A 122,464-nucleotide genomic window follows, 5' to 3' on the forward strand; every position below is an offset into this window, starting at 1 on the left:
GAAAACAACTTTCCAAGCAAATGGTCAGAAGAAGCAAGCTGGAGTAGCCATTCTAATATCAAATAAAATCAATTTCCAACTAAAAGTCATCAAAAAAGATAAGGAAGGACACTTCATATTCATCAAAGGAAAAATCCACCAAGATGAACTCTCAATCCTAAATATCTATGCCCCAAATACAAGGGCACCTACATACGTAAAAGAAACCTTACTAAAGCTCAAAACACACATTGCACCTCACACAATAATAGTGGGAGATTTCAACACCCCACTCTCATCAATGGACAGATCATGGAAACAGAAATTAAACAGTGATGTCGACAGACTAAGAGAAGTCATGAGCCAAATGGACTTAACGGATATTTATAGAACATTCTATTCTAAAGCAAAAGGATATACCTTCTTCTCAGCACCTCATGGTACTTTCTCCAAAATTGACCATATAATTGGTCAAAAAACGGGACTCAACAGGTACAGAAAGATAGAAATAATCCCATGCGTGCTATCGGACCACCATGGCCTAAAACTGGTCTTCAATAACAATAAGGGAAGAATGCCCACATATACGTGGAAATTGAACAATGCTCTACTCAATGATAACCTGGTCAAGGAAGAAATAAAGAAAGAAATTAAAAACTTTTTAGAATTTAATGAAAATGAAGATACAACATACTCAAACTTATGGGACACAATGAAAGCTGTGCTAAGAGGAAAACTCATGGCGCTGAGTGCCTGCAGAAAGAAACAGGAAAGAGCATATGTCAGCAGCTTGACAGCACACCTAAAAGCTCTAGAACAAAAAGAAGCAAATAGACCCAGGAGGAGTAGAAGGCAAGAAATAATCAAACTCAGAGCTGAAATCAGCCAAGTAGAAACAAAAAGGACCATAGAAAGAATCAACAGAACCAAAAGTTGGTTCTTTGAGAAAATCAACAAGATAGATAAACCCTTAGCCAGACTAACGAGAGGACCCAGAGAGTGTGTCCAAATTAACAAAATCAGAAATGAAAAGGGAGACATAACTACAGATTCGGAGGAAATTAAAAAAATCATCAGATCTTACTATAAAAACCTATATTCAACAAAACTTGAAAATCTTCAGGAAATGGACAATTTCCTAGACAGATACCAGGTATTGAAGTTAAATCAGGAACAGATAAACCAGTTAAACAACCCCATAACTCCTAAGGAAATAGAAGCAGTCATTAAAGGTCTCCCAACCAAAAAGAGCCCAGGTCCAGACGGGTTTAGTGCAGAATTCTATCAAACCTTCATAGAAGACCTCATACCAATATTATCCAAACTATTCCACAAAATTGAAACAGATGGAGCCCTACCGAATTCCTTCTACGAAGCCACAATTACTCTTAAACCTAAACCACACAAAGACACAACAAAGAAAGAGAACTTCAGACCAATTTCCCTTATGAATATCGACGCAAAAATACTCAATAAAATTCTGGCAAACCGAATTCAAGAGCACATCAAAACAATCATCCACCATGATCAAGTAGGCTTCATCCCAGGCATGCAGGGATGGTTTAATATACGGAAAACCATCAACGTGATCCGTTATATAAACAAACTGAAAGAACAGAACCACATGATCATTTCATTAGATGCTGAGAAAGCATTTGACAAAATTCAACACCCCTTCATGATAAAAGTCCTGGAAAGAATAGGTATTCAAGGCCCATACCTAAACATAGTAAAAGCCATATACAGCAAACCAGTTGCTAACATTAAACTAAATGGAGAGAAACTTGAAGCAATCCCACTAAAATCAGGGACTAGACAAGGCTGCCCACTCTCTCCCTACTTATTCAATATAGTTCTTGAAGTTCTAGCCAGAGCAATCAGACAACAAAAGGAGATCAAAGGGATACAGATAGGAAAAGAAGAGGTCAAAATATCACTATTTGCAGATGACATGATAGTATATTTAAGTGATCCCAAAAGTTCCACCAGAGAACTACTAAAGCTGATAAACAACTTCAGCAAAGTGGCTGGGTATAAAATTAACTCAAATAAATCAGTTGCCTTCCTCTATACAAAAGAGAAACAAGCCGAGAAAGAAATTAGGGAAACGACACCCTTCATAATAGACCCAAATAATATAAAGTACCTTGGTGTGACTTTAACCAAGCAAGTAAAAGATCTGTACAATAAGAACTTCAACACACTGAGGAAAGAAATTGAAGAAGACCTCAGAAGATGGAAAGATCTCCCATGCTCATGGATTGGCAGGATTAATATAATAAAAATGGCCATTTTACCAAAAGCAATCTACAGATTCAATGCAATCCCCATCAAAATACCAATCCAATTCTTCAAAGAGTTAGACAGAACAATTTGCAAATTCATCTGGAATAACAAAAAACCCAGGATAGCTAAAGCTATCCTCAACAATAAAAGGACTTCAGGGGGAATCACTATCCCTGAACTCAAGCAGTATTACAGAGCAATAGTGATAAAAACTGCATGGTATTGGTACAGAGACAGACAGATAGACCAATGGAATAGAATTGAAGACCCAGAAATGAACCCACACACCTATGGTCACTTGATTTTTGACAAAGGAGCCAAAACCATCCAATGAAAAAAAGATAGTATTTTCAGCAAATGGTGCTGGTTCAACTGGAGGGCAACATGTAGAAGAATGCAGATCGATCCATGCTTATCACCCTGTACAAAGCTTAAGTCCAAGTGGATCAAGGACCTCCACATCAAACCAGACACACTCAAACTAATAGAAGAAAAACTAGGGAAACATCTGGAACACATGGGCTTGGAAAAAATTTCCTGAACAAAACACCAGTGGCTTATGCTCTAAGATCATGAATCGAAAAATGGGATCTCATAAAACTGCAAAGCTTCTGTAAGGCAAAGGACACTGTGGTTAGGACAAAACGGCAACCAACAGATTGGGAAAAGATCTTTACCAATCCTACAACAGATAGAGGCCTTATATCCAAAATATACAAAGAACTCAAGAAGTTAGACCGCAGGGAAACAAATAACCCTATTAAAAAATGGGGTTCAGAGCTAAACAAAGAATTCACAGCTGAGGAATGCCGAGTGGCTGAGAAACACCTAAAGAAATGTTCAACATCTTTAGTCATAAGGGAAATGCAAATCAAAACAACCCTGAGATTTCACCTCACACCAGTGCGATTGGCTAAGATCAAAAACTCAGGTGACAGCAGATGCTGGCGAGGATGTGTAGAAAGAGGAACACTCCTCCATTGTTGGTGGGATTGCAGACTGGTAAAACCATTCTGGAAATCAGTCTGGAGGTTCCTCAGAAAATTGGACATTGAACTGCCTGAGGATCCAGCTATACCTCTCTTGGGCATATACCCAAAAGATGCCTCAACATATAAAAGAGACACGTGCTCCACTATGTTCATCGCAGCCTTATTTATAATAGCCAGAAAATGGAAAGAACCCAGATGCCCTTCAACAGAGGAATGGATACAGAAAATGTGGTACATCTACACAATGGAATATTACTCAGCTATCAAAAACAACGAATTTATGAAATTCGTAGGCAAATGGTTGGAACTGGAAAATATCATCCTGAGTGAGCTAACCCAATCACAGAAAGACATACATGGTTTGCACTCATTGATAAGTGGCTATTAGCCCAAATGCTTGAATTACCCTAGATCCCTAGAACAAACGAAACTCAAGATGGATGATCAAAATGTGAATGCTTCACTCCTTCTTTAAATGAGGAAAAAGAATACCCTTGGCAGGGAAGGGAGAGGCAAAGATTAAAACAGAGACTGAAGGAACACCCATTCGGAGCCTGCCCCACATGTGGCCCATACATATACACCCACCCAATTAGACAAGATGGATGAAGCAAAGAAGTTCAGACCGACAGGAGCCGGATGTAGATCGCTCCTGAGAGACACAGCCAGAATACAGCATACAGAGGCGAATGCCAGCAGCAAACCACTGAACTGAGATTAGGTCCCCTATTGAAGGAATCAGAGAAAGAACTGGAAGAGCTTGAAGGGGCTCGAGACCCCAAAAGTACAACAATGCCAAGCAACCAGAGCTTCCAGGGACTAAGCCACTACCTAAAGACTATACATGGACTGACCCTGGACTCTGACCCCATAGGTAGCAATGAATATCCTAGTAAGAGCACCAGTGGAAGGGGACGCCCTGGGTCCTGCTAAGACTGAACCCCCAGTGAACTAGTCTATGGGGGGAGGGCGGCAATGGGGGGAGGGTTGGGAGGGGAACACCCATAAGGAAGGGGAGGGGGGAGGGGGATGTTTGCCCGGAAACCGGGAAAGGGAATAACACTCGAAATGTATATAAGAAATACTCAAGTTAATAAAAAAAATGCATTCTTTGTGTGCCTGGTGCCAAAGGATGTCAGAAAAGGGCATTGGATTCTGTGGACCTGGAATTACAAATGGTAGAGAACTACCATGTGGGTTCTAGGAACTGAACCGTGGTTCTCTGGAAGAACAACCCATGTTCTTAGCCCCTGAGGCCATCTCTTTAGCCCCATGGACATTATCAGTTCATAGCTTGGCCCATGATTCTCTACCCCCGACATCTTTGGCTGGATCAATGTGGTATGTAAGAATTCTCACCAATATTTTCAGAAAGAGCTGATATAGGTCCTTCTGTATAAGTTTGATCCAGGTATCTCTTTCTGCAAATGACATCTTGGCACCAACTTCATTTTTGCTGCCAAATGTCAACATCTTTGACCTCCAAAGTCACATATGAGGCCTATGACATTCTTGACCTGGACACCCCCCTTCTCTGCTTTCTTTGTTGAAAGTGGGGTCTTCAACTACTGTTATTATTAAAACAACAACAACAAAACTCACTTTACAAATAGGGCAAAGTACAATGGATTCATAGGCTTCTCTTAGTTATGATTTTTTCTTAAGCCCAGAAGAGCAAAACTCTCTTCAATCTCTCTCTCTCTCTCTCTCTCTCTCTCTCTCTCTCTCTCTCTCTCTCTCTCTCGCTCGCTCTCTCTCTCTCTCTCTGGTTTTGTATGTTTTAGTAACTCAGATAGAGAAAGCTACTGCTCTACCACAGAGCTCAGCATGCATCCTGCTGGGGAGTCAGGATTTTAGCAGAAGCTGGAGGAGCTGGAGGCCAACTGCTGCCCCAGGACACAGGTGGGTCAGCTAATGATCACCCACGGATAAGAGCGGCAACAGGGCTCTTGTCCATGGCATCTCAACTCTGACAGTACTTTGAGGTTAAAGTTGCAAGGGATCCATGTAAACTGATCCCTTGAAGCAAAGCGAAGCAAGGCCTTGGGTTTATAGTTTACTAACACTCACGTGACTGTGTCTCTACCGCCCTTCATTAATCTAGAAGTAGAAACTTGCAGCACTCTATCCCCAGTTACCCTAACTTAATATAATGGAAATGGATCACATTGTTCTTCTGTCATCCTCTTGTGGATGAGAAAATGATACTTGAATCTTAATTTTCTTCACTTGACCAGTTATCCTTAGAATTGCAACAAGAATGAAATCAAGCCTCAAGTTTAGTTTATTTTTCCTTCAGCAGAACATAGCGCTTTTCATAACCTTTTACTGCTGCGTTTAAATCCACTATGTGCTTCACAGCCCACAACCAGGTATGTAACCAGATCCCTACTCATTATCTATCCTAATGTCCCTTGGTCATTAGGTTGAGCCTTACATTGCCAGCCCTTTCATGAGTATTTATCAGTAATGTATGACATAGTTATATTCATGTTTGGTTCCCATGGCTCTTTAAATGTTCAAACTGTAAAGAAAGTGTCTGGTGACAAATAGTTTGTACATCTAAACATTCATCCAAAAGGAAACCATTTTACTGGGAGTTGTTGTATTACACTTGTTTGAAGGCATAAACACAACCCTTGCTTTGTTTTTTTTTTCTTTTTTCTTTTTTTTCTTTCTTTTTTTTTCGGGATTTTTATGTACTGTATTCATGTATACTGTTACACAAGGTAAATTTTTTTATCTGTATATATATATTTATATTTATATAAAAAGACCAATAATAGCAGTGTGTTATGCATCAACAGCAGCAACAGCTTTTCCAGGTTCTGCAGTCATCTGAACAAAACTGTAGAGACATCCAGCACACTCCAATAAAAAAAAAAAAAGTAAAAAAACAAAACCCGAGAAAACAGCACAGTTCTGTTACTCTTGTGGTACCTGGCACCATTTTTTTTAAAATTAGCTTCTCAATCATCATCTGGAAAGAAAACATTCTGAGCAACATCATTAAAAACAGCTCTGATAAAGCACGGTCACTACTACGTATCATAAAGCAGGTACAAGCTATTTTACATCCACAGAGGTATGATACAGTACTGTCCTACATCTATAATACTAGAGGATACAATTTAAAAGGCATTATTTGAGACTTGATTCTACTTTTCCAGCAGAGGGCCCAAAGGATGGTGTGACACAGCTTTGTAAAGAAACATACTCTAGACAGGATTTCCTTTCACTAGTGGCACAGTTCTAAGGATTCATTCTCTCCATGAATGTCAGCTAAAACCGTTATTAAAAAAATGAAATATCCCTAGAATAAAACTGTATAACCACCGGATTCACATGAAGATGACCTAGTGGAGACAAGCTGGACCTCACCTTACCAACAAGCTATCAAATCTGTTATGTTTAAACAGTGAGACCTCCAAGGAAGGAGATGCCAAGTAGTGCTTCAAAGCTTCGGACCACAATCAAACACAGCATCCTTTTCAACAGAAGCAGAAGCTCATCTGAATATGCTCAAGGATGCTGACATCAACATTTAATCATCTCCTCACTCATCCAGGAAGAAGGGGAGATCAGTTACTACTGTACTTTATTGTGTTCAACCAAATCACCATGTTACAAAAATAGCAAGCTGCCATAATAAAAAATAAGGCTCCTCTATCCAGCAACAGATAGCATCATTTTACTTTCAAGCCTAGAAATTGCACACTTGTATATAAACCAACCGAAGATGAGGATTGAGAGTTCATCTTGGTGGATTTTTCCTTTGATGAATATGAAGTGTCCTTCCTTATCTTTTTTGATGACTTTTAATTGAAAATTGATTTTATTTGATGTTAGAATGGCTACTCCAGCTTGCTTCTTCTGACCATTTGCTTGGAAAGTTGTTTTCCAGCCTTTCACTCTGAGGTAGTGTCTGTCTTTGTCTCTGAGGTGTGTTTCCTGTAGGCAGCAGAATGCAGGGTCCTCGTTGCGTATCCAGTTTGTTAATCTATGTCTTTTTATTGGGGAGTTGAGGCCATTGATGTTGAGAGATATTAAGGAATAGTGATTATTGCTTCCTGTTATATTCATATTTGGATGTGAGATTATGTTTGTGTGCTTTTCTTCTCTTTGTTTTGTTGCCAAGATGATTAGTTTCTTGCTTCTTCTAGGGTATAGCTTGCCTCCTTATGTTGGGCTTTACCCTTTATTATACTTTGTAGTGCTGGATTTGTAGAAAGATATTGTGTAAATTTGGTTTTGTCATGGAATACCTTGGTTTGTCCATCTATGTTAATTGAGAGTTTTGCAGGATACAGTAACCTGGGCTGGCACTTGTGTTCTCTTAGGGTCTGTATGACATCTGTCCAGGATCTTCTGGCCTTCATAGTTTCTGGCGAAAAGTCTGGTGTGATTCTGATAGGTCTGCCTTTATATGTTACTTGACCTTTTTCCCTTACTGCTTTTAATATTCTTTCTTTATTTTGTGTGTTTGGTGTTTTGACTATTATGTGACGGGAGGTGTTTCTTTTCTGGTCCAATCTATTTGGAGTTCTGTAGGCTTCTTGTATGCCTATGGGTATCTCTTGTTTTAGGTTAGGGAAGTTTTCTTCTATGATTTTGTTGAAGATATTTACTGGTCCTTTGAGCTGGGAGTCTTCACTCTCTTCTATACCTATTATCCTTAGGTTTGATCTTCTCATTGAGTCCTGGATTTCCTGTGTGTTTTGGACCAGTAGCTTTTTCTGCTTTACATTATCTTTGACAGTTGAGTCAATGATTTCTATGGAATCTTCTGCTCCCGAGATTCTCTCTTCCATCTCTTGTATTCTGTTGGTGAAGCTTCTATCTACAGCTCCTTGTCTCTTCTTTTGGTTTTCTATATCCAGGGTTGTTTCCATGTGTTCTTTCTTGATTGCTTCTATTTCCATTTTTAATTCCTTCAACTGTTTGATTGTATTTTCCTGGAATTCTTTCAGGGATTTTTGTGTGTCCTCTCTATGGGTTTCTACTTGTTTATTTATGTTTTCCTGGAATTCTTTCAGGCATTTTTGTGATTCCTCTCTGTAGGCTTTTACTTGTTCTCTAAGGGAGTTCTTCACGTCTTTCTTGAAGTCCTCCACCATCATGATCAAATATGATTTTGAAACTAGATCTTGCTTTTCTGGTGTGTTTGGATATTCCATGTTTTTTTTTTGGTGGGAGAATTGGGCTCCGATGATGCCATTTAGTCGTGGTTTCTGTTGCTTGGGTTCCTGCGCTTGCCTCTCGCCATCAGATTATCTCTAGTGTTGCTTTGTTCTGCTATTTCTGACAGTGGCTAGACTGTCCTATAAGCCTGTGTGTCAGGAGTGCTGTAGACCTGTTTTCCTGTTTTCTTTCAGCCAGTTATGGGGACAGAGTGTTCTGCTTTCGGGCGTGTAGTTTTTCCTCTCTACAGGTCTTCAGCTGTTCCTGTGGGCCTGTGTCTTGAGTTCACCAGGCAGGTTTCTTGCAGGGGAAAAGTTGGTCCTACCTGAGGTTCCGAGGCTCAAGTGTGCTCGTGGGGTACTGCCTAAGTCCTCTCCATGGCGGCAGCAACCGAGAAGATCTGCACCGCTCTTTCCGGGAACCTCCGTGCACCAGGGTTCCAGATGGCGTTTGGTGTTTTCCTCTGGCGTCTGGATGTGCACAGAATGCAGTCTCTTCTGGTTTCCCAGGCGTGTCTGCCTCTCTGTAGGTTCAGCTCTCCCTCCCACGGGATTTGGGTGCAGAGAACTGTTTATCCGGTCTGTTTCCTTAAGGTTCTGGCGGTGTCTCAGGCGCAGGAGTCTTGCCGCTCCTGGGCCCTCCCCTATGGGAACCCAGAGGCCTTATACAGTTGCCTCTTGGGCCAGGGATGTGGGCAGGGGTGGGCAGTGTTGGTGGTCTTCTCCGCTCTGCAGCCTCAGGAGTGCCCACCTGATCAGGCGGTGAGGTCTCTCTCCAAGTTTATTTATCTTTAGCACTTCTCTATTTATAACTCTTTTCTATTCTAATGCCAGAAGCCATTGACTCCAAGTAATGAACTCTGTTAGTAGTAGATGATTAGGAAAAAAAAAAAGAAATGTTATTTGTTAGAACTCCCTTCTTTTTTGTGTTCAAGACCCCTGGCTAGTCAGACAAAAGGCTTGGACTAGTTAAGTCTTCATGAACCAAAGAGAAAAGAAGGGAAAAGTATAAATATATCTTATACAGTAAAATATGCATATAAACACAAATATTCAGCCACACACACACACACACACATGCACATTCACACACACATGCACACGCACACACGCACAAACGCATACACAGCAAGAGAGAAAGAGAGAGAGAAGGGGAGAGAGAGAGAGAGAGAGAGAGTCACAGTAGTCACTGGTGACCACCTTTCTCATCAATTCTATAAGTATACCTACATAGTTTCATATACATACCTATACTTACATATTCATGTATATATTTGCTGGAAAGAGCAAAGGCCCCCACAAGCAGAAAATTATGACCTCATTCTAAATAAAAAAGTAGCTCCAACCTTGACTGCTCTGAGATAGAAAAAGCCTCTACTTTTTTGGGGGGTGGGGGTTATATTTTGTTTTCACAGCCAACTATATATTAAATAATTTAAGAGCTAAAAACACTCAAAACATTCTTCATAAGGGCCTCCTAAAGGATTTAAGATTGTAGCATTTTTTTAGGAAGATACATTTTTTCTTTTTATTGGATAGTTACTTTATTTACATTTTAAATATTGTCCCCTTTTCCAGTATTCCCTCTGGAATCCCTCTCTCCCATGCCCCCTCCACCTGCTTCTATGATGGTGCTCCCTGACCCACTCATTCCCTCTCACCTCCACACCTTGGCATTCCTCAACATTGGAGCATTGAGCCTTCATGGGACTAAGAGCCTCTCCTCTCATTGAAGTCAAACAAGGCCATCCTCTGCTACATATGTGGCTGTAGCCAGGGGTTCCTCTGTTTGTACTCTGGTTTTTATTGCTAAAAGTAAGATATAAATGAAAGTAAGAAAAAAACCCTTAGTTAAAAAAAAAGCCTTCATGTCAGAAAAGTCTTTCCCCACTGTTCTTTTTTTTTTTTTTTAAAGATTTATTTATTCTATAAGTACACTTGTAGTTGTTTTCAAACACACCAGAAGAGGGCATCAGATCTCATTACAGATGGTTGTGAGCCACCATGTGGTTGCTGGGAATCGAACTCAGGACCTCTGGAAGAGCAGTCAGTGCTCTTAACCACTGAGCCATCTCTCCAACCCCTTCTAATTTCTTAAAACCTGAATTGTTTTATATACTTTTGGGTTGCTATTGCTGTTTCTTTTTTTTTTTTTTTTTATTATCTTGAGTATTTCTTATATACATTTCAAGTGTTATTCCCTTTCCCGGTTTCCGGACAGACATCACCCTCCCCCCTCCCCTTCCTTGTGGGTGTTCCCCTCCCAAACCTCCCCCCATTGCCACCCTCCCCGCATAGTCTAGTTCACTGGGGGTTCAGTCTTAGCAGGACCCAGGGCTTCCCCTTCCACTGGTGCTCTTACTAGGATATTCATTGCTACCTATGGGGACAGAGTCCAGGGTCAGTCCATGTATAGTCTTTAGGTAGTGGCTTAGTCCCTGGAAGCTCTGGTTGCTTGACATTGTTGTACTTTTGTCGTCTCGAGCACCTTCAAGCTCTTCCAGTTCTTTCTCTGATTCCTTCAACGGGGGACCTATTCTCAGTTCAGTGGTTTGCTGCTGGCATACGCCTCTGTGTTTGCTGTATTCTGGCTGTGTCTCTCAGGAGAGATCTACATCCGGCTCCTGTCGGTCTGCACTTCTTTGCTTCATCCATCTTGTCTAATTGGGTGGCTGTATATGTATGGGCCACCTGTGGGGCAGGCTCTGAATGGGTGTTCCTTCAGTCTCTGTTTTAATCTTTGCCTCTCCCTTCCCTGCCAAGGGTATTCTTTTTCCTCATTTAAAGAAGGAGTGAAGCATTCACATTTTGATCATCCGTCTTGAGTTTCCTTTGTTCTAGGGATCTAGGGTAATTCAAGCATTTGGGCTAATAGCCACTTATCAATGAGTGCATACCATGTATGTCTTTCTGTGAGTGGGTTAGCTCACTCAGGATGATATTTTCCAGTTCCAACCATTTGCCTACGAATTTCATAAACTCGTTGTTTTTGATAGCTGAGTAATATTCCATTGTGTAGATGTACCACATTTTCTGTATCCATTCCTCTGTTGAAGGGCATCTGGGTTCTTTCCATTTTCTGGCTATTATAAATAAGGCTGCGATGAACATAGTGGAGCACGTGTCTCTTTTATATGTTGAGGCATCTTTTGGGTATATGCTCAAGAGAGGTATGGCTGGATCCTCAGGCAGTTCAATGTCCAATTTTCTGAGGAACCTCCAGACTGATTTCCAGAATGGTTTTACCAGTCTGCAATCCCACCAACAATGGAGGAGTGTTCCTCTTTCTCCACATCCTCACCAGCATCTGCTGTCACCTGAGTTTTTGATCTTAGCCATTCTCACTGGTGTGAGGTGAAATCTCAGGGTTGTTTTGATTTGCATTTCCCTTATGACTAAAGATGTTGAACATTTCTTTAGGTGTTTCTCAGCCATTCGGCATTCCTCAGCTGTGAATTCTTTGTTCAGCTCTGAACCCCATTTTTTAATAGGGTTATTTGTTTCCCTGCGGTCTAACTTCTAGAGTTCTTTGTATATTTTGGATATAAGGCCTCTATCTGTTATAGGATTGGTAAAGATCTTTTCCCAATCTGTTGGTTGTCGTTTTGTCCTAACCACAGTGTCCTTTGCCTTACAGAAGCTTTGCAGTTTTATGAGATCCCATTTGTCGATTCTTGATCTTAGAGCATAAGCCATTGGTGTTTTGTTCAGGAAATTTTTTCCAGTGCCCATGTGTTCCAGATGCTTCCCTAGTTTTTCTTCTATTAGTTTGAGTGTGTCTGGTTTGATGTGGAGGTCCTTGATCCACTTGGACTTAAGCTTTGTACAGGGTGATAAGCATGGATCGATCTGCATTCTTCTACATGTTGCCCTCCAGTTGAACCAGCACCATTTGCTGAAAATGCTATCTTTTTTCCATTGGATGGTTTTGGCTCCTTTGTCAAAAATCAAGTGACCATAGGTGTGTGGGTTCATTTCTGGGACTTCAATTCTATTCCATTGGTCTATCTGTCTGTCTCTGTACCAATACCATGCAGTTTTTATCACTATTGCTCTGTAATACTGCTTGAGTTCAGGGATAGTGATTCCCCCTGAAGTCCTCTTATTGTTGAGGATAGCTTTAGCTATCCTGGGTTTTTTGTTATTCCAGATGAATTTGCAAATTGTTCTGTCTAACTCTTTGAAGAATTGGATTGGTATTTTGATGGGGATTGCATTGAATCTGTAGATTGCTTTTGGTAAAATGGCCATTTTTACTATATTAATCCTGCCAATCCATGAGCATGGGAGATCTTTCCATCTTCTGAGGTCTTCTTCAATTTCCTTCCTCAGTGTCTTGAAGTTCTTATTGTACAGATCTTTTACTTGCTTGGTTAAAGTCACACCGAGGTACTTTATATTATTTGGGTCTATTATGAAGGGTGTCGTTTCCCTAATTTCTTTCTCGGCTTGTTTCTCTTTTGTATAGAGGAAGGCAACTGATTTATTTGAGTTAATTTTATACCCAGCCACTTTGCTGAAGTTGTTTATCAGCTTTAGTAGTTCTCTGGTGGAACTTTTGGGATCACTTAAATATACTATCATGTCGTCTGCAAATAGTGATATTTTGACCTCTTCTTTTCCGATCTGTATCCCCTTGATCACCTTTTGTTGTCTGATTGGTCTGGCTAGAACTTCAAGAACTATATTGAATAAGTAGGGAGAGAGTGGGCAGCCTTGTCTAGTCCCTGATTTTAGTGGGATTGCTTCAAGTTTCTCTCCATTTAGTTTAATGTTAGCAACTGGTTTGCTGTATATGGCTTTTACTATGTTTAGGTATGGGCCTTGAATACCTATTCTTTCCAGGACTTTTATCATGAAGGGGTGTTGAATTTTGTCAAATGCTTTCTCAGCATCTAATGAAATGATCATGTGGTTCTGTTCTTTCAGTCTGTTTATATGATGGATCACGTTGATGGTTTTCCTTATATTAAACCATCCCTGCATACCTGGGATGAAGCCTACTTGATCATGGTGGATGATTGTTTTGATGTGCTCTTGAATTCTGTTTCCAGAATTTTATTGAGTATTTTTGCGTCAATATTCATAAGGGAAATTGGTCTGAAGTTTTCTTTCTTTGTTGGGTCTTTGTGTGGTATAGGTATAAGAGTAATTGTGGCTTCATAGAAGGAATTCGGTAGGGCTCCATCTGTTTCAATTTTGTGGAATAGTTTGGATAATATTGGTATAAGGTCTTCTATGAAGGTTTGATAGAATTCTGCACTAAACCCGTCTGGACCTGGGCTCTTTTTGGTTGGGAGACCTTTAATGACTGCTTCTATTTCCTTAGGAGTTATGGGGTTGTTTAACTGGTTTATCTGTTCCTGATTTAACTTCGATACCTGGTATCTGTCTAGGAAATTGTCCATTTCCTGAAGATTTTCAAGTTTTGTTGAATATAGGTTTTTATAGTAAGATCTGATGATTTTTTGAATTTCCTCTGAATCTGTAGTTATGTCTCCCTTTTCATTTCTGATTTTGTTAATTTGGACGCACTCTCTGTGTCCTCTCGTTAGTCTGGCTAAGGGTTTATCTATCTTGTTGATTTTCTCAAAGAACCAACTTTTGGTTCTGTTGATTCTTTCTATGGTCCTTTTTGTTTCTACTTGGTTGATTTCAGCTCTGAGTTTGATTATTTCTTGCCTTCTACTCCTCCTGGGTGTATTTGCTTCTTTTTGTTCTAGAGCTTTTAGGTGTGCTGTCAAGCTGCTGACATATGCTCTTTCCTGTTTCTTTCTGCAGGCACTCAGCGCTATGAGTTTTCCTCTTAGCACAGCTTTCATTGTGTCCCATAAGTTTGGGTATGTTGTACCTTCATTTTCATTAAATTCTAAAAAGTTTTTAATTTCTTTCTTTATTTCTTCCTTGACCAGGTTATCATTGAGTAGAGCATTGTTCAATTTCCACGTATATGTGGGCATTCTTCCCTTATTGTTATTGAAGACCAGTTTTAGGCCGTGGTGGTCCGATAGCACGCATGGGATTATTTCTATCTTTCTGTACCTGTTGAGTCCCGTTTTTTGACCAATTATATGGTCAATTTTGGAGAAAGTACCATGAGGTGCTGAGAAGAAGGTATATCCTTTTGCTTTAGAATAGAATGTTCTATAAATATCCGTTAAGTCCATTTGGCTCATGACTTCTCTTAGTCTGTCGACATCACTGTTTAATTTCTGTTTCCATGATCTGTCCATTGATGAGAGTGGGGTGTTGAAATCTCCCACTATTATTGTGTGAGGTGCAATGTGTGTTTTGAGCTTTAGTAAGGTTTCTTTTACGTATGTAGGTGCCCTTGTATTTGGGGCATAGATATTTAGGATTGAGAGTTCATCTTGGTGGATTTTTCCTTTGATGAATATGAAGTGTCCTTCCTTATCTTTTTTGATGACTTTTAGTTGGAAATTGATTTTATTTGATATTAGAATGGCTACTCCAGCTTGCTTCTTCTGACCATTTGCTTGGAAAGTTGTTTTCCAGCCTTTCACTCTGAGGTAGTGTCTGTTTTTGTCTCTGAGGTGTGTTTCCTGTAGGCAGCAGAATGCAGGGTCCTCGTTGCGTATCCAGTTTGTTAATCGATGTCTTTTTATTGGGGAGTTGAGGCCATTGATATTGAGAGATATTAAGGAATAGTGATTATTGTTTCCCTTTATATTCATATTTGGATGTGAGGTTATGTTTGTGTGCTTTCATTCTCTTTGTTTTGTTGCCAAGACGATTAGTTTCTTTCTTCTTCTAGAGTATAGCTTGCCTCCTTATGTTGGGCTTTACCCTTTATTATCCTTTGTAGTGCTGGATTTGTAGAAAGATATTGTGTAAATTTGGTTTTGTCATGGAATATCTTGGTTTCTCCATCAATGTTAATTGAGAGTTTTGCTGGATACAGTAACCTGGGCTGGCATTTGTGTTCTCTTAGGGTCTGTATGACATCTGTCCAGGATCTTCTGGCCTTCATAGTTTCTGGCGAAAAGTCTGGTGTGATTCTGATAGGTCTGCCTTTATATGTTACTTGACCTTTTTCCCTTACTGCTTTTAATATTCTTTCTTTATTTTGTGTGTTTGGTGTTTTGACTATTATGTGACGGGAGGTGTTTCTTTTCTGGTCCAATCTATTTGGAGTTCTGTAGGCTTCTTGTATGCCTATGGGTATCTCTTGTTTTAGGTTAGGGAAGTTTTCTTCTATGATTTTGTTGAAGATATTTACTGGTCCTTTGAGCTGGGAGTCTTCACTCTCTTCTATACCTATTATCCTTAGGTTTGATCTTCTCATTGAGTCCTGGATTTCCTGTGTGTTTTGGACCAGTAGCTTTTTCTGCTTTACATTATCTTTGACAGTTGAGTCAATGATTTCTATGGAATCTTCTGCTCCCGAGATTCTCTCTTCCATCTCTTGTATTCTGTTGGTGAAGCTTCTATCTACAGCTCCTTGTCTCTTCTTTTGGTTTTCTATATCCAGGGTTGTTTCCATGTGTTCTTTCTTGATTGCTTCTATTTCCATTTTTAATTCCTTCAACTGTTTGATTGTATTTTCCTGGAATTCTTTCAGGGATTTTTGTGTGTCCTCTCTATGGGTTTCTACTTGTTTATTTATGTTTTCCTGGAATTCTTTCAGGCATTTTTGTGATTCCTCTCTGTAGGCTTTTACTTGTTCTCTAAGGGAGTTCTTCACGTCTTTCTTGAAGTCCTCCACCATCATGATCAAATATGATTTTGAAACTAGATCTTGCTTTTCTGGTGTGTTTGGATATTCCATGTTTTTTTTTTGGTGGGAGAATTGGGCTCCGATGATGCCATTTAGTCGTGGTTTCTGTTGCTTGGGTTCCTGCGCTTGCCTCTCGCCATCAGATTATCTCTAGTGTTGCTTTGTTCTGCTATTTCTGACAGTGGCTAGACTGTCCTATAAGCCTGTGTGTCAGGAGTGCTGTAGACCTGTTTTCCTGTTTTCTTTCAGCCAGTTATGGGGACAGAGTGTTCTGCTTTCGGGCGTGTAGTTTTTCCTCTCTACAGGTCTTCAGCTGTTCCTGTGGGCCTGTGTCTTGAGTTCACCAGGCAGGTTTCTTGCAGGGGAAAAGTTGGTCCTACCTGAGGTTCCGAGGCTCAAGTGTGCTCGTGGGGTACTGCCTAAGTCCTCTCCATGGCGGCAGCAACCGAGAAGATCTGCACCGCTCTTTCCGGGAACCTCCGTGCACCAGGGTTCCAGATGGCGTTTGGTGTTTTCCTCTGGCGTCTGGATGTGCACAGAATGCAGTCTCTTCTGGTTTCCCAGGCGTGTCTGCCTCTCTGTAGGTTCAGCTCTCCCTCCCACGGGATTTGGGTGCAGAGAACTGTTTATCCGGTCTGTTTCCTTAAGGTTCTGGCGGTGTCTCAGGCGCAGGAGTCTTGCCGCTCCTGGGCCCTCCCCTATGGGAACCCAGAGGCCTTATACAGTTGCCTCTTGGGCCAGGGATGTGGGCAGGGGTGGGCAGTGTTGGTGGTCTTCTCCGCTCTGCAGCCTCAGGAGTGCCCACCTGATCAGGCGGTGAGGTCTCTCTCCAAGTTTATTTATCTTTAGCACTTCTCTATTTATAACTCTTTTCTATTCTAATGCCAGAAGCCATTGACTCCAAGTAATGAACTCTGTTAGTAGTAGATGATTAGGAAAAAAAAAAAGAAATGTTATTTGTTAGAACTCCCTTCTTTTTTGTGTTCAAGACCCCTGGCTAGTCAGACAAAAGGCTTGGACTAGTTAAGTCTTCATGAACCAAAGAGAAAAGAAGGGAAAAGTATAAATATATCTTATACAGTAAAATATGCATATAAACACAAATATTCAGCCACACACACACACACACACATGCACATTCACACACACATGCACACGCACACACGCACAAACGCATACACAGCAAGAGAGAAAGAGAGAGAGAAGGGGAGAGAGAGAGAGAGAGAGAGAGAGTCACAGTAGTCACTGGTGACCACCTTTCTCATCAATTCTATAAGTATACCTACATAGTTTCATATACATACCTATACTTACATATTCATGTATATATTTGCTGGAAAGAGCAAAGGCCCCCACAAGCAGAAAATTATGACCTCATTCTAAATAAAAAAGTAGCTCCAACCTTGACTGCTCTGAGATAGAAAAAGCCTCTACTTTTTTGGGGGGTGGGGGTTATATTTTGTTTTCACAGCCAACTATATATTAAATAATTTAAGAGCTAAAAACACTCAAAACATTCTTCATAAGGGCCTCCTAAAGGATTTAAGATTGTAGCATTTTTTTAGGAAGATACATTTTTTCTTTTTATTGGATAGTTACTTTATTTACATTTTAAATATTGTCCCCTTTTCCAGTATTCCCTCTGGAATCCCTCTCTCCCATGCCCCCTCCACCTGCTTCTATGATGGTGCTCCCTGACCCACTCATTCCCTCTCACCTCCACACCTTGGCATTCCTCAACATTGGAGCATTGAGCCTTCATGGGACTAAGAGCCTCTCCTCTCATTGAAGTCAAACAAGGCCATCCTCTGCTACATATGTGGCTGTAGCCAGGGGTTCCTCTGTTTGTACTCTGGTTTTTATTGCTAAAAGTAAGATATATATGAAAGTAAGAAAAAAACCCTTAGTTAAAAAAAAAGCCTTCATGTCAGAAAAGTCTTTCCCCACTGTTCTTTTTTTTTTTTTTTAAAGATTTATTTATTCTATAAGTACACTTGTAGTTGTTTTCAAACACACCAGAAGAGGGCATCAGATCTCATTACAGATGGTTGTGAGCCACCATGTGGTTGCTGGGAATCGAACTCAGGACCTCTGGAAGAGCAGTCAGTGCTCTTAACCACTGAGCCATCTCTCCAACCCCTTCTAATTTCTTAAAACCTGAATTGTTTTATATACTTTTGGGTTGCTATTGCTGTTTCTTTTTTTTTTTTTTTTTATTATCTTGAGTATTTCTTATATACATTTCAAGTGTTATTCCCTTTCCCGGTTTCCGGACAGACATCACCCTCCCCCCTCCCCTTCCTTGTGGGTGTTCCCCTCCCAAACCTCCCCCCATTGCCACCCTCCCCGCATAGTCTAGTTCACTGGGGGTTCAGTCTTAGCAGGACCCAGGGCTTCCCCTTCCACTGGTGCTCTTACTAGGATATTCATTGCTACCTATGGGGACAGAGTCCAGGGTCAGTCCATGTATAGTCTTTAGGTAGTGGCTTAGTCCCTGGAAGCTCTGGTTGCTTGACATTGTTGTACTTTTGTCGTCTCGAGCACCTTCAAGCTCTTCCAGTTCTTTCTCTGATTCCTTCAACGGGGGACCTATTCTCAGTTCAGTGGTTTGCTGCTGGCATACGCCTCTGTGTTTGCTGTATTCTGGCTGTGTCTCTCAGGAGAGATCTACATCCGGCTCCTGTCGGTCTGCACTTCTTTGCTTCATCCATCTTGTCTAATTGGGTGGCTGTATATGTATGGGCCACCTGTGGGGCAGGCTCTGAATGGGTGTTCCTTCAGTCTCTGTTTTAATCTTTGCCTCTCCCTTCCCTGCCAAGGGTATTCTTTTTCCTCATTTAAAGAAGGAGTGAAGCATTCACATTTTGATCATCCGTCTTGAGTTTCCTTTGTTCTAGGGATCTAGGGTAATTCAAGCATTTGGGCTAATAGCCACTTATCAATGAGTGCATACCATGTATGTCTTTCTGTGAGTGGGTTAGCTCACTCAGGATGATATTTTCCAGTTCCAACCATTTGCCTACGAATTTCATAAACTCGTTGTTTTTGATAGCTGAGTAATATTCCATTGTGTAGATGTACCACATTTTCTGTATCCATTCCTCTGTTGAAGGGCATCTGGGTTCTTTCCATTTTCTGGCTATTATAAATAAGGCTGCGATGAACATAGTGGAGCACGTGTCTCTTTTATATGTTGAGGCATCTTTTGGGTATATGCTCAAGAGAGGTATGGCTGGATCCTCAGGCAGTTCAATGTCCAATTTTCTGAGGAACCTCCAGACTGATTTCCAGAATGGTTTTACCAGTCTGCAATCCCACCAACAATGGAGGAGTGTTCCTCTTTCTCCACATCCTCACCAGCATCTGCTGTCACCTGAGTTTTTGATCTTAGCCATTCTCACTGGTGTGAGGTGAAATCTCAGGGTTGTTTTGATTTGCATTTCCCTTATGACTAAAGATGTTGAACATTTCTTTAGGTGTTTCTCAGCCATTCGGCATTCCTCAGCTGTGAATTCTTTGTTCAGCTCTGAACCCCATTTTTTAATAGGGTTATTTGTTTCCCTGCGGTCTAACTTCTAGAGTTCTTTGTATATTTTGGATATAAGGCCTCTATCTGTTATAGGATTGGTAAAGATCTTTTCCCAATCTGTTGGTTGTCGTTTTGTCCTAACCACAGTGTCCTTTGCCTTACAGAAGCTTTGCAGTTTTATGAGATCCCATTTGTCGATTCTTGATCTTAGAGCATAAGCCATTGGTGTTTTGTTCAGGAAATTTTTTCCAGTGCCCATGTGTTCCAGATGCTTCCCTAGTTTTTCTTCTATTAGTTTGAGTGTGTCTGGTTTGATGTGGAGGTCCTTGATCCACTTGGACTTAAGCTTTGTACAGGGTGATAAGCATGGATCGATCTGCATTCTTCTACATGTTGCCCTCCAGTTGAACCAGCACCATTTGCTGAAAATGCTATCTTTTTTCCATTGGATGGTTTTGGCTCCTTTGTCAAAAATCAAGTGACCATAGGTGTGTGGGTTCATTTCTGGGACTTCAATTCTATTCCATTGGTCTATCTGTCTGTCTCTGTACCAATACCATGCAGTTTTTATCACTATTGCTCTGTAATACTGCTTGAGTTCAGGGATAGTGATTCCCCCTGAAGTCCTCTTATTGTTGAGGATAGCTTTAGCTATCCTGGGTTTTTTGTTATTCCAGATGAATTTGCAAATTGTTCTGTCTAACTCTTTGAAGAATTGGATTGGTATTTTGATGGGGATTGCATTGAATCTGTAGATTGCTTTTGGTAAAATGGCCATTTTTACTATATTAATCCTGCCAATCCATGAGCATGGGAGATCTTTCCATCTTCTGAGGTCTTCTTCAATTTCCTTCCTCAGTGTCTTGAAGTTCTTATTGTACAGATCTTTTACTTGCTTGGTTAAAGTCACACCGAGGTACTTTATATTATTTGGGTCTATTATGAAGGGTGTCGTTTCCCTAATTTCTTTCTCGGCTTGTTTCTCTTTTGTATAGAGGAAGGCAACTGATTTATTTGAGTTAATTTTATACCCAGCCACTTTGCTGAAGTTGTTTATCAGCTTTAGTAGTTCTCTGGTGGAACTTTTGGGATCACTTAAATATACTATCATGTCGTCTGCAAATAGTGATATTTTGACCTCTTCTTTTCCGATCTGTATCCCCTTGATCACCTTTTGTTGTCTGATTGGTCTGGCTAGAACTTCAAGAACTATATTGAATAAGTAGGGAGAGAGTGGGCAGCCTTGTCTAGTCCCTGATTTTAGTGGGATTGCTTCAAGTTTCTCTCCATTTAGTTTAATGTTAGCAACTGGTTTGCTGTATATGGCTTTTACTATGTTTAGGTATGGGCCTTGAATACCTATTCTTTCCAGGACTTTTATCATGAAGGGGTGTTGAATTTTGTCAAATGCTTTCTCAGCATCTAATGAAATGATCATGTGGTTCTGTTCTTTCAGTCTGTTTATATGATGGATCACGTTGATGGTTTTCCTTATATTAAACCATCCCTGCATACCTGGGATGAAGCCTACTTGATCATGGTGGATGATTGTTTTGATGTGCTCTTGAATTCTGTTTCCAGAATTTTATTGAGTATTTTTGCGTCAATATTCATAAGGGAAATTGGTCTGAAGTTTTCTTTCTTTGTTGGGTCTTTGTGTGGTATAGGTATAAGAGTAATTGTGGCTTCATAGAAGGAATTCGGTAGGGCTCCATCTGTTTCAATTTTGTGGAATAGTTTGGATAATATTGGTATAAGGTCTTCTATGAAGGTTTGATAGAATTCTGCACTAAACCCGTCTGGACCTGGGCTCTTTTTGGTTGGGAGACCTTTAATGACTGCTTCTATTTCCTTAGGAGTTATGGGGTTGTTTAACTGGTTTATCTGTTCCTGATTTAACTTCGATACCTGGTATCTGTCTAGGAAATTGTCCATTTCCTGAAGATTTTCAAGTTTTGTTGAATATAGGTTTTTATAGTAAGATCTGATGATTTTTTGAATTTCCTCTGAATCTGTAGTTATGTCTCCCTTTTCATTTCTGATTTTGTTAATTTGGACGCACTCTCTGTGTCCTCTCGTTAGTCTGGCTAAGGGTTTATCTATCTTGTTGATTTTCTCAAAGAACCAACTTTTGGTTCTGTTGATTCTTTCTATGGTCCTTTTTGTTTCTACTTGGTTGATTTCAGCTCTGAGTTTGATTATTTCTTGCCTTCTACTCCTCCTGGGTGTATTTGCTTCTTTTTGTTCTAGAGCTTTTAGGTGTGCTGTCAAGCTGCTGACATATGCTCTTTCCTGTTTCTTTCTGCAGGCACTCAGCGCTATGAGTTTTCCTCTTAGCACAGCTTTCATTGTGTCCCATAAGTTTGGGTATGTTGTACCTTCATTTTCATTAAATTCTAAAAAGTTTTTAATTTCTTTCTTTATTTCTTCCTTGACCAGGTTATCATTGAGTAGAGCATTGTTCAATTTCCACGTATATGTGGGCATTCTTCCCTTATTGTTATTGAAGACCAGTTTTAGGCCGTGGTGGTCCGATAGCACGCATGGGATTATTTCTATCTTTCTGTACCTGTTGAGGCCCGTTTTTTGACCAATTATATGGTCAATTTTGGAGAAAGTACCATGAGGAGCTGAGAAGAAGGTATATCCTTTTGCTTTAGAATAGAATGTTCTATAAATATCCGTTAAGTCCATTTGGCTCATGACTTCTCTTAGTCTGTCTACATCTCTGTTTAATTTCTGTTTCCATGATCTGTCCATTGATGAGAGTGGGGTGTTGAAATCTCCCACTATTATTGTGTGAGGTGCAATGTGTGTTTTGAGCTTTAGTAAGGTTTCTTTTACGTATGTAGGTGCCCTTGTATTTGGGGCATAGATATTTAGGATTGAGAGTTCATCTTGGTGGATTTTTCCTTTGATGAATATGAAGTGTCCTTCCTTATCTTTTTTGATGACTTTTAGTTGAAAATTGATTTTATTTGATATTAGAATGGCTACTCCAGCTTGCTTCTTCTGACCATTTGCTTGGAAAATTGTTTTCCAGCCTTTCACTCTGAGGTAATGTCTGTCTTTGTCTCTGAGGTGTGTTTCCTGTAGGCAGCAGAATGCAGGGTCCTCGTTGCGTATCCAGTTTGTTAATCGATGTCTTTTTATTGGGGAGTTGAGGCCATTGATATTGAGAGATATTAAGGAATAGTGATTATTGCTTCCCGTTATATTCATATTTGGAAGTGAGGTTATGTTTGTGTGCTTTCATTCTCTTTGTTTTGTTGCCAAGATGATTAGTTTCTTGCTTCTTCTAGGGTATAGCTTGCCTCCTTATGTTGGGCTTTACCCTTTATTATCCTTTGTAGTGCTGGACTTGTAGAAAGATATTGTGTAAATTTGGTTTTGTCATGGAATATCTTGGTTTCTCCATCTATGTTAATTGAGAGTTTTGCAGGATACATTAACCTGGGCTGGCATTTGTGTTCTCTTAGGGTCTGTATGACATCTGTCCAGGATCTTCTGGCCTTCATAGTTTCTGGCGAAAAGTCTGGTGTGATTCTGATAGGTCTGCCTTTATATGTTACTTGACCTTTTACCCTTACTGCTTTTAATATTCTTTCTTTATTTTGTGCGTTTGGTGTTTTGAAAATTATGTGACGGGAGGTGTTTCTTTTCTGGTCCAATCTATTTGGAGTTCTGTAGGCTTCTTGTATGCCTATGGGTATCTCTTTTTTTAGGTTAGGGAAGTTTTCTTCTATGATTTTGTTGAAGATATTTACTGGTCCTTTGAGCTGGGAGTCTTCACTCTCTTCTATACCTATTATCCTTAGGTTTGATCTTCTCGTTGAGTCCTGGATTTCCTGTATGTTTTGGACCAGTAGCTTTTTCTGCTTTACATTATCTTTGACAGTTGAGTCAATGATTTCTATGGAATCTTCTGCTCCTGAGATTCTCTCTTCCATCTCTTGAATTCTGTTGGTGAAGCTTGTATCTACAGCTCCTTGTCTTTTCTTTTGATTTTCTATGTCCAGGGTTGTTTCCATGTGTTCTTTCTTGATTGCTTCTATTTCCATTTTTAATTCCTTCAACTGTTTGATTGTGTTTTCCTGAAATTCTTTCAGGGATTTTTGCGATTCCTCTCTGTAGGCTTCTACTTGTTCTCTAAGGGAGTTCTTTATGTCTTTCTTGAAGTCCTCCAGCATCATGATCAAATATGATTTTGAAACTAGGTCTTGCTTTTCTGGTGTGTTTGGATATTCCGTGTTTGCTTTGGTGGGAGAATTGGGCTCCGATGATGCCATGTAGTCTTGGTTTCTTTTGCTTGGGTTCCTGCGCTTGCCTCTCGCCATCAGATTATCTCTAGTGTTACTTTGTTCTGCTATTTCTGACAGTGGCTAGACTGTCCTATAACCTGTGTGTCAGGAGTGCTGTAGACCTGTTTTCCTGTTTTCTTTCAGCCAGTTATGGGGACAGAGTGTTCTGCTTTCGGGCGTGTAATTTTTCCTCTCTACAGGTCTTCAGCTGTTCCTGTGGGCCTGTGTCTTGAGTTCACCAGGCAGGTTTCTTGCAGGGGAAATGTTGGTCCTACCTGTGGTTCCAAGGCTCAAGTTTGCTCGTGGGGTACTGCCTAAGTCCTCTCCGCTGTGGCAGCAACCAGGAAAATCTGTGCCGCTCCTTCCGGGAGCCTCCGTGCACCAGGGTTTCAGATGATGTTTGGTGTTTTCCTCTGGCGCCTGGATGTGCACAGAGTGCAGTCTCTTCTGGTTTCCCAGGCGTGTCCGCCTGTCTGAAGGTTCAGCTCTCCCTCCCACGGGATTTGGGTGCAGAGAACTGTTTATCCAGTCTGTTTCCTTCAGGTTCCGGCAGTGTCTCAGACGCAGGGGTCCTGCCGCACCCGGGCCCTCCCCTATGGGAACCCAGAGGCCTTATACAGTTGCCTCTTGGGCCAGGGATGTGGGCAGGGGTGGGCAGTGTTGGTGGTCTCCTCCGCTCTGCAGCCTCAGGAGTGCCCACTTGATCAGGCGGTGAGGTCTCTCTCCCACGGGGTTTGGGAGCACAGAGCTGCTGCGGTCCGGGATCCGCCGTTGTGGGACTTCCGGTAAACACAGGAAGTGCCCGGCCTTAGAGGAATTTTGCCTCTGTGTGTCCTGAGTTCACCAGGCAGATTTCTTGCAGGGGAAAAGTTGGTCCTACCTGCAGTTCCAAGGCTCAAGTTTGCTCGTGGGGTACTGCCTAAGTCCTCTCCGCTGTGGCAGCAACCGGGAAGATCTGCGCCGCTCTTTCCAGGAGCCTCCGTGCACCAGGGTTCCAGATGGCGTTTGGTGTTTTCCTCTGGTGCCTGGATGTGCACAGAGTGCAGTCTCTCTGGTTTCCCAGGCGTGTCCGCCTCTCTGAAGGTTCAGCTCTTCCTCCCACGGGAATTGGGTGCAGAGAACTGTTTATCCGGTCTGTTTCCTTCAGGTTCCGGCAGTGTCTCAGGCGCAGGGGTCCTGCCGCTCCCGGGCCCTCCCCTACGGGAACCCAGAGGCCTTATACAGTTGCCTCTTGGGCCAGGGATGTGGGCAGGGGTGGGCAGTGTTGGTGGTCTCCTCCGCTCTGCAGCCTCAGGAGTGCCCACTTGATCAGGCGGTGAGGTCTTCCCCACTGTTCTTAGTTCTTATACTTTCTCCACAGAATTGATCACACGGTTTTCCAAACATTTTTTTATTATTATTAACTTGAGTATTTCTTATATACATTTCGAGTGTTATTCCCTTTCCCGGTTTCCGGGCAAACATCTCCCTCCCCGATCCCCTTCCTTATGGGTGTTCCCCTCCCCATTTTCCCCCTATTGCCACCCTCCCCCCAACAGTCTAGTTCACTGGGGGTTCAGTCTTAGCAGGACCCAGGGCTTCCCCTTCCACTGGTGCTCTTACTATTTCCAAACATTTTTACATTCCATAAATTCATAGCAAGTTTAAGACAGTAACTCAAGTCATAAAATTAGAGTTATAAAAGAAATATTTATATGTTTCCATTAAAACTAGTACCTAACTAAGCTTTCATTATCTGTTACTTTCTCCATACATTTGTTAAAAGTTTAAAACCATAATTCCTATGTAATAAATTGACATGTTTTGTCAAGAGGTAAATCAACTGACTCATCTCTCCTTAGCTTTGAAGTTTTGTACATATAAATTAGTCAATACTTGATTTTCTGTCCTTGCACCTGCAATAAATTGTTCATTTCCAGTTATCAGTTAATGGTTTCACAGCTCACATGGAGGGAATATTTTCCCTGATATTGAATTTATTCCAAGACAAGTTTTTTATCCTAGTGCAATTAGCTCATGAATCATGAAGGTTTATAAAACAGTAGTTGAAGATTCCATATTATAAAGGCCTCAAAGTTACTTTTACAGTTTTAGGAATTCTGTAGAATCATTAGTATTCATTATAAAATTTGTCTATATAGCATTACTAGAAGAGTAATGTTCTGCAAAATCAATCAATCTTCATTGCTCTGCAAAAAGATCTGCCCTGAAATTATTAATTTATATAATAATAGCAGGGAAGACTTACCCATTACAAGATGCAATCCTGAGATGAGACCACTGAAAACTCTGCAACTCAGAGTTTACCTATCATAGCCATGCAACACTGTGGTGCATCTCCAATAAAAGTACCTGGATACGTTTAGCCTTTCCTAGATAGCTCCTAACCATAAATGAAATAAATTGTAGCAACACATCATTTTTAACTTTCTGTTTTAATTTTTCAATGTTTAGTCTTTTTATACAATTTCAAAGGTTTTTTTAAACAATATATGTATAATGTGAGTATTTTGTTATACATTCTGTGCTACACTCAATAGATTTCTGAAACTACAACAATGTCTATGTATGTTATGAAATACCTAAATGTCTTTTCTAAGTCATCTTGAAATGTTTCATACTTTTGTTTCTAACTTATAAGTTCCACACATTTAACAAAATTACCCAAATACCTCATGAATCCACAGTCATTCCACTTCGACAGGAGAATGTCATTATTAACCAAGAGTAAATCTTTTTTAAACAGTATAATGTGGAAAAAATTTCCTCTTAGTATGTATGCATCTTTAATTTTCATTCTGCATTCAATAATAATCAATAATCATCTTTCCATTATTTTTCCCAAATATATTCATGATTTTGATCACATTTTAACATTTCTTTAAAAATGTAACTTATGATATACAAAGATCAAATCACATATATAAATTAGCTGATAGATTATATATAAAAAGTATAAATTAACTGATAAAATGTGGGTAAAGAAAAACAGTAAGCAGAGAATACAATATTCTTAACACTGATACAAGGAAAAATCCAAAGCATTAAAAAATAATTTAATTGTGTATAGAAATAAATACCATATTGAAATAAATTATTTGTATGTTAGAACAGTGAAGTGTCATCAGGGTTTGTGGTAGTAGTATACATTTGGTTGAAATTTCAACATGTCAAGAATGATTTTTACCCTTCACCTTTTTTATAAAATTTCTATCTTGTCTTAATACAATAATATAGCACTTGGGGATAAAGATGCAACCTAGAAGCCCTGCACCTGAGGTCAAGATGGAGAAGACCTCCACAGCCACCATGACCTTCCCTTTGGTGCTATGGAAGACAGGGAGGAATGTGACCCAAACACTGCAAAACACAAGCATGCTGAATGTTAGAAACTTGGCTTCATTGAAAGTATCAGGAAGATTTCTGCCCAAGAAAGCCACAATGAAGCTTGCTAGTGCCAGACAGCCCAGGTATCCAAGCACACAGTAGAAAGCGATGATTGATCCCTTGTTACACATAATGATGATGTGGCCATATTCAGAGTGAGCATCTCTCTCTACAAAGGGAGGAGATAGTCCCAACCAGAGTCCACAGAGCATAAGTTGAAAAAGGGAACATATTGGAATTATGACCTTGGATGCAACAAATAATGGCCATGTCACTCTTCTTCCTGGAACAGTAATGCTGAAGGCCAGAAGTACAGTAATTGTCTTGGCCAAGATCGTGGACACAGCCACAGTGAACAGAGTCCCAAAAGTGATCTGTTGCAGGACACATCTGGCTGTGCTAGGATGTCCAATAAAGAGCAATGAACAGAGAAAACAAAGTGTGAGAGAAACAAGCAAGATGTAGCTGAGAGTGCGGTTATTAGCTTTCACAATGGGGGTGTTTTGTTTTTTCACAAAGATTCCTAGAATAAGAGCTGACAATGTAGATAAACATAAGGCCATGCAGACCAATACAATCCCTACGGGGTCTGCATAATCCAGAAATGTCACAGCCTTTGGGAAGCAGTGATTTCTCTCTATGTTGGCATATTGGCCATCTGGACACTTCACACATTGTGCTAGATCTGAGGTAGAAAAAAAATTCAGTTTTACATCTTTTATTTCTGTTATTCATGGAATTCTTAAATAATTTTTCATATGTAACCAAAAGTTGTTTTTTCCCTGCTGCACAGCAAATCAATTGAATTGATGGACACCATATACTGGAACTATTTCCTATTTTATTTAAGGTGATGGGAGAAACATTTAGTACTCACCAGTAACTGACAAGTGTTCTCCTTGTCCGGCATCTCTTCCAACATGAACTGTCACATACATTACTGATCTTAGCCATTCCAACAGATATAAAACAGACATTGTAAGTAGTTTTCATTTACAATTACTTGATGGCAAAGAATATTGTGGATTTCTTTAAGTGTTTTTCAGCCATTGAAAAATATCTCAAGCTAGAATTCACTGTTCATATCTGTACTTTCTTTTTCAACTTTATGCATTTATATATTTAAGACTTGTAGTCTATTTTTCAATATTTATTTATTTATTTATTTAAGAACTGTAGATTTATGTTCCAGTTTACATCTGCACTGAGAAACAGAGTCTGATCTCCAGTTCCCACCACATACCCAGAGACAGCCTGACCCTTGGAATTTCTGACAACTCCAGGCTCACAGGTGAGTCTTCCAAACCTGCCAAACTGGAACACCCTAGGGAGCAGATAATGCAGGGCATCTATCCTGGGCTGCTAGAGACACATCTTCCTTAAAGTTGGCACCTACACCTAGGAGTGGATTCTGTGTTCCACCCCTCCACCCTAATTTACACCAAGAATCAGCTTGACCCTCCAGAAGTTTTGACAGACTCAGGCTCACAGGTGAGTCACTGACCCCACCCAAATACCTGGACTATTTGGAAACCACTCATGGTCCTGGACAGGCTCTCTGGAGCACCTCTCATACCCAGAGACATCTTGACCCAAGGAGGCCCAACCTAACCAGTTTCACAGGAAGGAGAGGTTCCATTCAGAAACAGCAAGAGCAGTTAACACAAGAGATAACTAGATAGCAAGAGACAACCATAAGATCATATGAAACAGGAACCAATGCAAATTGGCAATATCAGAACACAGTTCTACCACCTCAGCAGGACTACAATACCCCAATACAGCTGAAAAGCAAGAGCCTGATCTAAAACCTCATCACGTGAAAAAGAGAAAGGATTTAAAGGAAGACAAAAACAAATCCATTAAAGAAATACAGGAGAACACAGGCAAACAGGTAGGTACCCTGGAAGAGGAATCATAAATTCTTTAAAGAAGTAGAGGAAAGCACAAACAAACAGGTTAAGGAATCTAACAAAACCACCTAGGATCTAAAAATGGAAAGAGAAACAATAAAGAAATCACAAAGCGGGTGGACCATGGTGATAGAAAACCTAGGAAAGAGGCAGAAGTCACAGATGTAAGAATCACCAATAGAATACAAGAGATAGAAGACTGAATCTCAGGAGAGAAAGATACCATATGAGAAGACATTGACACAACAGTCAAAGAAAATATAAAATGCAAAATCTCCTACCTCAAAACATCCAAGAAATCCAAAACAGAATGAAAAAAACCCATCTAAGAATAATAGGCATAGAAGAGAATGATGATTCCCAACTCAAAGGGCCAGTAAAAATCTTCAACAAAATTATAGATCAAAACTTTGCTGACCTAAAGAAAGTGATGCCTGTAAATATACAAGAACATTATAGAACACCAAACAGTGGAGCAGAAAAGAAATTCCTTCCATCACATCAAAACAAGAAAGAAAGAAACTAATTTTTTTTAGAATTTAATGAAAATAAAGGCACAACATACACAAACTTAGGGGACACAATAAAAGCAGTTTCAAGAGGAAAACTCATAGCTCTCAGTGCCTCTGTAAAGAAATTGGAGTTAACCTACAGAATTAGCTTTATAGCACCTCTGAAAGCTCTTGAACAAAACGATGCAAATACACCCAAGAGGTGTAGATGTCAGGGAATAATCAAAATCAGGGCTGAAATAAGCCAGGTAAGAACAAATAGAACTTTATAAAGAATCAACAAAACTAGTACTGGTTCTTTGAGAAAATCAACAAGATAGGTAAACATGCAGCCAAACTCACTATAGAGCACAGAGACACTATGAAAATTAACAAAATTAGAAATGAAAAGGGAGACAATCCAACAGAAACTGAGAAAATTTTTCAAAAAAAAAAAAACATCAGATCCTTCTACAAAAGTGTATAGTCAAGAAAACTGGAAAATCTAGATGAAATGGAGAATTTTTTACTGGATATTTTATTTACTTACATTTCAAATGTTATCCCCCTTTCTCCAAAACATCCTATATCAGCCCCCCCACTTCTATTAGGGGGTGACTAACCACTAACTCCATCTATCCTCCCTGGCAAGGCATTCCCTGACACTGGGGCACCCAGCCTTCACAGAACCAATGGCCTCTCTTCCCCCTGATGCCTAACAAGGTCATCCTCTGCTACATATGCAGATGTATTCATGGGTCTCTCTGTGTGTACTCTTTAGTTGGTGATTTAGTCCTGGTAGCTCTGGGTAGTCTGGTTGATTGATATTGCTCTTCCATCAAATTCTGTACTTTCTATAATTACTTAGTTGGAGACCCCTTTCTCAGTCAAATGGTTGACTGCAAGCATCCTCCTCCATATTTTTCAGGCTCTAGTAGAGCCTCGCAGGAGACAGCTATATCAAACTCCTGTCAACATGCACCTCTTGTCATGCACAATAGACTCTGGATTTGGTCAATGTATATGGGATGGAACCCCAAGTAGGGAAGCCTAAGGATGGCCTTGCCTTCAGTCTCTGCTCCACATTTTGTCTCCATATTACCTCCTGTGAGTATTGTATTCCCCCTTCGAAGAAGGACTGAAGCATCCACACATTGGTCTTCTTACTTAAGCTTCATGTGGTCTGTAAATTGTATCTTGGATATTCTGAGATTTTGGGCCAATATCAAATTATCAGTGAGTGCTTACCATGTATGTTCCTTTGGTTACCTCCCTCAGAACAACATTTTCTAGTTCCATCCATTTGCCTCAGCATTTCATGAAGTCATTGTTTTTAATAGTTCAGTAGTAATCCATTGTGTAAATGTACCACATTTTCTGTATCCATTCATCTGCTGAAGGACATCTGGGTTCATTTCGGCATCTGGCTATTATAAAGAAGGCTTCTATGAACATAGTAGAGCATGTATCCATTTTATATGTTGGAGCATATTTTGGCTATATGCCCAAGAGTGGTATAGCTGGGTCTTCAAGTAGTACTATGTCTGATTTTCTGAGGAATCACCAGACTAATTTCCACAGTGGTTGTACCAGCTTACAATCCCACCAATGATGGAGGAGTATTTCTCTTTCTCTGCACCATTGCCAGAATCTGCTGTGATCTGACTTTTTGATCTTAGCCATTCTGACTGGTTTGAGGGGAAATCTTGGTGTTGTTTTGATGTGCATTTGCTTGATGACTAAGGATGTTGAACATTTCTTTAGGTGCTGCTCAGTCATTCCATATTCCTCAGTTGAGAAATGTTGTTTGGCTCTGTACCCTAATTTTATAGGGTTATTTGAATCTCTGCAATCTATCTTCTTGAATTCTGTGTATATATTGGATACTAGCCCTCTATCAGATGTAGAATTGGTAAAAATCTTTTCATAATCTGTTGGTGGTTCTTTTGTACCATTGAGAGTTTGATTTACAAAAGCTTTTCAATTTTATGAGTTGCCATTTGTTGATTATTGATCTTAGAACATACCCCATTGGTTTTCTCTTCATGAAACTTTCTCTTGTGCCCATGTTTTCAAGGCTCTTCCTCATTTTCTTTTCTATTGGTTTCAGTGTATCTGGTATTATGTGAGGGTCCAAGATCCACTTGGACTTGAGCTTTGTACAGAGCAATAAGAATGGGTCAATTTGCATTCTTCAACATGCTAACCTCCAGTTTATCCATTTGTTGAAAATGCAGCCTTTTTTCCACTGGATGTTTTTAGCTCCTTTGTCAAAGTTAAGTGACCATATTTAAAAATTCAGAAATGAAAAAGGACATATAAAAACAGAAAGTGGGGAAATTTAAAAAAAATGATCAGAATCGACCACAAAAGCTCTCAACAAAACTGAAAATTCTGTGTGAAATATTGTAGACAGATGCTAGGTATCGAAGTTAAATCAGGATCTGATAAACCATCTAAACAGTCCCATAGAACCTATGTAAACAGAAGCCATCATTAAAAGTCTCCCAACCAAAAAAAGCCCAGGATCAGATGGATTTCGGGCTGAATTCTATCAGACCTTAAGAATACCTAATAGCAATATTCTTCAAAATATTCCACAAAATTGGAACAGAAGTAACATTACCTAATCTTTTCTATGACTCCACAATTATGCTTATACCTAAACTGCACAAAGACCTAACAAAGAAAGAGAACTCAAGATCAGGTTCCCTTATGAGTGCCAATGCGAAAATACTCATTAAAATTATTCCAAACTGAACCCAAGAACAAATAAAAATGATCATTCATTATGATCAAAGAAGCTTGATCCCAGGATTGCAGAGATGATCCAATATTCAGAAGTGCATCAGTGTAATCCACTATATAAGCAAATTCAAAGAAAAAGAAAACCACCTGATCATCTCATTAGATGCTGAGAAAGAATTTGACAAAATTCAACAACCCTTCATGGTAAAAGTCTTGAGCAATGCAGGAATTCAAGACTCAAACCTAAACATAGTAAAAGCAATGTACCACAGACCAGCACCCAACATCAAGCTAAATATAGGGAAACTTGAAGCAATCTCACTAAAATCATGAACTAGACAAAGCTGCCCACTCTCTCCCTGTATCTTCAATACAGATATATGTAAACTACAGAAGAAAACATGGGAAAGGCCTCAAACACATTGGTGCATGAGAAAATTTCCTGAACAAAACACCAATGACTCATGTTCTAATATCAATGATTAACAAATGGGACATCATAAAATAAAAATGCTTCTATAAGGCAAAGGACATTGTCAACAGACAAATGGATAAACTAAAGACCAGGCTAATTTCTTCACCAACCCTAAATCTGACAGAGAGCAAATCCAAAATTGGCGAAGAACTCAAGAAAGTAGACTTCAGAGAACCAAATAACCCCATTAAAAATTGGCTACAGGGGTTGGGGATTTAGCTCAGTGGTAGAGCGCTTGCCTAGGAAGCACAAGGCCCTGGGTTCGGTCCCCAGCTCCTGAAAAAAAAATTGGCTACAGAAATAAACAAATAATTCTCTATTGAGGAATCTTGAATGGCTCAGAAGCCCCAAATTAAAATTTTAACATCCGTAGTCATTACAGAAATTTAAAACAAAATGACCCTGAGATTCCACAGTACACCAATCAGAATAGCTAAGATAAAAAATTCAGGCAAGGGCAGATGCTGGTGTCATGGTTTGAAAATGCTTAACCCAGGGACTGGAACTATTTTGAGGTGTACCCTTGTCAGTATAATTATATCCCTGTGGTCATAATCTTTAAGACCCTCTTTCTAGCTGCCTGGAAGTTATTCTTCTAATAGCAGTCCTCATTTGAAGATGTTGAAATCCCATTCTGCCTGCACCATGCCGGCCTGCGTGCCACCATACTCTTATCTTAACAATAATGGACTGAACCTGTGAACCAATAAGCCAGCCCCAATTAAATGTTTTTCTTCTAAGTCTGTTCACAGCAGTAAGACAGAAATTGGTATCTGGAACTAGGCTATTGCATTGATAATACTGATTAAGTTTTTCTATGGAAGAATGTGTATTTGAGGACTTTGGATTTGGAAAGCTATGGAATGTCTTAAGTGGGGATCAATGAGCCATAGTAGTAAGAATATAAAAGACTTTGTTTCTGTGAGTGATAGGAACTGTGCAGTCCTGGCTCCAAAAGGTTTCAATGGAGATCAACTTCTTTATACAGCCTAGAGACTGTTTTTTTGTAGTATTTTGGTGAATATCATAGCAGACTTTTCCCTTGTATGTTGAGTCTACCTGAGTCTAAAGTAAATAGGTTTACACTAATTGTATTGCCAATGGAAGTCTCAGAAATGCACATAATAGACTTTGTTCTCTGGTTAAGGCTCATGGAGAACAAGCTTAGAATGGAAAAGCATAAAATACATATGTTGAGTATTAAAGGGGCAGCAGGAAGTGAAATGTGGCTGAATCCTGTGTTCAATGATATTGTATTGAATTAGTGGCGATCTTAGGTCAAGATTCTGCCTAGCTACGTTTAGATACAAGCATGGTGGTACACTCCGTTAATCCCGAAAGACAAGCATGCAGTACTCTGAGTCCAAGGTTAATCTATAGAGCAATATCTTGGACAGTCAAACATAGGCAGTGAAGGAGTTTTAAAAGCTGAAAGTAGATAATGTAATAGAACAAGTGGCCTATGTTTCAGCTCCTGGAACGAGTACAAATTGGTAGCTTTGGCCATGTGTCTCTGACTTTATGTTGAAGAGGAGAATGAGGCTACTGGGACAATTGATGCTGGTTGGCTGAAGTTAATTAGTTAGTGGTGGTTAAAAAGAGACCAGCATCACTCAGGTGAAATCATCTGGGAAGTGTTTTCTGAGAAAAAAAAGCTGTGTTCCAGAGATATTCAAGGTTGTACCTCATGTGGCAACTATAATTGGTAATGTATAAGAGTCACATAGATGATACTGGTTTTGAAGGCATGAAGAAGTCATGAAGTCCAGCTGAGGCTTGACACTGTGAGAAGCAATAGAAGGTCATTGGTGAAGGTGCATCCTCAGTTGCAGTAGAAAGTCCATGAGTGAAGGGGTCATGCAAAAGATTTCAGGTTTGTTACTATGAAGAGGCTACTGGTGAAGCCTAGTTACAGCAAAAGTCTCCAGGATATTGAAGATGCAAGTATCATGGGATAACACCAAAAACAGCACTTGCAGTGGAGTGGATTAACGTGATGTTAGAATGATAAAGAGGTCAGAGCTAGAGAAGTGACACTAGCTCGTTGGAGTATCTGAAAAGATTATGTGCAGATCAACGACATTGAAACAAGAATTGCAGACTGGTACAACCATTCTGGAAATCAGTCTGGAGGTTCCTCAGAAAATTGGACATTAAACTACCTGAGTACACAGCTATACGACTCTAGGGCATTTACCAAAAAGATGCCCCAACATATAACAAAGACACATGCTTCACTATGTTTATAGCAGCCTTATTTATAATAGCCAGAAGCTGGAAAGAACCTAGATGCCCTTCAACAGAGGAATGGATACAGAAACTGTGGTACATCTACACAATGGAATACTACTCAGCCGTCATAAACAATGACTTCATGAAATTCATAGGCAAATGGATGGAACTGGAAAATATCATCCTGAGTGAGGAATCCCAATTACAGAAAAACACACATTGTATGCAGTCATTGATAAGTGGCTATTAGCCCAAATGCTCAAATTACCCTAGATGCACATAACACAAGAAACTCAAGAAGGATGACCAAAATGTGAATGCAGTCTTGTGTAATTCTGATAGGTCTGCCTTCATATGTTACTTGACCTTATTCCCTTATTGATTTTAATATTCTTTCTTTGTTTTGTACATTGGGTCTTTTAACTATTATGGGACGCGAGGAATTTCTCTTCTGGGCCAATCTATTTGGAGTTCTGTAGGCTTCTTGTATGTTTATGGGCATCTCTTTCTTTAGGTTAGGAAAGTTTTCTTCTATGATTTTGTTAAAGATATTTACTGGTACTTTGAGTTGGGAGTCTTCACTCTCTTCTATACTTATTATCCGTAGGTTTAATCTTCTCATTTTGTCCTGGGTTTCCTGTATGTTTTGGGCCAGTAATTTTTTTCCTTTTACATTATCTTTGACAGTTGTGTAAATGATTTCTATGGTATCTTCTGCTCCTGAGATTCTCTCTTCTATGTCTTCTATTCTGTTGATGATGCTTGTATCTACGGCTCCGTGTCACTTCCTTTGGTTTTCTATATTCAGGGTTGTCTCCCTTTGTGCTTTCTCTATTGCTTCTTTTTCCATTTTTTATTTCCTTCACCTGTTTGATTGTGTTTTCCTGTAATTCTTTTTGGGATTTTTGTGTTTCATTTCTATAGGATTCTACTTGTTTATTTGTGTTTTCCTGTATTTCTCTAAGGGAATGCTTTATGTCTTTCTTGAAGTCCTCCAGCATCATGATCAAATGTGATTTTAAATCTGGATCTTGCTTTTCTGGTGTGTTTGGATATTCAGTGTTTGCTTTTGTGGGAGAATTGGGCTCCAATGATGCCATTTAGTCTTGATCTCTGTTGCTTGCGTTCCTGCACTTGCCTCTTGCCATCACATTGTCTCTGGTGTTACTTTGTTCTGCTACTTCTGACAGTGGCTAGACCATTCTATAGGCCTGTGTGTCAGGAGTGCTGTAGACCTATTTTCCTGTTTTGTTTCAGTCAGTTATGGGAACAGAGTGTTCTGCTTTCAGGCATGTAGTCTTTCCTGTCTACTGGTCTTCAACTGTTCCTGTGGGCATGTGTCCTGAGTTTACCATGCAGGTCACTTGGAGCAGAAAAGTTGGTCTTACCTTTGGTTTCAGGCATGACATCGCTCCTCAGGGCTGGGTTTCAGCTCTCCATGAGGGCAGCAATGAGAAGGGCCTGCCCCGCCTTCTCCTGGGTCCCTGTGCACAGGGGACCCAGATGGCTCTAGGCGTTTTCCTCTAGAGTCAGAAATGTGGGCAGAGAGTATTCTTCTCCGCCTTTCCAGGCATGTCTGCCCCTCTGAAGGTCTAGCTCTCCCTCCCATGGGATTTGGGTGCAGGGAGCTCTTTGACCAGGTCCCTTTAGATCCTGGCACAGTCTGGACCGCAGTGCTCCTGCAGATTGAGTGCCCCTATCTTCCTGTTCCCAGAGGCCCTATACCATTTCCTCTTGGGCCAGGGATGTGGGCAAGAGTGGGCAGTACTGGCGGTCTCTCCTGCCTGGCAGTCTCAGGAGTGCCCACCTATCTGGGCAATGAGCTCTCTCTCCCACGGGGTTTGGGAGAAGGGAGCTCTGGGCTGGGATCAGCGAGGTAAGGGCTCCATCTAGAAACCGAAAGTGTCCCGTCCCAGAGGAATTTTGCCTTTGTGTGTCCTGAGTCCACCAGGCAGGTCACTTGGAACAGAAAAGTCGGTCTTACCTCAGCCTAGGTTTCAGCTCCCTGTTAGGGCAGCAACCAGAAGGGTGCTTTTATGATTTTCTTAAAGAATCAACTTTAGGTTTCCTTGATTCATTGCATTATTCTTTTTGTTTTTTATTTTATTGATTTGCACTCTTTCTTTTATTATGTCTTGAATTAAAGTCCTCAGTGTGTTTGATTCTTTTTTGTTGTAGAGCTCTCAGGTATGCCATTAAGCGGATAGTATAAGAGCGCTCTATTATTTCCATATATATGCACTTAGTTCTACGTACTTTCCTCTACTCAATGCTTTTATCGTGTGCCACAGATTTGGGTATGTTGTGTATTCACTTTCATCAAATTTCTAGAAAGACTTTAATTTATTGTTCATTTATGTCTTAACTTTTTTTTTCATTCAGTAGTGAGTTGTTCAGTTTCAATGAGTTTGAAATATTTGTGTTGCTTTTGATATCTATCTTTAAGCCATGGTGGTTTGATAGGAAGCATGCTATTACTTATATTACCTTGTATGTGTTGAAATTAGCTGTTTCTCACAATGTGCGATTTTGGAAAAATTTCGCAGTGCTAAGAAGATATATTCATTTATATTTGGGTATAATGCTCTATCGATATGTTTGTTTAGGTTGAGTTTATAATATCAATTGCCTGCAGCATCTTTCTGTTTACATTTTGAATATACATCTACATTTGTTGGAGTGCGGTATTTAAGTCTTCCATGATCAATCTGAGGATCAATATACAATTTAAGCTGTAGTTCTGTTTCCTTATAAAAGTAGGTCGCTATTTGTTTGCTGCATAATGGTTAAGAACTGAAACCTCATCTTGGTGGATTTTCCGTTGATGTACATACAGTGTTCTTCCCCATCTCATTTGATTAACTCTGGTTTAATATAATTTTTTTATATATTAAATTGACTCCAGCTTTCTTTCTACATTCATTTGCTTAGAATATTTTCCCAACTCTTTATACTACATTAATGTCTGTCTTTGACTGTAATGAGTGTTTCTTGTACTCAACATAAGGATGAATTGTGGTTTTGTATCCATTCTGAAACTGTGAATATTTTACTAGAAAATTGTGACCACAGATATTGAACAATTCCTTGAGTAATAATTGCTAATTGCTGGGGTTTGCGAATGAGTTTGTGTGTGAATGCGTGTGTGTGTGTGTGTGTGTGTGTGTGTGTGTGTGTGTGTGTGTGTGCATGCATGCTTCTGTTTCCTTGGTTTTAATGATTAACACTATGTATTTATTGTGTTGTCATGTAAGGAGCTAACCTCCTCATTTTGCCTTTTCCATTCTAGAACCTTCTGTGGGGTTGTACTTTTAGATAGATTGTGTAGAATCTTGATGTTACCATGAAATATCTCATTTTCTCCATTTATGGTTATTTAAAACTTTGGTTGGTCTCGTAATATGGACTTTCTTACAGTCTGCAGCACATCTGTCCAAACCCTTTTCACATTTAGAATTTTGACTAAATCAGCTATAAGTTTGATAGGTATAACTTTATATATTACTTGTTCTTTTGTCTTTGTAGTCTTTAATAATTTTTGTTCTGTATTTTGTTTTGATTATCACATAGTGAGAGGACATGGTTTTCAGACCTAATAGATTAGTTGTCTTACATGTGTCCTATACATTTGTAGACATTTCCTCACTAAGGCTAAAATATATTTCTTCTATTTAAAAAAATATTTTCTGGGCCTTTGAGCTTAGATAGTTCTTTTTCCCTTACACCTATAATTCTTAGGTTTGATCTCTTCATAGTATACCAGATTTCCTGGATTTTTGGGGGGCTCAGGAATTTTTGTAAATTTAATATTTTATTTGACGGACATAATCATATGTTCTATTGTATATTCTATGCCTGAGATTTTCTCTTCCATGTGTTGAGGTTTTGCTTTTTCTGTACATTGTGATGATAATTGTTAGCTTCCACGATTTGCAGTCTACATGTAGCCTGAGAGACCCTACATTCAGTTATTTCTTATTGGTAAATAATGACGCCAGCAGGCAATAGCTGAGGAGAAGAAACATAGGCCAGGTTTAGGTTATCCAGAGTAGAGAAAAAGAGGAGGATGGACAGAGAAAAAGAAGATGGTATGGAAGAGTAAGAATTCAGAAGAGAGTTCCCTGCACAAAAATCCGGTTGGGGAAGAGAGCAGCCCACCCAGGAGTACAGACATCCTGAGGCTGCAGGACAGACTGCCACCTCTGCACACCTGGGCCCATCTTCCTGGTACAAGGGGAAACTGCATAGTGCCCCTGGACAGAGGGATATAGGAACAGACAGCCACTGGTACTCACAGTTCTGGTCTGCACCTAGCCCTGAACTGATCCTGCCAAAGAGCTCCCTGCACCCAAATCCCATGGGAGAGAGAGCGGGAACCTCAAAAGTGTGGATACTCCTGAGAAGTCAGAGGGGAATAACCTCTGCCCACAGTCCAGAGCCAAGAGGGGATCACATAGTGCCAACTATGTCCTCAGGGGGCAAGGACCTACAGGAGTAATCAGGGGCAGGACCCTCTTATTTATGCCTGTGCCTACAGCTGGAAAACAGTCTCCAGAAGTACTGACACACCTGAAATCAAAGTACCTGATCTCAGGAAAAGCTAAAAGAAACCAGGAAAACAATTCTACAGGATTGCTGACACAGAAGCCAACAGCAGGCTCAAGTCACTCTCAGAAACAGAAGACAAGCAAACACCAGAGACAATCCAATGGCTACAGGCAAGTGCAGGATCCTAAGCAACAGAAACCAAGACTACTTGGCATCATTAGTGAACAGTACTCCCACCAAAGAAAATACTGGATATCCAAACACACCAGAAAAGCAAGATTTAGATTTAAAATCACATTTTCTTTTAAAATTATGAAGGACTTTAAGAAATATATAGAGAACTCCCTTAGAAAAATACAGGAAAATACAAGTAAACAAGTAGATGTCCTTAGAAAGGAAGCACAAAAATCACTGAAAGAATTACAGGAAAACACAACCAAACAGGTAAAGGAATTAAAAATGGAAATAGAAACAATAAAAAAAGCACAAACTGAGACAATCCAGAATATAGAAAACCAAAGGAAGTCGTGGATACAAGAATCACCAACAGAATACAAGAAATAGAAGACAGAATCTCAGGGTCAGAAGATACCATAGAAAACATCAACACAACTGTCAAAGATAAGGTAAAACACAAAAATCTCATAGTCCAAAACATACAAGAAATCCAGGACAGAATGAGAAGATCAAACCAAAGAATAATAGGTATAGAAGAAAGTGAAGACTCCCAACTTAAAAGGCCAGTAAATATATTCAACAAAATTATAGAAGAAAACTTCTCTAACCTAAAGAAAGAGATGCCCCTAAACATACAAGAAGCTTACAGAACTCCAAATAGATTGGACCAGAAGAGAAAGTCCTCACGTCACATAATAGTTAAAAGACCCAATATACAAAACAAAGAAAGAATATTAAAAGCAGTAAGGGAAAATGTCAAGTGACATATAAAGGCAGATGTATAAGAATTACACCAGATTTCTCACCAGAGACCATGAAAGCCAGAAGATCCCGGACAGATGCCATACAGTCCCTAAGAGAACACAAATGCCAGCCCAAGTTACTGTATCCAGCAAAACTCTCAATTAACACAGATACAGAAATCAAGATATTCCATGACAATACCAAATTTATGCAATATCTTTGTACAAATCCATCCCTACAAAGGATAATAGAGGGAAAATTCCAACACAAGGAGAGAAATTATACCATACAGAAAGCAAGAATATAATTTCCTTGCAATGAAACCAAAAGAGAGACAAACAAACAATTACACCTCTAACACAAAGATAACAGGAAGTGACAATCACTATTCCTTAATATCACTCAACATCAACAGACTCAATTCCCCAATAAAAAGACATAGACTAACAGAATGGATATAGAAAGGGGACCCAGCTTTTTGCTACATGCAGGAAATACACCTCAGAGACAAAGACAGACACTACTTCAGGATAAATGGCTGGAAAACAACTTTCCAAGCAAATGGCCCGAAGAAACAAGCTGGAGTTGCCATTCTAATTTCAAATAAAATTGACTATCAACCAAAAGTCATTAAAAAAGATAAGGAAGGATGCTTCATATTCATCAAAGGAAAAATCCACCAAGATGAGCTCTCAATTTCAAATATCTATGCTCAAAATGCAAGGGCACCTACATTCATAAAAGAAACTTTACTAAAGCACAAAACACACGTTGTACCTTACACAATAATAATAGGAGGTTTCAACAACCCACTCTTATCACTCAATAGATCATGGAAACAGAAACTAAGCAGAGACATAGAGAAACTAACAGTAGTTATGAACAAAATGGATTTAACAGATATTTATAGAACATTCCATCTGAAAACAAAAGGATATACATTCTTCTCAGCACCTCATTGAACCTTCTCCAAAATTGACCATATAATCGGTCACAAAACAGGCCTCAACAGATAATGGAAGATAGAAACAATCCCATGCATCCTATCAGATAACCACACACTAAGACTGGTCTTCAATAACAAAAATAATGACAGAAAGCCCACATATACATAGAAGTTGAACAAAGCTTTACTCAATGACAACTTGGTCAAGGAAGAAATAAAAAAAATTAAAGACTTCTTAGAATTTAATGAAAATGAAGGTACAACATTCCCAAACTTATGGGACACAATGAAAACAGTACTAAGAGGAAAACATATACCTCTGAGTGCCTGCAAAAAGAAACAGAAGAGAGTATAAGTCAGCAGCTTGAGAGCACACCTAAAAGCTTTAGAACAAAAAGAAATAAATAAACCCAAGAGGAGTAGAAGTCAGAAAATAATGAGACTCAGAGCTGAAATCAACCAAGTAGAAATGAAAAGGACTATACAAAGAATCAACAAAACCAAGAGCTGGTTCTTTGAGAAAATCAACAAGATAGATAAACCCTTAGCCAGACTAACAAGAGGGCACAGAGAGTGTGTCCAAATTAACAAACTCAGAAATGAAAAGGGAGACATAACAACAAAATCTGAAGAAATTTAAAAAATCATCACATCCTACTACAAAAGCCTATGTTCAACAAAACTGGAAACTCTGGAGGAAATGGACAATTTTCTAGACAGATACCAGGTCCCAAAGTTATATCAGGAACAAATAAAACATCTAAATAACCCCATAAGTCCTAAAGAAATAGAAACAGTTATTAAAAGTCTCCCAACCAAAAGGAGCCCAGATCCAGATGGGTTCAGTGCAGAATTCTATCAGACCTTCATAGAAGACCCCATACCAATATTGTCCAAACTTTTCCACAAAATAGAAACAGACAGAGCACCATCAAATTCCTTCTATGAAGCCACAATTACTCTTATACCTAAACCACACAAAGACCCAACAAAGAAATAGAACTTCAGACCAATTTCCCTTATGAATATTGCCAAAAAATTCTCAATAAAATTCTTGCCAACCGAAAATAAGAACACATCAAAATGATAATACATCATGGTCAAGTATGCTTCAACCCAAGTATGCAGGGATGTTTTAATATACATAAATCCATCAATGTCATCCACTATATAAACAAACTCAAAGATAAGAACCACATGATCAGTTCATTAGATGCTGAAAAAGCATTTGGCAAAATTCAACATCCCTTCATGATTGAAGTACTGGAAAGAATAGGAATTCAAGGCCCATACCTAAACATAGTAAAAGCCATATACAGCAAACCAGTAGCTAACATTAAACTAAATGGAGAGAAACTTGAAGCAACCCCACTAAAATCAGGGACTAGACAAGGCTGCCCACTCTCTCCCTAATAATTATTAAACATAGTACTTAAAGTGATAGCAAGAGCAATCTGACAGCAAAAGGAGGTTAAAGAGATACAAATTGGAAGGGAAGAAATCAAAATATCACTATTTGCAGATGATATGATAGTGTACTTAAGCGACCACAAAAGTTCCACTAGAGAACTACTTAACCTGATAAACAACTTCAGCAAAGTGTCGGGGTTTATAGTTAACTCAAACAAATCAGGAGCCTTCCTCTACTCAAAGGATAAACAGTCTGAGAAAGAAATTAAGGAAATGACACCCTTCACAATAGTCCCAAATAATAGAAAATATCTTGGTGTAACTTTAACCAAGCAAATGAAAGAACTGTATGACAAGAATTCCAAGTCTCTGAATAGAGAAATTGAGGAAGATCTCAGGAGATGGAAAGATCTTCGATGCTCATGGATTGCCAGGACTAATATAGTAAAGATGTTCGTTTTGCCAAAAGCAATGTACAGATTCAATGCAATCCCCATCAAAATTCCTACGCAATTCTTTACAGAGATAGAGCAATTTGCAAATTCATTTGGAATAACAAACAACCCAGGATAGTGAAAACTATACTGAATAATAAAAGAACTTCTGGGGGAATCACCATCCCTGACTTCAAGCAGTATTGCAGAGCAATAGTCATAAAAACTGTATGGAATTGCTATAGAAGCAGGCATACAGATCAGTGGAACATAATTGAAGACCCAGAAATGAACCAACAAACCTACTATCATTTGATCTTTGCCAAAGGATCTAAAACCATCCAATAGAAGAAAGATAGGATTTTCAGCAAATGGTACTGTTTCAAGTGGAGGTCAGCATGTAGAAGAATGCAAATTGATCCATTCTTGTCACCATGTACAAAGCTTAAGTCCAAGTGGATCAAGGACCTCAAGTCAAACCAGATACACTCAAACTAATAAAAGAAAAAGTGGGGATGAGTCTGGAACACATGGGCACTGGGGAAAATTTTCTGAACAAACCACCAATGACTCACGCTCTAAGATCAAGAATCAATAAATGGGACCTCATAAAACTCAAAGCTTTTGTAAAGCAAAAGATACTGTCATTAGGACAAAATGGCCACCAACAGATGGGGAAAAGATCTTTACCAATCCTACATCCAATAGAGGGCTAATATCCAAAATATACAAAGAACTCAAGAAGTTAGCCTCCAGAGATCCAAATAACCCTATTAAAAATGGGGTACAGACCTAAAGAAAATATTCTCAGCTGAGGATTATCAAATGGCCAAAAGCACCTAAAGAAATGTTCAACATCCTTAGTCATCAGGGAAGTGTAAATCAAAACAACCCTGAGATTCCACCTCATACCAGTGAGAATGGCTAAGATAAAAAAAAACTGAGGTGACAGCAGATATTGTTGAGGATGTGGAGAAAGAGGAACACTTCTCCATTTTTGGTGGGATTGCAAACTAGTACAAGGACTCTGGAAATCAGTCTGGAGGTTTCTCAGAAAATGCAATATTACACTTCCTCAGGACCAAGCTATACCTCTCATGGGCATATACCCAAAAGATGTTCCAACATACAACAAAGACACATGCTCCACTATGTTCATAGCAGCCTCATTTATAATAGCCAGAAGCTGGAAAGAACCCAGATGCCCTTCAACAGAGGAATTGATTCACAAAATGTGGTACATCTACACATTGGAGTACTACCTAGCGATCAAATACAATGACTTCATAAAATTCATAGGCAAATGGAATGAACTAGAAAATACCATGCTGAGTGAGGTTACTCAATCACAGAAAAACACATTGGTATGAACTCATGGATAAGTGGATATTAGCCAAAAAGTTCGAATTACCCAAGATGAAATCCACAGACCACAGGAATCTCAAAAAGAAAGATGACCAAAATGGGGATGCTCCCACTGCTTCTTAAAAGCGGGAAAAATGTCCATAGGAGTGGATATGGAAGCAAAGTTTACAGCAGCAACACAACAGATGGCCATTCAGAGCCTGATCCACATGTGACCCATATATATATATATATATATATATATATATATATATATATATATATGTGTGTGTGTGTGTGTGTGTGTGTGTGTGTGTGTGTGTGTGTGTGTGTGTGTGTTTGTGTGTGTGTGTGTGTGTGTGTGTGTGTTTTTACACACAGCCACCAAAACTAGATAAGATTGATAATGCTAGAAAATGCATGCTGAAAGGGACTGGATATAGATCTCTCCTTAGATACACATTCACAGAATGTCCAATACAGAGGTCAATGCTAGCAACAAACCAGTGATCTGAGAATAGGACCCCCTTGTAGGGAATTAGAGGAACTACTGAAAGAGTTGAAGGAGTTTTCAACCCCATAAAAACAACAATACCAACCAACCAGAGCTTCCAGGGAATAAACCACTACCCAAATACTATACATGGACTGACCTAGACCTCCAACTGCATATGTAGCAGAGAATAGCCTTGTTGGGTCACCATGGGAAGGGTAAGTCCTTGGTCTTGCCAAGGTTGGACCCCCAGTGCAGGGGAATATGGGGGGGGGCAATAAGGGGGATGTATAGTAGGAATACCCATATGGGGGAGGTGGAGAGGAGGGAATGGAGGCTTATGGACAGGAAACCAGGAAGGGGAATAACCTTTGAAATGTAAATAAAGAAATATATCTAATATAAAATTTAGAAAAATAGAAATTCAGAAGAGAAGAAAGGATGGCTAGTATGGGCTGAAAACAAGAGAATGAGTCTCAGAAGGCTGCCAAATTGGAGTTAAGAGTAGTCCAGAAGAAACATGTAGGGAATAACTTGGTTTATGGATAGGAGGTAGATTCTAACAGCATGGCAGGTATGAAGTTGCCCAGCTTTGTGGAGCATAAGGCATATTAAAATATAAAGGCTGAGTATGTGTGTCTTTTATCTGGGAATATAAATGGTTGAAGTGAGTTTCAACCAGATAGCAGGTTGTTTTAAATATTTCTTTTTAAATTATTGGATAATTTTTAACATCTTAAATGTTATCACATTTCATGACTTCCCATTAATATTATCTATACTACCTCCCCTTCTCCATGTCTTCTCCCACCAATCCACTCACCCCTTCGCACCTCCCTGCATATTCCCTTACACTGGGGGGTCCAGCCATGGCAGGACCAAGGGCTTCTCCTCTCACTGGTGCACAACAAGTCCATCCTCTGCTACATATGCACCTGGAGCAATGGATCTGTGCATGTGTTTTCCTTGGATAGTGGTTTAGTCCCTGGGAGCTCTGTTTGGTTGGTATTGTTGTATTTATGGGGTTGCAAAACCATTCAGCTCCTTTAATTCTTTCTTTAACTTTTACAATGGAAACTCCATTCTCAGTACAATGGTTGGCTGAGAGTATCCTCCTCTGTATTTATTATGCTCTGGCAAAGCCTCTCAGGAGACAGCTATATCAGACTCCTGTCAGTGTTCATTTATTGGTATCAGCAATATTTTCTGGGTGTTGTGGATTTATGTGTATGGGCTGGAAGCCAGGGTGGGATATTCTCTGGATTGACTTCTTCAGGCTGTCCTACAAAATTTGTCTCCATAGTACTCCTATAAATATTTCTATGAATATTTTTGTTCCCCCTTCTAAGACAGAGTTAAGCATCTGTACTTTGGTCATTCTTCTTGAGCTGTATGTGGTCCATGGATTGTATCTTGAGTAGTCTGAGCTTTGGATTAATATCTATATATCAGTGAGTGCATAGCATGTATGGTTTTTGTGAATGAGTTACCTCAATCAGCATATTTTCTAGTTTCATGTATTTGCCTATGAATTTCATGAAGTCCTTTGTTTAATAGCTGCGCAGTACTCCATTGTGTAAATGCACGACATTTTCTGTATCCATATTCTGTATCTTTCTTCACATCCTTGACATCATCTTCTGTCACCTAAATATTTGATCTTAGCCATTCTAACTGGTGTGAGGTGGAATCTCAGGATTAATTTTATATGCATTTCCTTGATAACTAAGGATGTTGACATTTCTTTGGGTGCTTCTTGGTCATTCCTTATTCCTTATTCCTCACTGAGAATTCTTTGTTTAGCTCTTTATCTCATTTTTAATAGTGTTATTTGATTCTCTGGAGTCTAACTTGTAGAGTTATTTGTACATATTGGATATTAGTCCTCTATCAGATATAGGATTAGTAAAAATCTTTTCTCAATGTGTTGGCCACCATTTTGTCCTATTGACACTGACCTTTGCCTTAAAGAAGCTTTGAAATTTTCCCATTTGAGAAAATTTTTCTCAATTGAGAAGTCCCATTTCTCAATTCTTGATAGTAGAGCAAAAGCCATTGTTGTTATATTGAGGAAAATTTCCCCACTGCTCATGAATTCAAGGATCTTCCCCATTTTTCTTTGATTAGTTTGAGTGTACCTAATTTTATGTGGAGGTTCTTGATCCACTTGGATTTGAAATTTGTACAGGGCGATAAGAATTGATCGATTTGCATTCTTCAATATGCTGAACACTAGTTAAACCAGCACCATTTGTTGAAAATATTATCTGTTTCACATTGGATGGTTTTAGCTCCTTTGTCAAAGGTCAAATGGCCAAAGGCATGTGGGTTCATTTCTGGGTCTTCAATTTTATTCTATGGATCTATCTACCTGTCTCTTTTCCAATATCATACAGTGTTTTATCACTAATGCAGCTTATGGTCTGGGATGATGATTCCTGTACACATCAAAACTATCTTTTATCATAATCAAGCAGGCTCATCCCAGGGATGCAGGCATGGTTCAATATTCAGAAATCCATCAACATAATATACTCTATTAAAAATTTCGAAGAAAAAAAACACATGATCATCTCATTAGATGCTGAGAAATCACTTGACAAATTCAACACCCCTTCATGTTACAAGTCTTAGAAAGATCAGGAATTCAAGTTTCATACCTATACATAATTCAATATTCTTTTACTACATCCATGTGTTCTATCCCATTAGCAAGTAACTTTATAGTGTCTGTCTGTTAGAATACCTAAATATTTATGCTAAGAATTTCTTCAGTTTTTCTTGTTGCTGTTGCTTCTATCTTCATTTTCCGGTCTTGAACACTTTTGTTCTCCTCTTCCTCTTCCTCTTCTCCTTCTCCTTCTCCTTCTCCTTCTCCTCCTCTTCCTCCTCTTCCTCCTCTTCCTCCTCCTCTTCCTCCTCCTTCTTCTTCTCCTTCTTCTCCTTCTCCTTCTCCTTCTCCTTCTCCTTCTCCTTCTTCTTCTTCTTCTTCTTCTTCTTCTTCTTCTTCTTCTTCTTCTTCTTCTTCTTCTTCTTCTTCTTCTTCTTCTGGTTTTATTTAGAGGTTTATTCATTTCCTATAATGAATTCTTAGTGTCTTCCTGGCCTTTTTTGAGGGATTTATTCAACTCTGTTTAAGTACTGCTACCATCTGCATATAGTTGTTTACAGGATTCTTTTCTTTTTCTTCAGATATATTGGAATAATCAGGAATTGCTGTGTAGATAACTGGGCTCTGGTGGAGAAATATTACTCTGGCTATGATCATGTTTTTACACTGTCATCTGGGCATCTGGGTTTGGTATGATTATAGATCTGAACACTAATCTCTAGGTTTGTTTTGGTTAGGTGCCTGCTTTGTTTCTTGGTTTCTCAATACATTTTTCAAATAATGTGTCACTTTTTTTCTGGTTTGCCTGGCTAGTATATTTATGGGAAATGATCGCTTGTGGTGGAGGTTGGGGTTAGAGAATGCCAGAAAGCGATGGTCTGGCTGAACCACAGAATGTTCGGACAGTGGAGAGGTGAAGCTTCAGCTGGCATTCTGTTTCAACACTTGGGGTAACCATCAGAATTCAGATTCAGGTATCAGAGAATGGAAAAGTCTATACCCAATATATTTGGTCCCCTATTAGGCAAAAGCTGTGGTTGAGCAATGTTCTTGATTACCTTTTTCTGTGTTTAGATAACTGAGCAATTATAAATTTTGTTTCCATTGAGTCAAATATTCTCTTTATAAAATTCCTTCGTCGTCGTCGTCGTCTTCTTCTTCTTCTTCTTCTTCTTCTTCTTCTTCTTCTTCTTCTTCTTCTTCTTCTTCTTCTTCTTTTTCTCTTGGTGTATGAGCATGTGCAACTACAGGTTTAAAATGTAATAAATATTCTAGTTGTGATGTATACTCAGCATTTCATTTTATCTATCATATAATTAGCAAATAGAAGTTAATTATATACTTAAAATCCTCTACTAAATATCATAACTAATCTGTCATTTTGGATTATGCATTTATGTGATATTTAAAGGTGAATAATTATAATTTTGTGGCATTTTTTCCAATTGATAGCTATATTTAACTATAATTGTTGGCAATAATGACTGTACTCAGCCCACTAAATCTTCCACATTGATAGGTCCCTTTTTACATCATATTTTAATCTGCCCATGTCTTTCTGAAGCCCATATTGAACCTGTTAAGGAAACTTCTAAGGACATGAAGTAAAACATGCAGATCAGCTCATAATGTCAAGTTCAAATCCTCATGCCCCCAGTGATCTTGAGATAAAAAGAAAATATTTACCCAGTTTGCATTTTCCATATATTTGTTGCAGCCTACCAAGACTATATTATGCACACATTTTTATAAAATGCTTCCTAACTCATCTGTGAACTAGTGGGCAACAGAAAAAAACTAGTTAATTAAAAGGATGCTGTGATGGGATATCTTTGGGAGTAGAAAATGCATGTTATATAAGTTGAAAGCAGCATCTCTGAGAATGATCTGTGCATAAGGATTCTTGTGAGGAACTAAGATATATGAGACTCAACAACCAATCTCAACTGTATGCATCATTCAAAGAGAATATTAAACATCGACGTGCATGCTAGCATGAGTAAAATCCCCCAAGGAATATAACACATTAAGGCATACTTCTTCAAGTGGAAAATAGTTCATGCAGTGCCTGTATGATTACTGAAAATTCTTGGTTTAGAGAATAAGGAAGGGCCAGTGAAACAACTTTGTTAATGATCTGTTTATAGTAAAAGCTTGAAGACAATAGTTCCAACTACAAGTCTCCCAATAGAAAGTAAGAGGTCAAAGCACACATCTGTTCTCTGAACAGTGTGGCAGAAAATATCAAACTCATCTGCCTTGAATTCCATTTATATCCAGGTCACTTTTTAGGTTACGACTACAAAGATTGCTGCTTCCAGTATTAGAAGACATTAGAATTTATATTGTGTGAACTTGCTATATGAAATAAAGAGGACTGATTCACTTAGAATATCCTTGACCTCCGAGGCACCCAGGTTCATGTATCAAGTCACAATATATCCTCTGCCTCCTGAGTATGAGATCAACCATTGTGGGACTACCCAAATCTTAGCATGTAATAGCATAAAAATTCTCTTTCACATTTTACTCTTTCTAACAGTTCTGTTCCTTTTGGAGACTCTGAAAACACAGGAATAAGTGAGAAAGAAAGGGAGTGTCAAATGTTATTCCCATACTTGTGAACATATACACAGTTGCACATTCAATCAAAACAACTTATATTCATCTCAAAATATATGCATTCCAAACACACAAGAAGGGCATCACACAATATAATATCTGCAAAATAGTACTGATTATGTAAGATATTATATTAAGAAATATATGCACTTTATATCTTCATTTACCTCAGTTACTTTCAATGCCTTGCTGTGGAAGAAGCAGGGACTGGGGTTGAGACAAAGAGTCTGGGGGCTTTTCCCCTACAGTGCCCCTTACCTGTGGCATTTGAAATCTCATTTTCAGGGCAAGGAGAACAAGCAAAACAGCAGGATGCTTTTTCTTCTGGGTAGGATTTCTTAAATCCAGGAGCACAACTCATACTGCATATAGAAGTGGGTATCTGTGGAGCAAGATGTGCATTGTTATCAGATAACATCTACTAGCTTTTTAACCAAATTGTTTAGCACATATTATGCAGCTGAGGGAATATTATGAAACAAATTGAATTTAGTGCAATTACTTATCATATATATGATATATATATATACATACACACACAAATCTATAGAAAGAAGACAACAAAAATGTCATTATTTCAATCTCTTCAAAAATTCATGAGAATCTTATAATCACTGTGAGAAAGAAAGAGTGTATCACAACATTTTAATGGTTTGCATCTATTTGTAAAACATTAAGTTAGTCCAAACTCACCTGGCTATATCCTAAAGCCCATTGTATCATGTCCTCATATAAGTACAATTTTTGATCATGTAGAAAATGTGAAAAAAAACGTCCTATTTTCACCTTCATTCCAAGCCCTTGTGGAAAATTCCAAACCATATGGATCTCATACTCTGCGTCTCTTTTTGTTCTCTGATTGATGACCACTATGTCTCCAACAGGATTAAAAAACTTCATTTTCTGCAAGAATTCATGGACCTAAAGAGGTGAAGCATTAGTAAAAACAAATATAAATTCACTAAATCAAGAAATGTATTATGAGGAGAGAGTATTAGTTTTGAGATGTCTCTCAAAATCCAACTTTGAAAGTATTGATTGAAAGTATCCTGTGAAGCAAATGAAATCATATAAACAATTTGTAAAATACCATTATGATTTTATGATTTCAGGCTTTCCATGAAAAGACAAAGACATGAGCAAAAACTGCTCAGCTAGTTATTGCAAGGATAAGTGTTGAGAAAATAGTAATGTAAACACCTATTTTCTCTATGGGTGTTTTTCTTGATTTTATGGTATTCCTCAGTTCCAAAAAAGTTCAGGATTATTCTAATCCATTTAAAGAAACTTGTCACATTCAACCCACATAGTTTTCAACTTAAAGTTCAAGGTTTTTTCCTAGTTTTTATTTAATCATTATGAGTGAGGTAACTCAGAACTAAAAGAAATATTGTCTGTGTTTCCTTATATGTATGTGGCTTTTAATCTTTAGAAATGTGAGATTTAGTCATAATAACTACATAATTAAATAGCTAGAAAGTAATTATAGATATGTGTTGCAAGTTTTCGGGACAGGGGAACTAGACTATAATAGTATAAGTAACAGATGGATGGGAACTGCTATAACTGGATTAAAAAGAATGGGAGAACTGAGCAATGAAAAAAATAAGTGGAGAAGTAATTACCATTAAAGTCTTTTGGAAAAGCCACATAGAAAAATAATATTGTAGAAGCTCCTTAGATATATACATATATAATGATAATTTTGATGGAGTCACTATATAATGGGAAGGCAATTCCACAGCAAGACATCTAAATCTAATGCCACTAAATAAAATCTCCAATGTAAGGAGTACATTGGATCTTGTTAGACATTGAAAAAAATAGTCTCTTAAAACCTGCAAGCTTCACAGGCTATTTCCAAGTAATTAAATGATGGCAAGGCACTATTCCTGAATACACAAATTACTTATGTCATTAAATGTGGAGAAATCAAACTGATTCCCAACTAGAAGCTTCACTACTCTTAACTAGCTTTCATGTTGCTAGAAAATACTTTGAATGATATCAGAGGAGAAAAATATATATCAGTGATACTCAGCTATGTATGTACACTATGTGAACAACAACAGAAAATTGCCTCTAACATAAAATGGTGGAATATTGGTATAAGTGCTGTTAGAGACAGAAATAACTTTCTGGTTAAATTTAAGCCCCACTCCATGAGATAGAACTTGTATCTGACACTGTAAAAGTATCCAGAAACCCAACACTAGAATGGTCACAGACCCTAGCAGCCATCCAGTATTAATCATTTTCATAAAGGGATATGGCAATACAATGACATCAAAAGATGTATTGATATATATCAGTGCCTAGCTCATTCTTTACCAGAGAAGAATTATCTTGCAGTTGTAATCATTAACACAGATACACACTGAACTGTACAATATGCAGATGAGAGAATTTGGTGCACACATTTCCAATTGGAAAGTCTTTATCAAACACCCATTTTTAATATTAAACATCCATGTGAAATAGTATTTAAAAGGATTATAAAAGTCAGAAATGTTAAAAGACTCTAAGTAAAGTTTGTCTGTAGAAAAAAAGACTGATGTATGAGTCAATACACGCACATTATTTGTGCACAAACAAAACCTGCGTGGCTTTAAACCAAACAAAATCTCATCACAGAGAAAAGGAAATAGATAAAGTCTCTCAGCCCCATCCAAAATGCTATTTGCAATTGATACATGATAGAAAATGAAAAATGATTTTTTTCAACTAGAGTGTCACTCAGCGTGTTCAGTGCAATTCAGAAATAATCCCATGTCAAGAAGTGGACCAACAGAACACAGAATCCATGGTATTTGTATGATTTTTAATTTTTCTTCTTCATTTTATCTATTTGGTTGTTTGCTTTGATTTTCTTCCTTTTTTTCATGGAAATATGCACACACAGAAACAGAGTGACAGAAAAAAAAGAAAAGAGAGAGAAGGAGAAAGCAAAAGAAAAGCAGACAAGGATAGACACATGTAGAGAGACAGAGAGAGAAGATGTAGGAAGATGGGGGAGGATCTTGGAAGAGATGAGAGAGGAAAACATAAGATCAATCTGAAAACTTTTTTTTCCATCACTACTAACTTGAGTATTTCTTATTTTCATTTCGATTGTTATTCTGCTTCCCGGTTTCCAGGCCAACATCCCCCTAACCTTCTATATGGGTGTTCCCCTCCCCATCCTCACCCCATTGCCGCCCTTCCCCCAACAATCACGTTCACTGGGGGTTCAGTCATGGCAGGACCAAGAGCTTTGCCTTCCACTGGTGCTCTTACTAGGCTGTTCATTGCTACCTATGAGGTCAGAGTCCAGGGTCAGTCCATGTATAGTCTTTGGGTAGTACCTTAGTCTCTGGAAGCTCTGGTTGGTTGGTATTGCTGTTCATAGGGGGTTCGAGCCCCTTCAAACTCTTCCAGTCCTTTCTCTGATTCCTTCAACGGGGGTCCTGTTCTCAGTTCAGTGGTTTGCTGCTGGCATTCACCTATGTTTTTGCTGTATTCTGGCTGTGTCTCTCAGGAGAGATCTACGTCCGGTTCCTGTCAGTTGGCACCTCTTGGCTTCATCCAACTTATCTAATTGGGTGGCTCTATATGTATGGGCCACATGTGGGGCAGGCTCTGAATGGGTGTTCCTTCTGCCTCTGTTCTAAAGTTTGACTCCCTATTCCCTCCAAAGGGTATTCTTGTTCCCCTTTTAAAGGAGTGAAGCATTCACATTTTGATCATCCGTCTTGAGTTTCATATGTTCTATGCATCTAGGGTAATTCAAGCATTTAGGCTAATAGCCACTTATCAATGAGTGCATACCATGAGTGTATTTCTGTGATTGGGTTACCTCACTCAGAATGATATTTTCCAGTTCCATCCATTTGCCTATGAATTTGACAAAGTCATTGTTTTTGATAGCTGAGTAATATTCGATTGTGTAGATGTACCACATTTTCTGTATCCATTCCTCTGTTGAAGAGCATCTGTGTTCATTCCAGCTTCTGGCTATTATAAATATGGCTGCTATAAACATAGTGGAGCATGCGTCTTTGTTATATGTTGGGGCATTTTTGAGTATATGCCCAAGAGAGATATAGCTGGGTCCTCAGGTAGTTCAATGTCCAATTTTCTGAGGAACCTCCAGACTGATTTCCAGAATGGTTATAACAGTCTGCAATCCCACCAACAATGGAAGACTGTTCCTCTTTCTCCACATCCTTGCCACCATCTGCTGTCACCTGAGTTTTTGATCTTAGCCATTCTCACTGGTGTGAAGTGAAACCTCAGGGTTGTTTTGATTAGAATTTCCCTTATGACTAAAGATGTTGAACATTTCTTTAGGTGTTTCTCAGCCATTCGGCATTCCTCAGCTGTGAGTTCTTTGTTTAGCTCTGAACTCCATTTTTTAATAGGGTTATTTGTCTCCCTACGGTCTAACTTCTTGAGTTCTTTGTATATTTTGGATATAAGCTTTCTGTCTGTTGTAGGACTGGTAAAAATCTTTTCCCAATCTGTTGGTTGTCGTTTTGTCCTAACCACAGTGTCCTTTGCCTTACAGAAGCTTTGCAGTTTTATGAGATCCCATTTGTCGATTCTTGATCTAGACCATAAGCCATTAGTGTTTTGTTCAGGAAATTTTCTCCAGTACCCATGTGTTCGAGATGCTTCCCCACTTTTTCTTCTATTAGTTTGAGTGTATCTGGTTTGAGGTGGAGGTCCTTGATCCAGTTGGACTTAAGCTTTGTACAGGGTGATAAGCATGGATTGATATGCATTCTTCTACATGTTGACTTCCAGGTGAACCAGCAGCATTTGCTGAAAATGCTATCTTTTTTCCGTTGGATTGTTTTGGCTCCTTTGTCAAAAATCAGGTGACCATAAGTGTGTGGGTTCATTTCTGGGTCTTCAATTCTATTCCATTTGTCTATCTGTCTGTCTCTGTACCAATACCATGCAGTTTTAATCACTATTCCTCTGTAATACTGCTTGAGTTCAGGGATAGTGATTCCCCCTGAAGTCCTTTTAGTGTTGAGGATAGTTTTAGCTGTCCTGGGTTTTTTGCTTTTCCAGATGAATTTGCAAATTGTTCTGCCTACATTTTGGAAGAATTGAATTGGTATTTTGATGGTGACTGCATTGAATCTGTAGATTGCTTTTGGTAAAATGGCCATTTTTACTATATTAATTCTGCCAATTCATGAGCATGGAAGATCTTTCCATTTTCTGAGGTCTTCGTCAATTTCGTTCTTCTGAGGCTTGAAGTTTTTATCATACAGATGTTTCATTGCTTGGTTAAAGTCACACCGAGGTATTTTATATTATTTGGGACTATTATGAAGGGTGTTGTTACCCTAATTTCTTTCCCGGCTTGTTTCTCTTTTGTTTAGAGGAAGGCAAATGATTTATTTGAGTTAATCTTATACTCAGTCACTCTGCTCAAGGTGTTTATCAGGTTTAGAAGTTCTCTGGTGGAACTTTTGGGATCACTTAAATATACTATCATATCATCTGCAAATAGTGATATTTTGACTTCTTCTTTACAAATTTGTATCCTTTTGATCAACTTTTGTTGTCTGATTGCTCTGGCTACAACTTCAAGAATTATATTGAATAAGTAGGGAGAGAGTCGGCAGCCTTGTCTTGTCCCTGATTTTAGTGGGATTCTCCAAGTTTCTCTCCATTTAATTTAATGTTAGCTACTGGTTTGCTGTATATGGCTTTTACTATGTTTAGGTATGGGCATTGAATTATTATTCTTTCTAGGACTTTTATCATGAAGGGGTGTTGAATTTTTTAAAATGCTTTCTCAGCATCCAATGAAATAATCATGTGGTTTTGTTCTTTCTGTTTGTTTATATAATGGATTACGTTGATAGTTTTCCATATATTAAACCTTCCCTGCATGCCTGGGATGAAGCCTCCTTGATGATTGGAGGATGGAGGATGATTGCTTTGATGTTCTCTTGGATTCTGTTTGCCAGAATTTTATTGAGTATTTTTGCGTCGATATTCACAAGGGAAATTGGTCTGATGTTCTCTTTCTTTGTTGGGGGGTCTTTGTGTGGTTTAGGTATAAGAGTAATTGTGACTTCATAGAAGGAATTCGGTAGCGCTCCATTTGTTTCAATTTTATGGACTAGTTTGGATAGTATTGGTATGAGGTCTTCTCTGAAGGTCTGATAGAATTCTGCACTGAACCCATCTGGACCCATTTGCTGCAGATTTTCAAGTTTCATTTTCATTAAATTCTAAGAAGTCTTTAATTTCTTTCTTTAGTTCTCCTTGTCCAGGTTATCATTGAGTAGAGCATTATTCAACTTCCATATATATGTGGGCATTCTTCCCTTATTGTTATTAAAGTACAGCTTTAGCCAGTGATGTTCTGATGGGACGCATGAGATTATTTTTATCTTTCTATATCAGTTGAGGTCTGTTTTATGGCCAATTAAATGGTCAATTTTAGAGAAAGTACCATGAGGTGGTGAGAAGAAGGTATATCCTATTGTTTTAGGATAGAATGTTCTATAAATATCTGTTAAATCCATTTGGTTCATGACTTTTCTTAGTCTGTCTACGTCTCTATTTAATTTCTGTTTCCATGATCTGTCCATTGATGAGAGTGGGGTGTTGAAATCTCCTACTATTATTGTGTAAGGTGCAATGTGTGCTTTGAACTTTAGTAAGGTTTCTTTTATTTATGTAGGTTCCCTTGTATTTTGAGCATAGATATTTAGAATTGAGAGTTCATCTTGGTGGATTTTTCCTGTGATGAATATGAAATGACTTTCCTTATCTTTTTTGATGACATTTAGTTAAAAATTGATTTTATTCTATATTCGAATGGCTACTCCAGCTTGCTTATACAGACCATGTGATTGGAAAGTTGTTTTCCAGCCTTTCACTCTGAGGTGGTGTCTGTCTTTGTCTCTGAGGTGTGTTTCCCGTAGGCATCAGAATGCAGGGTCCTCATTGGGTATTCAGTTTGTTAATCTATGTCATTTTATTGGGGAGTTGAGACCATTGATGTTGAGAGATATTAAAGAATAGTGATTATTGCTTCCTGTTATATTCATATTTGGATGTGAGGTTATGTTTGTGTGCTTTTCTTCTCTTTGTTTTGTTGCCCAGATGATTACTTTCTTGCTTTTTCTAGGGTGTAGCTTGCCTCCTTATGTTGGGCTTTACCATTTATTATCCTTTGTAGAGCTGGATTTGTAGAAAGATATTGTGTAAATTTGTTTTTTTCATGGAATATCTTGGTTTGTCCATCTATGTTAATTGAGAGTTTTGCTGGATAAAGTAACCTGGCATTTGTGTTCTCTTAGTGTCTGTATGACATCTGTCCAGGATCTTGTGGCTTTCATAGTCTCTGGTAGAAATCTTGTGTGATTCTGATAGGTCTGCCTTTATATGTTCCTTGCCCTTTTTCCCTTACAGCTTTTAATATTCTTTCTTTGTTTTGTGCATTTGGTGTTTTGACTATTATGTTACAGGATGAGTTTCTTTTCTGGTCCAATCTATTTGGAGTTCTGTAGGCTTCTTGTATGTTTATAGGCATCTCTTTCTTTAGGTTAGGGAAGTTTTCTTCTATGATTTTGTTGAAGATATTTACTGGTCCTTTGAGTTGGGTGTCTTCACTCTCTTCTATACCTATTATCCTTAGGTTTGATCTTCTCATTGAGTCCTGGATTTCCTGTATGTTTTGGACCAGGAGCTTTTTCTGTTTTACATTATCTTTGACCAAATTGGTATATTAAACTCAGGACTGAAATCACCCAAGTAGAAACAAAAATGACTATAAAAAGAAGCAACAGAACCAGAAGCTGATTCTTTGAGAAAATCAACAAGGTAAATAAACCCTTAGCCAGACTAACAAGAGGGCACAGAGAGAGTATCCAAATTAATAAAATCATAAATAAAAAGGACTCAACAGAATCTGAGGAAATTCAAATGTCATAAGATCTAACTACAAAAGCCCATACTCAACAAAACTGAAAAATCTGGATGAAATGTACAATTTTCTTGAGAGATACCAGGTAACAAAGTTAAATCAGGATGAGATAAATCATCTAAATAGTCCCATAAATCCTAAAGAAATAGAAGCAGTCATTAAAAGTCTCCAAACCAAAAGAGAGAGAGAGAGACAGAGACAGAGACAGAGAGACAGAGAGACAGGGAGACAGAGAGACAGAGACAGAGAGATAGAAAGAAAAAAAGAAAAAAAGACAGGACCAGAGTTTAGTGCAGAATTCTATCAGACTTACACAGAAGACCTGATACCAATATTTTCCAAAATATTCCCCAAAAGAGAAACAGAAGGAATACAACCCAATTCCTTCTATCAAGCCACAGTGACACTTATACCTAAACCACAAAAAAACTAACAAAAAATTTCAGACCAATTTTCCTAATGAATATTGATACAAAAATATTCAATAAAATTCTGGCAAACAGAAACAAAGAACATGTCAAAACAATCAGCCATCATGATCAATAAGCTTCATTACATGGATTCAGGGATAGTTCAATATTTGGAAATCTGTCAAAACAATCTACTATATAAACAAACTCTAAGAAAAAAGAACCACATGATCATTTCATTAGATGCTCAGAAAACGTTTGACAAAATTCAACACCCCTTCATGTTAAAAGTCTTGGAAAGACCAGGAATTCATGGCACGTACCTAAACATAGTAAAAGCAATGTATAGCAAACCAGTAGCCAATATCAAACTAAATAGAAAGAAACTTGAAGTAATCCCACTAAAATCAGGGACTAGACAAGTTGCCCAATATTCCCCTACCTATTCAATATTCAAGGCCATTTTCAGAGTAATCATACAACAAAAAAAGAGGAAAGGGATACAATTTGTATAGGTAGAAGTGAAAATACCACTGCTTGCAAATGATATGATATTATGTGACCCCAAAATTTCCAACAGAGAATTCCTACAGGTGATAAACAATTTCAGCAAATGGTTGGATATAAAATTAACTCAAACAAATCAGTACTGCCTTCCACTAAAGATAGGACAAACAGTTTGAGGAATAAATTAGGGAAACAGCACCCTTCACAATAGTCACAAATAATATAAAATACCTCAGTGTGATTGTACCCAAGCAAGTTAAAGATCACTTTGCAAGAACTTCAAGTCTCTGAAGAAAGAAATTGAAGATCTCCTGGCCTCAAACTGTATTTCAAAGCAATAGTGATAAATACTGTATGGTATTGGTACAGAGACAGGCAGATAGATCAATAGAATAGAAGTGAAGACCCAGAAATGAACCCACACACCCACTGTCACTTGATCTTTGACAAAGGAGCTAAAACCATCTATTCAACAAATGATGCTGGTTCAACTGGTGGTCAGCATGTAGAAGAATTCAAATTGATCCATGTAGGGAGCTGCGATATGCCATGCCTCAAAGATGTCACTGGTTTCCACCTTCCACCCTCCCAACAGTGAGCGCTCCTTGTAGTAAACAAGTCCTTATTTGGCTATGCCTCCTTGGCCTGCTAGCTTCCACATAGTGACAGCCTATCTGCATGACCCATGTGGCTTGCTGGGATTGGCCAGCGCTAGCTATTTAAGTGTGGTGCGGGGGTTCCCAGGGGTCAGAAGATTGTATCAAGGTTCCTGAGTAAAACTGCTTGAAGAAGATCTTCGCTGGTCGTGTCTTCCTTGCTGGTCGGGTTGGGTGTGACAAGTGGTGGCCCATACGGGGAACCTCCTAAGATCAGAACTTCTTGCAGTCAGGGCAGCACTGGAAAGTTCCCAAGGTAAGGTGGGACCATAAGTACCACGGGAAATAAGCGGCTATAAAGTCTCAGGGTAGTGAGCAAGAAAGTTCGCTGTAGCAGCGAACCAAAAGTAAAGTTCGAGGTAGCAGCGAACCGAAAGTAAAGTTTGCGGCAACAGCGAACCGAAAGTAAAGTTCGCGGCAACAGCAAAACGAAAGTAGCAAGACGCGTGGTGAATTTAGCCGTAGCAGCATAGAAAGTTTTTGTGTTGGGGACCTCACAGTCTCGTCCAATTTTTCTGGCTTTTTAAGAGCTGTTTGAGCGAAAGAAACTAAAAATAAAAAGGAGCACCATAGAGAGATTTTTGAGCGAATGCGATGCCATTGCACCCTGGTTCACAGTCTCTGGTAATCTTACTGTGGCAAGTTGGGAAAAATTAGGGAAAGACCTTGATTTTGCCTGGGAACAGGGGACTCTAAGACCTGGGGTCCATCCAGTGTGGCGCTTAGTGCGTAGTTGCCTTGAGGTTCAGAAATGTTGTCAGGCAGCTATAGAGAAGGGGCAAGCTGCCCTAGAAATGCTTCAAGAGGAGAGGTCAGAAAATCAGGGAAGCGCAAAGGAGACAAACTCAGAAAAGACAGATACAGAGGAGGAAACAGAAGAAGCAGATTCAGAAGAAGAGTTACAAGAGTTGATAGATCAAATGCAGAAACAGTCTCTAAGGAATAGACAGAAGAAGAAAAGGAAAAGGCCTAAAATGGCGGAGGAACCTCCTGGGCAGTTCCCCTCGGCTCCTCCTCCCTGCAATGTTGTAGAGGGAGGAAGTAGAGTTTCGGGTAGTACATTCTGCCCAGAAGTGTTGAAGGTGGTCCGCACAGAACTACATCTGGCCTATCCTGTTTATGTGGATGCTAATCAACAAAGGTATCATGAGCCTTTAGACTTTAAGGTGATCAAGTCCCTGGCGGAATCAGTCAGCACATATGGCATTATGACCTCATTTACCATAGCTCAGGTTAAGGCCTTACACAGATTTTGCATGACTCCTGGTAATTGGACTAACCTTGCTCGGGCCTGTCTTTGTCTGGGACAGTATTTGGACTGGAGAGCTTTTCTAATTGAATATGCCAATCAACGGGCTGCTGCCAATTTGGCGGCGGGAGGCATTATCCAAAACACCCTTTGCTATCATTTTATAAGGAACATCCCGTGATCTTGCCTAAGGTAACCTCCAGTGTTCCTATACAGGGGGCGCCAAACATTTTTACAGATGGATCCAAAAATGGCTGTGGAGCTTATGTGATTAACTATCAAGAGTCAATTTTGTGTCAATATCAACCCGGCTCTCCACAAGTAATTGAACTCAAAATTGTGCTGGAAGTGTTTAAAAATTGTTCTTTTGCCTTTAATTTGCTCTCTGATTCATCATATGTTGTTAATGCAGTTAAGATATTAGAAATGACTGGCCCTATTAAAATTAGCAGCACGGTATGCCAGCTGCTGAGGGAACTTCAGGAATTGATCTGGAAAAGAGATCACAAGTTTTTTGTCCAACATATTAGAGCTCATACAGGTTTGCCTGGTCCTCTCAGTGAGGGAAATGATCTTGTGGATAGATGTACCTGAATGGAGTTTATCTTCTTAAGCTCATCATTGGATCAAGCCTGACAGTTTCATGAACAATTTCATGTGCCTACTAAAACCTTACAGCAGAAGTTTCATCTGTCTCGAGCAGATGCTCAACAGATAGTTTTAGGATGTCAACAGTGTATCACTTTTCACCATCCCCCTAGTGTAGGGGTTAATCCTAGAGGCCTCTTGCCCCTAAAGATTTGGCAAATGGATATAACTCACATATCTGGATTTGGGACTCTAAAGTACATTCATGTTTCTGTGGATACTTGTTCAGGTGTCATTCATGCTACCCCTATGAGTGGAGAAAAGACACACACTGTTATTGGACACTGCCTAGAAGCCTGGGCTGCTTGGGGAAAGCCTCAACACTTAAAAACTGATAATGGCCCAGCATACACTGCCCAATCTTTCAAATCCTTTTGTAAACAGATGGATGTGCAGTTGAGCCATGGCCTGCCTTATAATCCCTAAGGACAAGGTATTGTTGAGCGAGCACATCATACTTTGAAGGAATGTGTAATTAAACAAAAAGGGGAATAGGCCATGGCAGAACTCCTAAGGAACAGATATCCTTAGCCCTTTTTACTCTTAATTTTTTAATTTTGGATGATGATGGCCTTTCTGCCACTGACCGACATCAGTGTTGGGCGGGCACGTTGAAAGGTTATGTGAAATGGAAAGATGTGATCACTGGCTTATGGCATGGGCCAGATCCCGTGTTGGCATGGGCGAGAGGGTCTGTTTATGTGTTTCCTCAGGACCGGCAAGATCCGTTGTGGGTCCCTGAAAGATTGACCAGGAGGTGCAACAAGAATGAAGATCCTGCTGTTGTTGACACTTCTCGGTGTGACCCAAATGCTGGTCCAAATGAAGCCCTGGTGGGGAATACTATCAGTGTTCGCGAGACTCATGCCAATACATCATGACCTTTAAGCCTACTCCTCTAATTTGTCTAAACAGTTGTCAAGTTATCTTTTAGGTAATTGGATGGGAGAATTCGATTTCTTAATGGATCAGCTACGTGTAGCCATCGTGACCGTGAACTCCACACATGCGGATGCTAGACTGGCTATGGGATTGTCATCTTGGATTGCTGCTGCTATGAATCATCTGAGGTAGTGGGCAGGTATGGGAGCCCTAGCTAGACTCTTGCTGCTGGTCTCCCTAGTGAGCCTGTGGTGTCTCTGTAGAATGAGGTTTGTTCAGAGGCAGCACGCGGCTATGGTGGTACAGGCATTTGCAGCCATTGAAGCAGGACAGTCCCCTCAAGCCTGGCTTATGGTCATTCAGAAGACCTAGTGGCACCTCGCCCCTGAGTATGTGTGAGTGACCCTGCCCAGTGACAGGCAACTTCCCTTCTACCTAAGGCATGGAACCTTGTGGGCAACGAGTTGTCCTAAGACGGGTTTAATGAAGGGATGATCCTAAGACAAGGGGGTCGCCACGCTCAAAGGGGGAACTGTAGGGAGCTGCGACGTGCCACGCCTCAAAGATGGTGCTGGTTTCCGCCTTCCACCCTCCCAATGGTGAGCACTCCTTGTAGTAAACAAGTCCTTATTTGGCTATGCCTGCCTGGCCTGCTAGCTTCCACATAGTGACAGCCTATCTGCATGACCCATGTGGCTTGCTGGGATTGGCCAGCACTAGCTATTTAGGTGTGGTGCGGGGGTTCCCAGGGGTCAGAAGATTGTATCAAGTTTCCTGAGTAAAACTGCTTGAAGAAGATCTTCACTGGTTGTGTCTTCCTTACTGGTTGAGGTTGGGCGAGACAGATCCATTCTTATCATCTTATCTCCTTGTACAAATCTCAGATCCAAGTGGATAAAGGACCTTTATGTAAAACCAGATACATTTAAACAAATAGAAGAAAAGATGGGGAAGAGCCTCAAACACATGGGCACAGGGGAAAATTTCCTGAACAGAACACCAATGTCCTTTGCTGTGAAATTAAGAATTGACAAATGTGATTTCATAAAATTGTGAAGCTTTTGTAAGGCAAAGAACCCTGTCAATAGGACAAATATCAACCAACAGATTGGGAAAAGACCTTAACCAACCCTACATGCAATAGAGGACTAATACCTAATATATACAAAAATTTCAAGAAGTTAGACTTTAGAGAATCAAATAACCATATTAAAAATGGGGTACAAAGCTAAACAAAAAATTCTTAACCAAAGAATATAGAATGGCTGCAAAGCACCTGCAGAAATGTTCAACATCCTTAGTCATCGTGGAAATGCAAATCAAAACAACACTGAGATTCTGCATCATACCAGTCAGAATGGCTAAGCTCAAAAATTCTTGGGATAGCAGATGCTGGCAAGCATGTGAAAAAAAAAGGAACACTCCTCCATTTTTGGTGGGATTGCAAGGTGGCACAACTACTGTGGAAATCATTCTCGTGGTTCTTCACAAAACTTGACATAGTATTACCTAAGTACTCAGCTATACCACTCCTGAGCATATACCCAAAAGATTTCCCAGCATATAACAAGGACATGTGCCCCACTATATTCATAGCAGCCTTATTTATAATAGTCAGAAGCTAGAAAGAATCCACATGTCATTCAACAGAGAATGGATACAGAAAATATTGTATATACAATGGAGTGCTACTAAGCGATTAAAAACAATGAAATCAAAAAATTCTTAGGCAAATTGATTAAGGTAACCCAACACAAAAGAGCATGCAAGATATGCACTCACTGATATAATGATATTAGTATAAAAGCTCAGAATACTAAAGATACAGTTTAGAGACTGTGTAAAGCTCCAGAAGAAGGAAAACCAAAGTGTGGATGCTTCAGTCCTTCGTAGATGGGGGAACAAAATATGACAGGAGGAAATACAGAGACTGTGTGAGCAGAGACTGAATTAAAGGCCATCCACAAACTGCCCCACCTGTGTATCCATTCCACATATAGTCAACAAACCCAGACACTATTGTAGATAACAAAAAGTGCATGCTGAAAGGAGCCTGATGTAGTTATCTCCTGAGAGGCTCTGCTAGAGCATGACAAATACAGAAGCAGATGCTCACAGCCAAACATTGGGCTGAGAACATGATCCCCAATTAAAGGATTGAAGGTGCAGAAGAGAAACAGTATTAACCAAACAGACATTCCAGAGCTTCCAGGGACTAAGCTACAAACCAAAGAGTACAAATGGAGTGACCCATGTCTTCAGCTGCATATGTAGCAGAGGATTGCCTTGTTGGGCATCAATGAGAAGAGAGGCCCTTGGTCTTGCGAAGGCTTGATGCCCCAGTGTATGGGGATGTCAGAGCAGACAGAAGGGAGAGAGTTCATGGGTGGTTGGTAGTCCACCTTCATAGAAGCAGTCTGATGGAGAATGGAATAAGGGTTTGGAGTAGGGGAAACCAGGAATGGCCATAACATTTGAAATGTAAATAAAGAAAATATTCATTAAAAAAGAAGCATTTTACCCACTGACTCATCTCCCCATCCCTATATATTATGATTATTAAATAGTCGTTAAATTTAACTCCACCAAAGAATTAAGTAATTGTGCCTATAAAATGCTAGACATTGGGGGCTGGAGAGATGGCTCAGCGGTTAAGAGCACCCGACTGCTCTTTCAGAGGTCATGAGTTCAATTCCCAGCAACCACATGGTGGCTCACAACCATCTGTAAAGAGATCCAATGCCCTCTTCTGGTGTATCTGAAGACAGCTACAGTGTACTTATATATAATAAATAAATAAATCTTAAAAAAAATGCTAGACATTCTACATCTGACAACGCCCTTTTGAATTGGCTCTACTTACACACACACACACACACACACACACACACACACGCACACACACACACACACAAACACACATATTCAAACACATGAATGCACATAAAGAAAATATTGGGTAAACACCTCAATATCTAGTGGAGGACAGAGTAGGAGAAGAGTATAATTGTTTCAATTAACAATATTTTAAAAGTATCAGTTTGAGAGTATGGGTGACTGCTAATGGAAGATAGTTTACCTTCAAGCACTCCTGCATTAGTTGGCTCACATTGTTCCGTTGCTGAAAATCTATTTTTTGAAGGATCATTTCATGGAGTGCATGGGCCACAGCATATATAGCATTGTATACATTGTAACACTCATCATTCATGGCCATATCAAAACTGTGCCATGGTAACCATTCCCATGAGTTGCTGGATGTGCATTGATTTGGTGTTTTACAGTTAGATTTTAAAAGTGAACAGTTAGAGTACATCCACCCAAGTCTTTCAGGAGAAAAATAATGTGTGTCCTTAGAAAGATTCATTCTGTAAATAAAGTTATTTAAAATTGAAACATCTCCATGATATTGTGAAATAGTGAAAGTCCCATGGAACGAAGTAGAGGTGAATTCTCTCTCCCTTGTAATCACATCCCACTGTGAGGGAGTGAACCAGACTTTCTGTGTGCCTAAATATTTCCAATGTTTAAAGCTCACTTCTAAAGCAGTATTCATTTCTCCATAAATTATAACAACATTTGCTGATGATGTAATTATTTTGTTGTAATATATTTCAGCCCTTGTTGTAAATAACTGCATGTTCTGTGGGATCACATTCACAAAGGCTAAACAGACTCCATTTCTTTGCATTTCTCCTTTTATATCTAAGAGAAATTGAATACCTTGGTCATTATCTTCGACAACTAATCCTACCCATGTCCAGCTGAAATGGAACAGCAAGGATACTATGGCTTCACACAGGAATCTGTCTTTGGGGGCAATCTGATGCAGATTAGGAAACTTGATTTGGTCACTAAGGAGAGGATGGAATGGTCCATAGGTAATCTAAAGGAAGCAGAACAAGAAAGAAACATGAGGAAGCAGGTTGCTGTCAAAGTCAGCCTAAGTCATTAATTGTATTAAGAAATATAAACCTTCAATACCCAATCTCTTAGATAATGGCAGTTAACAGGTGATATTCAAACTCTTCCACAAAATCAAACAAACACTCAACAAACAAATACAACCTACCTTACCTGTGGGATAAAGTTGAGCTGAAGAATTGTTGCCACTTGTGCAGATGATTTCCACAGTGGACCTGTAAGTACTATTTCACATGCCCCAGGATTACAGACGTAATTAGGAAGCGTGTGCTGATATTTTGTCATTATATTTAGATTAGTGAGTAATGATAAATAACCGTTGCATTCACCTCTAAAATATGCAATTTCCAGAGACACATTGGGTAAAATGTAAGGGTTACCATTTATCTCCATGATAGCAAAATACAGTGACAGAACATACTGGTATATTTTGGAAGGTAAACTGAAAAAAAATGAAATTATGGTAAGTATAAATGTATACCCAACATACATATTTTCTGATTAAATTCATTAAATTTTGTTAACAATGTTATTCCCCTTAAATTCCTTTTGAAAGCTTTTCCTATTTTTGAAAGGCCAGTGTGGATGTTTCAGTCCTTCTTAGATGGGGGAACAAAATATGAAAGGAGGAAATACAGAGATCATTACAAATCCATAAAAACCTTCAAATTCTTAAGCATTCCTTAAAGTTTTTATTTCATAAAATTCAGTTAGTCTGATTTAAAACAGACAAAAAAACAAGCAAAAGATGTATATGTGATTCTAAGTCTGAAATAGGGCTTTTATCAGACATTGCATCTACTTCTTACTTGTATAATTGCCAATATCAAGAGGTACAATAAGGAAAACACTTTTTCTTCTCCATCTTTATTAACTTGGGTATTTCTTATTTACATTACAATTGTTATTCCAGTTCCCGGGCCAACATCCCACTAACCCCTCCCTCTCCTCTTCTATATGGGTGTTCCTCTCCACATCCTCCCCCCATTACTGCCCTCCCCACAACAATCACATTCACTGGGGCTTCATTCTTGGCAGGACCAAGGGCATTCCCTTCCACTGGTGCTCCTACTAGGCTATTCATTGCTTCCTATGAGGTTGGAGCTCAGGGTCAGTCCCTGTATAGTCTTTGGGTATTGGCTTAGTCCCTGGAAGCTCTGGTTGGAAAGCACTGTTGTTCATATGGGGTCTCAAACCCCTTCAAGCTCTTCCAGTCCTTTCTCTGATTCCTTCAACGGGGATCCCATTCTCAGTTCAGTGGTTTGCTTCTGGCATTCGCCTATGTATCTGCTGTATTCTGGCTGTGTCTCTCAGGAGAGATCTACATCCAGTTCCTGTCAGCCAGCACCTCTTGGCTTCATCCATCTTATCTAATTAGGTGGCTGTATATGTATGGGCCACATGTGGGGCAGGCTCCGAATGGGTGTTCCTTCAGCCTCTTTTCCAAACTTTGCCTCCCTATTCCCTGCCAAGGGTATTCTTGTTCCCCTTTTAAAGAAGGAGTGAAGCATTCGTATTTTGGTCATCCTTCTTGAGTTTCATGTGTTCTGTGCATCTAGGGTAATTCGAGCATTTGAGCTAATATCCACGTATCAATGAGTGCATACCATGTGTGTTTTTCTGTGATTGGGTTACCTCACTCAGGATGATATTTTCCAGTTCCATCCATTTGCCTATGAATTTCACAAAGTCATTGTTTTTGATAGCTGAGTAATATTCCATTGTGTAGATGTACCACATTTTCTATATCCATTACTCTGTTGAAGGGCATCTGGGTTCTTTCCAGCTTCTGGTATTATAAATAAGGCTGCTATGAGCATAGTGGAGCATGTGTCTTTGTTACATGTTGGGGCATCTTTTGGGTATATGCACAAGAGCGGTACAGCTGGGTCCTCAGGTAGTTCAGTATCCAATTTTCTGAGGAACTTCCAGACTGATTTCAGAATGGTTGTACCAGTCTGCAATCCCACCAACAATGGAGGACTGTTCCTCTTTCTCCACATCCTCGTCAGCATGTGCTGTCACCTGAGTTTTTTGTCTTAGCCATCCTGACTAGTGTGAGGTGGAATCTCAGGGTTGGAAAACACTTTTCTAACTATGGAGTTTGTTGGATTCTCTCACAGCTCACTGTACTGAGGCAGTAATGTAGATAATGATAAATATACAATTTCTATAAGTTTGCAACAACTGGCCCCAGGGGTCTTTTAAATTCATTCTTATAAAAGGCAAATATTACTCTACTAGCTAGTTTTGTGTGTCAACTTGATACAAGCTGGAGTTATCACAGAGAAAGGAGCCTTGGTTGAGGAAATGCCTCCATGAGATCCAGCTGTAAGGCATTTTCTCAACTAGTTATGAAGGAGGGAGGGCCTAGCCCATTGTGGGTGGTGCCATCCCTGGTCTGGTAGTCTTGGGTTCTATAAGAAAACAAACTGAGTATGGCAGGGGAACAAGCTAATAAATAATATCCCTCCATGGCCTCTGCATCACCTCTTGTTTCCTGCCCTGCTTGAATTCCAGTCCTGACTTTCTTTGGTAATGAACAGCAATGTGGAAGTGTAAGCTGAATAATCCATTTCTTTCACAACTTGCTTCTTGGTTATGAAGTTTGTGCACGAAAAGAAACCCCAAGTAAGTGGATTACTATCTTACTTTGTCCCTCTTCTGTATTTATTCTAATTCTTCAAATAGTTTTCTAACTGCATAAAATGTTGAATGATAAATATCTCAGCTAATAATATTTAGCAAACTAGTTCACAATACTTCATTATTTTAGGTTCATTATAAAATATGAATTTTCTTTATTTAAGATAGGCCAGACATGATGACATATTACTATAGTTCTAGGACTAAGGAAACAGAGGTAGGTGAATGTCTGAGCTCATAAGCAGTGTACAGAGCTTGAATAGTACAGAGTGATTTCCAAGACAGCCAGTTACACACAGAAATATTGTCTCAAAAATGAAAAAACAAGCAAAAAGGATTATGTTATCATATTTATTTTAGTAGCTAAGAAATATCAAACATTTGAAATGGTGTGTCTTTTATCTACTCATATTTTACATATGTTACACACTTGAGTTAGCACGAATGATGCCTCTCCAATTTTGGTGCCCAGTTTTGCAATCTTACCTAAGAATTATTTTTTTGAATTTTATTTTTAAGATATTCTATCATGGCATCATTCCTCTATTCATTTCACATTTTTCTGTACAGTTCCATTAGTATGAGACTTAAATTTTATCAAATAAATTAGACCACCATATCTTGAGGGTTTTATTTCTCAAATGTAAAAAAAAAATCAAGAAAGAAAGAAAAGATGATGGAACACATACTTTTGCCTTGTTTATTATCTTATTCACTCATGTCCTAATTTTCCTCATTTGCTCTAAAATATATGCAATGTTTTATGTGTAGTTGTGGATCAGTGTATTCTGTCTATGGATTCCTTACATAATATGTCTTACTGCTTATCTTACCTGATTACATTACCTTTAATATGTTCCCTTTCAATATAAAATTTCTTCAATTTCTGAAATAGTACATATCTAGTTTCTATTTTCAATTTTCATCTCATTTCTTTAACCAATTATACATAATCATTTTTTAATTTGGGTTTAAAATAGTTAATTCAGTGTCTACATCTATTTTAGTTCTACATAGTGTTTCGGTTTAGTATAATTGAGAATACCTAATTTGCTTACATTTCATGACTTTTCCTTACATGTTTTGACTTTAAATATTTCAAGACACAGAATTCATCAAGTCTTAATTGAATATACATTTCCTGTATAAAAATATTAAACAGGATGCTGTAGAGACGTTTCAATCCTTAGGAGCAGATACTGGTTTTGTAGAGGATCCACATTGTTTAATCAATAGAAAACATGCTAGCCTATAATAACTTGCCATTCCTACTTCAGGGAATCTGAAGCCAACAGCCTCCTTTAGCATATTCACTCACCTGCACTGATTCCCACTGTCATTAAATATAAATTAATAAGTAAGTACTAGTCCATCTGTAGTGGTGAACATAAAATTAAGAACTTCAAATTGTGAATTGGACCTCAAATCCAAACAGAAAGTGATTGGCTATTTTCACGACATATGTGCCACTACAGTACCTGTAAGCATTGGGCTGCTTGGTGATCATTCTTTCTGTGCCTTACAAAGATCACAACTTGTTAAGATTTATTTTTTTCTCATTAGTATGCATAGCATCTTCCAGACATATGAGTGTTTTTCACTATGGAAAAATATCTTCCAGCTATGTAATGGCTTATATTCTCATGCTAGTTGTGGTACCCAAGAATCCTGCTTGCAGTGACCCACATGTAGGCTAAAGGAAGCCTGCCCCCTGTTGGCTTTGATTGGGAAATAAAGTTGCAATGGCCAGTAGCTGAGCAAGAAGACAAAGGCAGGAATTTTAGATTTCCTGGATTCCACCATGAGAGGGGGGTATGACAGACCACACACCATGAAGGAACAGGAAGGTGAAATGACTGAAATATAGGTGCAAAGGCAAAGTGGCCCCATGAGTGGGCTTACCTGAGGGAAACAGGGAAACAAAGCTAAGCTATAGATTGGGAAAATGTTAACTCAGGAATAGTGGAGGGGAGAGTGTGGTCTCTGCAGGGATGTTTGAAAGTGTCCAACCACTGAGCTAGTTAAGGCATATAAAGGTTGCATGCATGTGTCATTCCATTTGTGAATCCAGAGAACTCTGGCAGGTGACATGAAGTGTGATCACCTGCTAGAACCAGAGTTCATTAACTATGCAACACTACAGATGGTGTGCATTGTGTTGGACTAATACTAATAAAAATTATTTAGAAATTCTTGGATGGAACCCACACAAACACACACCATGATGGAACATTAGAGTAGAGGAGAATTGGCTTCTTAGGAGGCTACAGATTTGATTTCCTCCCATAGTTTAGAACTAATACAGGGTTCTGGGATGCTATGCTGTGCAAAAAGATACAAGACAGGCTTCAAGAAGGCAGAGAGAGAGAGAGAGAGAGAGAGAGAGAGAGAGAGAGAGAGAGAGACAGAGAGAGAGAGAGACAGAGAGAGAGACAGAGACAGAGACAGAGAGACAGAGAGAGAGACAGAGACAGAGAGACAGAGAGAGAAACAGAGAGAGAGAAACAGAGAGAGAGACAGAGAGAGACAGAGAGACAGAGAGAGACAGAGAGACAGAGAGAGAGTAGAAGCTGTCTGCCTCTCACAGCAAGGTACATAAAGAATACAGATGAATTTACTTTTTAAGGATAGAAGTGAGTTGAATGATAATTGTTTAAATGTTTTTAAATATACATGGAATAAAGAAGTCCAGGCCTTTGATCTCAAATGTAGTGAATAAAGATACAGAGATATAAAGGAGAATGAAAAAATGCATTAAAAGAAATTTTAAAAAGTCTATGCCAGGGCAGCTCTTGAGATCTTTGAACATGGTCTATACAGGATTTTTGTGGTTCCTTTGACTGCTATGACAAGTATAGGGCCTGGAAATAGGCTTATACAGTAAATAGAAAAACAATTAATTGAAGTTAAATACATAAGTGAATAAATATTTTGAGGCTGTTAAATTGTAGGTCAAGAGCAGGGAATAAGCAAAAAAAATTCTTACTACAGAGATAATAGTAGCTTATTTTAATTAAAGTTATATAAAGAGAAAGGGGACATATGTACCCACAGAGGTATTAATCTCCATAGCAGTGAGATTTTAAGTATATAGATGGATGAATAACTTAGGTTTTGATCTCATCATGTAACTCTGGGATGGAGACATTGGGGGAGCAAATTTCAACAGAAAATAATGTTTGTTTAGGTTGTTTTAATAATAATAATAATTTAATAATAATTGCTTTAGTTGTTTTAATTATCAAAATGAAGATGGTTATATGTTTGATGGTATTAATGGCTTTTAAAATCTTTTGTGAGAGTGGTCAAGCTATTAAATTAATTCAAACTATACCTTTAATGATTTTCAGTTCCCACAAGGACAAACTACTTTGTGGGAGAGGCTCTGTATTTGTGTTAATAGGAAAGGAGAAAAGGCTTTGTACACCTTACAGAATGATATCGGCGAGATATAACTGGGGGAAACATCGTGAAGAAAAGAAAAATTCAAGAAAATCAAACAGGACAGGTAACTAGATCTGCTGTTTCCTCAACATGGGAACAACCCTATAACAGGCTTCAATAAATTAGATAATAAAGGAAATGCCCAGAATCAGAGGAGAAGCCATGACATCTGCACCCATACCCAGAGTAACAGAGTTCCACAGGATGCAGGGTCACAGGAACCCCTGCCAAGCCAGGGGAACAGGTCTCTTCCAGTCTGAACCAGTGCCCTCAGCAGACCTTGGGTCCTGGCTGTGGACCCTGTCCCACAACACACAGAGGAAGCTAGACTCCAAGGTACACTAACCAGCCCAGGATGACAGTTTGAACATCCACTGTGAGCAGACCTGGGGAACTGGCTCTGCACCCACACCTACAACACCCAAGTGCTGTGAAATGCCAAAGATCACAGAATCATGGGGTCACAGAGGAAGCTCAACTTCCAGGAGATCAGACACAACCAGGAGCACTGGAGCTCTGACACACTCAAAGTCACAGTTGAAGTCATGTCTTTCCCAACACCAAGCATAACTGGGACACCCACAGGAACCAGGAATACCCAAACCTTATCCAGCCAGAGGCACATATTCTTTCCAGCTCCTACTTGTAGCCAGATCAAACCCAAAGCTCTGGCTCCCCACTCACTCCTGCAATACACTAAGAAAGCTCAACTCTCAGGAACTCTGACATAACAGGCTCTCAGGAGGTAGGCCACACCATGAATTCAGGATCTCAAAGGTAGGTTGACACCCAGGAGCACTGAAACACCCAGGATCTCAGGATCTAAAGATCTCAGGGTCTCAGGGTCTCAGGATCTCAGGGTCTCAAGATCTCAAGATCTCAGGATCACAGAATCACAGGATCTGAGAATGACAGGATCACAAAGACAACTGGACTCTGAGGAGTTCTGACACAACCAGAATCACAGGAGGAACAGACTCCACTGAGAGACAGGAAGGGCAGGTGGCAAGAGAGAAAACCAGATGGCGAGAGGCAAGACCAAAAACATAAACAACAGAAAACAAGACTTCTTAGAGTCATCAGAACCCAGTTCTCCCAATACAACAAGTCATGGATACCATATCACACAGTGAAAGCAACATTTGGGTTTAAAATCACATCTAATGATAATGATGACAGATTTTAGGAAGGACAAAGATAACTACCTTAAAGAAATACAGGAGAGCACAGGTGAACAGAGAGAAGACCTTAAGAGAAAACACGAAAATCCTTTAAAGAATTACAAGAAAACACAACCCAACAGGTGAAGGAATTGAACAAAACCATTCAGGATCTTAAAATGGAAATAGAAGCAATAAAGAAATCAAAGAAAAACAAACCCTGGAGATAAAAAACCTAACAAAGAGATGAGGAGACATAAATACAAGCATCACTGAGAGAATACAAGAGATAGAAGAAACAATCTCAGAAGCATACGATATCATAGAAAGTGCACTGAAACAATAGTCAAAGAAAATGCAAAATGCAAAGAGTTTCTAACCCAAAGCATCCAGGAAATCCAGGACACAATGAGAAGACCAAACCTAATCATAATGAGTATACAAGAGAACAAAGATTCCCAAATCAAAGGACCAGTAAATATCTTCAACAAAATTATAGAAGAAACCTTCCATAACCTAAAAAAGAGAGATGCCAATAAACATGAAAGAAGCCTCCGGAACGTCAGATGGGAATAGAGAAGAAATTCCTCCTTCAAAACAAACACAAAAGAAGATAGCCACACAAACATAATGCCACCTCTAACAATAAAAATAAACAGGAAGCATCAATTTTATCTCTTAGCATCAGTGGACCCAATTACCCAATAAAAAGATGTAGATTAACTGACTGGATATGTAAAAAGGAGCCTCCATTTTGCTGCATAGAAATAATGCACCTCAGTGACAAAGACAGACACTACCTCAGGGTAAAGGACTGGAAAAAAACTTCCAATCAAATAGTCCTGAGAAACAAGCTGGAGTAGTCATTTTAATATCAAATAAAAAATAATTTAAGATATCAAAAAATAAGGAAGGATACTCAATACTCATCAAAGGAAAAATCTAACAAGATGAACTATTCAGCATATTTATTCTCCAAATGCAAGGGTACCCACATTCATAAAAGAATAAAAGAGCTATACTAAAGCTCAAAGTACACATTGCACCTCACAAAATAATAGGGGACGACTACTAAAACCCCACTTTCATCAACGGACAGGTCATGGAAACAGAAAATAAACAGAAACAATGAAATTAACAAAAGGTATGAACCAAATAGATTTAACAGATATCTATAGAACATTTCATCCTAAACATAAAAATAAACCTATTCTCAGGGCCTTGTGGTATCTTCTCCAAATATGCTCATATACCTGGTCACAAAACAGGTCTCAACAGATACAAGAAGAATGAAATAATCCCATGAAAAAAAAAAAAAAACCAGGACGCCCACAACACACGGAAGATGAACAATGCTCTAATCAATGATAACCTGGTCAAAGAGGAAATAAAGAGAGAAATTAAAGACTTTTTAAAATTTAGTGAAAATGAAGGCACAACATACCCAAACTTATATGATACAGTGAAAGCAGTGTTAAGAGGAAAATTCATACTTCTGAGTTCCTCCATAAAGAAACTTCAGAGAACACTAGCAATTTGAAACACCTGAAATCTCTAAAACAAAAAGAAGCAAATATATGCAAGTGGAGTTGACAGCAGAAAATAAATCAAACTCAGGGCTGAAATCAAGAAAGTAGAAACAAAAAGAACTATAGAAAGAATCAACAGTATCAAAAGCTGCTTCTTTGAGAAAAATCAACAGGATAAGTCTTTAACCAGACTAGCCAGAGGGCACAGAGTCTGTAGCCAAATTAACAAATAAAAAATGGAAAGGGACCCATAATAACCAAAATTGAGAAATTAAAAAAAAATCATCAGATCCTACTACAAAAGTCTATATTCAGCAAAACTAAAAAATCTGGAAGAAATGGCAATTTTCTAAACAGATACTGGGCACCAAAGTTAAATTAGGTAAACAGACCAAAAAACCCCTAAAGAAATAGAAAGTCATTAAAATCTCCCAACCAGGTAAAAAAAAGGACCAGAGGGGTTTAGTGCAAAATTCTATCAGACCTTCAAAGAAGACATAATGCCAATACTCTTCAAAATATTCTGCAAAATAGAAACAGAAAGAACACTACCCAGTTCATTCTATGAAGGCACAATCATGCTTCTACTAAAGCACAAAAAGACCCAACAAAGAAAGAAAACGTCAGACCAATTTTGCATGTGGTTATCTATGCAAGAACCCAATAAAATTCTTGAAAACTGAATCCAAGAACATATCAAAACGATCACCCATCATTATCAATAGGCCTCATCCTAGGGATGCAGAGACGATTAAATATATTAAATCACAATGCATTTCACTATATAAACAAACAAAAAACCACATGATCAACTCAATAGATGGTGAGAAAGCATTTGACAAAATTCAATATCAATTCATGGTAAAAGTCTTGGAAATATTAAGAATTCAAGGCCCAGTCCTAAAAATATTAAAAGTAATGTACATCAAACAAGTATCCAAATAAAACTAAATGGACAGAAACTTGAAGCAGTTGCCACTAAAATCAGGAACTAGGCAAGACTGCCCACTCTCTTCCTACCTATACAGTGTAGTACTCAAAATCCTATGCAGAGCAATTTGACAACAAAAGAGGAAAAGCGGGCATAAATGGGACAGGAAGAATTCAAAAATCACCATTTGTAGATGATAGGATGATAGGATAGTGACCTCAAAAGTTCCACCCGAGAATTACTAAGCCTAACAGACAACTTCAGCAAAGTGGCTGGGTATAAAATTAATGAAAAAAAAAATCAGTAGCCTTCCTCTACTCAAAGGAAAAACAAGCTTAAAAAACTTAGGTAAATAACACCCTTCACAATAGTCACAAATAATATAAAATATTTTGATGTGACTAACGAATCAAGTGAAAGATCTGTATAAAAAGAACGTCAAGTCTCTGGAAAAGAAATTGAAGAAGGCCTCAGAAGATAGAAAAAATCTCCCATACTCATGGATGTCAGGATTAAAATAGTAAAAAGGGCCATATTGCCAAAAGCCATCTAAAGATTCAATGCAATCCCCATCAAAATGCCAATTCAATTCTTCATAGAATTAGAAAGAGCAATTGGCAAATTCCTTTGGAATAACAAAAAACCCAGAATAGCTAAAACTATTCACAACAATAAAAGAACTTCTGGGGGAATCACCATTCCTGACCTCAAGCTGTATTACAGAGCAATAATAATAAAACAATAATAATAATAATGATAATAATAATAATAATAATAATAATAATAATAATAACTGTTTGGTATTGGTACAGAGACAGGAAGAAAGATCAATGGAATAGAATTGAAGACCCAGAAATTAACCCACCCACCTATGGTCACTTGATCTTTGACAAAGGAGCTGAAACCATCCAGTGGAAAAAAGAGCATTTTCAACAAATGGTGCTGGTTCAACTGGCAGTCAGCATGGAAAAGAATGCAAATAGACCCACTCTTACTGCTCTGTACAAAGCTTAAGTCCAACTGAATCAAGGAACTCCACATAAAACCAGATACACTCAAAATAATAGAAGAAAAAGTGGGGAAGAATCTCAATCACATGGGCACTGGGAAAAATGTCATGAATAGAACACCAGTGGTTATGCTCTAAGATCAAATGCCAAATGGGACCTCCTAAAACTGCAAAGCTTCTGCAAGGCAAAGAGTACTGTCATTAGGACAATACCACAACAAACAGATTGGGAAAAGATCTTTATCAAACCTACACCGATAGAGGCCTAATATCCAAAATATACAAAGAACTCTTGAAGTTAGACTCCAGAGAGCCAAATAACCCTACTAAAATAAGGTACAGAGCAAAATGAATTCACAGCTGAGGAATTTCGAATGGCTGAGAAGCACTTAGAGAAATGTTCACCATCCTTAGTCATAAGGGAAATGCAAAATCAAAACAACCCTGAGATTCCACCTCACACCAGTCAGAATGACTAAGATTAAAAACTCAGGTGAAAACAGATGCTGTTTAGGATGTGGGGAAAGAGGAACACTTCTCCATTGTTTGTGGGATTGCAATCTGGTGCAACCACTCTAGAAATCAATCTGGAGGATCCTCAGAAAATTGGACCTTGCACTACCTGAGGACCCAGTTATACAATTACTGGAAATATACCCATATAATGCTCCAACACACAACAAAGATACATGTTCCACTATTACAGCCTTATTTCTAGTACCCAGAAGCTGGAAAGAACCCAGATGCCCTTCAACAAAGGAATGGATACAGAAAATGTGCTACATCTAAACAATGGAATACTACTCAGCTAACAAAAACACTGACTTCATAAAATTCATAGGCAAATGGATGGAACTAGAAAATATCATTCTGAGTGAGATCACCCAAACACCAAAAAGAAAAAAGAAAAGTAAGTAGAAAAAAACATGGTATGATCTCATTGATAAGTAGATATTAGCCCAAAAGCTCAAATTACCCAAGATACAATCCACACGCTACATGAAGTTCAAGAAGGACAACAAAGTGTGGATGCTTCAATCCTTCTTAAAAGGGGCAACAAAAGTCTTCATAGGAGAGGATATGGAGACATAGTTTGGAGCACAGAATAAAGGAATAGGCATTCAGAACATGCCCCACCTGGGGATCCAGATATATATAATATAGACACCAAAACTAGACAATATTGATGAATCCAAGAAGTACACGCTGATAGGAGCCTGATATAGCTGTCTCCTGAGAGGCTCAGCCAGAGCATGACAAATATAGAGGCAAATATTAGCAGCAAGCCATTGAACTGAAAATGTGGTCCCTGTTGGAGTAATTGGAAAAAGGAGTGAATGAGCAGAAGGGGCTTGCAACACCGTAAGAACAATCATACCAACCAACCAGAGCATCTAGGAACTAAAACACCATGCAAAGAGTACACATGGACGTACTAATGCTCCAGCTGCATATGTAACAGAGGATAGACTTGTTGGGCACCAATGGGAGGAGAAGCTCTTGATCCTCATTCCAAGGCTGGATCCCCCAATGTAGGGGAATGTCAGGGTGGGGAGTGGGGAAGTGATGGTGGTTGAAGAGGAGGAATACCCTTATAGAAAAAGGGGAGGAGGTGGGATAGGGGGCTTGTGGCTAGGAAACAGGGAAAGGGAATAACATTTGAAATGCAAATAAAAAAATACAATAAAAGTACCTAGTGCTGCAGGTGTACTTGGTAATGTGTAAGAGTCACCCAGGTGGTACTGGTTTGGAAGACATGAAGGGGTCATGAAGAGCAGCTGAGGCTCAGCACTGTGATAGGCCATGGAAGGCCATTGGTGAAGGTGCAGCCTCAGTTGCAATTCATGGTCCAGCACTAAAGGGTCATGAAAAAGGAGTTGAGGTTAGGTACCATGAAGAGAGCACATGAGGTGAAGCCTAGTTGTAGCATAGGACAGCAGTGCTTTGGGAATGCCATTACCATGAGATGACCACCAAGAACAGCAGAAAAATGCAGTACTGGCACCTAAAACCTAGAAGACAAAGTGTGTGCTACAAAGGGCAAAGGTGGAAATGATCCAAGCCTTCTAAGAGCCCAGAATATAGTGAGTGGATCCCAGGCATTTGACAGTTAGAAATTGATGTTGCTTTTTATTGTGACTGTGCCCTGATATTTTTCCATCTTGAAGGAAGTATTTTAGTAGAGTCCACAGTTAAGAAATTTTAAATTGAGCTAGCGCCTGAACCTCGCGGTGCTGATCCTAGCCCACAGATCCCTGCTGCCAAACCCTGTGGGAGAGAAAGATCATCACCCAGACGTGTGGGCAGTCCTGAGACTGCAGGGTAGGAGAGACCACCGCTTCTGCCCACCCTTGCCCACATTACTAGCCCAAGAGGAAACTGTATAGGACCTCTGGGAACAGGAAGATAGGGGCACTCAAGCTGTAGGAACCCTGAAGTCCAGACAGGGCCCGGATCTGAAGGGACCCAGTCAAACAGCTCCCTTCACACAAACCCATGGAGCTAGACCTTCAGAGGAGCAGGCATGCCTGGAAAACAAGAGAAAACTATTCTCTGCCCACATTTCTGACTCTAGAGGAAAACAACTAGCCACCATAAAGACCTCCTGTGCACAGGGACCCAGAAGTAGGGGAAGGCCGTTCTGGTAGATGTCCTCACGGAGAGCTGAAAGCTAGCCATGAGGAGTGACTTCCGGCCAGAGACCAGAGGTACGACCAACTTTTCTGTTCCAAGTGACCTGATTGGTAGACTCAGGACACATGCCTGTAGGAACAGCTGAAAGCCAGTAGAAAGGAATGACTACATGCCCAAAAGCAGAACACTCTCTTCCCTCAACTGGCTGAAAGGAAACAGGAAAATAGGTCTACAGCTCTCCTGACACACAGGACTATAGGACAGTCAAGCTACTGCCAGAAATAACAGAAAGAGGTAACACCAGAGACAACCTGATGGTGAGAGGCAAGTGCAGGAACCCAAACAACAGAAACCAAGACTACATGGCATCATTGGAGCCCAATTCTCCCACCAAAGCAAACACTGAATATCCAAACACACCAGAAAAGCAAGATCTAGATTTAAAATCATATTTAATCATGATGATGGAGGACTTTAAGAAAGACATAAAGAACTCACTTACAGAAGTGCAGGAAAACACAAGTAAACGAGTAGAAGCCCATAGAGAGGAAACACAAGAATCCTTGAAAGAATTACAAAAAAGCACAATCAAACAAGTAAAGGAATTGAAAATGGAAATAGAAAAAATAAAGAAAGCACAAAGGGAGACAACAATGGATACAGAAAAACCAAAGGGAGAGAGAAGGAGCCAAAGATACAAGCATCACCAACAGAATACAAGAGATAGAAGAGAGAATCTCAGGAGCAGAAGATTCTATAGAAATCATCAACACAACTGTCAAAGATAATGTAAAAGGGGAAAAATTACTGGCCCAAAATATACAGGAAATCGAGGACACAATGAAAAGATCAAACCTAAGGATAATAGGTATAGAAGAGAGTGAAGACTCCCAACTCAAAGGACCAGTAAATATTTTCAACAAAATCATAGAAGAAAACTTCCCTAACCTAAAGAAAGAGATGCCCATAAACATACAAAAAGCCGAAAGAACTCCAAATTGATTGGACAAGAAAAGAAACTCCTCCCGCCACATAATATTCAAAACACCAAATGCACAAAACAAAGAATACTAAAAGAAGTAAGGGGAAAATGTCAAGTAACCTATAAAGGGAAACCTATAAGAATTACACCAGACTTCGCACCAGAGACTATGAAAGCCAGAAGATCCTAGACAGATGTCATAAGGAACCTAAGAGAACACAAATGCCAGCACAGGTTACTGTATCCGGCAAAACCCTCAATTAACATAGGTGGAGAAACCAAGATATTCCATGACAAAACCAAATTTACACAATATCTTTCTAAAAATAAAGCCCTACAAAGGATAATAAATGGTAAAGCCCAAAACAAGGAGGCAAGATATACCTTGGAAAAAACAAGAAACTAATCGTTTTGCAACAAAACAAAGAGGAGAAAAGCACACAAACAAAATATCACCTCCAAATACGAAGATAACAAGAAACAACAATCACTATTCCTTAATATCTCTCATCAATGGACCAAATTCCCCAATAAAGGCACAGATTAGCAAACTGGATCCAGCATATTTTTTGCCCATAGGAAACAAACCTCAGACAAAGACAGAAACTACCTCAGTTTGAAAGGCTGGAAAACAAATTTCCAAGCAAATGGTCTGAAGAGGCAAACTGGAGTAGCCATTCTAATATCGAATAAAATCTATTTTCAACCAAAAGTCATCAAAAAATATAAGGAAGGACACTTTATATTCATCAAAAGAAAAATCGACCAAGACAAACTCAATCCTAAATATCTATGCTCCAAATACAAGGGCACCAACATACATAAAAGAAACCTTACAAAAGCTCAAAGCACTCATTGCACCTCACACAATAATAGTAGGAGACACCCCACTCTCAACAATGTACAGATCACAGAAACAGAAATTAAACAGAGACATAGACGGATTAACAGAAGTCATGAACCAAATGGACTTAACAGATATTTATAGGACATTCTATCGTAAAATAATAGGATATACTTTCTTCTCACCACCTCATGGTACTTTCTCCAAAATTGACCATATAATTTTGGTCAAAAAACGGGCCTCAACAGGTACAGAAAGATAGAAATAATACCATGCGTGCTATCAGAGCACCACGGCCTAAAGCTGGTCTTCAATAACAATAAGGAAAGAACAGCCACATATGCATGGAATTTGAACAATGTTCTACTCAATGATAACCTGATCAAGGAAGAAATAAAGAAAGAAATTAAAGATTTCTTAAAATTTAATGAAAGTGAAGATACAACATTCCCAAACGTATGGGACACAATGAAAGCTGTGCTAAGAAGAAAGCTCATAGCTCTGACTGACGGCAGAAAGAAATGGGAGAGAACATATATCAGCAGCATGAGAGCACACCTAAAAGCTCTAGAACAAAAAGAAGCAAATACACCTAGGAGGAGTAGAAGGCAGGAAATAATCAAACTCAGAGCTGAAGTCAACCAAGTAGAAACAAAAAGGACTATACAAAGAATCAACAGAACCAAAAGCTGGTTCTTTGAGAAAATCAACAAGATAGATAAACCCTGAGCCAGACTAATGAGAGGACACAGAGAGTGTGTACAAATTAACAAAATCAGAAATGAAAAGGGAGATATAACTACAGAATCAGAGGAAATTCAAAAGAATCATCAGATCCTACTACAAAAGCCTATATTCAACAAAACTTGAAAAGCTGCAGCAAATGGACAATTTCCTAGACAGATACCAGGTACCAAAGTTAAATCAGGAACAGGGAAACCATTTAAACAACCCCATAACTCCTAACGAAATAGAAGCAGTTATTAAAAGTCTCCCAACCAAAAAGAGCCCAGGTCCAGATGGGTTCAGTGCAGAATTCTATCAGACCTTCATAGATGACCTCATACCAATACTATCCAAACTATACAGCAGAATTGAAACAGATAGAGCACTACCAAATTCCTTCTATGAAGCCACAATTACACTTATACCTAAACCACATAAAGGCACAACAATGAAAGAAAACTTCAGACCAATTTCCCTTATGAATATTGACACAAAAATATTCATTAAATTTCTTGAAAACCAAATCTAAGAACTCATCAAAACCATCATCCATCATGATCAAGTACGCTTCATCCCAGGCATGCAGGGATGGTTTAATATAAGGAAAACTATCGACCTAATCGACTGTATGAACAAACAGAGAGATAAAAACCACGTGACCATTCCATTAGATGCTGAGAAAGCATTTGACAAGATTCAACACCCCTTCATGATAAAAATCCTGGAAAGAACAAGAATTCAAGGCCAATAACTAAAGATAGTAAAAGCCATATACAGCAAACCATTACCTAACATTAAATTAAATGTAGAGAAATTTGAAGAAATCCCACTAAAATCAGGGACTAGACAATGCTGCTCACTCTCTCCCTACTTATTCAATATAGTTCTCAAAGGCCTAGCCAGGGCAATCAGACAACAAAAAGATCAAAGGAATACAGATTGGAAAGGAAGAAGTCAAAATATCACTATTTGCAGATGATATGATAGTATATTTAATTGATCCCAAAATATCCACCAGAGAACTATTAAATGAAAAGCACCTTCAGCAAAGTGGCTGGGTATAAAATTAACTCAAATAAATCAGTAGCCTTCCTCTACACAAAAGAGAAACAAGCTGAGAAAGAAATTAGTGAAACGACATCCTTCATAATATTCCCTTACAATATAAAATACCTCAGTGTGACTTTAACCAAGGAAGTGAAAGATCTGTATGATAAGAACTTCAAACCTCTGAAGAAAAAAATTGAATATCTCAGAAGTTAGAAAGAACTCCCATGCTCATAGATTGGCAAGATTAATATAGTATGAATGGCCATTTTACCAACAGCAATCTATAGATTCAATGCAATCCTCATCAAAATTCCAATCCAATTCTTCATAGAGTTAGAGGGAACAATTTGCAAATTCATCTGGAGTAACAAAAATCCAGGTTAGCTAAAACTAAACTCCACACAATTAAAGGAATTCCAGGGGAATAACTATCCCTGAACTCAAGCAGTATTACAGAGCAATAGTGATAAAAACTGTATGGTATTGGTACAGAAACAGGCAGATAGACTAGTGGAATAGAATTGAAGACCCAAAAATGAACCCACACACCTATAGTCACTTGATATTTGACAAAGGAGCTAAAACCATCCAATGGAAGAATGATAGCATTTTCAACAAATAGTGCTGGTTCAACTGGTGGTCAGCATGTAGAAGAATGCAGATCGATCCATTCTTATCACCCTGTACAAAGCTTAAGTCCAAGTGGTTCAAGGATCTCCACATCAACCAGAGCACTCAAACTAATAGAAGAAAAAGTGAGGAGTCTCGAACACATGGGCATTGGAGAAAATTTCCTGAACAAAACACAAATGGCTTATGCTCTAAAATCAAGGATCGACAAATGGGACCTCATAAAACTGCAAAACTTTTGTAGAATGAAAGACACTGTCATTAGGACAAAACGTCAACCAACAGATTGGGAAAAGATCTTTATCAATTTTCCATCTGATAGAGGGCTAATATCCAAAATATACAAAAAAAAAAAACTCAACTTAGACTCCAGAAAGCCAAGTATTAAAAAATGGGGTACAGAGCTAAATGAAACATTCTCAGGGGAGAATTATCGAATGGCCAAAAAGCACCTAAGATATGTCCAACATCCTCAGTCATCAGGGAAATGCAAATCAAAACAACCGTGAGATTCCACCTCACAACAGTCAAATGGCTAATGTAAAAAACTCACGTGACAGCAAATGTTTGCGATGATGTAGAGAAAGAGGAACACTCCTCCATTTTTGGTGGGATTCCAAACCGGGACAGCCACTCTGGAAATCAGTCTGGAGGTTCCTAAGAAAATTGAATATTCCACTACCTGAGGACCCAGGTATACTTCTCTTGGGCATATACACTAAAGATGCTCCAACACACACCAAAGACACATGCTCCACTAAGTTCATAGCAGCCTCATTTATAATAGCCAGAAGCTGGAAAGAACCCAGATGCCCTTCAGTGGAGGAATGAATTCAAAAAATGTTATGCATTTACATAATGGAGTACTATTTAGCTATCAAAAGCAATGACTTCATAAAATTCATAGGTAAATGAAATGAACTTGAAAATACCATCCTAAGTGAGGTTACTAAATCACAGAAAAACACACATGGTGTGCACTCATTGATAAGTGGATATTAGACAAAAAGCTAATAATCACCTAAGATGCGATCCACAGACCACGGGAACCTGAAGAAGAAGAATGACCAAAATGTGGATGCTCCCGCTCCTTCTTAAAAAGGGGGGGGGGTGAATATCTATAGGAGGGTATATGGAAGCAAAGATTAATCAGCGACTCAAGGAATGACCATTCAGAGCTTGCTCCACATGTGTCCCATATATGTATATACATACATATCCAGCCACCAAAACTAGGTAAGTTTGATGAAGATAGAAATGCATGCTCAAAGGGACCGAATATAGATCTCTCCTGAGAGACACATCCAGAGCATGTACAACACAGAGGTCACTGCTAACAGCAAACAACTGAACTGAGAACAGGAAACCCTTGTGGGGAATTAGAGGAATTATTGAAAGAGTTGAAGGAGCTTGCAACCCCATAAAAACAACAATGCCAACCAACCAGATCTTCCAGGAACTAAACTACTACAGAAAGACTATACATGAACTGACCCAGGGCTCCAATTGCATATGTAGCAGAGCATAGCCTTGTTGGGGCATCAGGAGAATGGGAAGCCCTTGGTCCTGTCAAGGTTGGATCCCCAATGCAGGGGAATGTGGGGGTGGGGGGCAATAAGGGGAATGTATAGGGGGAATGCCCGTATGGGGGAGGGGGAGGGGGAGGTGAAGGAATGCGGGCTTACGAACAGGAAACCTGGAAGGGGAATAACCTTTGAAATATAAGTAAAGAAATATATCTAATAAAAATTTTAAAAAAGATTAAAAAAACTTCAGGCAACTAAAAATAAGGAGAAAATAGAATAAAATAAAAGGAAATAAAAGAAAAAAACCACACTAGGACAAAGCAAATAAACAAACTGTAAAACAAACAGCAAATAAAAAGTGCAGGAAAGTAAACCAGATACATACACATCAGAACAGAAATCCCCTAAAAACACAAAGCCAGAAAGGAAATATATGTGTGTGTGTGTGTGTGTGTGTGTGTGTATGTGTGTGTGTGTGTGTGTGTGTGTGTGTGTGTGTGTGTGTGTGTGTGTGTGTATTTGGGAAGGTTATATGGCAAGAAAAAATATAAGGCAAAGAAAATAGAAAAAATTTGCCCAAACCAACTCCAATAATAACATTGAGTTAATTTGTGCTGACCATATATCCTGCACAATCAACCTGTACTTAAAAACGGTTTCTATACTGGGTTCTTCACTATTGCAGAAAACTATTTTTTTTATCTCTAACTGGTTATCAATTTAAGATACCTATTAGATGAGATATGTGGTTTTGTCTCTACTTCTTTTGAGTCCTGCTGTCTTTAGAAAGCTTTTTTCTCTTGTGTTTTCTATTCCTTCTGGCTCTCATACTTTTTCTGGCTTCTCTTCCTAGGAATGAAATACATAGACACATTCCTTTAGGGATGAGTGTTTCTTGGTTCCTCACTATTTATGCCTTGCCCAGTTGTGGGACTCTATGCATTCCAATATACTCTAGGAGGAAGGTTTTTATAGCTGGGCAAGGTATGAAGAGTATAGCAAAATGTCATTAAAAGGAATTTTGTTGCTATATTCCTTTAGTAGAACTGAAGCATTTTTGCCCATTGTTACCAAGCATATTTAGTCACAAATTCTAAGACAAGCAAATAGTATCCATGATAGCTTCCATCTCATGGAATAAGCCATGAATTCAATCCTATATTGGTTGGTTAGCCTCATAAGATTTGTACCATCATTGCACTAGTGCACACTGCAGGCAGGTCACCACTATATATCAAAAGATTGATTGCTGGGTTGATGTTCACTTTTCTCTTTTGGTAGCAAACAAATTACCTTCCAATACTATCATTTTCTTTGCACATAGGGTTTAATCCCCATCCCTGTGAAAATATTTATGTTTTAATTGAAAGGTGTGTATTAATGGAAAGCCCTTGATATTGCTGCTGAGTACATTAATTCAATTGTTTTTAACATAGTGCAAATGACATTCACCATGCATTTGATAGATCTTCGTCCCTTTATGTGGTTTGTAGATAAGAACATTTTGGAGATCCTGATCTTCAAACCCTGGCTTACTGCATGCTCAGGTTACAGTTGTGATCACAATGCCCAGCAGAGGTTCAAGAAGCATAAATGACAGGAGTGAAAAGACTTAAGGCATCTTTTGCTCAGAATTTTTAAAAAGCCTTTACCTACATAATAAATACTAACCTATTAAAATTATCCAAAAGTATTCTATTCTGTTAATATAATTGCCTTACTTGTTATTATCTTGAACAAACATTCCTCCTTCAATAGCTTGAATACCTGGCAAAGATATCAAAGGCATCAAGTGATTTATGCCAGCTGCCATTGACAGCATTATACTGAGATACTGAGAGTAACACAATAAAATGTAAGTCTTCTGTATTCCGCACAATCATAGGTTCTTCCCAAAAAAAAAAAAAATTGAACCCTTTAGTATATTGGTTTTGGCTATTTAAACCATCACATATTTCCACAATTTATATATTTTAATACTTGATTGTCAGTTGGTGGAATGTTTTGGGAAGGATTAGGAGATGTGTCTTTGTAAAACAAGTATGTAACTAGGGACATACTTTGAGGCTTCAAAATACTGAAGGAATTTCCAGTATTCTTTATCCTTCTCCTGGTGAGTTTCTAAGTGTTTCTTCTCTCTAACTATATTGACTCCAACCCTCTGAAATCATATATGAAATAAATGAGCAATAAAGACACACAGTTACTCAGCTGTGGAGTGGTGAATTGTTAATCCAACCTGAGCTACTGCTGGATGATCACCCTTCTTGCCACCTGCCAGAGTTCTCTAGATTCCTGAATGGAAAGACACATAAATATAACCTTTAAATTTGGAAATGATTTGACTAGTTCAATGACTAAGCAATTCCAAACCTTCCTGCTGTTACCACACACTCTTCTCTGCTGTTACTGAGTTAATATTTTCTCCATCTGTATTTTACCTTTGTTGTCCTGTATCCTTTTGGACAGCCCTCCCATAGGGCTACTTTCACTTTGCACCTACATTTTGGCCTGCTCAAACTCTAGTTTCTTCACTGTGTGTGGTCTACCCTTTGCCCCTCTCATGGAGAAATCCCTTCTTCTCAGCTAACAACAGAGAAACCAGATGGTAAGAGGCAATCACAGTAAATTAATCAACAGAAACCAAGACTTCTTCGCATCATCAGAGCCCAGTTCTCACATCAAAGCAAATCCTGGATATCTCAACATACATGAAAAGCAAGATTTGGATTTATAATCACATCTCATGATTATGATAGAGGACATTAAGAAAGACATAAATAACTTGATTAAAAAATACAGGACAACACAAGTAAACAAGTAGAAGCACTTAAAGAGGAAACGCTAAAGAATTACAGAAAAACACAACCAAAGAGGTGTAGGAATCAAACAAAACCATCGAAATATAATAATGGAAATACAAACAATGGAAAAAGAAAGCACAAAAGGAGATAACCCTTGAGATAGAAAACCTAGGAAAGATAACAGGAGTCATAGGCAGAAGTACCAACAACAGAATACAAAACATAGAAGGGAGAATCTCAGGAACAGAAGATGCTACAGAAATCATTGACACAAGCATCAAATAAAATGTAAAATGCTGAAATCATCTAATCCAAAACATCTAAGATACTCAGGGCACAATGAGAAGATAAAACCTAAGGATAATAGGTATAAAAATGAGTGAAGATTCCCAAATTAAAGAGCCTGTAAATATCTTCAACCAAATTATAGAAGAAAATTCCCTTAAGCTAAAGAAAGAGATTCCCATAAACATAGAAGACACCTTCATAACTCAAAATAGATTGAACCAGAAGAGAAATTCCTCCCTTCACATCATAGTCAAACACCAAATGAACAAAACAAAGAAAGAATATTAAAAGCAATAAGGGAAAATGTCATGTAACATATAAAGGCAGATCTATGAGAATTACACCAGACTTCTTACCAGAGACTATGAAAGCCACACAATCTGGAACAGATGCCATACAGACCCTAAGAGAACACAAATACCAGCCCAGGTTACTATATCCAGCAAAACTCTCAATGAACATAGATGGAGAAACCAAGATATTCCATACAAAACCAAATTTACACAATATCTTTCTACAAGTCCAGTGCTACAAAACAAAATGGATGGACATCTCCAAAACAAGGAGGAAAACTATACCCTAGAAAAAGCAAAAAGGAATCTTCTTGCAACAAACCCAAAAGAAGAGAGCCACAAAAACATAATTCCAATTCTAACAACAAAATAACAGGAAACAACGACTATACCTTAATATCTCTTAACATCACTGGACTCAATTCCCAATAAAAACACATAGACTAACAGGCCGGTAACTTAAGGAGGATCCAGCATTTTGCTGTGCACAGGAAACATACCTCAGTGACAAAGACAGAAACTACCTCAGAGTAAAAGGCTAGAAAACAATTTTGAAGGAAATTATCTCAAGAAACAAGTTGGAGTAGTCACTCTAATATCAAATAGAATTGACTTTCAACCAAAAGTTATCAAAAAAGATAAGGAAGGACACTTCATATTTATCAAAGGAAAAATCCTCCAAGACGAACTCTCAATCCTGAATATCTATGCTTCAAATGTAAGGGCACCTACATTCATCAAATAAACCTTACTAAAGTTCAAAGCATATATTGCACCTCACACAATAATAGTGGGAGATTTCAACACCCCACACTCAGAAGTGGACAGATCGTAGAAATATAGACTAAACAAAGAAACGGAGAAATGGACAGAAGTTATTAACCAAATAGATTTAACTGATATCTATATCATATTCCTTTCTAAAACATAAGAATGTAACTTCGTGTTAGCACCTCATGATACATTCTCCAAAACTCACTATATAATTGGTCATAAAACAGACCTCAACAGATACAGGAAGATTGAAATAATTCCACGCATCCTATCAGATTACCATGGACCAAGCCTGGTCTTCAATAACAACTAAAATGACAGAAAACCCACATACACCTGGAAGCTGAACAACCCTCTACTCAATGATAAGTTGGGCAAGGAAGAAAGAAAGAAATTAAAGACATTTTAGAATTTAATGAAAATGAAGGCACAAAATAGCCAAATTTAATGGGACAAAATGAAAGCAGTACTAATAGAAATTCATAGGTCTGAGTGCCTCCAAAAAGAAAACTGGAGATAACATACACCAGCAGCTTGACAGCACACCTGAAAGCTCTAGTATAAAAGGAAGCAAATACATCCAAGAGAAGTAGAAGGCAGGAAATAATCAAACTAAGGGCTGAAATCAACCAAGTAGAAACAAAAAGAACTATACAAAGATTCAACAAAGCCTGTAGCTGGTTCTTTGAGAAAATCAACAAGATAGATAAACCCCGCCTTATACAGTTTCCTCTTGGGCCAGGGATGTGGGCAGGGGTGAGCAGTGTTGGTGGTCTCTTCCGCTCTGCAGCCTCAGGAGTGCCCACCTGACCAGGCGGTTGGGTCTCTCTCTCACTGGGTCTGGGAGCAGAACATACCCAAACTTAATGGACACAATGAAAGCTGTGCTAAGAGAAAAACTCATAGCGCTGTGTGCCTGCAGAAAGAAACAGGAAAGAGCATATGTCAGCAGCTTGACAGCACACCTAAAAGCTCTAGAGCAAAAAGAAGCAAATACACCCAGGAGGAGTAGAAGGCAGGAAATAATCAAACTCAGAGCTGAAATCAACCAAGTAGAAACAAAAAGGACCATAGAAAGAATCAACAGAACCAAAAGTTGGTTCTTTGAGAAAATCAACAAGATAGATAAACCCGTAGCCAGATTAACGAGAGGACCCAGAGAGTGTGTCCAAATTAACAAAATCAGAAATGAAAAGGGAGACATAACAACAGATTCAGAGGAAATTCAAAAAATCATCAGCTCTTACTATAAAAGCCTATATTCAACAAAACTTGAAAATCTACAGGAAATGGACAATTTCCTAGACAAATATCAGGTACCGAAGTTAAATCAGGAACAGATAAACCAGTTAAACAACCCCATAACTCCTAAGGAAATAGAAGCAGTCATTAAAGGTCTCCCAACCAAAAAGATCACAGGTCTGGATGGGTTCAGTGCAGAATTCTATCAGACCTTCATAGAAGACCTCATACCAATATTATCCAAACTAGTCCACAAAATTGAAACAGATGGAGCACTACCGAATTCCTTCTATGAAGCCACAATTACTCTTATACCTAAACCACACAAAGACCCAACAAAGAAAGAAAACTTCAGACAAATTTCCCTTATGAGTATCGATCCAAATTTATCAATAAAACTCTGGCAAATAGTATCTAAGAACACATCAAAATGACCATCCATCGTGATCAAGTAGGATTCATTCCAGTGATGCAGGGATTGTCCAATATTTGGAAATCCAACATATTCCACTATATAAATAAACTCAAAGAAAAACACCAGATGATCATATTAGTAGATGCTGAGAAAGCATTTGAAAAAAATTCAACAACCCTTCATGTTAAAAGTCTTAGAAAGTTCAGGAATTCACGGCCATAACTAAACATAGTAAATGAAATATACAGCAAACCTAGTATTCAACATCAAACTAAATGGAGAGAAACCTGAAGCAATCCCACTATAATCACAGACTTGACAAGCCTGCCTACTCTCTCTATACCTATGCAATATAGCACCAGAAACCCTAGCCAGAGCAATCTGACAGCAAAAGAGGATCAAATGGATAAAAAATTTGAAATGAAAAAGTTAAAATATCACTATTTGCAGATAATATGATAGAATATTTAAGTGACCCTGAAAGGTCCACCACAGGACTCCCAGCCTAAAAAAAAAATACAAAAACAAAACAAAACAAAACAAAAACAAGCTTACCTAGGAAGTGCAAGGCCCTGGGTTCGGTCCCCAGCTCCGAAAAAAAGAACCAAAAAAAAAACAAAAACAAAAACAAAAACAAAAACAAAAGCAACAAAGAGTATGGATGTAAAATTAACTCAAACAAATCAGTAGCCTTCCTCTACTCGAAGGATAAACAGTCTATCACAAATAACACAAAAAATTTGGTGTAACTCTTACCAAGCAAGTGAAAGATCTGTATGCCAAGAACTTCAAGTCGCTCAAGAAAGAAATTAAAGATCTCAGAAGATGAAAAGATCTCCCATGCTTTGTGTTCTAGTAAGAGTTGCATTAATAGACACTCACAGGAGCACTTTCTACAGCCTACTAATACTTTGCTCATTGCATTGTTTTCAACTGAGTTTCTACAAAGATGATTGGACTCTATGAAGGGGGAAGTGTCAAGAGCCAGGGATGTTTAATGAATTTATTTTGATAGTACTATGGCTCTAAGTTGGGAGAATTGTAAGAGAGTTTAATAGAAAGAGACACAAATAGAGACTGGGTCATTAAAGAATGTAAATTTGGTGTTCAGAAAAATCCTCAAATACACTGTAACATCTTTCTATATTTCTGGTTCACAAAAAGAAGAAAGAAGTTATTTCCCCCATGTATAGAGTTCTGACAGTGCATCTATAAGAATCATGAGGTAGAAAACAAAGAATTGCAAAGGGAACTCACCATAATTTAAAAAGATACTTAAAAAAGTCTTTTGGTGCAGGTTCTTCATCTGTGTAAATGAGAAAAGCACAGTCATGGAGCAAGTCACCATCACAGTTTTCATTGAAGTTTGCTCTCCAAAAGCACATGTTTTCAGTTGAATTGCTCAGAAGAAGAGGAAGCTTCAGGAGAAAAACTATAAAAATTGAAGTGAACATCATCCTTATAACAGCTGAACTGGAAGCCTGAACTATGCAAGAACCTACAATGTTAAATGAAATGTCATATGTACCATTATGCATATATGTCTGCTTTTATTATGCTTGTGGCTGAAGACAGCACAAATAATCCTCAATTTTTTGTCTCCAGATTGTACCAAACTCTCAAGAGAGATAAAAAATAACCTGGTCTCAGGTTCTGCAGCTGCTTTTGACATTCAGGTGACAAACAGTTTTCAAAACATGTTATGTGAAAACCTTCAACTGCCTTGGGTGCTATTTCATTCAAGCCCCTGGCACAAGTTCCACAGGGAAGAGCTCCCTTTTAGCAAAAACCACATCTTAATAAACCATTTTTAGTACCATATTCAATCTCATTAATGAATGGATTTCACAAAAGCATCAATATCTCTAGACAGCTCAAAATACAAGAGCCATATGCTTCATTCTCTGAGAGAAGTAAGGGTAATATTGCAAACCTAGTCTAGACCATTCCAGAGGATGGATTACTCAGTGTGTCATATTTGAACTATTTAAAAGAACACCCATGTACAGAATCTCCACATTTTCAAAGTGCCTTCCAATATAAAGAGAAGCACTTATCATGCCAATTCCATGAGTTTGCCAAATTATGATGACCAAATATCACCTGTTATTTTACACTCCATCATTACTACACACAGCTACATGTGGAGGTCTAAGCATGGTTCTTCCTCATTCTTTAATTCCTATTAATTTTGTTGAAATATGTCTTCACCTACTACATCAAGTTCCTCCAATGTTAATGTTTTTCTTTCTAGAAATTCTTCCACATTTTATCTCCTTTAGAAAACATGTGAGTAGATAGAAGCAGAAAGAGACACCTATGATAGAAAGAATCAGACTTGAAAAATGAATAAATTCATCATGTAATGAGGAATTTGGAATTCTGATCTGCAGAATGTGTAGTACAGTGGTGTACTTTCTGAAACTTCCGGTATTTTTATTTTCAAGAAAGTATATGCTTTCACAAAAGACATTGAACTGGGGATCCAATGAATGTGGGAGAGGCAGAACTATAGGTTTCAGAAAGGACAAAGCACACCAAAAAACAGGCCGACAAAATTAACTAAGCATGGTTCACAGAGAAGGAAAGCAAAGGGTCTGCATGAGTCTGGACTCTGTCCTTTTCTACAGTACAGCTATTACCTTGGTGCTTTTTTGTGGGACTACTAACAGTAGGAACAGGTGTATCTCTGACTAATCTGTATGCTGTTGATATACTTTTCCTCTGTTGTGTTGTCCAACCTTAATATGAGGGCATTGATCATGAGTTTTTGTATCTTGTTTAATACTGTCTGCAGGTTGTCTTTTGTAGAATTGGTCTTTTCTAAAGAGGAAAAAGGGGGAAAGCTATGGATTTGAGGTAAAATAAAACTTGAAGAAAACAAGGAAGAATATAGAGAGCAGAAACTATGACTGGAATGTATCGTATGACAAAAGAATCTATTTTCTTCCTTTCCAAATGCTATCTGTTTGATCTCCTTTTGTTGTCTAATTGCTCATGTTAGGACTTTGAGTAATGTACTGAATAGATAGGGAGAGAGTGGGCAGCCTTGTCTAGTCCCTGATTTTAGTGAGGTTGCTTCAAGTTTGTTGCTGACTACTGTTTTCCTGCATATTGTATTTACTATGTTTAGGTATAGGCCTTGAATGCCCAATATTTACAAGACTTTTATAATGGAGGGGTGTTGAATTTTGTCAAATGCTTTCTTAGCATCTAAAAAATGATCGTGTGGCTTTTCCTTTGAGTGTGTTTATATACAGGATTATGTTGATAGATTTCTTTATATTGAAACATCCCCACATCTTTGGGATGAAGCCTACTTGATCATAGTGAATGATCATTTTGATGTATTCTTGAATTCAGTTTTTGAGAATTTTATTGAGTACTTTTACATAGCCATTCATAAGGCAAATTGGTCTGAAGTTCTATTTCATTGTTGGGCCTTGGTGTAGTTTAGATAAAAGCATAATTGTGGCTTCATAAAATGAATTGGATAGTGTTGCTTCTGTTTCTATTTTGTGAAATAGTTTGAACAGTATTGGTATTAGATCTTCTTTGAAAATCTGATAGAATTCTACAATAAACCCATCTGGTCCTGGGCTATTTTAGGTTGGGAGACTTTTAATAACTGCTTCTATTTCTTTAGGGGTTATGGAACTGTTTAGATCATTTATCTCATCCTGATTTAACTTTAGTACTTGTTACCTGTCTTGATAATTGTCCATTTCATCCAGATATTCCAGTTTTGTTGAATATAGGCTTTTGTAGTAGTATCTGATGATTTTTTTTAATTTCCTCAGTTTCTGTTGCTATATTGCCCTTTTCATTTCTGATTTTATTAATGTGGATACTGACTCTGTGCTTGTGACCTCTGGTTAGTCTAAGTCTTTAATCTATCTTGTTGATTTCCTCAAAGAACCAGCTCCTGGTTTCGTTGAACCTTTGTATAATTCTTTTTGTATCTACTTGTTTGATTTTAGCCCTGAGTTTGTTTATTTCCTGCCTTCTACTTCTCTTTGGTATATTTCCTTCTTTTTGTTCTAGAGATTTCAGATGTGCTGTTGAGCTGCTTGTGTATAATCTCTCCAGTTTCTTTTGGGGGATACCTAGAGCTATGAGTATCACTATTTGTAGATTACATGACAGTATACTTAAGTAACCCAAGATTTTACCAGAAAACTGCTATACCTCATAAGCAACTTCAGCAAAGTGGCTAGTTATAACATTAACTCAAAAAAAATCAATAACCTTACTCTACTCAAAAGATAAAAAGGCTGAAAAAGCTGTTAAGGAAACAACACCCTTCAAAATAGTGACAAATAATATAAAATACCTTAATGTGACTCAAACCAAGCAAGTGAAAGATATTTAGGGTAAGAACTTCAGTCTTTGAAGAAAGAAATCAAAGAAGACCTCAGAAGACAGAAAGATTTCCCATGTTCATCAATTGGCAGTACTGATATAGTAAAAAATGACCATCTTGCGAAAACCAATCTACAGACTCAATACACTCACCATCAAAATTTCAACTAAATTCTACACAAAGTTAAAAAGAGCATTTGAAAAATCATTTGGAATAACAAAAATCCCAGGATAGAGAAAACTATTCTCAACAATAAAACAACTCTGGGGGAAATCACATCCCTAAACTCCAGCTATATCACAGAGTATTGATGATAAAAACTGCATGGTATTAGAAGAGAAACAAACAGGTAGATCAATGAAATAGAATTGAAGACCCAGAAATGAACCTACACACCTAGGGTCACTTAATCTTTGACAAAATAGCTAAAGCCATCCAGTGGAATAAAGACAGCATTTTCAACAAATGGTGCTGGTTTAACTGGAGGTCAGCATGTAAAAGAATGTGAAACGATATATTCTTATCTCTTTCTACAATGCTCAAGTTCAAGTAGATCAAGGACCTCTACATCTAACCAGATACGCTCAAACTAATAGAAGAAAAATTGGGGAAGAGCCTCAATCAAACACATGGGCACAGGAGAAAAATTTCTGACCAGCCCACTAATGGCTTATGCTCTAAAGTCAACAATAGGACCTTGTAAAATTGCAAGGCTTATGTAAGACAGAGGACACTCTCAATAGGACAAAACAGCAACCAACAGATTGGGATAAGCTCTTTACCAATCCTACATCTGAAAGAGGGCTAATATTCAATATGTACAAGGAATTCAAGAAGTTGGAATTTAGAGAACCAAATATCCCTATTAAAAATTGAGAATAGAGCTAAACAATGAATTCCCAACAGAAAAATATGTAATGGCCTAGAAGCACCAAAAGAAGTGTCCAAGATCCTTAGTCATCAGGGAAATGCAAGTCAAAACAACCATAAGATTCCACCTCACACCAATCAGAATGGCTAAGATCAAAAACTCAAGTGACAGGAGATGCTGTTGAGGATTGAAGAAAGAGGAACACACCTCCATTGTTGGCTGGATTGCAAGCTGGTACAACCACTTTGGAAATCAGTCTGGTGAATCCTCAGAAAGTTGGACAAAGTACTACCTGAGAACCCAACTCTACCACTCCTGGATATATATCCAAAAACTACTCCAACATATAACAGGGACAGATGCTCCACTCTTTTCATAGAAGCCTTATTTATTATAGCCATAAGTTTTAAAGAACCCAGATGTTCCTATACATAGAAATTAATACAGAAAATGTGGTATATTTATACAACAGAGCTATTAAACTCAGCTATTAAAAACAGTGACTTCGTAGAATTAGCAGGCAAATGGATGGAACTAGAAAATATCATCCTGATTGAGGTAACCCAGTCTCATAAAACACACATGGTAGGTAGTCACTGGTAAATGGATATTAGGCAAAAAGTTTGGAATACCTATGATACAATTCCCAGACCATATGAGGCTCAAGAAAAAGGAAGACCAAAGTGTGGATTCTCCAGTCCTTCTTAGAAGTGGTAGCAAAATGTTTACACCAGGTAGAGGATGGGAAGGACTTGGTAAGAAGAGAATAGGGAAGGGGAAATAATGGGGGAAGGATCAGGTATGGGATGATAGAGGGTCAGGAAATTGAATGGAGGTGTGTAGCAATGGGGGATGTGGAATTGGGGGAAGCCACTAGAAGGTCCCAGATACCAGGTAATCAAGAGGCTCCCAGGACCCACAAGGGATAATTTTAGGTGAAATGCTCAACAAAGTGAAAGGAGAACCTATGGAGACCATATCCTAAGGTTGCAGAAGGCCCCTGTTTGTGGTGTGGGGCCAGCCACTCATCTCCAAGTTTTTAACACAGAATTGCTCCTGTCTAAAGGAAACATGAAGACACAGTGTGGAGAAGAGACTGAAAGAAAGGCCATCCAGAGACTGTACCCCCTAGGGATTCATACTATAATCAAGCACTAAACCCAGACACAATTGCAGATGCTTAGAAGTGCTTGCTGAGAGGAGCCTGATATAGCTGTCTTCTGCGAGACTCTGAAAATACAGATGTGGATGCTCTCAGTCAACAACTGGACTGAGGAAGAGGTCCAGGGAAAGGACTGAAGGAGCTGAAGGGGTTTGCAATTCCATAGGAAAAACAACAATAGCAACCAACCAGAGCCTCCTCGCCCCCAGCTCCCAGGCACTAAACCATGAACCAAAGAATACACCTAGAGGGACCCATGGCTCCAGATGCATATGTAGCAGAGGATGGCCTTCTCTGGCATCAATAGGAGGAGAGGCCTGTTAAGGCTCAATGCCCCAGTGTAGAGGAATGCCAGGGTGGTGAGGTGGGAGTAGATTGGTTAGTGAAGCACCCACCTTATAGAAGCAGAAGGAGATGGAGAATGGGAAAGGGCATTTGCAGAGGAGAAACCAGGAAAGGAGATAACATGTAAAATGTGAATAAATAAAGTACCCAAGGGGGAAAAAAGAAAAAGAGATATGTCTACAAATCTAGAAGTATGAAAATTATTATGAATGTTCTACAATGTTTTACACATATTTCATGTTAACAAAAATTATGTAATTATATTAAATCCTTAAAAATAAAAGACAACTTCCAGTTTACATATGCACCCTAGAGCTGATCTTGTACCAAGCTTTATATACAATTATGCCAGGAAAGAGCTAGTCTTGCAGGAATGCTGACATAACTGAATGCACAGGTAAGAACAACACTTCTGCTCTGAGGGACCAGAGCCCTCGGGACACAGGAACTGAGGCAAAACCTGGGACAAGATCTTTTAGGTTTCTAATAGTTCTTGAAGCTGACCCAACCCTCTGTACCCAAATCCTGCCTGGAGAGAGCTGATCTCCCAGGAGTGCTGACACACCTAAGAGAACAGGTAAGCCACCACTTCTCCTCAAATACCTGGCTCAAGAGAGACCTGCCCGGAGGCTTCAGGACACTGGGATGAGATCTTTTAGGTTCCCATCTGTGCCCAGAGATGACCCTGTACACACAGCTCTCCATACCCAAATACAACCTAGAGAGAGCTGGTTTCTGAGGAGTGCTGAAACACAGAATTACAGAAGGAACAGGCCACAGTCAGAAACAGCAAGACCATCTAAAACTGGAGATAACCAGGTGGTGAGATGCAAGTACAAGAACATAAGCAACAGAAACCAAGGCTATGTGGCATCATCAGAAACCATTTCATCCACTACAGCACATCCTGGATACACCAAAATATTGGAAAAGCAAGATTTGGATTAACTGGAAAGGAGAATAATATTTGAAATATAAATAAAGAAATATATCTAATAAAAATTTTAAAAAGATAATGGTAAAGGACTTTAGGAAGGATATAAATAACTCCCTTAAAGAAATACAGGGAACACAGGTAAACAAGGAGAAGCCCGTAAATAGTAAACACAAAAATCCCTTAAAGAATTACAGGAAAACACAACCAAACAGGTGAAGGAATTAAACAAAACCACCCAAGATCTAAATGTGGAAATAAACACAATAAAGAAATCACAAAAGAAGACAAACCTGAAGACAGAAAATCTAGGCAAGAGATCAGAGAGTCATAGGTGCATGCATCACCAATAGAATACAGGGGATAGAAAAGAGAGTATCGGTAGCAAAAGATACCATAGAAAACATTGACACAACAATCAAAGAAAGTGCAAAGGTCTCCTAACCCAAAACATCCAGGAAATCAAGGACACCATGAGAAGACAAAACCTAATAATAGGTGTGGAAGAGAACTAAGATCTCCCAACCTAAAGAGTTAGAAAATATCTTTTAAAAATTATAAAAGAAAATTTCCCTAACCTAAAAAAAGAAATGCCCATAAATATATAAGAAGCCTACTGAACTCCAAATAGATTGGACTGGAAAAGAAATTCCTCCCATCACATATTAGTCAATAGAACAAAGACACAAAAGAAAGAAAGATTATTAAAATAATAAGGGAAAAAAGTCAAGTAACATATAAAGGTAGACCTATCAGAATTATACCAGACTTCTAAACAGAAACTACAAAAGCTAGACAATCCTTAGTAGATGTCATACAGACAGAATCAGAACACAAAATGTCAGGCAATGCTACTATTGCCAGCAAAACTCTTAAATACCATAGAAGGAGAAACCAAGGTATTTCAGGACTAAATCAAATTTACACATTATTTTTTGACAAATTCAGCTCTACAAAAGATAATAGATGGAAAACTCCAAAACAAGGAGGGAAACTATGCCCTAGAAAAAGCAAGAAAGTACTCTTCTTTCAGCTAACCCAAAAGAAGATAATAACCACACAAAACATAAATCCATCTCTAACAACAAATATAGCGTGAAACAAAAATCACTATTTTTTAGTATCTCTTAACATCAATGGGCTTAATTCCCCGATTAAAAAGTCAAAGACTAAGAGACCTGATACATGAACCTAGTATTTTGTTGGATAAAGAAAATGCACCTCAGTGACAAAGACTGACAATATATCAGAGTAAATGGCTGGAAATTTTTTCAAGCCATTCTAATATCAAATAAAATTGATTTTAACCAAAAAGTTATCAAAATAGATAAGAAAGAACACTTTATACTCATCAAAGGGAAAATCTTCCAAGATGAATTCTCAATTTTAAAAATCTATGCTCCAATGCAAGGCCAGCTACTAGATCATCAAAGAACTGTCAACAATACACTCAAATCATTCAACATAATAATAAGGAAAGAACACTTACATATAATAAAATTAGTTTTTATTTTTTGAGATTTTTTTCCTTTTTCTTATTAAATATTTTTTATTTACATTCCAAATGTTAATTTATTTCCCGGTTTCCAGTCCATAAGCCACCTATCCTCCTCCCCAATCACCCTCCTCATGCTTCCCCTACCCCCTGACATTTCCCTACACAGGGGTTGGGGGGGGCATCCTTGGCAGGACCAAGAGCTTCTCCTTTCATTGATGCCCAACGTGACCATCCTTATCTACACATGCAGCTGGAGCAATGAATCTATCCATGTGTCCTCTTTGGATGGTGGGTTAGTCCCTAGGAGTTCTCGTTGGTTGATATTGTTGTTCTTATGGGGTTGCAAACCACTTCTGCTCCTTTAATCCTTTCTTTAATTCCTCGAATTTGGACCCCTGTTCTCAGTTCAATGATTGACTTAGAGCATTCACTTCTTTATTTGCCATGCTATTGAAGAGCCTTTCATGAAGCAGCTATATCAGGCTCCTGTCAGCATTCACTTCTTGGTATCAACAATGTTGTCTGGGTTCAGTGGCTGTATGTTTATGGACTGGATCCCCAGGTAGGGCAGTCTCTGAATCATCCCTCCTTAAGATTCTGCTCCAAATGTTGTCTCCATATCTTCTCCTATGAATATTTTTGTTCCCCTTTCTAAGAAGGACTGAAGCATCTGCACTTTGGTAGTACTTCTTTTGGAGCTTCATGTGGCCTATGGATTGTATCTTAGGTAATCCAAGGTTTAGGCTAATATCCACTTCTCAGTGAGTACATACCATGGGTGTGTTTTTGTGATCAGATTAACTCACACAGGATGATATTTTCTAGTACCATCCAATTGTCTGTGAATTTTATGAGGTCCTTATTTTTAATAGGTGAGAAGTAGTACTCCACTGTGTAAACATGCCACATTTTCTGTATCCATTCCTCTGATTAGGACACCTGGGTTCTTTTCAGCTTCAGGCTCTTATAAATAAGGCTTCTATAAACATGGAGCATGTGTCCTTGTTATATGTTGGAGCATTTTGGGGTATATGCCCAGGAATGCTGTAGCTGGCTCATCCGGTAGTACAATGGTAGCCTGGGCTGGCATTTGTGTTCTCTTAGGGTCTGTATGACATCTGCCCAGGATCTTCTGGCTTCCATAGTCTCTGGTGAGAAGTCTGCCTCTATATGTTATCTGACATTTTTCCCTTACGGCTTTTAATATTCTTTCTTTGTTTTGTGCACTTGATGTTTTGACTATGATGTGAAGGGAGGAATTCCTTTTCTGATTCAATCTATTTGGTGTTCTGTAGACTTCTTGTATGCTTATGGGCATTGCTTTCTTTAGATTAGGGAAGTTTTCTTCTATGATTTTATTGAAAATAGTTCCTGGCTCTTTAAGTTGGTAGTCTTCATTATATTCTATACCTATTATCCTTAGGTTTGATTTTTCTCATTGTGTCCTGGATTTCCTGTATGTTATAGGCTATGTTTTGCATTTTACGTTATTTCTGATGTTTGTGTCAATGTTTTCTATGGTATCTTCTGTCCCTGAGATTCTCCTTTCTATCTTTTGTATTCTGTTGGTGATGCTTGCATCTATGACTCCTGATCTCTTCCCTAGGTTTTCTATCTCCAGGGTTGTCTCACTTTGTGATTTCTTTATTGTTTCTATTTCCATTTTTAGATCCCGAATTGTTTTGTTCAATGCTTTTACCTGTTTGGTTGTGTTTTCCTGTAATTCTTTAAGGGATTTTTGTGTTTCTTCTTTAAGGGCTTCTATTTGTTTACTTGTGTTGTCCTGTATTTCTTTAATGGAGTTATTTATGTCCTTCTTAAAGTCCTCCATCATCATCATAGAATGTGATTTAAAGTTTAAGTTTTGCTTTTCTGGTGTGTTTGGATATCCAGTATTTGCTGTGGTGTGAGAAGTGGGCTCTGATTATGCAAAGTAGTCTAGGTTTCTGTTGTTTAGGTTCCTGTGCTTGCCTCTTGCCATAAGGTTGTCTCTGGTGTTAGTTTGTCTTGCAATTTCTGATAGTGGCTTGAACCTCCTTTAGGCCTGAGTGTCAGCACTCCTGTAAACCTGTTTTCCTATTTTCTTTCAGCCGGTTCTTTCAGACTGTTCTGCTCTCAGGTGTGTAGTCACTCCTGGCAGTTCTCTTTCAGTTCTCAGTGTGAGACTGCTCCTAGGTCCCTGTGCTCAGGGGACACAGATGGCACTAGGCAATTTCCTCTTGGGTTGGGAATGTGGGCAGAGAGTATTCTCCTCTGATTTCTCAGGAGTGTCCACACTTCTGAGGGTTTAGTTCTCCCTCCCCCAAAGGGATTTGTGTGCAGGGAGCTGTTTGAGTGGTTCAGTTCAGTTCCAGGAGCAGACCTGGATCTTGGGTTCTTACTGCCTACTGCTTCTATGTTCCTGTGTCCAGAGGCACTATGCAGTTTCCTCTTGGGCCATGGATATGGGCAAAGATGAGCAGAAGTGGCAGTCCGTACGGCGGTCTCAGGATTGTCTGCACTTCTGGGTATTCAGCTCTTTCCCCTATGGGATTTGGAAGTAGGGAGTTGTGGGATGGGATCAGTTCAGTTCCGGGCACAGCCAGAAACAGAAAGTGACCTGTCGCAGAGGACTTCTGCCTTTTTGTGTTCTGAGTCCACCAGGCAGGTCACTTGGAGCAGAAAGCTTGGTCTTACCTCTGCTCTCAGGTGTGTAGGTGCTTCTGGTGTCTGTCTTTCAGCTCTTGGCCAGGACCAGAACCCCAATGTTTTCTCCTTTCTGTTTTTTGAGTAGTATTTCTTTTTTATTGAATACTTTATTTATTTACATTTCAAATGTTGTCCCCTTTCCCCTTTCTCCCATTCTCCCTCCTCCCAGACACCTGTTTCTACTCCCACTCCCTCCCACCCACTCCCACCTCCCAGCCCTACACTGGAGCATCAAGCCTTTGCAGGACCATGTATCTCTCCTGTTGAGCAAAGATAAGTCTTATAAAAGGCAACATTTATTTGGGGCTGGCTTACAGGTTCAGAGGTCCTATCCAGTATCATCAAGGTAGGAACATAGCAGCATCTAGGCAGTCAGGGTAGAGGAGGAGCTGAGAGTTCTATATCTACACCTGAAGGCTGCTAGTGGAATACTGACTTGCACGCAGCTAGGGGGAGGATCTTAAGTCCATGCCCACAGTGACACACCTACTCCAACAAAGCCACACCTTCTAATAATGCCACTCCCTGGGCACCACAGGCTTTTTCAAACACATGAGTCTTTGGGCTCCATATTCAGTCATAGTATAATAAAAAGTCAGTTAGCCCAACTTCTGCCTTGAGCGAGCCCTACTGGTTCCTCTTGGGGCAGCAGAGGGGGAAGAGCATCGGCGGAGGGTAAGACTTCATCTTAGGGGATTTTTAGGGTTGCTGTATAATAATAAAAGTTTTAGTTTACCTAAGTCTAAGTTACTATACTACCAGGGCTGACCGGCCTTTTGTCTTCCTTTGAGGCCAGAAATTGCAGTGTCTGGTACTTAGCACCTCATCCTAAAACAGCAAGAGATAAAGTAAAGGATTAATTATTAGAGCTTTTTTTCCCTTTTCTCCAGATACTTCTTGCTTCTTAGGCTAGGGGAAAGTTTGGAGCTATTAACTTCTATTGAAGCAAGAGAAGAGAATAGCTCTTGAAGAAGGAAAAGCTTTTACATAGGCAAATAAGCATAAACTCACAAAAATTCATATATAGATTCATGAAGGAATATTTATGCATTTCCATTCTAACAGTTGGGCTTAACTTCCATGCATTCTCATAATTAAGTTCTTACACTTACACAAACACACACACACACACACACACACACACACGCACGCACACACATGCACAATGCACACATATATACTCACATACTTACACAAACACACACACACACACACACACACACACACACACACATTCATACTTACATATGCATATGGAGCAAAAGACCAAATACCACCAGAAAGAAAGAATTAACTAATTCTGGATGAAAAATGAGATCCAATCTTTATTGCATAAAGAACGAAAAAGATTCTACTCTTTTCATGCTAAATTAAGCCCAAGTTTGTAAGGCAAAAAGCTTTTCTCCTTTTAGTAAGACTAAGACTGCCTTGTTATTAAGAAAGTACCTTCTCTTTTCTTTTCCCATGGTAAAGAGAAGCCTGCCTGCTCCTTCTGTTCTCAGCAACTTCTTCTTTATTCCTCTTTCCCTTTGCATACTGCACATTGCTCTCTTAGAGTCTTTGTGTGTGTGTTTGTGTGTGTGTGTGTATGTGTGTGTGCATGTGTTTTACCTATAGTCTCTAAGATATTCCATTCTGTATTAGTCTAGTATTTCTCTCTCTTCCTGCTCTGCTATTGCAATAATGCTATTATCCTCAATGCCTTTTCTCCCAATGCTATGCCTATACTTCTAAGTTTTTCTTGAATTCAGTTCTGTCTAAAAAGTGTTCTTTCTAAAACTTCTCCTCAGCCCACTTCCCTTTCTCAGCTCTGTTCTTCTGAGCTCAGTTCTGACTCTTCTCTTTGTCCTCAGCCCTTAAACATTTTTCAGAAAACATGATCACTTATTAAAAAGTTCATCACATGTTCACACAAAAAATCAAATTATAAACTGAAATAGAAATTTACAACAAAGAATGTTTACATGCATATCCATTAGGAGTAATCTGGCTAAACTTCCATCACTTGTCAGAGCTCTACAGGTTCACTGAAGGCTTAAAACCATAACTAAGTTATTAGTGAAGTTTTATATAAATAAACCCAGTCAATATTTTATCATTTGTCCTAGCACCAATAGTAAATCATTTGTTCCCTTTTATGACCTTTGGTTAATTGTTTTACAATCTATTGGAATGTGCTCTGAGTATAAGAAAGTCTGATTACTACCTAAAAGCAATTAACTGGTGACAGTTGGAAAACTGGCAGAATTCTCAATGCAGTTTTGACTATAAGAAAAATGACCTAACATTCCCACTATAGAGCCTAATAAACACTGATATAATTTTAGGAATTCTTATAGGATCATCATTAAGACTTAAGAAGTCATCTACTTGTCTATATGGCATCACTCCAAGACAGTAAATCTTTCATAGATCTGCAGAGATCTGCCCAAAGGAGTTGGCTATTAGTGTCTGATATATATGTTTAATCAGGAGAAGTATATTAATAGCAGGAATATGTCCTAAAATGATTGCTACTATGGCCTTGTCAAATAAAAGTGAACTTGTGAGAGATTATGTAATAATCTAAAGCAGGCTATATTAGGAAGATTACCTGCTAATTATTAGCTTGTCGCGTTATGGCACCTGACAAACTCCAGTCCCCCATGTCTACAGCAGTCTAACAAAATTAAAAGCCCAAAGTTGAGTCTCTTCTGAGATCCATCCAACAACTTAACTGTAATTTCCAAATCGAGACAGGAAACCAGCTGGAGAAACTCCAAACTCTGCATCTCAATTTCTGAAACCAAAGCAGTTTTTAAACTTCCAACTCCTTTTTCATCTTTGTTGACTGCAACAAACTTCTTTTCCTGGGCTGGTTTCACTCCCTGTTAGCAGCTTTCCTCAGGAAAGCCTATGGCTCTGGCATCTTGAAAACCTTGGTGTCTCCAAGGTAGCTTTCATGCTACAGCCTCTTGTCTCCAGCTCTTCCCTCTGTAGCACTTTGGTCCAGCTAACCAACATTAATTGTCCCAGTACTCTTCTCATCTTGCCTCTAAAGCCATATGCTGCCTGTAGGAGTTGGAACATAGTCCCCATGTCTTACATTATTACTAGCTTTCTGTTTTCCAACTCCTTCACTGCCTAAGCTTGGATGTCCTGGATTTTGCTCTGTAGATTGTCCTTGTGTACCTGACTCCTGGGATGAAAGGGGTGTACCACCACAGCTGGATTTCACCTAGAACTTGCTCTGTCCACAGCTGACCTTGAGCTCAGAGATCTGCTTGCTTTTATCTCCTGGGATTAAAGGCTTGAACTATCATGGCTGGACCTAAACTTAGCTGGGTGTGATCTTGCCCCAAGATCACTACTCCCTTAATTCAATTTAATATCCTTCAAAACAGAATTCAGCTTCATTGCACTTCCTGATGCCCCTTTAATACTGAAACCATATGTTTTGTGTTACCCTTTTCTCAGCTTGCTATCCTTATTTAAAATGCTCTTCATAAGACTGAACCACAGAACAAAATCTATGACAGGTATCTCTGAGACTTCCTTTGTCCATGCAATTAACCTGAGTGTCTTCACATTAGCCTCAGACAGTCTTTTTAGACAAAGGCAAAAGTAGTCACATACTTCACCAAAACAACACAAAAACAGTCTCTAGGCCATACGTTGAAATTCTCCTCTGAAATCTCTTGGGCCAGATCTGCACAATTCAAATTCTCAGTTACAAAGTCTTCCATATTCCTACTAGGATAGCACATTAAGCCCCATTTAAGGGATTCCACCACCTTTCACAATCCACAGTCCCCAAATCCACATTCTTCTAAGTAGCAGCATGGTCAGACCTATCATGGCAATACCCCAGTCTCTGGTACCAACTAGTTATGGTTTTACTGTGAACAGATGCCATGACCAAGGCAAATCTTATAAAAGGCAACATTTATTTGGGGCAATTACAGGTTCAGAGGTCTGGTCCAGTATCATCAAGGCAGGAACATATCAGCATCCAGTCAGGCAGGGTAGAGGAGGAGCTGATAGTTCCACATTTTAACCTGAAGGCTGCTAGTAGAAGACTGACTTCCAAGCAGCTAGAGTGAGGGTTTTAAGTCCATGCCCACAGTGACACACCTACTCTAACAAAGCCATATCTCCTAATAGTGCCACTCCCAGGGCCAAGCATATACAAACCATGCCAAATAGTATCTAGCAAATGTTTTTGTCTCACTATATGTCCATAAGGACAACCAGAAGCTTTCAGTTGGCAAGACCAGCAGTATAACATTACAGTTTTGCATTGAGAATATATTTACTCCCTTGACCTCTGTCATAACTTAGGTAGAAGGAATCTTCATCGTGCCTCTTCCCCCAAAATATCACATTGCTTCCTGATATTGATATTATGATGGTTGAACCAAGTGAGCAGCAGGTACAACCACTTTGGATTCATTGGTAACACATATATGTATCAGAATATGAGAAATAAATCCAAACAAAATTCAGTGACTGTCTACTTCAGTGAAATTCTTATGAGTTTGGGGGTATGAGTCATGCAGATGTATTCCTTCTAAGGTGAAATAAAGTTTATTGCACCTGGCTCTCCCTACTTTGAGAAAAAAGTACAACATTTAGTGGGTCTATTTGGATACAGGAGACAGCATTTTCCTCACTCGGGTGTGCTACAAGTTACAGTACAAGTTACAGTACAAGTTACTCAAAAGCTGCTAGTTTTGTGGGAGACAAGGAGAAGATGCTTTAAAAGTTTCAAGCCACTGTGTAGGCTGACCTACCATTTTGACCATATGATTCAGCAGACCCAAAGCTACTCGAGGCGTCAGTAGTAGATGGAGGTGCCATTTGGAGCCTTTGGCAGGCCTCTATAGGTGAATCATAGAAGAGAGCTTTGGAATTTTGGAGCAAGGCTCTACCACCTTCTGCAAAAAATAACTATTGTACCTTTGAAAAACAGCTCAAGGTCTGCTATTGGACCTTAGTGGAAAATGAACATTTGGCAATAGGACATAAAGTTACCTTGAGACCTGAACTGCTAATCATGAGTTGGGTATTATTGGACTCACCAAATCATAAATGAGGACATGCACAGCAGCAGTAAATTACCACATGGAAGTGGTATATACATGAGCAGATCTAGCAGGTCCTGTAGGCATAAGCAAATTACATGAATGATTTACCCACATTCATGGTGTTTGGACTCTTGTTACAATGTCGACTACTGACATCCATGCACCTATTGCTATATGGGGTGTTCCTATGATTATGATTAATTGATTGAGGAGAAGACTAGTACCTGATTTACTGATGGTTTTGTACATTATGTAGCTAGTACTCTGAGTGGACACCAGGAGCTTTACAACCCATTTTTGGGACAACCCTAAAAGTTACTGGTAAAGGAAATTCTTTAAAGTTGGTGAAACTTTAGGCTATACACATGGTATTACAGTTTGTTTGAAAGAAGAAATGGCCAGATAGATAATTGTTCACTGACTCTTGAGCTATACCCAGTGTATTGGCTTGATGGTCAGAGACTTGGAAAGATCCCAATAGGAAAATTGGTGTGAAAGATATCTGGGGATGAATTTCTCCAAATGGGTAAAGGATGTGATGACATCGGATTCCCATATAGATACTCATAAAAAGGTGCCTTCAGCTGAGTCAATAATGAAGTAGATAACATAACCAATTCTGTGGACAGTCAAACTCCTTCAGCCATCCCTGTCATTGCCCATGAACAGTTGCTATGGTGCCAGTGATGGGGTTATGTGTGGGCTCAACAACGTGGATTACCACTCACCAAGGCTGACCTGACTACAGCTGTAGCTGAATGCCAGGTCTGCCAACAGCAGAGACTAACACTCAGCCTCAGATATGGCAATGTTCCTTGAGGGGACAAGTTGGCAGGTTGAATACATTGGACCACTTCCTCCATGGAAAGGACATTTTGTTCTTATTGGAGAAGTTATTTAGTCTAGTTATGCATTTGCTTTTCCTGTACACAGTGCTTCTAACAAAACACCATCCAAGGACTTACCTTATCCACTGTCATGGTATTCCACACATTTTTGCTTTTGACAAAGGAACTCAATTCACAACTAGTGAACTCTGACAGTGGTCCCACAACCATCTGTTTTACTATATTCCCCACCATCCTGAAGCAGAATATTTCTTCTTTGTAGAAATATGAAATAGCCTTTTAAAAACACTAATTGGGTTTACAACACCAATTAGTGTGGCAGCAGCATTAAGGGCTGTGTCAGGGTTCTACAGAAGGCAGTGTATGCTTTGAATCAGTGTCCAATATATGGTACAGTTTCTCCCAAAGACAGGATCAATGGGTCCAAGAATCAAGGGGTGGGAAGGTTAATAGTTCTACTTACTATCATGCCTAGTGACCAACTAGTAAAAAGATTTGCTTTCTTTCCCCACAACCCTAAATTCTGTGGGTCTAGAAATTTTGGTGCCAAAGATGGGAGTGCTCCTTCCAGAAACCACAACAACATTCCATTGGAATGACTTCCAACTAGTCATTTTGGGTTTGTAATGCCATTACTAAAAAGTTAAGAAAGGAATAACACTTTTAGAAGGGGGTGATAGATCCATGAGGAAATTGCATTGCTTCTCTACAATGTAGGTAAGAAGGATTATGTCTGCAGTGCAGGAGATCCTTTAGGGTATTCTTAGTACTACCATGAGCCATTGAAGTCAGTGGAAAACTACAGTAGCCTATTTCAAGGAGGATGCCAAAGGGCACAGACCCACCAGGTATGATGGTATAGATCATTCCTCATGAAAAGATCCAAGACCTGCTTAGATGTTTGCAAAAGATCTGGTCGAAGAGAAAGGTAATTAATACCATCTAAGCCACATGACTGATTTTAGAAACAAGGATTATACATAACAGGAGTAATTGTTTTACTTTGTTATTAAAAGGATGTTTATCAAAGAACATTGGCCTATTCTACATTTACAATGCATTTGTAGTTATGCGAGAGGTAATTATATCGTGTTAGGTATATTTATAACCTGGTTATTGATTTCATCTGAACATGAGATATGTATGATTTGTGTTAAGTTGACAAGGATTAGATTGTGATAACCATTCAAAGTTGTCAGTTTTACTATATCTCTAATGGCCTACAATCTAGAAATGGAGGGCACACCTGTGATCTAGATCTTGAGGCTCCATATGTTGATGTGGGAAGACACAGGCTTTTGATCTGGATTTGGGGGCAGAGTGAGCCTTAAAAGCTTAGGCCCAGGCAGTGTGGTACACACTTTAAATCCTAGGAGACAGAAGAAAGCAGCTCTCTAAGTACAAGGCCATCCTGTGACAGAGTACATTCCAAGTAAAGAAGAGCATAAGTCCAGGCATGGTGGTACATACCTTTAATCTGGGCAATATCTACATAATGGCAATAGAAGAAGGAAGGCTTCCTTCTTCTTCCTCTGCTTGCAGATACTTGCCAGCACATCTGTTGCAAGCTACATCTTCAGGACACTGGCTTATACAGAAGACCAACTGAAACACCTATCTTCATGAAACTGAGCAGTTACTAGATTCTTGGACTTCCCATTCACAGCTGCTGATTTTTGGGTTAGTTGGAATGCAGACTATAAATCATCTTAATATATACACTGCATAAGATCTAGAGCACCCTGAATACTATAGATGGCATCTTTGCCTTATAAAAGTGTTTCAGCTTCATAAAGTTGCACAAATCCTTTGTTGATCGTAGTGCCTGCACTATTGGTTTTGTCTCCAAGTTTTCACCTGTGCCAATTTGCTCAAGGCTAATCATAGTTTCTCTTCTGTAAGGTTCAGTGCATCTCATTTTATGTTGAGATGTTTGATCCAGTGGAAATTTGTGTTTTGCGCAAGGTGATAGATATAGATTTATTTGCATTCACCTACACGCTGACATCCTATTAGTCAAGCAAAATTTATTGAAGATACTATCTTTTATCCGGGTAAAATTTTGGTTTCTTTATCAAAGAGCAGGTGTCCATAGGTGTGTGAACTTATATCCAGGTTTTTAATTTGATTTCTTTTCTCAACCCATTTTTATGGCAATACCCTCAGGGTTTTATTTCTATTTCCAGAAAGATATAATAAAGTTAGAATCAAAAATAAATTGCAACCCATTAAGGACAACAATACTAACCAACCAGGTTAGTTCTCAAGGACTAAACCACCATTCAAAGAGTACACATGGACAGATCCATGCCTCCTGCTGAATATGTAGCAGAGGATGGCCTTCTTAGGCACGAGTGGGAGGAGAAACCTTCGGTCATGTCAAGGCTTGACCCCCACAGTGTAGGGGAATGTCAGGGCGGGGAGTCAGGAAGGGATGGATAGATGGGTCGGGAAACACCCTCATAGAAGAGGGAGGTGGGATGGAATAGGGGGTTTATGGAGGGGAAACCAGGAAAGAGGATAACATTTGAAATGTAAATAAATAAATAAATAAATAAATCCCCCCAAAAAAGAAGTATGATGAGCTTTCATGAACTACATGAAGAGAAATAGGTTTTGCACAGATTTGTGATAAATTTATTAGTTATAAATCAGGTCCAAGAATGAGACTGCAGGTATGTCCTATGACAAAGCAAGGCCATATGTAGCTATTTCTTGGAACTTATGGTTAGCTTATGGAATGAAACACTGCTTTTAATTTATTATCTACATTCTTCTGTAACTCCCTTTTGTGCATCATTTTGTCTATGAGGTAACATTTTCTTACATAGAGAAATTCTTGCCTAAAAAGCTATAAAAAGGTGAAAGGAAAAAGAATGATTGGGTGTAGCCCCTTTCTGCTTCACCCAAGGTAAATGTGTCTTTGTGTGTGTGTGTGTGTGTGTGTGTGTGTGTGTGTGTGTGTGTGTGTGTGTCTGAATTTTTTTTTTCTTTTCCTTTCTCTCAGGCTCAGGAAGAGTCAGCAAATTCAAATTTTGAGCCTGTTGCCTGTTGTGTGTAATACAATAATACAGTCTCAGTCTGTTTACAGCCTAGCAGATAGGCCAAGACCACCTTCTTTCCTTTTAGCCAAATCCTGGGCCACCAAGGCTAACTCTCTGACTCAGAGCTCTAAAATTGCTTTCTCTATCCCATGGCTGGCTGCTGCCACGCCCACCTCAAACTTCCAAATTCCTGAGGCTGACTGAGGTGCACTTCTTGCAGACCCATGCCCTGCCATAGGTACCTTTTTCTGGAACTCAGTTGCATTGCTGTGTGAAGGATAACACCACATAATTTTAGTTTAGAAACAACAGGTACAACAATAGCTAAGCACAGAATCCGGCATCCTAATTTCCCCAATTACTCTAAGTTAGACATCTGGTGTCTGTCTGATCATGGTGGACCTGCCACTGGAACAGCCTCGGGTCTCCTACATTTTGTCTACCTCCTCCAACATTGCAAAAGCAAGTTTGTTTGTTTGTTTGCTTGCTTGTTTTCTCCTGTATTCCCTCTTCCTCTTCCTGACCCTGTGATTAGTTTCTTCTTGTCTTTATTTATTAGGGGAAAATTCCACTACACTTGCCTGGCAAGCAAGAGGTTCCTGAATAAAGACCACAAATAACTAAACTTCTTAATCCCCTGCTGCTCTCAGCAGAGTCAATTGTCAGAAGCCATCAGCGTTTGGCCTTAGACAGACAAAAAGGAGTTAAACTGCCATAAGCTACCAGAATAGTAAAAGAGAGTTAAACATCCAAAAGTCATTAGCTTTCAACTTTCATCTGACACTGTTCCACCTCAGGACTTGACTGTGTAGGACCCCAATAGTTAAGGTCAGATACATTCTCCTTATCTGGATCACTATGTTGGCTTGAATATTGTTGGCCCAGGAGGTCGTACTGTTACGATGTGTGTCCTTGATAGAGGAACTGTGTCACTGTGGGAATGAGCAATGAGATCCTCCTAACCATGTGGGGGCCAATCTTCTCCTAGTGGAATTCAGATGACGATGTAGAACTCTCAGTTCCTCTTGCATTATGTCTGCCTGACACTACCGTGATCCTGCGTTGAAGATAATGGACTGAAACTCTGAACCTGTAAGCCAGCCCCAATTAAATGTTGTCTTTATATACTTGCTTTGTTATGTTGTCTATTCACAGCAGTAAATCCCAAACTAAGACAGTAACTTAGACTGAAAATCTGCAGGACTCTAGGAATCCTCCTGGTCTCATATATACCAGATGGTGTCTGCTGAGACAGCTGGTTTCGTTCTTGCATTTTTGAAAATCAATTAATTAACTAATTTTCACATTCCAGATTTTCACATTCCGGTCCATCCTCCAACTGTTCCACATTACATACCTACCCCTGACACCCCCAGTCCACCTACCCTATCCCCACGAAGGTGCACCCACCCTACCTACCCCACCAGACCTCTAAACTCCCTGGGGCCTCCAGTCTCTTGAGAGTTAGGTGCATCTTCTCTGACTGAACTCCTGTGCTGAATATGTGTTCTGGGTCTCATATCAGCTGGTGTATCATGCCTATTTGGTAATACAGTGTCTGAGAGGTCTCCAGGTTAATTGAGAATACTGGTCCTCTTACAGGATTGCCCCCCTCCTCAGCTTCTTCCAGCTTTTCTCTAATTCAACCACAGGAGTCAGCAGTTTCTGCTCATTGGTTGTCTTTCAGAGGGCAGTCATGTTAAAAACCTTTTTTGAACACTCCATAATCTCAGTGTCAGGTCTTGGAGCCACACCTTGAGCTGAATTTCCTTTGGACATGTCGTTGCACCTTCTTTTCCTCAGGCTCTTCTCTATTTCCATCCCTGCAGTTCTTCCATGGCCTCTGCATCAGCTCCTACCTGCAGGTTCTAGCCCTGTTTTCAGTTCTTGTGCTGTCTTTCTTCAGTAATGAATAACAATATGGAATTATAAGTGAAATAAACTATTTTTCCCATAGTTTCTTTTGGTCAGGGTATTTTATCGCAGCAATAGTAACCTTAACTAAGTAACTAAGAAGAAATTAACCAACCAAGTTTGGGTCCAGGAAACTAATATTATTGGTAACACAGCCTTGAACACAAATGTACATAGTAGAAGTTGTGAACTGCATTTCCGAGGAAAGTGGAGTGTTTTCAGGTAAAAATGGTAGCACAGTATTTGAGAAAAGAAATGACCAAAGGTTATGAAAACTTGAGTTGAGGGATTGGGTAAACTCCTCTATGGCTGGATTACCTGTGCAGATTGGTCTCCATTATTAACTTCATTGGGATTATAATGAAGAAATAAGATATTGAAAATTCCTATAGTGCAATTTATTGATGAAGTAATTGGAATGATACATGCAGTTAGATGAAAGAACTGCTGAAGAAAAACACTTGGCTTTTTGTCTGCTTCCCTTCACCTCCCTTCTTCCCATCATGCTGTCAGGTACACCTAACCTTGTGTCTTGCTAAAGTTCTGCCATTCTGCTGCTGTCATTGTCATCAGATTCTTTAGATTTCAAAGATGGAGTGAAGAACGTTGGTTCTCCAGGAATCCTATACATTTCTAGAACCATACTCGAACAGCCAAGACCTCCAAACTCATTATTCTATAGCCACCATGTGTTCAGCCACACCTGTGTGCTAGTTGTATTGCTGGCCTTTCCAAGCTTTCTCCCCTGTAAGATACTTTTGTAAGTTTCTCTTTAATACATTGTTTTCCTCTATAAAATATTAATGCAGTACCCCATTTTGCCCTTTAGCCTTACCTTCACCTCTAACATAAATTAACCTAGTTTTAATATTTCTCATACTATAAGGGCCCTAGAGATATTTGGAAGAAATGTTGCCATGGCGCTATCATTTTTTAGGCAGTCAACATTACCACTAAGACTCACAGACTTGGGGTGAGGAGTGCAGACAGTCACATAATCTATCTATATCTCAGTTTGGTAAACTAAATAACAGGGAGCTCATTCTGTATTTTGGTCTAACAAGACGAAAGTTGGGAGGATTTTTGAACAGCCACAAATGTGAACTGGATTTGGGGACATGGACTATGGCGAGGGCCTCATGTGAATTGGGGTGGACAGTAATCAACTGACCTTTCTGGTCCATCACTTATACCTCAGGAAAATATGATTTACAAAAGTAAGCCACAATATGATGAACTCCTATTTTTTCTCTTGGGAAGGTGGAAATGCTTACATTTCCATCTTGTTCACAACTTATGACCTCCTTAGTATTTCATGCCCTTTCATGTAACAAACTCTTTTGCTTTTCTGTTGTGTTTTTTAAATCATTTGACCATGATCTTTAAAATAAATTGCCCATAATTTTATATTTAACCCACTTTAAATTCTTTGCTTCCTTTGAATCCCTGAACACTTTTTTTTGTAACTCTACTGATGATATGAAGTACAGTGATTGCTTTCATAGTTAAGCAGATGTTACTTTTTATAAAGTACTATGATCAATGTCACTTGATCCCTCCCTCTACTAACTATTGAGATGAAATGACTTATATTCAATAGCAGGCTTCAAATGTCAGAGATTCATCTAAAATTATAAGATTTAGCCATTGCAGCAGATGTTCAAATAATAACATAGAATCACAAAAGCCATAAAATAACACCAAGGAAACATGACTCTTCCACAAATGTTTGTGCTTCCCAAAGATATTCAGGCATTCAGGGGATGGGATTGCCAAATAGTGAGCCAAAACCCAAACTTAATTTAAGCCCCCAGTCGCAGAAATAATTAATAATAATAATAATAATAATAATAACAACAACAACAGAGGAATTACAATACTACAATACTAAGAAATATCAATACTGCTGAAAGAAACCCACTATACATACAGATATTCAATAAACTATGATGACATTTTTAGAGAATATCTGAAATAGCATAAAAACATAATATGAAACATCCCAAACAAATAGATCAAGCAGAAGTTAAATTAAGAACTTATTTTATTTCTTTAATCATAAATATAGACTTGTCTGTTATGACAATGGTCTTCAAAAACTCTGAGAAAAGGCCATGAGACCAAACATTTGAACTCTTGAGGATAAAGCCATTGCTGAAACACACATTAAATACACAGGTAAAATATCTGAGGCTATTGCAGCTAATGACTCCACAAATCTTGAAACAGCATGGAAGGGATGTTTAAAATCCCAAAGAAATGTGACAAGTGTAAACAACCTATTGAGGTCTCGCTCACTTACCATGCTGAGTGAGTGGAACAAAGGGTGAATGCCAACCTGCCCACTAAGATGATTAGGGCTATATCTGTCAGAGCAGAAACACTGCACAAAAGAAAAACATGGAATGATGTATTTTATATCATGCCATGTTATTGCTATCAAGCAATAAAGAAACAAATTATTATTTGAGTACATACTAATAAATTCTCAAAAATGAAGCCACTTTCTGTAGATAGTTTCTCAAAGAATCTGTCACTTACACTGAGGAGACAGAAACTGAAAATAATAAGGACTAGGAAAGAATTTAAAATAAAAAAATAGGAAAAGATGAATAAAAATAATGAAATATCAAATATTTTCTACTCAATAAACAAACAACACACTAAGAGAAATAGGGGTAATTGAAGCAAGTGCTCAAAACAACAGTCAGTATATCACACTCCATAATTAACCGAAGTGTAAATGGAATTAACTGTACAAGTAAAATGTACTGTGCAATTGTCCACTGTCCCTCATAAAAATCCAGTTTTGTAAAATCATATTGCAAGAAAATGGAACTTACTGTCTAAACCTTTTCAATTTTGCTGTTTAGGCTGGATAAAGATTCACTTAGAATCATCTACTTCCTAAATTAAAGTATACTAGCCATCATCATTGAACTGTGGTCCTCAGATGTGAGGCTCTCTCACCAGCCATAACCATGCATTATCTTTGGGCAGTGTGTGGGAATCTATAACAAACCAGCCTGTAAGAGAGACGCAAGGAGGTATAAATTCAGACTTGAAATATTAAACCAAGATATATGTCAATAGAATCATATTTTCCAAATTTAATCAAGGTAATATTCAATATCAAGTTTCTAAATAAACCACTAATCATTTCTCTGAAGAGATAAGGGATGAGGGATAACATAAACGATGAAGAGCACACCTGTGTTGTTTCCTGTCAGCTACTAATCCTGATGTTATATGAGAGAGCGTATGTTAATTCACCATGGCTAGCACACTAAAAGCTAAAAGTGTGAAAAAGTAATAGTAACCATTCTGTCCCTATCTTTGAAGAAAGTGTTAACAATAATCAAAGAAGAACTGGTGAGGGAATGAGTCTCTGAAGAGCAAGTATATGGGTGGAGACGGAGCCTGAGTTATCAATCATAAATGTATTTTTACCATTCCTTTGGGCATATGTATGTCTGTACTATTTTTTCAAGGTTTGAATAACACTCTAAACTCACACAACTTCTTTCAGCCCATGTTATTCATTTCAAATTGAAGAATGTGAATAACTTTTTTGTCCAGAGGCTATACATCTGAGGTCTTTAATTGAGGTCAAAAACACAAGTTAGGCAGTATTACTGAGAACCATCATCTTCATACCCAGGTCTCATACGTCATAATTCACTGAGAGAAAACAGATAATAAGACCACAGGGGATTAACACTTTAGGGCAGATCTGCTACTAAGCCTGTGTTTATCTACTAATTGGAGGAGAGCCATCTGAAGTGATGCAAATACATGATAGTTTAAAGAAAGGAGTCAATAACATCACATAAAACTTTTTAAGTATTAGCTAAAAATATAAATAATAAATACGAATACCCAAAGCAGATGTGTTCATGACTTGATCATTTCAAGAGAATGTCAATATGCAGGCCAGACAAAATGTCAGAAAGCAGGCTTTGCCCTTCTGCCTAGAGACTATAAAATTATTATCTCGAAAGCTCAGGCCCTCCTTCCATAACGCAAAGGAAATTATAATATGGGTAGAAATGTTTCACCCCAGAAAATTTTATATTTTTTCAGATTTAGGACCAGATAAGATAGGCTAATTTGGAAATATGGAGTTTGAAACTATTATCTAACTTGATGAACTCAATAGGGTAATTTTAAGACAGCATGACTGAAGCCCTTAAACAGACAAACAATATAAGTTATAGTAACAGAAATGGGTCTTGGCACATGCAGTCAAAGATATGTATGGATGAAACCCCACAGCATGTGGCAAATAGTTACATTCGTGTGAGAATTTTATATTCTATTGGTTGCATAGGTCCTGAGAATTAACTTTGTATATGTCAACATATGTTTCAATGTTGATACGTTGAATGTGCCTGCGTCTATCACAGGATAAAGAAGAATCAGTGAGGTAGTCACAGACCATGCTCTACTCTGCTCATCAGTGGGATAATGGTAGCTTGTTAAAGACAAGAATACATTGTCTTCGTGTATTCACAGGTAGCTGACCAAGCTACATTGAATAGCCTTAGACCATCATCATGCTGGGAACTCTGGTTAAAGTCATTTAGTCCACAAGGAATAACAGAAGGACATGATTGTGTTAAAGGAACTTATAAAGAGGGTGGGGGTTGACAGTAATGGAGAAAGACAGAAAAGGGTGAGCATGAGGGTAACAAGAATGCAATTCACATATGCATAAAATTGTCAAAGAAGAAAATGAATAAAAGTTAAACATCTATGTAGTATACTAATCTTAAATATTCTTCCATATCGTTATACATATCCCTATGCTAGAGTAGCGATAAAGACTCATAAAGAAAACAAAATCAAAAAACAAAAACAAAAACTCCTGGTCCAGAGAACAGTATCTCTAGCCTGGGTGGAGATATAACATTCTACTTATGACAGGGGGCCCTCTGGATCATAGACCACCCTCAGGATTTTAGACCTAAGCCAAAAACACAGGCCAACCATGAGCTATGTTAAAGAGATAACCAAATAATTTTTTTATGATTTAATACTTTTCTTTCCCCAAATACCCACTCTGCAGTGCAGCTTGTTATAGAATATAGCTATGCTGCTAAGTATGACTATTTTTTCTGAATTACTTAGAAAAATATTTTTCTTCTCTTTTTATAAGCATGCTTTTCCCCTAAGATTTTGCTTCACATTTTCTCTAATGTTGTCTTCCTGACATGTGGCTTCTGATCTGCCATGTTATTACCCTTGCTTAAGTCATGTGGGTTAATTTTCTCCACCTCTCTTCCACACGGCTACTGAAATTTACATACCTCCCCTGGTACTTCTTTTCATATGTAATAAAATTTTCCTTGAGCTTCTGTTTGAGTCCAGTTTTAAATTTTTTTTTTATTAATGTTACTAAGAACCCTAAGAAAAAAAGGACTTCAACTTCCCTAGCATCCTGGTACATACCAGGATTCCCCAAATATCTGTTAGCACCTTTAAGGGCTCTACTTCCACTCTTCTATTCTGATTGATGACCCCACAAATATGGGAGTGGTTAGTCCATAGAATTTGAGGGTGGTGCCAACTAGGTACATGTAAACTGTGGACACAAGGATGGCACAGGCTACGAAGTATACAATGTGGATATTCATGTAAAAGAATGATGGCATTTCCTCCACATAACAGGAGAATTTGGCTTGATACTGGCCATGGCCTTGAATGATTGACAAGTCCTGCCTGATCATCTATCAATATAACAATGTGCCTCAGAACTGGATTGGTATGTGAATTTCAGAGCCTGGATGTTCATGATTCAAATCTTGCCTCCTTTGTAAAAAGTCATAAGCTCCCTAAAACTGTCCCTTTAAACAGGATATTGAAGCCTCCATCATCAGTGTTCAGTGACATGTATGACAATTTTGCAGGATTGAAACTGACAATGCCATTCATTTGACAAGTTAGGCCTTATGTTTGGTTCCAGTAATATCAACTATATTTACATTTCACCTACTTTGCTGTAATGGGGGACACAAGAGTTGTTAAAACAACTTCTATATAGCTTCAAGAGACAATGTATCTGTGGTTCAAACTGCTTTTTGAACCTTCAAGTTGTAAACTGAAAACTTGAAGTACAAAGCATTAGACTGCTCCCTAAATTGCTGTATGCAAATCCACCCACTGATAAATGCTACTCAGCCTTGGTCACAGAAGCCGCTTTTTCCAAATTACAGTAAATAGAGAAATTAACACTTTCCCAGGAAACTAAGCGACTGTTGGGAGGCTCAGTCCTCAATGAGACAGTAATCATATCCTCGAAAATCCAAGGAACATGGCTGAGGAGAAAGCAGAAATGATGTAAAAGAAGAAGAATGGTTAAGACTACGTTCTCTATTGTAATGATTAATGCAGGCCCCCAGAACCAGGCTGTCCCAGAGACAAGAGAGTCCTCATATAGACTCTCATTATTTCTGATTGGCAAAGAAAGATGGCAACAGCAAATAGTTGGGAAGAAGGGACATAGTTAGGGTTTAGGTATCCCAAGTTTGAGGTCAAAGGAGAACCACAGAGACAACAAGCTACAGGAGAAAGTACGGAAGGTGGTAGGAGAGGCTGCTATGGGTTAGGACTCAAGAGAACATGGTCCTGAGGGTTAGCTAATTGGAATTAAGAGCAGCCCAGATGAAACAGTAAGTAGTAAGTAATAATTCAGTTATCAATAGGAAAGTAGATTCTAACAGCATAGGGGGCAGACAGCTGCTCAGCTCTCGTCCTGTTTAAGGCTGATTGGAAACATAAAATGGTGGTATTATTTATCCAGGAACTAAATGATCTAAGGCAGGGTAGAAGCCCTGGGTTGGGATTAAGCAATTTCAACAACATGGGTGGATGTAATTGACTTCCACAATGTTGCCTTGCATTCCACAAGTTCCTTTTGCTGTCTCACAGGCCAGGTTTCTGACACCATCAAGTTTGTATTTGTGTGTGTGTGTGTGTGTGTGTGTGTGTGTGTGTGTGTGTGTGTGTGTAATTCTACTTTCTTCTAAAAAGTACCATCCACTTGTCTCTGCACCAGTCATTATCATAAAGCACAGGAACTGGCAAACTCCACACTCAAAGTTCTACCTCTAGCACTGTTACAGGTATAGTGAAGAACTATGCTCCGTTGGCTGTGAGTATTGGTCTCTGTATTTGCCAGGTTCTGGAAGAGCCTCTCAGAAGACAGCTATTATCAGGCTTCTGTCAGCAAGCACTTTATGGTATCCACAATAGTGTCTACATGAGATTGATCTACAGATGAGGCAGTCTCTGGATGGCCTTCCCTTCAGTCTCTGTGCCACACATTGTCTCCCCATTTCCTCCCTTGTGTATTTTGTTCCCCCATTCTAAGGCCTGAAGTATCCCCACTGTGGTCTTTCTTCTTCTTGAGCTTCATATGATCTGTGAATTATTTCTTGGGTATTCTGAGCTTTAGGATAATATCCACTTATCAGTGATTACATAACACACGTGTTGTGACTGGGTTACCTCACTCAGTATGATTTCTTTTCTAATTCCATCTATTTGTCTAAAGTTTCATGATTCTTAGGGACTTTTCTTTTTCCTCTTTAAGGGATTCTGGATTTTTTTTCTTTTATTGGACATTTTATGTATTTACATCTCAAATTTTATCCCTTTCCCCCATCTCTCCAGCTTCCCACCCTCCCTGCTTCTATGAAGATGCTCCCACTCCCAACAAGCCACTCCAACCTACCCACTACCATGTAAACATCATGGCATTCCCCTACACTGGGGAAATGAGGATTCACAGGACCAAGGGCTTCTCCTCCTATTGATACCAGACAATGATACCCTCTGTTACATGTGCAGCTAAAGCCGAGGGTTCCTCCTTGTGTACCCTACATTTGGTGTTCAGTCGCTGGGAGTTCTGGGAATTTGGTTGGTTGGTATTGTTGTTCTTCCTATGGGGTTGTAAACCGGCTCGGCTCCTTTAGACCTTTCTCTAACTCCTCCATTGGGGTCCCCGT

The 122,464-nt window shown here is 38.8% G+C and overlaps 1 protein-coding gene across 1 annotated transcript; it reads right to left on the reverse strand.

Annotated features, from left to right (window-relative positions):
* Positions 1-27,175: 27,175 nt before the first annotated feature.
* Vom2r77 (vomeronasal 2 receptor, 77) lies at positions 27,176-93,179 on the reverse strand. The gene is made up of 6 exons (NM_001099519.1): positions 92,980-93,179; positions 66,949-67,237; positions 65,951-66,757; positions 51,274-51,501; positions 50,839-50,962; positions 27,176-28,077 (listed from the first exon to the last, which is right to left on the reverse strand). Exons 1-6 carry the CDS (start codon positions 93,177-93,179, stop codon positions 27,176-27,178), a joined length of 2,550 nt encoding a protein of 849 aa, NP_001092989.1.
* Positions 93,180-122,464: the final 29,285 nt, after the last annotated feature.

This window comes from Rattus norvegicus, chromosome 9 (genome assembly GCF_036323735.1).
Source record: "Rattus norvegicus strain BN/NHsdMcwi chromosome 9, GRCr8, whole genome shotgun sequence".
Classification (NCBI taxonomy): Eukaryota; Metazoa; Chordata; class Mammalia; order Rodentia; family Muridae; genus Rattus; species Rattus norvegicus.

Excerpts from the sequence above, each read along its gene's own strand:
- Vom2r77 (NM_001099519.1), bottom strand. The coding sequence starts at position 93,179 with ATGATGTTCACTTCAATTTTTATAGTTTTTCTCCTGAAGCTTCCTCTT. Across the intron at positions 67,238-92,979 it reads AAGTATCTTTTTAAATTATG|TTTACCTTCCAAAATATACC; the intron begins GTGAGTTCCCTT and ends ATTTTTTTTCAG. Across the intron at positions 51,502-65,950 it reads TAATGCAGGAGTGCTTGAAG|GTCCATGAATTCTTGCAGAA; the intron begins GTAAACTATCTT and ends TCACCTCTTTAG.